The 144,179-nt window shown below is 39.2% G+C and overlaps 1 protein-coding gene across 12 annotated transcripts; it reads right to left on the reverse strand.

Annotated features, from left to right (window-relative positions):
- Nucleotides 1–7,370: 7,370 nt before the first annotated feature.
- Nucleotides 7,371–99,688, reverse strand: IL15 (interleukin 15). Of its 12 annotated transcripts, XM_008267272.4 has the most exons (9): nt 99,053–99,378; nt 58,970–59,046; nt 56,721–56,817; nt 23,019–23,117; nt 21,919–22,016; nt 19,866–19,950; nt 13,028–13,072; nt 10,374–10,511; nt 7,371–7,771 (listed from the first exon to the last, which is right to left on the reverse strand). In XM_008267272.4, the coding sequence occupies exons 4-9, from the start codon at nt 23,028–23,030 to the stop codon at nt 7,658–7,660; spliced, it is 492 nt and encodes a 163-aa protein (XP_008265494.1). In that variant the 5' UTR covers nt 23,031–23,117; nt 56,721–56,817; nt 58,970–59,046; nt 99,053–99,378; the 3' UTR covers nt 7,371–7,657.
- Nucleotides 99,689–144,179: the final 44,491 nt, after the last annotated feature.

Below are 144,179 nucleotides of genomic sequence, written 5' to 3' on the forward strand. Positions count from 1 at the left end.
TATGGTAAATATAGTGTTAAACAAAGTAAACAAGGGCTATAAATAATAATCAAATTATAAGATATCAATTTCACTTTTATACATTCAGATATTTCTTGTTCTGTCTATATTAGCTACCACAAATAAGAAAAAAATGTCCTTTGGGTCTGGCTTTCACAAACATAATGGCCTCCATCTGCATATATTTTGTTGCAAAAGACAGGATTTCATTCTTTTATAAAAGGCTGAGTAGTATTCCATCATGCATATATACACCACATTTTCTTCATCCAGTCATCAGTTGATAGACACCAGGATTGATTCCATATCTTATTTATTGTGACTTAAGCTACTATAACAACAGGGGTACAGACAACTCTTTCATATGCTAATTTCATTTCCTTTGAGAAAATTCCCAAGAGTGGGATGGCTGGGTCATATGGTAGATCTATTTAAGGATCTCTGAGGAACCTCCAACCTGTCTTCCATAATGGTTGTACTGATTTACATTCCCACCCACAGTATAATAGGGTATATTTTTCTCTATATCTTCACCAGCATTTGTGTTTTTTAAAATTTTTTTTTATTTCTGAATTTGAGTTTCTTGAAGCCTACACCTGAAACTTCTGCCACTGGCTCTTGGTACCATTGCTTGCAAATATTCTTTTGTTGTGAACATTTATGTGTGTTTTTGGAAACAAAATAAAGATGACTAAGTAATAAAATGAGTATTTATGAACAATTTGGCTTTGCTGTATAATAACACAGCTTCATGAAAAGCCAAGTTCCTTCAAACAGGGGCAGTCTACAGCCCAATCAGATGCCTTGGAGTGTTATGACCTCATTGTTGTGACAAAGGTGAACTTGACCTGAGCTTTCTTGGCTCGGAGCTTAAAAGATCTCCCTGTGAAAGGAAAGGATTCTTCTGTTTTGGCAACATACTCCCTCTTACAAGGGTGTCAAAAAGCAAGTTATGGCATCACTGTGACCACTTAGATGAAACCTGTAGCTGCCTCTTCACTTTCTCTTTCCAGGGAGATATGCTTTCCTGGTACAGAGTCTTAAACTGTGAAAGGTCAGGGTCAAATGACCAGCAAAGGCCATGACCATTTAAGAGATCACTGTCTTCTGCTGGCTGCTTTGTCTTGAGTGCCTCATAGAAAGCATATTTATTACCATGCTGCAGTATGGATAACAGGTGCTTTGCATTCTTCAATAAACTCTGGGACACCAATGGCTTACATTATATGGAAAACAGTGGATTTCTTTTCAGATGAAATGTTTAAAGCAATGCTATTAATAATGCTGTGTATAACAGCTGCATTTATTTATTCATAAATACAGTGCAAACATCTTACTTGTCAGAAGGAGAGGATTTTCTTTTACTATAAAAAGATAATTAATTCAGGCTGGATGAACTTAATGGTGCATTTGCCATCTGGGCAAAGCAAACAAAACACCAGAATAGAACTCTGTGAAGAAAAAAATAATCAAAATATGAAATAAAAATACCTGCTTATGCTTTATTTTGATTTCATGAATAACAAATAATTTTCTACCCCAGGTATAATGTTTATGCTTATTTTGAAAGAAATATAAAAGGCAATAGGGCATAGAAAAAATATACAAGTGAGGCTGGACAGAACTTTCAGGTGGTTTCTTGTTTTGTATTTTTAAATTTTATACATCAGTAGCAGAAGCAAAATATTTTCAAGATTCTGACACTCTTCTTATCTATGCCCAAGAGGGACAGAAACTCTTAGCAAATAGAATAAGGTAACTAAAAGTACTTTATGAGCTATAAAGAATCACAAAATTTTAAGAGCAGTAATACTATTACCATCAGCCTGGTGTGTCCTTAGAGAAGACAATGCAGACACATTGGTGGTTTGAATTCAGTGATGTTCAGGAAGCTGAACTTTGCTGATGACCATTATCTTAAAAACCTTAGAACAGACAGCACTTGTCATGTAGAACCAACACCACGCTGACATTCCAGTTTCATTTTTAGGCTTTCAGCTGTCACTTTTTCAGAACTGTTGCTTCTTTCCTATCCTCTCCTTGAACCCACCAGCTTTCTTCTCTTCTAAGCCCCTGCGTATTCAAAACCTGCAAGTCCCTGATTACAAGTAGTATAATTCCAAGGATTAAATTGGAATCCCCTGGTATGTTTCTAACTCTACCATTTGGGGCAAGTCAGCTTGAGCATGTCCCAAATTATATATCTTTTCCCTCTCTTATTCCTACTCTTATGTTTAACAGGGATCACAATTCAGTTAAATTTCAACACTTAAGAATAACTGTGTATTAATTACAGAATTAAATCAGTCATATTAAGTAGAACAGACAAAAAAACTACTAAGAGGGATAATGTATTAAGTTGTTCATTAACAGTCAGGGCTATGCTGATCAAGTCACCGTTTCCCATAGTGTCCCTTTCACTTCAACAAGTTTCCTTTTTGGTGTTCAGTCAGTTGTCACCGATCAGGGAGAACATATGGTATTTGTCCCTTTGGGACTGGCTTATTTCACTCAGCATGATGTGTTCCAGATTCCTCCATTTTGTTGCAAATGACTGGATTTCGTTGTTTCTTACTGCAGTATAGTATTCTAAAGAGTACATATCCCATAATTTCTTTATCCAGTCTACCGTTGATGGGCATTTAGGTTGGTTCCAGGTCTTAGCTATTGTGAATTGTGCTGCAATAAACATTAGGCTGCAGACCGCTTTTTTGTTTGCCAATTTAAATTCCTTTGGGTAAATTCCAAGGAGTGGGATGGCTGGGTCGAACGGTAGGGTTATCTTCAGGTTTCTGAGGAATCTCCAGACTGATTTCCATAGTGGCTTGACCAGTTTGCATTCCCACCAACAGTGGGTTAGTGTCCCTTTTTCCCCACATCCTCGCCAGCATCTGTTGTTGGTAGATTTCTGAATGTGAGCCATTCTAACCGGGGTGAGGTGGAACCTCATTGTGGTTTTGATTTGCATTTCTCTGATTGCTAATGACCTTGAACATTTTTTCATGTGCCTGTTGGCCATTTGGATTTCCTCTTTTGAAAAATGTCTATTGAGGTCCTTGGCCCATCTCTTAATTGGGTTGTTGGTTTTGTTTTTGTGGAGTTTCTTGATCTCTTTGTAGATTCTGGTTATTAACCCTTTATCTGTTGCATAGTTTGCAAATATTTTTTCCCATTCTGACGGTTGTCTCTTCACTCTCCTGACTGTTTCTTTTGCAGTACAGAAACTTCTCAATTTGATGCAATCCCAAGATAAGAGTCGGAGAACTCAAGGGGCTTCCATAGCCTTGGAAACTCATGACTGGAGCATAGGGAGATTACTGATGCCATAGACAGGAGTGTCAATTGGTAAAGTCAACAACAGGAGTCACTGTGCACTTACTCCTCATGTAGGATCTCTGTCCTTAATGTGCTGTGCATTGAGATTTAATGCTATAATGAGTACTCAAATAATATATTTCACTTTGTGTTTCTATGGGGGTGCAAACTGTTGAAATCTTTACTTAATGCATACTAAACTGATCCTCTGTAAAAAAAAAAAAAAAAAAAAAAAAAAAAAAAAGAAAAGAAACTATCAACTCCCAACTTGACTCTCACTGGGATTAAACATGACAATAGGTCTGATCTGATTTCATCATCATTAAAAAAAATCATCTATTATTTTTCACTTTATGTTTCTGTGTGGGAGCAAACTGTTGAAAGCCTTACTTAATGTATACTAAGCTGATCTTCTGTATATTAAGATAATCGAAAATGAATCTTGATGTGAATGGAAGGGGAGAGGGAGTGGGAAAGGGGAGGGTTGTGGGTGGGAGGGACGGTATGGGGGGGAAGCCATTGTAATCCATAAATCGTACTTTGGAAATTTATATTCATTATATAAAAGTTAAAAAAAATAAAAAATAAATAAAAAATTAAAAAAAAAAAAAAACAAAACAAAACAAAAAAAAAAAAAAAAAAAAACAAAACAAAAAAAAAAAAAAAAAAAAAACAAGTAGTATAATTGTGATTCCAAAGCTCCCTCCTTCACCTGCACATCCTGATTTTTTCCATTTCCCTTGCTTCAACAGCACCTGTCATCACTCAGCAGCGCACAGTTCTCATGCATTGGTGCCTTCCTCAATCCTTTTGCTCTTGATGAAACTAATTGGTCTCCTTTGTACCAAACAGTTTTCAATGCAAAGTGATTTAAAATATTATTATTGCAAGAAACCTTCCCTGTGATGAGGTTTTAACCACAGACCAATTCTTACAATCCTTAGACCCCAACACTGGACTTGCACATTATTCCTTATGACTTTAAGCCTTTAACATCATATATACCATCAATATATTCATTGGCAGTGACCACCTACTGAAATTGATTTCTATTAAGTATTGCAAGGAAATAAATGACTGCAGTGACAACATGTAAGATGGTGTATGTGAGGTGATTTTATGAACCCGGGATTGAGTGGTAAGGAGACTTTGATTGCAGTTTATTCTCTTGACAATAAAAATGATGCCTCATTTTTTTTTTTTAGTGATTTCAGAGTAAGAGTCTTATTTCTTCTGAGGTTTTAGAAAAATTCTTACCAGAGCCTATCTATTCCTCTGATTAACTCTTCCAGCATCCCCCAGGATAATTCCTTGTTGCAATCCATAGCCAAACTCAGATTTCACTTTCTCAAAGAAGCTCTTTCTGACAACTTGAACAACTGAACAACACTGGTCCTCCCTGTATACACTGTCAAGTGGGGCCCATCATGATGTTGGTAACAAGTAACAAAAAACTCAACTTTGCCAGTAGAACAGTAATGTGGGATGTTCACTCCATGAGGGCTGAGAGTATGGATTTCTCATCACAGTTGTGATTGCATTACCAAGCATAAGGTGCGCACACCAATTTTCAATAAATATGGTCACAATAAAAAGGAGAGTGAATTCCTTCATGAAAAATATGAGAGTGATAATAGTGATGGTGAAAACAAATAAGCTATAAGGAGATCCTGGATTCTCTGAGAGCATTATTCTGAAAGTTTTGGCACTGTACAAGTGAAGTGTACAATTTTTAAATTTGCTTCTGTGTAGCAACTTCCTCTTCAATTCTTCCAATAGTTAAACTTATTTTGAAATGCAAGATTGAAAAAGTAAAATTCAGGATGAAAGCATGACTATTTACTCATGATTCATTAATTTTTCCTCTAGTTTACATCAGATAGAGGATGCAATTATGATTAGGAGACTTCATAATGAAGCCGAAGTGCACTTTGCATAACAAATTATTTCATAAGGCCATGATTCAGCCATCAGACACACTCAGAAACACTGAACTGAATTTCTATGGAAATGGGACTTCCTCTGGGTGAAATATTTACATATGACATGGAAATGCTAAGCCTGACTTACCTGTGAGTGCAGAGAACTTACACCAAGCCTGATACAACACACATAATGAAATATAACAGCATTTTCTAATATTTCTGTTTTGGGTGGGGGAGAGGGCATACAAATCATGTTATTTGATTTTCATATCATACATGTCAGGGTGACCTTATGAGCTGCTGAATTTGATGTCCATAAACAGAAACACATCAAAAGCTATAAGCTCTTCCTGCAACAATAGGACCAAAACAAAGTAATTCTATTGATTCACTCTTCTAACATAAAGACTGAGAGTACATAAAACTAGACCTGTTGGTTGATTTTTAAATTATTTTAGCACACAAATTATGTATTGGTTCTGCTTGCTTTCCCACCATATTATCTGCCTTCTGGTTCTTTCTGTGTATCAAAGATAGAGTATACAGATAATATTCTCTCATATATCTTTTCCTTAGTTGAAATTAAGAAATTTAAGTGCACAACTCACCACTATGACTTTGGACTATAAACTTGATTTTTAGCAGGCTTGCTTTCACTGTTTGAAGTTAGGTATAGAACTTTGTGCTTTGCTTTAATATATGTAACATATGGGGGCCAGCGCTGTGGCTCATTTGCTTAATCCTCCACCTGCAGCGCTGGCATCCCATATGGGCTTCGGGTTCTAGTCCCGGTTGCTCCTCTTCCAGTCCAGCTCTCTGCTGTGGCCCGGGGAAGGCAGTGGAGGATGGCCCGAGTGCTTGGGCCCCTGTACCCGCTTGGGAGACCAGGAAGAAGCACCTGGCTCCTGGCTTCAGATTGGCACAGCACTGGCCATAGTGGCCATTTGGGGAGTGAACCAATGGAAGGAAGAACTTTCTCTCTGTCTCTCTCTCTCTCACTGTCTATAATTCTACCTGTTAAATAAAAAATATATATGTAACATATGGCAAATACTTTCAGCATGTAGGGTAGCAGGTGAGCCACACACACAGTATCCTTTAGACAAATGATGTTAGGTCTATTAAGGGGCATGGCTCAAGAAGGGCAGAATCTTAAACACAAAAAAAGACTAATTCTGAACACAAATATGAACAACACGATAGACTGTTTTATGCGATTGTCTCTTAACTAAGAGTATTTTGAGAAATTGTAGATCCGTGTCTTGAGTTTCCTAAGATCAGATCATGTGAGCCATATTACATAACTATGTGAGAATAATTCTACTTCTGAGCTGGAAATTTTAAACTCATTGTATGCTAATTTAAACAAAATGGCTATTGCTCACTGTAAAATATTATTGGTAATGTAAATGGCATTATACCTTTTCTTCTCTCAAATTAATAAACTCAGGAGTTAGACTAACCTTTGTTTAAGACTCGAAATGGAAAACTTAGAATTAAAAATTTTTCATTTTCCCGACTCTCTACCAACAGAAAAGCTAGAGATCTTGCTAATTTTAGACAGTACTGTATAGAAGATTTATAAATGATTATGAAAATTATACACAGAAAAGAACAAGCAATTTCTGTTAGATAATGTTGACTCAAAAAATCATCAGGTTTATCCTAAAACATGACAAAAATATGAAAATAAAATATCTGTACTTGGGAAAGCATGAAATAAAATATTGATATTAGTTTTCTGTATATCATCCTTCCTATCACCAAAAGTTACCACCACCACCACCTGTGATTCAGTATTGTCCATTGCATGCCCTGTATTGCAATTTCTTTCTTTCATGACAGGAGTTTTATGTACCAATAATTACGTTACAGAGTAAAGCCCAGGGTTCACACATGTTTCCTGTTTTCCTTGTTGGTAGCCAATTTTTCCTCATTACTACATCCAGTGGAGAAGTCAGAGAGGCATACTTGTCAGTGGTTCCCCTCTGGCAGGAGCATCCCAGCATGGGTGTGGACCTGTGGTACTGGTACCCAGTCCTACCATCTGTTACATGATTTGACTCTCCCCTTCAGTGACTGCTCCCTATGTTTCCATAAGAGGTAAAATACCAACGCAATTGCAAATGATAAAATATATACACAAATTTATTCAACATTTTTCATCATGCTACACATATATACAATCTCAATAAATTAAAAACAAGCTAGCAAAATATGTCTGTACAAAGTCTGTAGTCACTATGTTATTCATTTTTGTACCTTTATTTCTAGGATTTCATTTGATCCAACCCCTTCTCATCTGCTTGCAGGAAAAACGTGTTCTGGCAGCACATTTGAAATGCAGTGTCTTGTTGCCTCCAAGCAGCAGGAAGGAGTTTGTTAATAATGGAAACACTGCACAGGATCCACGGCAGTCAAGGAGAATTGATGAACATTTGTACAATATGTATAAAACTCTGCAAAAATTCAGTAATATTTTTTTCCTCCAGTTCCTCACATTCTTTGCAACCAGATTCCGTTACATTCTGCTGAACAAAAAGAAAGAATTAGCTGGGCATGCCTAATGCACTTCTTTCCTAGGGATATCACATCATTTGAACTTTCTGGTTCTGGAGACATAAAAACTTTGGCCAATTAATGTACATTAGGAAGAACTATGACAACAGAGAACTAGTAGATTTGATATGGGCATTTTCTTTCTATAGTAGATAAAGGTTATTGAAAAAAAAAAAAGCTGTGTCTACCAAGCTATGAACTTCCAGTTTAAAGCCTTTCAGTGGTGTCTTACCATCTACCCCTAGCATTAGGCATTAAGTTCAACACCCACCTCATGCACCCACCCCCTTAGCACACAGGTTCTTTCCTGACCTATTTCTTTAAGCTTTCACCACCACCTCTACTGTGGGGGACAAAATCACAGAGTGATCCCCGCCTTCCACTCCCATGCACACATCATACCATTAGATGCCCCTCTGCCTTGCTAATGTAGCTGCTGCTACTCACACAGTTTGTTCAGGTGTTGTCTCCTTTAGGAAAGCTACCCTGGACCCCTGAGCTCCCCAGCCTTAGGTTCCATATGCCTTCTCCAGGTCCCAGAATCTTTGTTCAGACATTTCTCACAGTATCTCATATACTATGTATTATGGTATACTTCATATACCACTGTTTTCTAAGCTCTCTTCCAGGAGGGCAAGACCATGCATTTTTGTTTGCCTAGCACTCAGCATGGGACCCAGCACATGGTAATCATCTGGACATTTTGGCTCAGTGGGGCCATTTAGGTGAATATCACAAATTGCTGTAATTCAAACACAGTCTCATGAATAATGAGAATGTTTCAAATGCAGCAGTCATGAATAAACTTTTTAGAGATCATCTGAACCATGGGGGCTGTGCCAGCAAAATTCCAAATTAGATTTTAAATCCATTAAGCTTTTGGAATTCAGATTCACCAGTGTTTATCAAGCACATAGTCAATGCTCAGCACGGTCATATTTCATATAGTGCTGTCCTATTTGATCCTGAAAATAATCATGTCAAACAGGAAGGCAGAGATATGAAGTGACTCATTCCAGTCGACATAATCAGTGGAAACTCTCCACATCTCGGCCTTGCTGGCCTGCCACTCACTCCAGTATGCAGGCCACACTGTCAAGATGAGGGTGACCAGAGAGATGAACACCAAGCTTCAACACTAATACTGCCATAAGTTGTCTGCTCCATGGCTCACTCTCCCTGGGTGAGATGGAGATTACCTATCACAAGAGTTTGTTAGCAATAACTCCATTTCATAAGTATATTGAGTGTTTAGTCTATACAAGGCATTGTTCCGGGAATTGGGATTCCATGCTGGAAAAAAAAAAAAAAAAGAAAGAAACATTTGCCCTTTTGAAGCTGTTATTCTAGTAGGAAAAACAGCCAATACTCACTAAGCAAAATGTATAATATGTCAGATGGTAGACATGCAGGGAAGAACACAGGGAATGCTAAAGTCGGGGAGGGATTGCAACTGTAAGAAGTGACATCACTGAGACACTACAGCATCCTGGCATCCCAGACACACTAGCTCAGGGTCTTTGAATGTTCAGTTGCCTCTGCCAGAACACACTTCTGTTGGTACCCTTGAGGCTCAGTCCTTCACACCCTGGTCAAATTTCAGCTTATTAGTTAAACTGTCTCTAAACTAGGACTTCTGTCCCTCCTTATCTGCCTTCTTTTTTGTCACTGGACTTAATAAATAACTGTATAATTATTCATTTGCTTATTGGTTAATTGTGAGCAGGGATTGTGATTTTTTTTTCATCCTGTGTCTTGAGCACCAGGATTTATTAAATGAACTAATTTTATTATCACCTCCGCAATATAAAACTCCTATCGCTTTGGACACTAGTGATTTGCCATGAAAGCCATCATTCTTTGTACATCAGGGCATTTGTGTGTTCATCCCACAGCTACCATGAGAGTTGCCAGCAATGTTCTGGAACATTCCACTGCCCATATTACCTAAGATATGCAAAATTATATTTAAATATTAATACTTTCATTATTCTTTTTAAAAATTTGCATTTCCAGGAAAAAGAGGACTGACTCCAGAGTGAAACTTCCTGGGAAAGAATCATGGCTGCCCATTCGACTGTGTTTCATCTAAGCCCAGTGCTCCAATTTCTTCAAACCTCATACAGAGATAAGGATAACTACTTCACATATGTATTGTGAGGATTAAGTGAACTGCCGCCCAGTTATAGCTTGAAGAATAGTGTCTGGTCCACCATAGTAACTCAATAAATGTGAGCTACTACTATACTTGATTATGTCAGTAGACTACTGTCTGTCAGGTGCACCTGAGGATAAACACCTAGAGGTGAATAACCTGTTTGGCTTACCACTAGGACCTGGCATCAATACACACTGTCTAACATTATTCAGCAAATGTTTGTTTACCAAATAAGCACATGAGTAATTCTGGATGGTGTGCATGCCTACAATGTTGTCACTTTCAGATGTCACTCCACTGGATTTGAACGCTGTCACCCAAGTGCCCTTTAGGAGGATCTGCTTGTCCATTAATAACTTCCCACAATGAAGCCAAAAGCATCGGATGTGGCTCTGTGTAACTTCTAGATAACTCACCCCTTTAGAAGATAAACTGGTATTTGCTAGGATGATAAGGTTTTGTACTGTTTCATTAATGTCCATGTTTCTGGACTCATGAGAAATAACTCGTAACTCCAGGAGAAAGCACTTCATCGCTGTGACTTTGCAATTGGGCTAAAAATAAAAGTTACAGAGAACCATTTTGAAAAAAATATTTTCTCATTATTCAATTTTACATTCATGCAATTTTGAATTTTTTCAGTCAAGGACTTTTTTAAAAGATTTATTTATTTATTTGAAAGTCAGAGTTACACAGAGAGAGGAAAGGCAGAGAGTGAGAGTGGTCCTCCATCCGTTGGTTCACTCCCCAGATGACCACAACGGCCGGAGCTGTGCCGATCCTAAGCCAGGAGCCAGGAGCTTCCTCCGGGTCTCCCACGCAGGTGCAGGGACCCAAGCACTTGAGCCATCCTCCACTGCTATCCCAGGCCACAGCAGAGAGCCAGATCAGAAGAGGAGCAGCCAGGACTAGAACTGGTGCCCATATGGGATGCCAGTGCTTCAGCCCAGGGCATTAAGCCACAGCGCTGGCGCCTGAAGTCAAGGATTTTATAAACATACATAATGCTCTTCAAATTTTATGAGCATTCAGTTTAATTTTTTCTTTTGGCTTAGAAATAAAAATCGAAACAAACCAATAAAATAATTACAAAGAATATCACTATTGTGCAGGAGAAAGAACATAAAACTAGAGAACCTAGAAAGAGTAGAAAGAGGAGCACATTTCTCCTATGGAAAGAGTAATATTGGACCCCTAGACTCTCAAAATATCAATACAGTCAATTGTAAGAATGTTTAAAAATCAGACTATATATTATCATTTTAATTGTAATCATCCTATACCTGCAAGTTCCAAATTTTCAGAGGCATAAGTGATTCCAAGAAATTTATTAGAAAAATCAAAGCAGATATCGTACCTATCCATAGCTGAATGTATCAGAAAGATTACCACAAAAATACCTTTCCCACATTAGTTACTTTATTTAAATCCTAAATTTCAAAGAAAGGAAATATTTAATGAACATGTGGAGATTTGATCATGATTCCAGTGACTCTGTGTTCACAATGGCTTGCACAGTGCTCGGGACCCTGCAAGCAATCCACATGATCACTGAATAAAGGAATAAATACAGGAGCAAATCTATGTGCCTGGGACTAGCAATGTCCTTTACCCCCAACAGTAGCTGCTTAGGATTGAAAAGCAAATATTGTCACCATACTAGCAAAAACGAAACCGAGGTTCAGAAATATTGAATTACTTCCAAGGTAACTCAGGAGGAAGTGGCTGAGTCAGTATTCAAATCTGAATTTCAAATTTGGGTTCTTTCTACAACCCATGAGCTACAAGATTATCTGGCAAAACCAAAAAATCTCAGAATGTTAAGTGTTGGTGGTTAGCTGAATGCTTTCTGCTTTGAAAAACAAATGAAAATAGAAAAGATGCTTAGGCCAGAGGAGTGCAGCAGCAGTACCCTAGTGATCGAGAGATACTGCTTTTTTCCAGTGTTTGGATGTGGCTTCTTTCCAATGCTTAGAAAGTTTGAGTGGGGACAATGCTTTCTATTTCAGAGAAATTCTAACTGAGACAGAATATTGTGTTGAACGCACACAACATAGTTTGTTTTCTTGGTTTTAGTAACAATCCAGAGAAAAATGATTAAGATCATGACTGCAATCATGTTTGCTTTAGGCAATATAAATATATTTACGAAGTAAGTTCAAGGTCATTTTTGAATTCTGATCAGGTTTATAGATTATATTTCTTTTCTCACCTAGAGAATATTTAGTCAAAACTCTTTCCTGACAAAAGTAGGGAATCCCGGAAAAGGAGGAACACAGATGCCTTTAAGCAACTTGTAGAAACCACAATTAGACTTGCTGACATACTGCGGCACTGGAAATAACTGAGATGCTGGATACTTTTAAGTTGAATCACTCAATCTGATTCGTGCATCTGACTGCATCAAGACGCAACTACATCACAAGAACACATAATATATTTTGTTTGACATTGATAGAAAAGGGGTTTTTTTATTTTGATTTGGCATCATTATAAAAAAGCATTTATGAAGTTTTCTCCTCAAGTCAAACAACCTCAACAATCACTTATAAATTTCATTCATCATATAAGAGCACATTATAAGTTAGATTAAAACCTGCACATGGGGACAAACATTTGGCCTAGCAGTTAGGCTGCCACTTAGCATGTCTGCGTCCCATATCAGAGTGCCTGGGTACAAGTTCCCTCTATCCCTGGTTCCAGCTTCCTGCTAATGTGAACCCTTGGAGGCAGCAAGTGATTCCCTCCACTGCTGGTTCCAACTTCCTGCCAATTCCTTCCCCTGGAGGCAGCAAGTGATGGCTGAAGTGGTTGAGTCCCTGTCATGAACATGGTGACCTGGATTGAATTACTGTCTCTCAGCCATGCCTAACTCAGCCTAAGTCATTATGGGCATTTGTAGAATGAACCGGTGAATGGGACATTTTCTCTGTCTCTTTCTATCAAATAAATGAATTTAATATAACAATTTAATTCTAAAACACACATTTTAATTAAGTAGTGAAAATGCACTTCTTAGACTTTTGAAAACTGGAAAGTAAAGCAATTTTGAATAAAATACTGTACTCACATGAGCATCACTCTCAGTATATAAAGTAGCATCAATATGGATGGACTGAAAGGAAACAGAATTCAACAACATGAAAATCCATGCCTCGTTTTAGATAATATGAATACAACATCCTGAAAAAAACCTCAGCTTTTTAAATTAAATTTCTGGAGATAAGTTTATATTCATATCAAGTGTAAGAGAAAATACAGAGATCCTGTGTACCTTTCATCAGGTTTCCCCCAATGCAATACCTTGCATAACCAGTGTCATATTATAGCCAGAAAACTGACATACATACTATAGTGGGTATGTGTGTGCACATGTCTGTGCAGTTTCATCACTCACTCAAAACGGTTCTATCGTGATGAGGCTCCTCCTGCTCTTCTTGTACAGGCAAACCCGCCACCCTCTCATCTCATCTCATCTTCCCACCACCACTTTATCCTGCTGATCTCCAGCTAACCCTTCTCTGTTCTCCATGTCTATGATTTTGGATGTTTAGCTTTAAAATATTCTCTTTTTTTTTGAGAGGTTGTGGATTTACAGAAAATGAACTGAAATTATAGCACTCTCATATGCTCTGTTACCCTAATCCAGTTTTCCCTATTTTTAAGGTCTTGAATTAGTGTGGTACGTTTGTTACAACTGAGTCAATATTGCTACATTATTAAGTCTACAGTCTATTAGGGTTCATTTTTTATGTCTCAATTTCTCCGTGTCTTGACAAACGTATAGTGACATGCATTCACTATTACAGCATCATATAGAACAGTTTCACTGCCTTTCCCCCAACCCTTGGCAACCATTGATGTTTAAAACTTTCTCCATAGTTTTCCATTTTCCAAAATTCCATGTATGTGGGATCATACAGTATGAAGTCTTTTCAGATTGGCTTCCTTCACTTACTATTATACTTTCAAGTTTTTTCCAATTCTTTTCATGGCTTGATAGCCCTTTTATTTTTCATCACTGAATGATTTTCCACTGTATGGGCGTACTAGAGTGGAGACTGGCTTTTTCACACAATATAATTCTCTTTAGATCCATCCAGCCTAACAATAGCTATTCATCTACTGAAGCACACAGTGCTCATTTGTGGTTTGGAGCAAATGAACAAAGCTCTATGAATACTTATGTGAATGCTTATCTGTGAATGCAAAGTTTCATTTCTGTGGGGTAAATATCCAAGAATATGTCTAACTGTTAGATCAGATGGAAAATGCACATCTTTTACAGGAAGCCGTCAGACTATGGAGTGGCTGTGCCATTTTATATTCTTAGCAGGAATGAATGATTCAATTCCTTCACAGTCTTTCCAGAATTATCACTAGTCTAATTACATTTATTTGACATTATCAGCAATTCTTTTTTATTTTGGACATTCTTACTGGTGCCTGAAGAGATGTCAATGTTATTTTAATCTGCATCTAAATAAAATACACTCAGATTTGGTGCTCTTCAAAACAAAACAAAAAAAAAAATAGAAAGCTTGTTGAGGAGATTTATCTCTTTCCTTTCCAATCTGCATGCTATTTATTTATTTTTTCTGCTATGTTGAATGAAAATGGGGAAAGCCTACATGTATGCTTTTCTTCTGTTGCTAGGGGAAAGCATCCCATCTTTCACTCACCACTGAAGCACAGCAGTTGTAGGGTTGTTGCTAGGTTTTGTGTTCTCAAATTGAGGAGGTTCTCCTTGTCTCTACTTTGCTGAGAAATTTTAACTTGAATGGGTGATACAGGGATACCATGACAAAGTATCACAGACTGGTTGGTTTAAAAAACGCAAATCTATTTTGTCATAGTCTGAAGACCAGAAGTCTGACATCAAGGTGTATAAGGCTGGTTTCCTCTGAGACCTCCTTGCTTGGCTAATATTGACCGCTTTCTCTTGGTGTCTTCACTCTGTGTATCTGTATCCTCCTCTTACCTTTTTTGAAGAATACCAGACAGATGGGTTTAGGACCTAACCCAGTGACCTCATTTTGACTTTATTCATTCTTTTTTTTTTTTTTTAAAAAAAGATTTATTCATTTATTTGAAAGGCAGAGTTACAGACAGGCAGAGGCAGAGAGAGGTCTTCCATCTTGCTGGTTCATGCCCTAGATGACTGCAACTGCTGGATCTGCACCTACTGAATCCAGGAGCCAGGAGCTTCTTTCAAGTCTCCCATGTAGGTGCAGGGGCCTAAGGACTTGGTTAATCTTCTACTGCTTTCCCAGGCCACAGCAAAGAGCTGGATTGGAAGTGGCACAGTCATGACTTGAACCAGCACCCATATGGGATGCCTGTGCTGCAGGCAGCGGCTTTACCAGCTATGCCCTAGAGCTGGCCCCTTAATTCTCTCTTTTTAGAACGCATCTCAAAACACATTCTGAGGTGCCAGCAGTAAGAATTTCAACATTTGAAATTGGAGATAGGAACAAAATAGAGACCATTAACAGGTGATTTTATGACTTAGCCTGATAATGTGATAGCCTATATTGATTTTCAAATACTGAACAAGACTTTGCATACTTGGAATACATTGCGCTTGCTCACCATTTATAATCTTTTTCATATGCCACTTTGTTATTTGATTTGCTGATATTTTATCAAGGAATTTTATTTTGAAGTTCATTAGAGCTAATTGTAATTTTCTATTTGGTAATGTATCTGCTTTAGCACCGGAGTAATACTGGCCTCCTCAATTCGGTAGAAAAGTGCTTCTTTCTCTTCTATTTTCTATAAAATACTGTAAAATTGTGAATTTTTCTTTGAATATTTGGGGAAAAGATACAATGACATCATGTAGGTCTGAAGATTCTTTTTTGAGGGCTTTTGTATGATAAATTCAATGTCTTTAAGTGGTTATAAGGGAGGCTGGATTACCAACTTCATCTTGGTTATGTTATCATAGTTTGCAGCTTTTAAAGAATTGGTCCATTTCCTCTAAGTTGTCATATTTGTAAGGGTACCATTGTGCATTAATTTTTTTCTTATTATCCTGATATTGGTAATTTGCATCTTCAATCTTTTTATCTTTGCCAGTCTTACTAAAAGTCTAGCAATTTTATTTTATGTATTTATTTTTAATTTATTTGACAGGTAGAGTTATAGACAGTGAGAGAGAGAGACAGAGAAAAAGGTCTTCCTACTGTTGGTTCACTCCCCAAATGGCCACTATAGCTGGAGCTGTGCCGATCTGAAGCTAGGAGCCAGGGGCTTCTTCTTGGTTTCCCATGCGGGTGTAAGGGCCCAAGCACTTGGGCCATCCTCCACTGCCCTCCAGGGCCACAGCAGAGACCTGAACTGGAAGAGGAGCAACTGGGACTGGAACCTGGCTCCCATATGGGATGCCAGCGCCACAGGTGGAAGATTAACCTAGTGCACCATGGCGCCGGCCACTCACAATTTTACTGATCATTCTATATAACCAACATTATCTTTCATTGTGCTTTTCTTTGTTTTCCTGAATTTCTTTTTTTTTTTAAGATTTATTTTATTTATTTGAAAGACAGAGTTACAGAGAGAGGTAGAGACAGAGAGAGAGGTCTTCCACCCGCTGGTTCACTCCCCAGATGGTTTCAATGGCGGGAGCTGTGCTGATCTGAGACCAGGAGCCAGGAGCTTCTTCTGGGTCTCCCACAAGGGTTCAGGGGCCCATGCTACTGCTACTGATTTCCCATGCCATAGCAGAGAGCGGGATTGGAAGAGGAGCTGCTGGGACTAGAACCGGTGCCCATATGGGATGCCGGCATTCCAGGCCAGAGCTTTAACCCGCTGCTCCACAGCGCTGGCCCCTTCCTGAAATTCTTAATTTATTTGTTTATTTAATTTTAATTCATGCATTCCTACTGGTTGTGTTGGGTTTGCAATTTTTCTAGTTTCGTGAGATGGTAACAAAGTTCCTTGACTTGATATCTCTGTTCTTTTTGAGTGTAGTTACTTGGTTTTTAATGTTTTCCTCTCAATATTGCTTAAACAGCATCCCACATGTCTTCTTGCTCTGTATTTCATTTTCAGGCAGTTTATCCATTTTCAATATTCATTATGACTTGCTCTTTGACCCTTTGATTATTTAGAATTAGACTATGTAATCCTCAAGTTTTCAGAGATGTTCCTATTGTATTTGTGCTAATGACTTCTACTTTGATTCCACTGTGGCCTAAGAATATATTCTGTATGTATGATTCAAATTCTCATACTTTTCCTATTTTATTTCCCAGGCCAGAATATGTTCAGTCCTGATAAATGCTCCATGGATGCTAAAAAAAAAAAAAAAAAAAAAAAAAAAAAAAATTCTGGGGCCAGCACTGTGGCATAGTAGGCTAAGCCCCAGCATCCCATGTGGGTGCCAGTTTGTGTTCCAGTTGCTCCTCTTTGAATCCAGCTCTCTGCTTATGTCCTGAGAAAGTAGTGGAAAATGGACAAGTGCTTGGGCCCCTGTACCCATGTGGGAGACCCAGAAGAGGCTCCTGGCTTCAGATCAGCCCAGCTCTGGCCGTTGTGGCCATTGGGCGAGTAAACCAGCAGATGGAAGACCTCTCTCTCTGTCTCTCCCTCTCTCTGACTGTAACTCTACCTCTCAAATAAATAATAAAAACCTTTTTTAGAAAAGCATATTCTATTGTCGAGAGGAGTGTTTCATGTATTAGATTATGTCATGTGGGTTGGTTGTTCTGTGTTTGTCTATATTCTTTCTGATTTTCTGTATGATAGTTCTATTAGTTACAGAGAAGGAAACAATGAAGTCCTTGGCTCTAATTATGAGTTTTTCTATTTTGTCCCTTCAGTTATGTTACTTTGTGCTTCATGAATTTAGAGACTATTGTTTGGTGCATATATATATACTTAAGATATTATATATAATATATTATAGTATATATAATATACAATATATCATATATAATACACAACATATAATAATATATAACATATTATAGTATAATATATTAATATAATATATAATAAATAATAAATTTATATATGATGCATTATATATAATATCTCAAGTATATATACATATATGTATACATATATATATGTGTGTATATATATGTATTTAAGATAGTATATTTTTCTCTTGGAGATATCTGCTATTATTATGTAATGTTTCTCCAGCCTCAGGAAATTTTATTTGCTTTTTAGTCTAATTTATCTAATATAAATATAGCCTCTTTTGTTTTAAATTAATGTGTGCAAGTGTATTAGTTTCCTAGAGCTGATATACACAAAATACCACAAAGTGAGTGAGTGGTTTACACCAACAGAATTTTGCTCACTCGTGTTTCTGGAGATGAACAAAATCAAGGTGCTGGCTGGGCCATGCTGATTCTGAAGGCTCTAGAGAAAAATCCTCCCGCGTCTTTCCCAAGCTGCTGGTGAACCTTGGCAATCCTTGGCCTTCCTGAGCCTGTAGCTGCATCATTCCACCTCTATCTTTATACAACATTCCACCCAGTGGGTTTCGTTGGGTCTTTTCTGTTTCTTATAAAAGCTCTAGTTATTGGATTTAAGGCCCACCCCATTCTAGGATGACCTCATTGTCACCTCATTAACTGTGACTGCACAGACAAATAAGCTCACATGTTGAAGGCAATGCAGGGCCGGCTGCTCGGGGAGGGCAGTATTCACTGCATAGTATATCCTTTTCTATTCCTTTAGTTTCCGCTGACCTATGCCATTGTACTTGATGTGAGTTTCTTGTAGATAGTTTAGCTGATTTACGTTCCGTGATCAACTCTGCCCATCTCTGGCTGTTACTCGATATACTCTCTCTTCTTCTTCTGTGATGCTGAAAATACAGCTGCTGGATCTTTTATGATTGTCCTCAAGATCTCCAAGCCTTTTTGGGACAGTTTTCTACATAGTATTCTATCTTCAATATAGTTGACTTTCCCTTATAATAGTTACTTTGCTAATTAGCACTTGTTTTGAATGTTTTATATTTTAGTTATGTATTTTTCAGTTATTTAATTTCCATTTGGTTCCTTTTATATTTTCTAATTCTCTGCTAAGGATTTCTCTCTTTTTATTTGTTTCACAGGCATTTGTAATTGCTTTTTGAATTTTTTTATAATAACTGCTTTTCAAATCCACGTTGGATAATTCCATCATATGACCCATCTTGATTTTGGATTCTGTTGATTGCCTTTTCTCATTCAAGCCATAACTTTCCTGCTTTTTGGCATCATGACTGATTTTCAATTGTATCGTGGCATTGTGGCTGTGTTGTTAGATTATGGTCCAACCTAAATCCATTTCAATTAGATTTCACATGCAAGTTCTGACTTGCTTAGGTATACTGCAACGATAGTGGCAGTTTAGTCTTCAGCACCTCTTAGGTGCTAGTTTGGTAAGCTTCAGGCTCTCACATTTTGGTTTCAGCTACTGTGAAAAGAGGTACTTTTCCAGCCTAGGCCATCTGATTTCTCCAGGGAGAGGATGGGAGACTCTGGCCACCAGGGCTAAAATACAGTTCTCCAGATCATGATTTTGAGTGAGGATCCTAGTCTCTCTCTTTCTCTTGCCCACTGGTTCTGCCAGGTTGCAGAAGAGGACCTCTAGTCCACAGCTGAGTGAGCGCTTGCCTGGATGAAGCCATTTCCCATGCAGGTGCCACCAACCTCCCTAGTTTCTTGAGCTAGGCCAAGAAGTGTCTGACCTATAGAGACCCTTCAGGCTAGACTATGTATTGCTTTATACATAATTACAGCTTGAAAATGTAAGCAAAAGATTTTGGGGCTTCAGAGAGCTCATACCTTTCCACAAAAATATTGGGTCAATGAGATCTCATTAAAAGTGACAGAAAACACAAGGAGAAACATACATCATAGAAATTATGCCAGCAATTTTATGGACAAATGAGTACTCACTTTTATAAGATCTTCAATTCTTTTCAGATCACTAATGACATCATGCCAGTTGGCTTCTGTTTTAGGAAGACCTGCACTGATACAGCTGGAAAGGAAAGCACACAGAAAAGCATTTGGAATGAGCACACTAGTGCTTATAATTGAAGGAGCAATCAAGAGTTGTTTTATTTGGACTATTGAAAGGACCAGTGTTGCCCTTTTTCTCTGTATTCAACAGCTATAGAGAAATATAAATATCAAAAATATAATACAACCTTGACACTTTAGGTGTAACTCAAGTCTTGACCAATTAGCTAGGAGCCTAATTGCAGTCATAATTCATAAATAACCTTGATCAATTTATCACAAAGGGAGAAAAACAGTACCAGATGTGTGTTTAGTGCCCAAATAAATGTTTCTAACTGAAACATTAAATTTATTTAAGTAGAGGTTCTTTAGAAAGTTTTAGGTCTAACAAATAGATAAAGTTCTTAAAATAAGCAATAATCATTTTCATGTAATGATTTCAACAGTAAGTGTTCTTTACAGTGTGTCAATTTAGCCCCTTTCATATGCTCATGCTACTACTATGCTTGCAGCAGGTTTCTTCACAAATATTGTAGACTTTAGCCCAATCTGGGCTGAATAATCATATATTTATTCACTTCGGTAAAAATTTTAATTTGATATCCAGAAAAAGGCACTAACAGCAATCAAATGATTATGGAATGATTCCTGGAGCTTCAGGAAATACAGTCACTCTCTGAAGGGTCTTTTTAAAAGAAAAGAAAAGATTTATTTATTTATTTCATAGAGTCACACAGAGAGAGAAGGAGATAGAGAGAGAGAGAGAGAGGTCCATCCCCTGGTTCACTCCCCAATTGACCTCAACAGCTGGAGCTGTGCTGATACAAAGCCAGGATCCAGGAGCTTCTTCCGGGTCTCCCACATGGGTGCAGGGTCCCAAGGACTTGGGCCATCTTCTAGTGCTTTCCTAGGCGATTAGCAGAGAGCTAAATTGGAAGTGGAGCAGCTGGGACTTGAACCAGCGCCCATTTGGGATGCTGGCACTGCAGGGGGTGGTTTACCTGCTACACCACAGCACCAGCCCCTGATGTGTCTTGTAAAGAAGCATGACAGCCGACGCTACTCTTTCTTATGAGGAAAATTTAGTTGTACAACTCTGTTTTCTTATAGCCTAAGTAAGGTATCAGTACAGTGAAAATGAAACAGCAGTCACAGTACAGAACAATAGTGTGTATGCTTTAGGCCAACTGACTGCATAATAGTAGTTGAATCTAAGAGAAAGGAAAAAGTTAATAGGCACAGGAAAATATGGATCTTTATTAGAAGAAAAAGCAAAAATCTAAATAAAGGAAAAAACCTTTTATATGGAACCAAAATAGCAGTCAGGGAATAGGAAGAGTCAGTGCCAGGAACAGATTAGAAAAGTAACACAGTGAATCCTTAATACCCACTGCTGTGAACAGCATGTGAGGTATCAGTAAGTGAGGTATTTCCAAGATTAGCCAGGTATCAAGAGGCCTGTATTATTTGAAGAACGCACTACTCTTTGGGAATATGGCAAGAAATAGAAATTCTCATCAAGGTGTTCACCAAGCCTCCCAAATCCGTATAATCTTCCTTCTATAACATCCTGAATACTGAGTACTAATAAATATGAGAAAACTGAAGATGAACCACTTTAATGGGGAAGATATTCAAAGGCAATCATATGGCCATTAATCTAATGATACTTATGGTAAAATTAGGGGCTGGCATTGTGGCTCAGTAGATGCTGGCATCCCATATCAGAGTGTTGGATGGAGTGCTGGCAACTCTGCTTCCAATACAGCTCCTGCTGATGTGCCTGGGAAGCTTCATTTGATGGTTCGAATATGTGGGTCCTTGCCACCCATGTGGGAGAAACAGATGGAGTTCCCGACTCCTGGCTCCTGGTTCTGGCCAGGCACTACCTTGACTGTTGTAGCAATTAGGAAAGTCTCTCCCTCTCTCTCCTTCACTCTGCCTTTCAAATAAATAAGTAAATCTTTTTAAGAAAACAAAACATTACCCAAAAATGAAGACATGAATGCCAGCCTCAGCTAAAAAATGACTGTTTAGGAGTAAACACAGGTAGCACTGGATGGAAGTACTTCTCAGATACGGTTTCTGAAAAACAGAATTATAGACAAGATGATAATATTTTTAGCAGAAAGCTTAAGTTTAAAACAATGTCTTATTCTTTTTTATATGCAAAATGTGCTTTTATCACAATTTTACAATTAATGATCATTAGTAGAAATGATGAAACTTAAAATTTATCTTTGTTTTTCTGCTTTTTCTCCCTTACCTCCAAGTCTGTCTCTTATGTTCTAAATTCATTAACAGATATTTCTTCAGATGAATGTCAATGTTAACAACTTAACAAGGTTACATATAAGTGAACTGTATATATATATCAATATGACCACTCAATTTTTTTCTTATTCTTTGACTTCTCATTCATCCTTCTCTCCTTTTTTAACAGGCTAACATAAGTATAATAACATACATTGCTAACATGGAAGCAGTATTTCTATGTTAATTTCATGTGACTGTATAAAATTAATTATATGTTAACATCACCTAGAGAAAAAATGGATAAAATGGAATCAATTAAATATGTTCTTTTCCTTCCTGACAGACATTATATAATTTTCTTGGTAATTTGGAAAAGTTATTTATCTCAACATTTTCCAGAGTTTTAATACTTTTATCTTCTTCTTGTGGGTTGTCAAATCTTTAATAGTTTCAAAAAGTAGTGTTAATTACCACTTTGCACACCAAGAGTCTTTGCTTCATTTAGTCTACACTGAAGATATGAATAATACCAGGCCTTGCCCTCAAAGACTACATAATTTACACAGTAGATAGACATTTAACAAACAAAATAGAGTTAGATAAGTGGAATAATGTATTCACAATGGCATGAAGCATGTAGCAAGATTATTAATAGAGCTCTTAAAAACCTATTTTATTTTTCTTCAAAATAGGAATAAACCTTATGTGAACAGATATGTGTGACATCCCAATATCATTAGAGAATAATCATATAACTTATTATGAAATATCTAAATTACAAGTGATTTGTTAAGAAAAATCTGTATGCTGATTTCATTTATGTTTTCCTACCGAAATTCTCATTACTCAATGCCAGGGTAAATCCTTAAGAACTGAAGAAGAGCTGGCTATGACGATGGGTTTCCAGCAGCCATCCATCCAGAATGCCTCCTAGAAAACAGCGAGGGTGAGGGATGATCCATTAAAACAGGCAGACAGCATGGGGGAAAGAAAGGGAGGGAATTAGTATTCATTTAGCACTGACTTTATTTTTTGGAGAAGATGGACAGACAGATAGAAAGTGAACTTTCATCCACTGATTCGCTTCCCAAATGCCTGCAACATCTGGGACTGACAAACTGAAATCAGGAGCTGGAAACTCAATCAATTCTCCCACATGGGTAGCTAAAACTCAATCACTTGAGTGAACAATGTGCATTAGCAGGAAAGTGGAGTCAAGAGTTGGAGCCAGGTATTAAAACTCCAATGTGGGATGTAGTCATTTTAACTGATGTCTTAACTGTTAGGCCAAATGCCTTCCCGGCACCTACTTTTTAATGGATGCTTTATTACTTACTTAATATATGCTGGATCACAATTAATTCTCACAATACTACTGTAGGGTAAGGTTAACAGCATTAGGGCAAGCTACTGAAACCCCACAGCAAAAAACATTACAACCAAAATTTCAGACCTAGTTTGTCTAATTACAAAACCCAAACGCTTTGCTACATTATGTCCCTGAATTGACAAATTCCAGAGCGATGTATATGAAAAGCAGATATAACCAAATACTTGAATTCGTATAACCGCTGCCTGTTAGTCTAACTTACACAGCAATAACTCTTTGTACAGACCTTAAATAAATGTCTTCAGTCTGATGAAATAAATGACTATTAACTGAAACATCATTTGAAAATTTTGTAAATAACAAAATTCTATTTTTTTCTAATTCAAAGCTGGTAAAGAAAGTGAAAATCGAACTTTCTCTCATTTGACTACATTTAATTTAAAATATTTAAAATAAAAATATTTGAAGTAAAAACTTTTATTCATATTGTCATTTAAATATAGCTTAAATATAGTATGCATTTGTTGACCTCCTCCACAAAGTTCAATGTGCCACATCCCCTGAACACAAGTATTCACTGTGATTAATTTCAATAACTCAGATAACTAAATTATTAGACTTCCCAGTTGTTCAATTCAAAAAGTTATTATTAAAAATATATAATGAATTACTCTTTTCTTTTTTGACAGGCAGAGTGGACAGTGAGAGAGAGAGACAGAGAGAAAGGTCTTCCTTTGCCGTTGGTTCACCCTTCAATGGCCGCTGCGGCCGGCGCACTGTGCTGATCCGAAGGCAGGAGCCAGGTGCTTCTCCTGGTCGGCCCAAGCACTTGGGCCATCCTCCACTGCACTCCCTGGCCACAGCAGAGAGCTGGCCTGGAAGAGGGGCAACAGGGACAGAATCCGGCACCCCAACCAGGACTAGAACCCGGGCTACCGGTGCCACAAGGTGGAGGATTAGCCTAGTGAGCTGCGGCTCCGGCGATGAATTACTCTTAAAAGGGAAAGTTAACATTTATCTAGATATTAAGCAAGATACCGTAAGGATATATCCAGCAGGAATACTTTTTGTCTGACAAAACATATTAAATCAAATCTTCCAATTAAGCATGATCTAAATCACTCATTAATTCATTTAGTTAAAGCAAATCCTCTTCATTGCTCTCATCTTACAGTCACTCTCTTTGTGTTATCTCAGTGCTTCAAATTTCTTATAAAACTCCCAATTATCTTTGTAATTTCATCTAAAGCCTCTTAAATTCCCTGCATTGTTGTGGAATCCCAAATTCCACATTGTTGAAACAATAATAGTATTTATCGATTTGGCCTTGAGTACTGGGAAGGGTGATACAGTTTTTAATCTGGCCTTGGGAAGCTACTTTCCGAACAATGGGGAATCATCGTGTGCTCCTCTAGCAGGGGGTCTCTGAAATGTCACAGTGGACTTCACTGCCCTGCCCGGTGACTCCCTGCTGTTGTAAGTACTCATAAAGAAGAATAAGTGCTCTGGCCACAGTGCTGCACAATAGAATACGGTTGCCAACTGGAGGGATGCAGGAGGAAGCATCCTCCAAAGCGTCTAACAAAATAATGGTAATGGGAACCTGTGTAGCTGGAAAGGAACATGTCACAGCTGTGATCGTGACTCGGCAAAAGAACAAGGCTTTCTGAGCTGACAGTGAAGGATCTGGGTTTTCCCAAACAATCAACCTGCCACATGCTATAGTTTCGCAGACTAAAAATTGTACTGAAAATATATGGGTGTGCGTGTGTGTGTGTAAGTTTGTGTGTGTGTGAATCCTGTGGGTCACAGAAACCTGAAAACACAAAAACGTGCTATCTTTTCTTTGGGAGCAGGAACCAATGATAACTATATATAGTTAGTATATATACATATATAGTAGTATATATGTATTAATTATATATATAGTAATATACCCACTATCCATGATGAAATATTAACTAGAATAAATATTGTTTATCTAATGTTTTATATTTCATATATATTGCATTTGATACTGGGAATATCTTTAAGTGGGAGAAGCTACTCTTATTTTACAGTGAAGAAACCGATTTTGTGAGAGGTTAAGTGACTCAGTTCTGGTATATGGCATGCATAGAGCCATGAAAATGTTTCCATATCATCTGGATTGAGCAAGGGGAGGGAGGAGGCAACACATTTCGACTCCATAGAGAAAGTATCTGAATCAACCCATGGGAATAATAAAAAGCTACTGCTCTCTGAGTATGCAAAAGCAGGTCCCTCAAACAATTCTGCCACACAAGGGAACTCACGTTTACATACATTACATCTGCATTCTGTCATTAGACTTTCACAAAACACCTTTTAGGAAGAAGTGGCTGACACCAATGTAATTACTTTCGAGGAGGCAAATATAGAGTGGAAACTTTCTACTTCCCTTTCTGCCACATTATTTGAAGAACTATAGAAGCAGTGTTTAATTCTGCCATACTAATTGCAAACAGTCATGAAATGCCCTCATAATCAGTCCCTCTTTGGTTTCTGCTTCATTACTGTGGGTCCTAGATCTGACAATAGAAAAGATGAAATCCCAGGCCAAACCTCCAGGAGCTATTCACAGGGTTTTAGGCAGGAGAGTTCTGGACCTTATAACTAGGTCTCACTGCAGGGTGACTGCCAGCCGCATGGCACCACTGCCATCTTAGCAGGATGATACTGCTCAGGAGGGCAACTTCCCAGAGAATGGCCAGTTCAACACAGTGGGGCAGCTCTGGCAGCTTTAATGCTGGACTGCTTTGTGAAAATAACATATTACATTCTGTACAAGCGTTGCAGTTCTTCCCAGAGAGGAAATAAAAGCTAACATTGATGGAACAAACACATAAGCCTCAGCCATTCCTGCTCATTGCCCAAAAGGTAGATGAATATCAGAATTTATTCCTTGTCCTTGAATCGTAATTGTCTTTAACCCCACCCCTGCATTCTTCCCCAGGTTCAGAGGCCCAGAGGCCACTTGAAAGACCAGTGTGGAGGAATTCGCCTCTGCCTGCTGCCTCCTACCCCGGCCCCAACCCCTAGCCCTCCTAAGATATAAGAAAGCCCAGTCTGGGTCTCCTGACAGGTGTTCCGGCACTCAGTTCTGGTATATGGCATGCATAGAGCCATGAAAATGTTTCCATATCATCTGGATTGAGCAAGGGGAGGGAGGAGGCAACACATTTCGAACTCCATAGAGAAAACGCTGGCAGCTGGTCACCTCTGCGGATTTACTGTCTCTGAATAAACTTGCTCTGGCTGTAGATTTATATTCCTGCCTCCTCCCCGTGCTGCAACTCTTTTCCTGGTATTTTTGTGCCCCATGTGAGGAGGCAGCAATCTGCACTCTTTTCCTAACAAACATACTTGCAATGTTGTTCTGTTCTGCTTATTTACTTGTCCAGTCACACATTTCAAATTTATAAATAGATTTACTAATAAAAGACATGTAAGCATTGCATTACTCTGAATATATACCACTTGTTTACTCAAAAAAAAAAAAAACTAAGTTAAGCTAAAGAAGAAGGCAAGCCAAGACTGAGTATAAAGACTGTAAGACAGCACTGCTGTCCTTAAGTCAATTAGTCAATATTAGTTGAGCACTTACTATGGGCTGTTTTGTATGACCTTGGGTTGCATCATTGATTGCAAGAGAAAAATAACCTTTATTTCAGGAAGTCAGACCATACATAACAAACCAAGTAAGTTCATTTTATATTTGATCAGAGAGTTACAAATACTACGGAAAAAAAAAAAAACACAGAATGAGATTAGAAGCATGGTGTTGCAAGTTTTTGTAGGATGTTCAGAATAGTTTATCAAGAATGCAAAATTGGACAAAACACACATAACAAGGGCATTAGCTCCAACGATGTCTTAAAGAACAGCATTTGATGTGGTAGGAACAGCTGAAGCAAGGTCTCCAGGGCAGCAGCCAACCTGTGACTTTGGGGGACAGAAAAGGGGCCAATGTGGGGCCAGCTCTGTGGCGTAACATGTAAGACCGCCACATGCAGTGCCAACATCCCATATGAGCACCTGTTCAAGTCCCGCTGCTCCACTTCTGATCCAGCTCTCTACTAATGGCCTGAAAAAGCAGTGAAGATGGCCCAAGTGCTTGGGCCTTTGCCACCCATGTGAGAGACCTCGGAGAAGCTCCTGGTTCCTGGCTTTGGCTTGGCCCAGCCATGGCCATTGTGGCTATTTGGGGACTGAACCAGTATATGGAAGATCTGTCTCTCTATATATTTCTTTCTCTCTCTGTAACTCTGACATTCAAATAAATAAATCTTAAAGAAGAGAAAAAATAAAAGAAAGAAAAGGAGAAGTGGAGTGAGCAAGGGAGAGCAGTCTGAGATGACGTCAAAACGTAGGTGGTAAAGGGTGGATCTAGATCTAGTCAGGACATTTCAGTTACTGCAAGGATCTGAAAATGAGAAATCACTACATATAATTGACATAGTCTGAATTTCTTTGTTAAGAATCTCTCAGGCATTGGGCCAGCACTGTGGTAAAGTGGGTTAAGCTGCCACCTGTGACACTAGCATCCTATATGAGCACTGTTTAGAGTCTCAGCTGCTGCACTTCTGATCCAGCTCCCTGTTAATGCGCTTGTGAAAGCAGAGGAAGATGGCCCAAGTACATGTCCCCCACATCCATGTGGGAGACTCAAATGGAGTTCAAGACTCCTGGCTTTGGCTTGGCCAGAACCTGCTATTATAATATTTGGGGAATGAATCAAGACAGAAGATCTCTCTCTCTCTTCCTCTCTCTCTCTCTCTCATTCTCTCTCTCTCTCTCTCCTGCCTTGTAACAAACTTTCAAATAAATAAATAAATCTTTTGAAAAACTTAAATTAATATGTCCCTCTGGCTCCTGAGTCAAGGGCAGCAGAGGGTTCTATGGGGATAGAAGTAGTAATCCAGGTGAGAGATGGTGATGGCTGCAGCGAGGGGTAGCAGGTGATTAGAGTCTGGAAACAGCCTCTTATTAGAGAGCCGACAGAATTTCCTGACAGATTAAACATGGATTATAAGGGTAAAAGAGAGATGGAGCATTCCACCAAATCTTTTGCCCTGAGCTACTGAGAACATGGAGCTACTATCAACCTGAATAAGTAAGGCTGTTGTTGGCATGCTGAATTTGAGATGCCCACTAGGTATCAGTGTAGGAATGTTGAACAGGATGTTGGATATGTGGGAAGAGTCTGGACTAAATATCGGTATGAGAGCCATGGGACTGGTGTAGGTTAGAGAAAAGTACCAAAGACTGAGTCTGGGTACTTCAGTATTAGTTATTAGTTGGGGAGAAAACAATCAATTGGTAAAGAAGAATCAAAAGAAATGACCAATGCAAAGGGGAGAATAGAGTATTGTAGAACGGAAGTCAATTGGGAGAAGTAGATCATGGAAAAGGAAATGATAGTTGAGGTAAAAGTGCTTATGGGTCATGAAAGACACAGACTGAGCAGTGGCCAGGGTCTTGGCAAGGAATAAATCATTCATGACCCTGCCAAGAGCAACTTTATGGGTGTAACAGAGATAGGAGGTTGAGGATAAAGTGTAAGAAAAGGATTTGTGAACTGCTAGTGCAGGCAATATTTTCAAGAATGTTGCTTCAAAGTGGGAAAGGATGGGGAGTGGTAGAAGGTGGCAGAAAGTAGAGGAGATGCAGCATGTTCACATGTTGATGGAGCTGGCTGATACGAGAGGAGAAAGTTGAGGACGGTAGAGAGTTGGGACTGAAGTGCCTGAGTGATGCTCTCAAGCCAGCGAGGAAGGGGAGGGTATTGCAGGCACTGTGGGGCGGGAGCTGAGTTGTTCACTGGCACAAGAAGGAAGGCTGAGTATAAAGGTGCAAGGGCTATCAGGTGTAAATTCTCAACCAGGTTTTAATTTTCTCAGTAAAATTAAGACAAAATTCATAAATAGAGAGGGGGAATGGAAGGAGAAGCTGGGGCTTTGTGTACAGAGTACGACATGAAATAACCATGGAGGCAACAGAGAGAATGAACAGAGGTGAGCATAGGATGACAGCCTGACTTACTGGAAGGTCATGGTTGTAAATGGTCATACAGTGAGATTACTCATAGAACTTGCCTATCTTTTTTCTGAGCCATAGTGAGCTGCAAAGAATGGGTAGCTGGGAATAAGTACAGAACTGTTATACATAACAGATAACATACTTGTTATCTGGATGCCAAGAATGCATAAACAATAGAAAGGTAAGGGATTTTAGAGTATATATGAAGGAGTGACTGGGAGATCTGTCCAGGCAGCGCATGAATACTGGAAGGATTTTAGGCACAAGTATGGAAAGCAACAGCATCTAGGTAGAGGAAAGTGCCCAGGCAAGGACGTATGCAAACAAGTGTAATATGTTTGCAGGGAACAGTGAGTCATTTCCCTAACAGTGTGAGAGTGTGCACACTGTCACTGGTGCCTAGAGCACACAGTGCTGAACACTTTCTGCAAAGTGCCAGATAATAAATATTGCAGGCTTTACAAGTCCTGCGGTCTTCATCACAACCACTTAACTTGGCCACTACAGTGTGAAAAGAAGCCACAGACAATGAATAAAATCCATAAATGAATAGGTATGGCTGAGTTTCAACACAACATTATTTATCAAAGCATGTGGTTGGTGGATTTGAGCCACCAACCCACTATTTTAATAAATAGTCAATTTGCTGACAACTTCTGACCTCTATGGATCTTTTAATCAGTTCTAATTTGAGTAAGCCTCAAAAAGTAATATCTTTAAAAGACTCAAATCCTCCTACCATAACAACACTGGCATTTTTTTTCAGTAATTGCCTTCAAGCTGTTTTCAATTAATATCTATATGAATTTTTTAAATAAGAAATTTCCTTAAACATAATCTGTAACCAACATTAAGGCTAAAGATGATAAACTATATTACCATGGATTACTGCTGGATTTTCAAAAATTGCTTCATACCACATAAGACCAGAAGTTTGTACCTGATTTTCATACAAAATTACATAATATATCGACAGGGTTTTCCTGTGGTTTAGATGTGATTTGTTCTCCTAAGGTTCATATGTTGGAATCTTGGTCCACAATGTGGTGCTAAGAGGTGACAGAAACTTGAAGACATAAGGCCCAGTGAGAGGTGATTAGGGCATTGGAAGTGAACCCTTGGAAGGGATTAGTTTCTGCAAAACCAGGTTGTTATAAAAGGCCACACCTGGCTCCCGAATCTCTCTGGCTTCCTGTCATGGCATATGATAGTTCTCTCTTGCACATACACCCTCCATTATAACACTCATCTGGAGGCCCTCACCAAAAGCCGCACTTCTGGGTCCACCTGCTCTTGAACTCATCCTCTCTAAAACTGTGAGATAAAACAAGCCTTTTGATTTATGACTACCCATCATTGTGTATTTTGTCATAGCAACAGAAAATGGACTAAAACTGGCCCATAAATCTCACAATTTATCAAAACAAAAAATATATCAATAGGTAGGATGTTTCTTCTTCTTAAAAAATACTATTTCATAGAAAGATAAGTGAGTGTGTTTGTGCACACATGCATATGTCTGTGTTTACTTTAATGAAACGACTTTAAGTTCTTAGGAATGCTTAAAACAAAATAAATTACTAAATTCTATCAAAATGTTTCCATATCAAACCATAATCCATTGAAATAATATTTAACAGCAAAGGAAAGAAGTAGAAATAAGATTGGAACAACTTAGCTGTCAATGCTACTGGAAAGAACATTTATTAAACAGATGACATTACATGAAATGAACATAGGAAACACCTCGGGCAGTCTATCACCTAAGTAGAAAAGAAAATGTGCATGTATACAGCTAGAGGGCATCTGGGAGGTGCTCTTACTGCTCTCTGATCATAGTTATGTAGCAACAGACTCATGCTTTTTTTGTCACTTTGTATAAATGCTTTTGAAAAATGTTTGCAAGTGTATTTGAAAAATTCTAGCCAATAAATTTCTCTAGGATAGGTGCACTGTACAGCTTCCTCAGGTTAGCATGGCTATGGCAGATACTTAACCTGCTGCCTAGAATAGTCTGTGAGACCTGTTCCTCAGGACACTTTCCAAAAGCACTTCTTAAGGTGGAGAAGTTCTCCTAAACCACATTAGAAAAGGACAGAAAGTTGGAAATTATGAGATATGTCTAGAAATTCCAAACAGTATCTAAAAGGAGATCCAGAAGGGACAGGAAATAGAATGGAAAAGTGAAATAATTAAAAAAATCATAAAAAATTTCAGAGTTAAAAAATGCAAACTTTCACACTTAAAGACCAAAAAGATAAATTAAAAACACAAAAAACCTTAAATTAAATTTCATAATTCCAGGATAAGAAACGCTGACAGCAAGTTATTTAAGGACAAGAATCAGAATGAATTTAATCATGTCACCTACACGAAAACAACCCATCATCTTTCAAAGTTCCAAGGGAAATGAATTAGAAAGCCACTATTATTAGAGAAACAGGATAGACAACATTCTCTCTTATAACAGACCTTAGAAAATATCAGACACACAGAATGTCTGTGAAAAAATAATAATCTTATTAAAAGACAATAAAAAAGCTATCTGGGCTTGGTGTTGGGTGCAGCAGTTTAAGCTACCTCTTGTGACATTGCCATCCCATATTGGAGTGCTCATTTGAGTCTAGGCCACTGTGCTTCTGATCCAGCTGCCGTTAATGTGCCTGGGAAGGCAGTCGAAGATGGCTGAAATGCTTGGGTCCCTGCACCTATGAGAGAGAGACTCAGACAGAGGGATAGAGTTCCTGGCTCCTGGCTTGAATCTAATCCAGCTCCGGCCATTGTGGCCATTTGGGGAGTGAACAAGCTGATGGAAGATCTCTCTTTCTCTCTCTCTCTCTCTCCCTCCTTTCTCTCCCTGTCTGAAATTCAAATAAAATCCAAAGTCTTTATTAAAAAGTTACCCAAGAAAAAAGAAAGATGTGGGATATAAAAAAGAATAGAATACAAAACAATAATAATTTACACCTGGGTTTAAGTAACTAACGAGCAAACATTTTTTGAAGCTCTTTTTTTTTTTCCAACATTCACTGTGTGAAAATGTGAAATGGCGATAAATGTTTATCTTATTCATTATTGTACCTCCAATACAAAAAGTACACTAATGGGCATATATTAAATGTCTTTGGGTTTGAGTTTTCATTTATTTATAATTACACTGTTCTCATTCTCACAACCATCAGCCTCTTAGCTTAACTTGTATCTCCAACCAGCAGGTGTCCCAGTAAGTCACAGTAATATTATCCTAAACAAAACACTAAGCTTCCTACACATTTGGAACCTGAGCTCCCATACAATACTTTGAATGTGCATGCTGGATATCATCAGGCCTCAGTCCCCTAGCATCCCTCCCTTAGCTGAAACTTGCATTACCTGAATTTTTGGCAGCAAATCAACCACTCTCTAAAATTAACTCCTGTGTTGAAGGAGTGATACAGCCAGCCCTAAAAGGTTCTAATCACTGGAGTCATGAGGTCATTTGCTTCTCCACAAGGTAACACTTTGATGGGCAGTATTATCTCAGGGGGTTTATTTTAGGGAGAATTTCAGGACCAGGGCAGAAAGTAACTTCCGCTTGCAGGTAGACCCTAGATGAACTGAAGTCCACTTGGCCATCACAAAAATTCCCTAGCAAATAAGATATTACAGACCAATTGAAGGAGAGCCACAACACTGCAGACCAAATAGAAACTTGGACAGGAGCTGAGCACATACACCTCTTAGACCTAACTTCAATCTATAAAAATTTTTACCCCTAATACTTCGGGGAGCCTGGGAAGTAAGCAACAGCAGCCTGGCACCTTGTTCTGCACCCTGCCTCATTTCTTCTACCACCCTGAAGTCAATGACTGGCTCTGCACATTTGGTAAGTGGATCCAGTTTGGGGGGCTTCTACAGTGGCTCCTTCAACCAGTTCAAGGGTTTATTCCCTTATCTATCGCACCTTTCTGCTACATTGATTCCAAATTCCAAGCTGCTAAGTATTTCTAGAAAGAACAGTGCCATTATAATTTCACGAGCTGTAACTTCCAGTAGTCTTCCCTCCTCCTGTTCATTATTTCTTGCTCTGACATCCTTGACCAGACTTTTAGATCAACTTTATTGAGGTGCAATTTTAAGCTGATAAAATATACCTATTTTAGGCATATAGCTTGCAGAATTTTGGCAATTATATAAATCATGTAGTCACCAGAACAACTGAATATAGAGCATACTTACAATCACAAAAGTTTCTTTTAAACCATTTTTCAATCACTCCATCTTCAACCCCCAATGCAACTATTAATTAAGGCAGCTATTAATGTAACCATGTACTTTTCAAAATGGCAAACTGTTGAAATCTTTACTTAATATATACTAAGTTGATCTTCTGTATATAACGATAATTGAAAATGAATCTTGATATGAATGGAATGAGAGAGGGAGTGGGAGTTGGGAGGGTTGTGGGTGGGAGAGAAGTTATGGGGGGGGGGAAGCCATTGTAATCCATAAGCTGTACTTTGGAAATTTATATTTACTAAATAAAAGTTTAAAAAAGTGGCAAAGTGGGAAGAAAATCATGGACAATATCCACATGGGAAATAAATTGCAAATCCATGCCATGCTTATTCATTTATATGTGAACCTGAAACATTTGGATGCTGATTAATTGGAAACAACAAAAAAATTAACTACAAAAAAATAGACAAGACAAATAGATGGAACTTCCAAACTAAAAAAAAAAGAAGAGGAAAATGGGGCTAGGAAAATGTGGTGTTAAACAGAAGGTGGTCGTGGTAGCTTGTGATGACAGCACAAAAAGAGAAAAAAACACACAAAGAAAGCACAATAAAAATATACACCGTCTATCTGGGAGGTAGAGCAAGAGGGCAGCACACCCACGTGCACATCTCCCCACAGAGACACTGATGAGGGCAGATAGCCTCACACCTTCACAAATGCTACGGAAGCCAAGTCGGAAAGCACACCGCCTAGTTTTGGTATGACAAGAAAGTCCCACTGAAGAAAGCAGGAAAGAGCCTACATCACCCCTTCCCAACTCCAGGAAATACAACATGAAAAGGGAAGTCTACACCTTAGTTGGAGAAGGGGAGGGAATTAAGTCTGCACCTTGGATTGAAATCCATGACCAGTATCAGCACAGTAAAAACTGCAGATCAATAGAGTCCCAGGGCCCATTCTCCACAGCCTGTACCTGCAGACTTACTTTTGGGATCCACCTTCGCCCTGTGGCTAAGGACCTGCCTCAATCTGCTGTTCCCAGTGTCCAGTAGAGAGCAAAGAAAGAGCATAACTACTGGAGAGCAGGGCCAGGAGCTCAGAATGGGTAGCAGTGGACACTTCAGTGATATTGATTCTTCCAGTCTTTGCACAGGTTTCATCATTCCAGTTCTTTGTGGCCACTTCAATTTCTTTCATCAGTGTTTTATAATTTTCATCAGAGAGATATTTCATCACTTTAGTTAAATTTATTCCTTGGTATTTTCTTTCTTTTTTTTTCTTTGCTTTCTGTTCTTTTTCTTTCTTTTTTTCCTTATATTTCTTTTTCTTTCTTTTAGTTCTTTTCTCTCCCCTTCCTCCCTCTATTCCTCCCCTCCTCCCTTCTTTTTGTAGCTATGGCAAATGAGAATAAAAGTGGTGACATGTGCATCCTTGTTTTGTTCCAAATCTTAGAAAGAAAGCCCTCAGATTTTCTCATTATGTATGATGCTAGCTGTTTGTTACATATAGCCTTTGTTATGTACATGCATGTTCCTTCTTTATCTGATTTTTCAGAGTTTTTTTATGAAAGGATGTTAAATTGTATCAAATTCCTTTTCTGCATCTGTTGAGGAGAATCATGACTTTTATCCTTCACTCTGTTGATGTGTTGCATCATGCTTGTGGACTTGTGTACAGTGAACCATGCTTGTACCCTGGGATGAATCTCCCCTGATCATAGTGAATAATTTGTTTGATGAGCTGTTTGATTCCATTTCCTAATATTTTGTTGAGGAATTTTGCATCTAGCTTCATTGAGGATATTGAAAATACTGCTAAGAACATTCATTGGAGAATTGTGCTGGGAAAACTGGATATCTACATGTAGTAGAATGAAAATAGATCTGTAGCTATACAAAAATAAACTTAAGATGTATACAAAAGTTGAAACTTTGAAACTACTAAAAGAAGCTTAAAGAGACTAGAAAGTGCGAGCTTTTTTAGATCAGACCCCAAACAAAAAGAACATAAACACAGAAATAGAAAAATGATCAGAGCTGGTGCTGTGCCTTAGCCGGTTAAGCTGCTGCCTGCAGCACTGGCATCCCATACAGGAGTTGGTTTTAGTCCAGCTGCTCCACTACCAATCTAGGTCCATGCTAATGCAGCTGGGAAAGCAGCAGAGGATGGCCTAAGTGCTTAGACATATAAAAGGATGGAATCTTGCCATGTGCAACACCATGGATGGGAATTGGAGGTCATTATGTTACGTAAAATAAGCCAAGCACAGAAAGACAAATACCACATGATTTTAATAATACGTGCAATCTAAAAAACAAAAATAGGAGAGGGGCCGGCTCCGTGGCTCACTTGGTTGATCCTCTGCCTGCGGTGCCGGCATCCCATATGAATGCCAGGTTCTAGTCCCGGTTGCTCCTTTTCCAGTCCAGCTCTCTGCTGTGGCCGGGGAGGGCAGTGGAGGATGGCCCAAGTGCTTGGGCCCTGCACCCACATGGGAGACCAGGAGGAGGCGCCTGGCTCCTGGCTTCCGATCGGCGTAGTTCCGGCCATAGTGGCCATTTGGGGAGTGAACCAACAGTAGGAAGATCTTTGTCTCTCTCTCTCACTATCTAACTCTATCTGTCAAATAAATTAATTAAAAAAAAAAAAAAGATCTTATAGAATGTAAAGACGTAATGGTGGTTACCAGAGGCTAGGAATGTAGGTGGGAGGCAAGGGTGTGGAAAGGGTGATTAATGACTGCTAAGTTATACTCAGAAGGAAGTAGTTTTGGCCTTTCTACTGCACCATCATGTAACTACAGATAATAGTACTGTAATGCATATTTCTTAAAAAAAAAAAAAAACTAGAAGAAAGGACTTTGAATGTTTCCACCATCAAGAAATGTTAGGCTTGAGGGGCTGGATATGTTTATCCCAACTGAACATTATGCAGTGTATGCATGTATTGAAACATTGCATAGTACTACAGAAAAATGTGCAAAGTTTTGTGTCAGCTAAAAAATTTTAAATAAAATATATAAAATAATGCACAATTCTAAATATACCAGCAACCACTAACTTATACTCATAATGATATGATGAACACTATATTTTCTTATTACAAGATAAGAATAAAATTACTTAATAATATATAAATTTTAAAATAAGATGCTTATAAGAAATATAACAAAAGGAAATGATACAGCAAGTTTATGAATACAATAATAGAAAAAGATATGTTAAGTAAATATTATGTACTGTATTAGAAAAATGAATTCACATGAAAAGACTTAAACATTACAAAAGATAATGAACATGGATAAAGGTTAAAACCCTTTGGGAAGATATAACAATTAGGAACATTCATGTATCTAATACGGTAGCTTCAAATTATACAGAAAAAAATAACAGAGAAAAAGGACTTTAATTATAGATTGTAATATGTTTTCTATAAATTTTCTCATTAAAAAAAAGTTGCTGAGCCTGGCAGTAACCTGGCTCTCAAAAATTTTTCCCCTAATTTGTAGTACTTACCAATTCTATTGTATAAGTGCATTACCATGCCCACTCAAGGTACCAACTGTATAAAAGCCAGCTCATAAAAGTCCTGATTATTTAACTATTGGGTTTAATGAGCCAATTAGAGTTGTCTCTAGTACAATACTGCCTAAGGCAAAATTTTAAAACACTATAAACAATCCTTCTAATGTAGTACATAGATATATTAGATTAAATATAGTTAACATTCTACCCTAAAGAGATAGCCCATTATAAAGTAAATACATAGAGTATCTGTAAAAGCTTGTTTATTGCCTATACCTAAAATAAAATCTCAAAAAATTACCAAGTGGGCAGGAGGGAGGGTAGAGCAGGAAGAATCACTGTTTCTAAATCTGTATATATGAAATTCACGAAATTTGTATACCTTAAATAAAATTAAGAAAAAAAATAAACACAGAAAAAAATTACCAAATCCTGAAACCATGCCTACTACATTGTGTCATCACAGCTCAATAATATAAATGGTACTAAAACATTGAATTGAATAATCCTGAATTATAATAATTTTAACAATATTGAATTAAACTCACAAGTGTAAAATGGTCTCTTTAATCCTAGAGTGAAAAAAGAATTCAAAATGAAAATTACACTTTATTAAAATACCTGGAGAATATAGCAAAAACATAACCATAGCAAATTTTACAACTTTTTACATAAATTGAAATTAAATTCACATTAAACTGGAATATTTTATGCACTAATCTCAGGGATCTACAAAATATAGTAAGCACAAAGAACATTGATTAATATGCTAATGAGATGCAAGCAAGTTAATGATAGAGTAAAAAGTGGTTCCTCTGTGAGCTTGGGCTGACAGGCCCTGTGGTTAATATAAGAATTTGCTCCTTGAAAAGCAAATCTGATCAAATCTAAAGTCTGTCTAAAAAGCCAACTGCCTATTATTAGTATAATTTTTATAAATTACATAATCATGCACCAATAAAAAATACACACTATCAAAGAGACTGAAGAATACCTGATTTGCATAAAAACCATAAAATAAATTAAAGAACTAGGCAAAATATATGTACTAAAAAGCTCTGAATTTTTGATAAATGTTTTTCCATACATTTGGGGACTATACGGTTATTATGATTCATGAACACCAAAATCTGATATCAAAACTACGTGGAGATAACCCCAATAAAGAAAACTACATTGTAATCTTCTATATGAAAACAGATGCAAATTTTCAAAATAAAATCTTAACAAATTTCTTCAAGCAGTGCGTCAACAGAATAATATAAAACAACCAAGTAGGTTTTATCTTGGAAATGAAACAGATGGTCAGCATCAAAAAATCAGTGCAATAGAGGCCAACACTGGCATTGCAGGTTAAGCTGCCACCTATAGCGCCACCATCTCATACCTGCGCTGGTTTGATTCTTGCTAATGTGCCTGGGAAAGCAGCAGAGGATGTCCAAGTCCTTGAGCCTCTGCATCCAAGTGGGAACCTGGAAGAAGCTCCTAGCTCCTGGCTTTGGCCTGGCCCATCCCACATCATTGCAGTCATTTGGGGAGTGAACCTTCTGATGAAAGATCTCATTCTCTCTCTCTCTCTCTCTCTCTCTCTCTCTCTCTCTCCTCCTTCCTCTCTTTGCATAACTCTGCCCTTCATATAAATAAAATAAATCTAAAAAAATAAAAGACAAAGGGATCGAGACAGCAAGTAAAGAGAAATTTGCAGTGAGAATCAGAACAACCATCTCTATCCTTTCTTTAATAAGGGTTCAGTAAAAAGCGCTGTAATTCCTTCAGGTTACTAGTCCCAGCTAAGAGGTTCGGAGAGCAAGCAATTACAGCACTCCCACATACTCTGATGGTGTGTTTCCTTGAATATAAGAAGTATGCATATGCATGGATGTTTCTGAGGTTGGGTAACATCTTTTGTATGATCTCCTCCCTCATCCTTAGAAAAATCTGTTATTAAAAATATGGTGCCTTTTGGGGTCAGCGCTGTGGCGTCGGCATCCCATATGGTCGCCGGTTCTAGTCCTGGCTGCTCCTTTTCCAATCCAGCTCTCTGCTATGGCCTGGGAAAGCAGTAGAAGATGGCCTAAGCACTTGGGCCCCTGCATCCATGTGAGAGATCCGGAAGAAGTTCCTGGCTTCAGGCTCCGGATCAGCTCAACTCTGGCCCTTTTGGCCATTTGGGGAGTGAACCAGCAGATGAAAACCTCTCTCTCTGTGGCTCCTTCTCTCTGTCTGTAACTCTACCTCTCAAATAAATAAATAAAATCTTAAAAAAAAAAAAGTAAGAAAAATGCAATGCCTTTTAAAAGATTGACAGTGTCTCAGGTTTTCTGAGACAGATTTATGTATGCCTGGAGTATAAAGAAACGTCTTCAGGATCATTACGTGGTGGGGGGAAGGAAGACAGTTGAACTGGGAGGAGAAGTAATTGGACAGTGTGGCCACTAGGTCTCCTCTTGGCATCCTCAGTGTACTTTTCACAGTGGCACCAAGCCAGGGGCCTTTCTAAACACTACATCCCAGTGCCCTCCCAAGAAACACTGGATGGAGGCTGATGCCTGGTGTGGTGGTGATACATTTTCTCTTAGGTAAGACTGTCAGTTTGGAAATAGCAAGCAGTGAACCCAGAAATTGGGAAAACAAATTATTTATTCCTGAAGGAGTCCAGACCTTAGGATAGTGGCCACTACAAATGATACTTAAGAATGTGGGAAATATACTTGATGTCAATATGACATCACTGTACTATGATCATCAAATATTCAACATAAATTTACTCTAGTACCAACTATCTCAAAGTCTGTTTCTGTAAAAGACTGGTTTATCTGGAAACCTGCCCTCTTTGGGATAATAGAGACAACGAGAGTTACTCCTGAATATGCATATCAGAATTACTGTATTTTGCCATGCAGGAGTAAAATTATAAAGATAACAGCTAGTCTAGTGCTCATTGTGAATCAAGGCAGATTTCCCATGAAATCAGTGGAGCGTAGGCTCTAGCATCCCTTTCCTCATGGCCTATATTGTGAGAGCAGCAGCCCAGGCCTGTAATGGAGGCATGCAGAGTGGGCCCTGGCTGGGATCCCCTTGCACCTGCTCACGTCATCCTGGGTCTGCCACAGGTACTACTGGCAGGCGGGCTGCCAGAATTTACTTCCATCAATCAAGACTCCAGGGATAATCTAATCAGCAGAGAATCTGGACCTTACTTGGACCCTAAAGATGGACCTATGAAGCTTTTAGGCCACTGTGTCCCACCACCTCCGTTCATCTCTCTTAGACAGACTTGCACACAGCATGAAGATGGGGAATCCAGAGGGAACTGGCCAGGCTGGGGCCCTGCTGAGGCAGTGGCTTGTCTGACACCATGCCAGCTGAGACCCACAAGTTGCACTTCTCTGAGCGTTCCTTCCAAATAAGGACAGCCTGAGCAAGAAGCCTTGGAACACAGTAAAATTGTAGTGTTTCCATTAATGCATTATGAAGGTAAATGAATGCTTCCTAAACCATCAACAATAAAAACATATTTCAATCCGTTTTACAAGAGAAAAGAATAAATTGCCTTCTTTTCTTTCTGGAGAAATTATGAAAAATTACCATATGAAAGAAAGAATCTGATTCTCTGCCATGAAAAATGTGTAGGAAATTAAGTATTCTAAAGATGAGTCAGGGAAGTTAATTAATAATGAAAATACATTATGATGAGTATGGTACTTTTAAGATTCTTGATATCTGTAATATATAATTTCTTTTCCTGCTCTAAATAAAAGGTGTTCTAATTAACTAATTTTACATTCATGATTTGGGTTCCTTTTCTTAAAGAGAACTCAGCCACTATAAAAGGTTAAGCCCCCCACAAGTGATTCTTCCTTGCATAGGATGGGTGAGGCACTCTTCCAAGTAGCCATAAGAAGACACACAACCTTCCTGATAGCTCTCTTACTATTTCATGATGTGTATACAACTTTAGGAATATAGTGATTCTTTCCACCATACCTATCTTCCCACCCATACTCTCATTCCTCTTTCTCCTCTCTCTCCCACTCCCATTTTTATTTTTGCTAAGATCTATTTTCAATTAACTTTATACACATATGATTAACTACATACTAAGTAAAGAATTCCACAAATTGTATGGAAAAAAATTGCTCCTCAAAAGTCAAGACAAGAGCTGTTCAAAGTCACTGCATCTTAAAGTGTTAATTTCACTTCTACAGATTACCTTTTAGGTGCTCTATTAGTTATTAAGTTATGTATTTTAAAAATGGACATAAATGCTATTGTGGGCTTCATTTTATGGTGGAAATAAAATAAACATTCAATTACAAATGGTTTACTAACTGGTCTTAACTATGCATGCAATAAAAATCCATGTTTAGGAGGACAGTTCCTGTAACACAGAAAGTACTTTAACAGACATTTGTTGAATGATTGTGAATACCTGAATAATAAAGAGTATTGAATAAACTCTGCTGGAAATGTAAAAGGCCTTTGGTTTTGGTGGCATTTGGGCAATTGAGGTTAAGAGTGGATAAGCTTGGCCGGCACCGCGGCTCACAAGGCTAATCCTCCGCCTGCGGTGCCAGCACACAGGGTTCTAGTCTCGGTTGGGGTGCCAGAGTCTGTCCCAGTTGCTCCTCTTCCAGTCCAGCTCTCTGCTGTGGCCTGGGAGGGCAGTGGAGGATGGCCCAAGTACTTGGGCCCTGCACCCGCATGGGAGACCAGGAGAAGCTGGTCCTGGCTTCAGATCAGCGCGGTGCACCGGCCACAGCAGCCATTGGAAGGTGAACCAACGGTAAAGGAAGACCTTTCTCTCTGTCTCTCTCTCTCTCTCTCACTGTCCACTCTGCCTGTCAAAAAAAAAAAAAAAAAAAAGAGTGGATAAGCTTTGAAGCAAAGGAAATTACCAAACACTAATACAGACCTGGCATCAGTAACAGCATCACAGGATGAGAAAGCCTAGGAGATGCCATTGTCTAGAAAAGTTTCAAGAAAGTCAAAAGAAACATGTGAACTGGCATGCTGGAGCTGGGTGGCATGCACCCTTCAATGTCAGGCTGAAGAATCTGATTTGATGTTCTAGGCAATGAGCCACTGCTTCAGTCTTAGGCAGTGATGATGGCCAAAAACTGTACTTGTCAGGGATCAGTCAGTAATTTAGTGGACAATGGAGAAGAAAAACATTACACTTCATTTTATAACATCAGCTAGTATGAAAATTCAGGCCAGATATTTACCTATTAGAGTAACCAGAGCCCTAATCTGGTAAGTAGTCCTACTAATTGAATATATGATCATCAATAGTCACTTTTTTTACAGGAAAGGAGACATTATTGACTACTGACTATTGAAGAGTGAGAATTTGTAGTTGATTGTATGCTGAGCATGTGTGTTAATTATTAGTTCTATAGTTACAGACACAGGTCATAATTAGCAAAGATACTAGCATGAAATCTCCCAGCTTCTCCAACACTTAGGCCAATAAAGGCTTCCATCTGGCTTGTGACATTCTTTGTTGCTGTTGTTTCCATAAAAATATCTGCTGCTTTAAGTATTCATTTTGTTTCTGTATTTTGTCCTGCATACTAAGGTTAGTCATTACTTAATCTCTCTACAAATCCATTCACTGTGTGTTTAAGTTATAGTTAACACTAGAACTGTAATAGTAGGTGAAAATCAGAAGTGAGCAATTTTTTAAAGGTTATTTATTTATTTGAAAGGTAGAGTTACAGGGAGAGAGACACAGAGAGAGAGATAGATTGATCTTCCATGTGCTGATTCATTCCCCATATGGTCAGGAGCTTCTTCCCAGTTTCATGAGTACAGGGGCCGAAGCACTTGGGCCATCTTCTACTGCCTTCCCAGATCATTAGCAGGGAGCTGGATCCGAAATGGAGCAGCCGGGACTCAAACTGGCACCCACATGGGATACTGGCACTGCACAGGGAGGCTTCACCCACTGCACCGCAGCATTGGCCCCAGCAATTTTTTCTAAGAAAATTGTATCACTCTCTTTCACCTATAATCCTCTTATGCTTCTTTAATACCACTGTCTCCATCTTCAAAAAACTGTTATTCTAATAATTGTGAAAATATTCATGGGAGATTGTTTGCATATCCTCAAGTTCCTTGCATAAAATGTCACAGTATTTACATATAACATATGTACATCATCCCATATACTTTAGATAATCTTTTATTGCCCATATAATGCAAAAATTGTATAAATGGTTTTTAATAATCTATTGGGGAATAATGATGAGAAAAAAGGCAATACATGTTTTGTAGACATGTAACATTTTCTGAACATTTTTGATTCATAGTTGGTTGAAACATGGATTCAGCCTATATGGATAGGGAAAAAAACTGAACATGGACAAGACACAAGTGAGCCAGGAGGGTTTTTTTTCCCCCCATGGGGATTAATTTTGTTTATGTTGAAAGAGTAAAAGAGAGAGAGAGATCATCCATCTGCTAGTTTACTCCTCAAATGGCTGCAATGGCTGGGGCTGGGCCAGGTCAAAGGCAGGAGCCAGGAACTCCATACAGGTGAACCTACCTCAGTGGCAGGGGCCGGAGCACTGGCGTCATCTCCTGCCACTTGCCCTGGTGCATTAGCAGGGAGCTGGAGAGGAAACACAGCAACTAGGAGTCGAACCAGCACTCATGTGGGATGCCAGCATTGCAGGCAGCGGCTTAGCCCTCTGTGCCGCAATGCTGGCCCCAGAAGTTTGTAAACTACTTATTTGAGTTTGACACAGCTCAGTAATAACACAAACTGAAATCACCAAGTTCACCACTGTTTCTATTATTCTACCTCATCTCACTTTTCTCTAACTGCCCAGAGGAACTTCCAATGTTGATTTTCCACTTGGTGCATGCGAATGTGTACGTACTTGCCACTGGAAAGAACAAAAGAGAGGAGGCCGGCGCTGTGGCTTAGCAGGTAAAGCCACGGCCTGCAGTGCCAGCATCTCATATTGAAGTTACACCTTGACAGTAGGGACTCCATTTTGGAGAACCTAAGACTCCATTCTGGGAAGGTGCCCTCCCCCCAAAACACACACACCATGAAACTCTGGTCTGAAACTATGATCTAAAACAGTTGAACTATAGCAGTCCACTACATCACACTTGGCAGAGCATAGAAACCCCCTCGTATGATCGCTCAAGCTTGGAAGTAGATAGGCTGTACCTGGGTTAATGATTAAAATGTAATTTGTCTATGTCCTACATATGGTTAAAACTAATACCTGGATTAGTGTCAAGATCACAATTAAAATTATTAAGATTGTAACTGGTATTGTTAAGATTATAATTGATACTAGTTTCGCATAGGTTTTAGGTCAGCTTGACCCCACCATGTATTTCCCCCGGATCCTAGCAACCATGTATTCCCCTCCTGATTTTGCAGTTTTTGCCTTTATAAACCCTGTTGCTTTGGGCTGCAGGGTCGCGAGTTCTTTAGGGCATGAGCCCACTCTCCACCACTGGCAATAAAGGACCATCAAATTTTATCAATGTGTGGTGCTCCTTTGTTTACACTTGCACAGGTACAATATGGGCGCCGGGTCTAGTCCTGGCTGCTCCACTTCAATCCAGCTCTCTGCTATGGCCTGGGAAAGCAGTAGAAGATGGCCCAAGTCCTTGGGCCCCTGTACCTGTGTGGGAGACCTGGAAGAAGCTCCCTGTCAATGTACCTGGGAAGGCAGAGGAAGATGGACAGAGTGCTTGGGCACCTGCCACCCACATGGGAGACCCACATGGAATTCCTGGCTCCTAGCTCCAGTCTGTTCCAGAACTTACTATTGTAGCCAGATGGGGAGTACCCAGCAGATGGAAGATCTCTCTGTCTCTCCCACTCTGTCACTGCCTTTCAAATAAATAAATAAATCTTTAAAAACAACAAAAAAGACAAAAACCCTATTCTTGTGGGAATTATATATTTTTAAATGTGACTGTACTTAAGATGGATGTGTGTTATGGACATGTGAAAATACACAGCAAGGGGCAGCGCTGTGGCGCAGCGGGTTAATGCCCTGGCCTGAAGCGCCTGCATCCCATATGGGTGCTGATTTGAGACCCGGTTGCTCCACTTCCAATCCAGCTCCCTGATGGTCTGGGAAAGCAGTAGAAGATGGCCCAAGTCCTTGGCCCCTGCACCGCTGTGAGAGACCCAGAGAAAGCTCCTGGCTCCTGGCTTCAGATCAGCACAGCTCTGGCTGTTGCGGCCAATTGGGGAGTATAGCAGTAGATAGAAGACCTCTCTCTCTCTCTCTCTCTCTCTCTCTTCTCTTCTCTTTCTCTCTACCTCTCCTCTCTCTATGTAACTCTGACTTTCAAATAAATAAATAAATCTTTAAAAAAAATACACAGCAGTGACTTCCTGATATAAGCTACCTAATACTTCATGCCTTAAATAGTTTTGATAAAAATTTGTTGAGAAAACATGTGTAACTCCTGATAAAATTAATTTTATTGGTAGAATTCAATTAGCAATATTTTCCAAAGTTAGATTCAGTAAAGAAAACTCAGAAACATTAAGTAAAATTTTCCTAGTGGTTACATTTTCTTTCCACAAATACGAACCTTAATTTAAGACAGAGGTATGTATGTAGAGAACAAGCTAGATTTTAGTGCATTAATTGTGTTTTAAGAAGATTTATTTTTATTTATTAGAAAGGCAGAGTGTCCAAGACACAGGGAGTAAGAGAAAAAAAAGATCTTCCATCCACTGGTTTACTCTCCACATGGCTTCAATGGCTGGGCTGGTCCATGCTGAAGCAAGGAGCCTGGAACGCTTTCAGGGTCTCCTAGTGGGTGATGGGAGCCCAAGTGTCTCATCCAACTTCCACGGCTTTCCAGATTAGCTGGATTGGAAGCAGAACAACCAGACTCAAAGCAGGGTTCCTATATGGGTGGCAGCCTTTTGAGTGGCAGCTCAACCCTCTGTGCCAGCTGCTAGTATACTACTTATTAACATGTGAAAACAACAGCTAAACTTCTCTTTGTTAGTTTTAAACAAGTATTCAATAAATTAGCAAACACATATTGTGAGAACAAACTCTTTTATGAATAATCTTCATAATACAGCATTTCAGTTCAAATGTTCTATCTACTGCTGACTCTACAGGTTTGAATAATTGTCAAGAAAAACAATCACTTCCTAGTAGAAATAATTTCAACCTGAGTTCTAAGTTTGTGAACTGAAGCCCACAATCCAGATGCTGACAAAAGAAACTGGATGGTTCTTGGTCACAGAAACAACACAATCTGAGAGTTACACACAACCAACGTAGAGGATAAGTTTCTGCACTAACAACCCCTAAGTCAAGCCAATTTAATGATTTAACCTAAGCACCTGCAGAGACACTATGGGTTATTAAGTTAAAAATAAAATATAGTCTTATAAAAGAGTGAAAATGACACAGGGAGTAGCAAATGTTTTCTTAGTTTTCAGTGCAAATATATGAAACATAAATAACATGGGAATAAAACATATGTGAAAACTCCTCTTATTCACTTTAATATTCTCGGCCATGGGGGGGCATTAGCATGCTAATACTGACTTTTTACATCAAACTAAGAACATTAGCAGCAAAGAGGATGAAAGAACAATTCTCCCCATTTAGAGCATTTGGGCTACCTTGAGGCATTAGGGCACTATGGAAGAGCCTTCTGGGCTGCTGTTCTCCCTTTATTTACTTATTTATAAAGGAAAATGTGAAGGAATATCTGTGTAGTTTAGAGTTCCTCTGGACACTGAGCCACCTATCTCCAGGAGAAGTTAAAGATCACCATGACTTTGATATCCTTTCAAAAATTTTCTTTCTTTCCTGCCTTTTACTCAGGTTAACTGAACATGCCAATTCAAAGAAAGAAAAAGGGAAGAAATTGTGTTTCATATTGCATCGCATATAAGAACTCATAGCTAGAATCAAAATGTAGTCTGGGGATACATGAAAAATGTACAACAGTGGAAGACAGGCACTCTCTCAAACTCTTCTCAATTCAGGTGAAACAGGAACATTAATAAGTCACAGAACTACAGGGTGAACAAAGGGCACATTGGCAGAATTAAATACCATAGATATCAGTCAGTAGGGATACAAAGCCAAGGTTACAGGGTTACAGGATTTTAAATGGGTAGCAAGGAATTTTAATATGAAAGAACTAGCATTAAATCATGTTCACTGCAAAAAGAAAAGTAAATTCCCTGAAATGTTCAATTAGCATTCATTGAGAACTCCTTGCTGTGAAGCACTTAGGCGCCACGCTGGGGTGAGGAAGAGGTGAAATGTTGGACATAAATGATATCTGGTCCTTGAAGTTGCATGTATCCAAGGAAGATGCCAAAGAGCTTGATTCTAGTGCATAGGAAGGGTTGGACAAGATGGCTGAGCCTCTGCAGGGAGGCTGATGGGAGAGATTTTCTTTAGGAAGAACATCATAAGGATATGTTCAAATGCAAGACACCCACAGCTCTGAATTAACGCCAACGTGCAGGTTCCGAGCTTTTAATAGCACACAGGATGGGAACACGTAAAGACAATTTCCAATCAAATTTTGTGGAACTTTATAGCCAAGACATAAAGTTATCTCCATGAAGGCCGTTTTACAATGAGGCTTTCCATCAAGGATTTGACAGAAACAGAACCATCTGACAAGTCTCTGATATTCAAACAGAACCATGAAAACAGGGATACAACATTCACTCTGCTGAATGACACACATAAAGCTCAGGAGATGGTTCACTTTTGGACACGGTGTTGATGGCATTTGCCTCCTTGCCTCTAATAGCACACAGTGATATGCTCCCTGCGGCTATAATAAAATATTGCTATCAAGCTAGAAAATCAACACATTGGCTTCCAAAGCACATGCACTTGGTAGTTTCCCTATCAGAATCCTACAGCTTTATGAAGCCACGTACTGACAGAATGGCAATGTAAGAAGGGAATAAAACCAAAAGAAAAACAGATAAACAGCTGTTTCCCTGTGCACTGCAAATATACACCAGCATAGGTTCCTGCAGCCTGAGAACTCCTTTTGTTCCATACACACCAAATGACAACATGGATCGTTTTGCTCTGTTTTGGATGCTATTTTCCAAACTTTATTACTAGGAAAATCTTTTCCTACTTGAATGTTGCCATTAATATCCTCACTACCGGTGAGAGAATTTATACCTTAGTCTCAATTTTTAAATTACCTGTTTATTTAATTTTCCTCAGCACTTCAAAACACATGGACACACTGACTTGGCAAAACTGAGGGCAACACATTAAAATGACAATATCAGCCTTTCATACAGTACATTGCACAAAGAAAGGCATAATTTGCTTCTCCAAGAAAACGTGTAGCCATGCTGTATATAGTCTATAAGATTATGTCCGTCTTGTAATATTTTGATAATTCTTCTTTGATAGCAAAATATTCATGTTCTCATTTAAAATAAGCACAACTGTGCAGGAATTGTAATAAAATAGCATTCAAAGTAAAGATCTTTCTGGTTAAACAAAAAAAGAAAGGAAAACACTCCCACTTATTTGAGAAGATAAATGTATACAAATATTGGAACCCAATAAAGAGTTATATTGTGTGAAGAAAGACAATTCTATAACATTTTTAAAAAGACTTATTTATTTATTTGAAAGGCAGAGTTATACAGAGAGAAGAAGAGATAGAGAGAGACACAGAGAGAGAGATCTTCCATCTGCTGGTTCACTCCCCAACAGCTGCAACAGCAGGGTCTAAGCCAGGAGGAAACCAGAAACCAGGAGCTTCCTCTGGGTCTCACATGTGGGTGCAGGGGCCCAAGCACTTGAGCCACTTTCTGCTTCTTTCCCACACTCAATAGCACAGAGCTAGATCAGAAATAGAACAGCTGGGATTTGAACCAGTGTCCACATGGGATGCTGGTGCTGCAGACTGCAGCTTAACCAGCTGCACCACAGCACTAGCCCAGACAGTACTATAACTTGGTTAAGTACCAGGCATATTCTAATCAGTTTTATCATAATATTCACAGTTTTATCATAATATTCACAGAGACTAGTCTGTATAATGCTTTGTGTCTTAATGAGATCCAAATTTCTTATCAGTCAAACCAAAGCAAATTAAATATTTTCCACAACTTGAATACTGAATAAACTGTATCACAGCAGACGTCATTTGTGATAATAAAATGTTGGAACTCCTCATTTTTGTAACTGGGAACAACATCTCTGGGTGCAGAAATGTCTAGTATTTTGTCCTAAAAGACTTAGATATTGAGGACACCAGGATCAGACTTTATTTCATGCAATCCACACTGCTCCTAATACACCTAAGCTGGTTATCATTCATGAGGCTCTGTCTGGCCTCGTGAAAAATGGGGAAAAGGCAAATCCCTATCTTTGCCTTACTGCAGACAAATAGAGAAGATCCTAAAGGTGTCAACAAAAGAAAATGTCCCATCTAGTGGCCTTACAAATATACGTCAAATAGTTTATACTGTTATTTAAGATCAACAAAATAACACTTATTTGTTTTTCCTCATTTATACACCAGATCAAACATTTTTCTTCATAACAATTCATGTGGTCTCTAGTTCAATCAGCTTTGTTTGATCAAGGGTTGAATTTTTCTGTTTTTGACTGTATCTTTTGCAATTTGCTATGGGAATTACGGTCACTTGATTCAATTATCTCTAAAAAGGTTTCAGGTAAATACAATCACTATGATTTCATTCATTTTTCCAAAATTAACTGCAGTGATAATGACACTTATTAGCTAAGGGTTTTTTTTTTCCCTCCTGTTACAAATTATTTTCTGTCTAGTTGAAAGGCTGAGAGAGAGAAAGAAACAGACAGACAATGATCTCCCACCTGCTGGATTACAAAGTTCCTCTCTAGCGCCCACGACTGGTATGTCTGGGCTGGAGTTCAGCCAGGACCTGAGCCTGCACTCCAGGTCTCCCATGTGACTGGCGGAAGCTCATTGCGTTGAGTCATCATCACCTGCTGCCTCCCAGGTTATGAATTATCAGGAAGCTGTAGTCAGGAGCTAGAGCCAGGAATTGAATCCACATACTCTGTTTTGGGGGCATGGGCATTCTAAGTGCTAGGCCAAATGTCTGCTCTGACCATATTTTAGAAGTGTGTTAAGAAGACAAACAGAAGGAGAGAAAGGTATAAAGACCAATGCTTGCAGCAAAATAGGGCAGAATAAACAAACTCATGTTCAAATTGCAGAAGTACATACAGCAAAACAAAACCCAATATATGTGATTCCTGTCCATCTGGATCTCCTATTATATAGGGACAGTATGCATAAAACTTGGGTTGGAACCCTTGAAGGCAGTACTTTTTATAGCAGTATGTGAGACCATTTGACTAGTCAGTGGGTTCTCCCAGAATGCCCACAGATAAAATCAGGCCCTCTCACAACTGTCTTATAGAGCCAAAGCTCTGGAGTTCCATCAAGCCTGGGTTTGTCCTCCAACTCTGCCAATGACTTATGGTAAACAGAATTATATTATCCACCCCTCTCCTCCAATTCTACTCTAGCTGTGCACATGGTGAGACTTCACTCCTCTGATTACGTTGTGTTACCTGACACGGTTGGCCCTACGATAGGGATATTGTTGGGGTAGGTTGGCTATCTAATTGCAAGAGCCCTTAAGAGCAGAGCACTTTTTCTGACTGGTAGAAGGGAGAGTCAGAGAGATTCAGACCATGAGAAGAATTAGACATGTCCTTGCTGGTGTGAAGAAGGAGGGAGCCACATGAGATGGGATACAGGTGGAATCTAGCAAAGATAAGTGCCTGCTGACAGCCCAAGGATACAGGAATGACATTCCTACAATACAAGGGACTCAATTCTGCCAACAACCTGAACATGCTTTGCAAAGGACTATTTCCAGGTCTCCAGGTAAGAGGCCAGGCTAGCTGCCACCTTAATTCTTGTCTTGTGAGACTATGAACAGAATATCCACCTGAACTTGCCTGGACTTCTGATCTCTACAGAACAGTGATACAATTAACTGTGCCCTTTTAAAGATTTATTTATTTGGGCATCACAGGTAGTACCACAACACTAGCTCCGAACAATGGTATTTTAAGTCTCTCAGTTTGTGATAATTTCTTACACAACAACAGAAAATTAATAGATAGAGAAACTCATTTAACTTCTAGACGGCTGAAAAGCAGAGATAATAATAGAAATCATAAATGGCTATAATGAGGGATACTGAGATTATGCATGCAATATGCCTAGCACAGTATTTAGCATGGAGTGAGAATTGAAGATGCAATTACTATGCCTTTAAATATTTTATGAAAATTGAGAGATTTCTAAGTCAAACTTCCCATTATTCTCTGCAAAATTGTTATTACTTATGCCTAGCTTCTCCTTTACTTTAAATAGACTTACAGGTTGGTACAAATTAAAATAAATTTTCATATGAGATCCACAAAATAAATAGATGATTCCATAAAGTCCATGTGAATATCAGTCTTGTTAATCTGTATTTGTATTCCATACATGCCACAGTTCAGTAGAGCATAACAAAACACAAACCAAAACCAAAACTAAACCAACAAGCTACCATTAAAATGTACTGAAGTGCTAGTAAGTGGACAAAGTTCATAGACTCTAGGTTTTAGTTTGAGTTCCCCAAAGCCTGTACCAATCAAATAGATTTCGCTAAACTTTCAAAATCTTAGGACCCACCAGGAAAGAAAAAAATGCCTTGTGAATATTCAATTTTCCTACTATATTAGTTGGCTGGTCCAAATAATTTATAGCCATGAAAGCACAAAATCAGGTCAAGAGTAAAGAGAAGATGACTAATTATGTTGGACTATTAGGAAAGATAAGAAATGAGGATGTTTGATTTTGGAGAGAATAAACCATATGGAGAAACTCAGAAGGTGGAATCTACGACACTGCTCTCAGGATGAATAAAGTCATTTTCCATGCACAATATAAATGGACAAAAGGACAGGAATGGCAGAAAACCATGTGCTGTGCTGATGTATTTTGCAAAATGGCAATAATCACATCCTCTCTCAGGTGTGTTGCCAGAGACAGAAGGAGTCAGTGCACTGGTATTAGCCACTGAAAAGACTAAGGATAAGGGGACAATGGGTTAATATTGCTTCAGAAGGTGAAAGGAAACCAAAAGGCATGGCCCAAGTAGGAAGCATGGTGAGGAGTTAAGATACCAAAGGCATCACTGAAGTGTCTGACTGAGGTGGCCATCATTCCCAGGGCAATGTGGTAAGGAACTACAAAAGATACAAAATAAATAAATAAAGGATAACCATATCTTGGTTATATAAAGTTATCACCTAACAAGCAAGCACATGGTTACTGATCTCCAGAAAATACTATTATAAGGCAGAATGTCTGATGTGTTGAACACAATGAACAGACAAATCACTGTACTCTTTTTCTTTTTTTAATACCGAACACTTATGGTCCTGATCCAGAAAACCAAGTATCTATTTTCTTTTTATTTGGATGAAGAATATGTACAGGAAAAAGGAGAATTTTCTTATAGTCTACCCCAGGTTAAGTCATTCATTAAATGTTCATCACTCACCACAATGCTCCAACTGCTGTTCTAGGAAGTGAAGCTATAACAAGGTCAACACCATATCTGTCCTCATTGACCTCACAGCCTGTTGAGGAAGGCAGACAAGCCCAGAGCAACTCTGTAACAGTGGGAAATGTCAGAGGAGTGTGCTTCGAAAATGTGCAAGAAAGGGACCTGCCATTGTGGTGCAGTGGGTTAAGCTGCCACCTGCAATGTTGCCATCCCAGATGGGCACTGGTTTGTGCCCTAGCTACTTGTCTTCCAATCCAGCTCCCTGCTAATGGCCTGGGAAAGGCAGCAGAAGGTGGTCTGAGTGCTTGAGCCCACTCACAACCCACAACCCAGAATAAGCTCCTGGCTCCTGGCTTCAGCCTGGCTCAGCCATAGCCATCTTGGCCAAGTGAGGAGCAGACCAGTGGATGGGAGATTCTCTCTCTCTCTCCCTCTCTCTCTCTCTCTTTCTCTAACTTTGCCTTTAAAAATAAATAAATCTTAAGAAAAAAAATGTGCAAGAGAAAATGTGCTTGGCCTAAGTAAGGAGACTTTCTGAAGCAAGCAACACTGAAGCTGGGACCAAGCAGGCAGAAGTCATTCATGAGAGGAGTGTGGGGAGGATTCCAAGCTGAAGAGGCAGGTGCCTCAAGGCCAAGAGAAAAGAAAACTGAGTTTCATTTTCACGAAATTGAATAAGATATTCCCTATAACTACAGACGATGGTGAAGTACATAATTGGCTATAAACTGGCATATTGTTCTTTATTAACCCTGCTTTTATGTATTCAAAGTCAGTTCAATTTTGCTACTCTGAATATCTCTCAGTGTAGAATAAATGCTACTCCCGAATGCCTGAAATCTGCTGTTTTTAGGACAATGGAGAAATTTGTGTTTTCTGTTTCTCCAAATACACCCTCAAGAGTATTATAATTATAAAGCTTCTCAGACTACAAAACAACAAAGATATATCAATACAACAAAGTAATTTCTTTCTGTCATGAGGGAGTGAAAACACTCTCTGGTTAAAAACAACACTGAATCTATTAGGTTAAAACGAATACCAAAAGAAAAAAAAGTAACACTATCCATTGGGCCATACACTCTCTAACCTTTCATTATGCATTGAGATAAGAGGAAAACTAAATGAAAATATTTATTTTCTTGTCATAAAAACTAAATTGGCAGCTATTAGAAGACAGAATTCACTTCTTATTACTACACAATAATGGTAGTGTAATGATCAAGTAACAAGGCTTCAAAATCCTCAAATTAATAGATTTTCTCATACACTCAGACAGATCCTTCATGAATAACATATTGATTAGAAGTGTCACACTATTTTTTTTAAAAGATTTATTTATTTTGAAAGCAGAATGACAGAGAGAGAGGGAGAGACACAGGGAGAGACTCCACAGAGGGCCACAGCAGCCATGGCTTGGCTAGGCTGAAGCCAGAAAATCCACCCTAGTCTCCTACATGGGCAGCAAGGGGCTCAAGTACTTGGGTCATGATCCGCTGCCTTCCTGGAAACAGTAGCAGAAAGCTGCATCAGAAACAAAGCAGCTGGGATTTTTAGCAGGACGCTGGATTGGAAGCTGCGACTAGAACCAGCACTCTGATGTAGGATGTTGATTTCACAATCAGTGGCTTAACCCACTGCACTACAATGCCAATCTCTAAAACATTACTTTTACTTTTGATTTAATGCTATCACTAGTACTCAAACAGTATTTTTCACTTTATGTTTCTGTGTGGGTGCAAACTATTGAAATCTTTACTTAATGTATGCTAACCTGATCTTCTGTATATAAAGAGAATCGAAAATGAATCTTGATGTGAATGGAAGGGGAGAGGGAGTGGGAAAGGGGAGGGTTGCGGGTGGGAGGGACGTTATGGGGGGGAAGCCATTGTAATCCATAAGCTGTACTTTGGAAATTTATATTCATTAAATAAAAGTTAAAAAAAAAACATTACTTTTACTTTTGCCAACATTGCAAGTGGCAGCCTAACCAGCTGTGCCACAATATCAGCCCAGATGCACTATTTCTTTAATCAACAAATACAACGAAGAGCAAAGGAGAACTTAAAACTACATGTTTTTCCATAATATGTTTAGTAATCGTTGCTGAGATTAAAATAAAAAAAAAACTGCTATCCACTGCACATAGACAAAAAGTTCACTTCACCAAATGAGAAAATACAACCCCACCATGTACAAATGTGGTAGGTTATTAGCTAAGATGACAAAGAAATCCCTCTCATCTCATGCGTCCCTTTGCAATGTGACTTTGCCACTTCTCCCATCGACATGTGGAGTCTATTTCACCTCCCCTTGAATTTGGGCTGGCCCTTTCCCTATAACTAGCTATGACTAAGAAGAAGTGTGTGACTTCTGAGGCTGAACCCTAAGAGGGCTTGGCACTCTGTTTGCTCCACTGTGGTAAAATCCAGCTAGACTGCTGATTGAAGAAACTACATGAGGACAGACGCTCTGCCCACAGCCAGACTCCAAAGTCAGAGACATGTGAAAATCCTGAATGAGCCCAAACAAGACCAGCAAAAAAAGTCACTCAGATAACTACCAAAATCATGAGAAATAATGCACTTTTGGGTTTTTTAGTCACCAAATTTTGGATGATTTGTTACATCTCTCTCTCTCTCTCTCTCTCTCTCTCTCTCTCTCTCCCTTCTCTCTTTCCACACATACATATGTATGTGTGTATAAAATAACATTTAAGGGCTGGCGCTGTGGTTAATCATCAGCCTGGGGCACCGGCATCCCATATGGGCGCTGGTTATAGTACCCGGTGCTCTGCTTCCATTCCAGCTCTTTTCTATGGCCCGGGAAGGCAGTAGAAGATGGCCCAGATGCCATTTTCTACTGCCAGATGCCCCTGAACCCACGTAGGAGACATGGAAGAAGCTCCTGGCTCCTGGCTTCGAATTGGCTCAGCTCCAGCCATTGCAGTCATTAGGGGAGTGAACCAGCAGATGGAAGACTTTCTTCTCTGTCTCTCCTTCTCACGGTCTGTAACACTCTCTCTCAAATAAATAAATAAAACCTTTAAAATATATAACATTTAAAAATTTACAAAAGATGAGCTAGTGGTCTCTTGTAAAGAAATTCCCCAGTCATAATATAAAGTCATCTAAACATCTATAGTATTTTGCAGTACTTTTTGCAACTTCGTTTTGCCCTAGGGATAGCCTTATCTGATAGATATGATCCAGACTAACAGAAAAAGCAACATAGGGTGATCAGTTTACTTGTAATAAGCATACTCACAAAATTGAGCCTCCATATTGGTCTATCAGTTTCTTTAGGCAGTCTATGTAACCCATCTTTGTCTGTTAGTACATACATGATCACTAGTATATAGGAGGCTATTTTTTTTTAAGAATTGGGTGGATGGATGGATGGATGGATGGATGGATAGAAAGTCAGAGAAATGAACCTGCCCCTTCTCTTGCTTTTTTCAATATTTAAGAAAGCTCTGACATGCGAACAGCCCACCCTCATGCCCAGGATCTCCAAAGTCTTTCTTGCACATGTTAGTGGATTCAGCGATTTTTCACTTGAATTAGCACTTAGCTAATTAGTACTTAGCTAATTTTTTCCAATTTTTAAAATTTATATAAGGTGAATAAATTTCACATATTTCATATATACAGATTTAGGAGCATATTGATGCTTCCCACCCTATCCTCCCTAATATCAAACACTTGAGGTACTAAGGTACCTGGAACTAGACACAATATTGTCTATCTAAAACTGACTTCTGTAACTTGAACTCTGCATCCATATACAGCAAAGTGATTTCAAAAGCTTACCTGAGGGGCAAGTTAATCTGAGGCCAGTGATGCTGCTTATCATAGGGGTGCCGATTTGAGTGCCAGATGATCCAGTTTCAATCCAATGCTACTGCACCTGGGAAAGAAGCAGAAGATGGCCCAAGTACCTGGGCTCCTGCAGCCACAGGGGAGACCCTGATGAAGCTTAACCTGACTCAGCCTTGGCCACTGTGGTCTTTTGGGGAGTGAACTAGCAGCTCGCTCGCTCTCTCTCTCTCTCTCTCTTTCTCTGCTTCTTCTCTCTGTGTAACTTAACCTTTCACAGAAATAAATAACATCTTTTTCTTTTCATTTATTTATTTATTACTTATTTAAAAGTTAGAGTTACACAGAGAGAGAGGCAGAGACAGAGAAAGATCTTCTATTCTCTGGTTCACTCCCCAATGGCTGCAATGGCCAGGGTGTGCCAGGCTGAAGCCTGGAGCCAGGAGCTTCTTCCAGGTCTCTCACACAGATACAGGGGCCCTTGCACTGGAGTTATTCTCCACTGCTTTCCCAGGTGCTTTAGTAGGGATCTAGATTGGAAGTGGAGTGGCCTGGTTTCAAATCAGCACCCAAGTGGGGCGCTGGTGCTGCAAATAGCAGCTTTATGGGCTATGCCACAAAGGTGACCCCAATAAATACACTTTTTTAAAAAAGTATGTCTGAAGCAAGATGTCATCTTCAATGAAAGACATAAAATAATTTCTAGTTTGTATTGGAGAAAATTGGATTGCTCTTTAGTGAAATCTGCTGTAAAAAGCAAAATGTTTTGGTTACATTTTTTAAGATTTACTTGAAAGACAGTGTGACTGAGAGGAATGGAGGGAGGTCATGGGAGCAACAGAAAGAAATATATCTTCCATTCCTTAGTTCACTTCCCAAATGTTTGCAATACCCAGGGTTGGGACAGGCTGAAGCCAGGGGCCAGGAAATGCATCCTAGCTTCTCAGAAGGGTGGCAGGGGCCCAAGCACATGGGCCATCATCCATTGCCTTTGTAGTCACATTAGAAAGGAGCTAGATTAGAAGCAGAGTAGCTGGGATTTGAACTGACACTCTGATACGGTATGTCAGCATAGCAAGTGGCAAATTAACCAACTATGCCTCAACACTGGGCCCCTATATTGGTTAAGCTTAAAATCAGTAAAATTCCATAGTGAAAATGTGCTTAAATTCCTAGTGATCTATTTCAATTGAAGGAATAAATGGACTCATTAATCATGGTTAGTTTTAGAAATTTTTCTCAAGTTGTGTCATTGATTTTGGTTAATTTGGATAGAATTAAAGAACTCAAATTATTTTTACTTAAATTCTATCTGTAATGCATTTATTTTGGTCAATTTTAAAAGACTGTAACCCCCTCCAGTACCATAGTTAAAGCATAAATATCCCAATGAATTGATGCCAAATGCAGCTTCTTATATTTTACATTACTTTCCACAGCATTATTAAATTATGAATTTTATGAACCATTACATTCTAATCAACATTTTAAAAATTCATATTTTTAGCCTACTTTTATAGTTAATTGATAGAAATCCTTAGAAAGAACTTTATAGGGCTCCCAAGAAGATGGACATGATTTTATAAATTCTATTTCTGGGGAAAAAAAGCTTTCAATTTGAATATATATATATATATAATTTAGCAATAGTATTTAATTAGAATATTACACATCTACTACATGCTGCCTCAATACAAATTCATTTTCACCGACTGGTATCTCAGTAGATCTAAAATCAAACCACAAGCTGTTCTTCCACTTGTTCCATTTGCGCTAGATTCAACACAATGCAGCAGATGTCCTTGGCTCAGAAGCACCCTTAACCAGCCACTTTCCCTGGCCCCTGATGTCCTTCTCGATCTTCCCTCGTTGTCACCACTGCTGTTTGAAACAACATAGTCTAGGCTTGCATCACCCTGAGGCTGAGCGCCTGCAACTCCAGTCTCTTACATGTCGATCACACTGTATGTGATCATCACGTCGTGTGATCCTAATGGGCTAATTTAAATCAAAAGTAATACTTTCACCAGCAGCCACTCAAATAATTTCAAGTGTTCTTGTTGCTTTCTCTTGTCTGTCTAAATTGAAGGAGAGGGGATTGAGGGAGGTTAACTTCTTAGAATTACATGTTTAAAATATATGAAATCTGTTCCCTTTATATTAATAAAAATTAAAAAGAAAAAATAAATAATATGGAAATTTTGAAGTTCTACTTAATGATTCACCTGGTTTTCCAAACTTACTTCTAGTTAGTCTCCAACAGGAAGTCACCTGTCTCCCTTCAGTTAGACCAATCACCTTGCCAAATTCTATGTCAGCCCTGCAGATAGAAAAGAATATTTTTTTACTATCAATAGTACAGGCATTAGAGATGGGCATTTGGTGCAGTGGTGATGATGCCTCTTGGAACATCCACCTCCTTTATCAGAGTGTCTGAGTTCAAGTCCCTGCTACCCTTCCCATTCAGCTTCCTGATAAGGCATACCCCGGAAGGCATCAGATGGTGCTTCAAGCAATTGTGTTCCCTGCCTCCCTTGTGGAAGACCCAGATTTGGTACTTCACTCCAGGATTTGGCCTGGCCCAGCCCCATCTGTTGTGGCAATTTGGGAGTGAACTAGTGGATGGAATATTTCTCTCTTTCTCTCTCTCAAATTAAAAATAAATAACTTTTAAAAATACTAACAGTATAGCTGTGGCTGGCGCTGTGGCATAGTAGGCTAAGCTTACACTTGTGTTGTCAGTATCCCATATGGGCGCCAGTTCATGTCCCAGCTGCTCCTCTTCCGATATAGCTTTCTGCTGTGGCCTGGGAAAGCAGTAGAAGATGGCCCAAGTACTTGGGCCCCTGCACCCATGTTAGAGACCTGGAAGAAGTTCCTGGCTCCTGGCTCCTGGATTCAGATTGGCTCAGCTCTGGCCATTGTGGCCATTTGGGAAGTGAACCAGTGGTTGGGAGACTTTTCTGTCTGTAACTAACTTTCAAATAAATAAAAATATTTAAAAACAAACAAACAAAAAAGAATAGTAGCTAATAAATATCAAATGCTGACTACTTATCAGTTACTATTCTAAGCTAGTTATGTCTTAATTAACTAGTTTTTTTATTACAACTTTATAAGAGACACGTCATTATCAACATTTTAAAGATAACAAATCTGAAGAACAAAGAAATCACATGGCTTACTCAAAGTTACATAGCTAGTTAGTAATGGCAGGAACAGAGAGCCAGATGTCCTGTTTGCATCCGGATTTTACCACTGTAAAACATTCCTCTTGGAATTAAACCAGTGCTCTCTTCCATTTGAATAACCCCATCTACATAGCCTTCATGGGGCTCTAATCTTGAAAATGAAACCTAGCCTACACCTAGCTTCTTCTATAGCAGAGAGAGGTAGCTGCCTGCCAATAAAGGCCAGAAATGAGGCTGCCCTGCGGAGAGGGAGAGGGAAGTGAGTCACTGATTCAGCCAGGATGATGCATAGGAAGAGAAACAGAGTGGAGGAATGCACATGTGGGCTGGATTCTGCATCCAGGCTGACATTCTTTTGGGAATGAGCTGAAAGAAAATTTGGCAGTTGGCTGGGCACTGCCTGCCTCCAGAATTCCTGATGTGCACCAACATGAAGGGGAGTCCTTGTCAAGAAGCAGCCCTAGGTGGTGGAGTAACAAAGGGGAGTATAAGTGAGTGAGAGAGAAGAATTGAGAAGTTTCTCCCCAAACCCTCAGGAAACATGGAAGAGACTAACGCTTGCCTTGGAGAGGTAGCGGAAGGTAAGTTAAAGTGAGCACAGCCCACCAGTCAGAGATAGTCTAACAGCATGAGCCAAGGAGGAAGACAGGGGCTCTGGGGAGCCACTCAATGCTTTTTTTTTAGAATTTCCATTCTAAAGACAACCGCTCAGAACAAGGACGTGAAAACATTTTAGGTGTGTGTGGCATCAAATACTACCTCTATCTCTATCTGGAAATCAGTCATTTTGTATTTTTAAATAAAATGATATAGCTTAAGCAATTAGAAAATATGTATTAAGAACAGGAAATTGTATTATCTGCATACTTTTATCAATAAATAAATTTTATTTATGTAAAGTGAGCTTTATGAGCTGGGACAGTGGTAAACCTTATTGTCTTAATGTCTCATAAAACATGATCACATGTCTGGTTTCTACCAATAATGTAACATATTATTTCTGAAAATTAAAGTAAGGCATTGGGTTAAATAAATCAGCTCACTCTGCAGGTGCTAATGGTGAGGCTCATGTTGTGTGTCTATCCACATCTGACTGACACTCAGAGTACTGGGACAACTAAGTGTTATGTGCATTAGACAATCCAGACAAAGTAAACACACTCCACATTATCACTCATATGTTAACTAAAAAACAGTGTTTCAAAAATTGGTATTAATTCAACTCCACTACCAGTCTTTTTTTTTTTTTTTTTTTTTTTTTTTGGGACAGGCAGAGTTAGACAGTGAGAGAGACAGAGAGGTCTTCCTTTTTCTGTTGGTTCACCCCCAAAATGGGCGCTATGGATGGCACACTGCACTGATCCAAAGCCAGGAGCCAGGTGCTTCCTCCTGGTCTCCCATGCAGGTGCAGGGCCCAAGGACCTGGGCCATCCTCCACTGCACTCCCAGGCCACAGCAGAGAGCTGGCCTGGAAGAGGGGTAACCGGGACTAGAACCGAGGGTGCCAGCACTGCAGGTGGAGGATTAACCAAGTGAGCCATGGTGCCAGCCTCGCCACTAGTCTTATAACCCAGTAAGGAGAGGCTTGAAAAGCAGAAGACAAATTCATTTCCTAATCTTGCTGACTAGACAATCACATCTTACTTAAAGGTGTTTGCCACATGAAGTGAAAAACACAGGATGTGGAGTACACCATGGGTTCTCAAACACAGGGTGGCACGGGTCTGTTCTAAGATAGCCACTGCTATCCAAGATCTCCCTCACACTTGCTTTGCTGACATTCTCGCATGTCCAGTGGTCCCATATGCAACTCAGAGGACCACCTCATCGGAGGATAATAGGACTGTTCATTGTGCACCTAATATATCCCAAACACCATGTAAAATGCAATACAGGCTGTAGTTCCTCAGTCATTTATAGAACCCCTAGAGGCAAATATGATTACCATCTGCGTTTTACAAGTGACAAAATGAGAGTACAAGGAGACCCAAGGATGGAATACAACATGTCTAAGTGAGAGAGCTGGGCTTCAAATTCTACTCCGCTCAATCTCTGAAACACTAAACCAACAGTACTCTAATAAGTCTTTTGACAAAGTTAGCACCCATTCTTTTTTTAACATAAATTTTAAACAAATGGAATATATGATAATTCTTAATTTCAAGCCTTCTAGCAAATCTCTATAGGTATAGTTGTTGTATTCAGGAGCAAGAATAAGATATCCTGCTGCTTATTCTTTGTACTGTAAGGGAGAAATCTGAAATTATAGTTGTAGTTATCCAACTGGAGGATTGAGGAAGGAAGAGGAGAAGGGAGGGAAGTATGGTTATATTCTTAGAGCTGTACCTAGGAAATATGTTCTCTTAATATTAATAAAAATTTAAAAAAGAGAAAATTACAGGTGGTACATAAAGAAATCAATAAAATCATGTTGAGAAGCAAAAAGAACAATTAAATTATTTGAGAAACATACTTTAATCCCAGATGGAAACACTATATATTACAGGGACATACTTTTTTTTAGAAATTATTTGATAAGAAGTGCAACTGACATATAAGAGGTGACATAAGAAGTGCAACTGAGAGCCGGCGCCGTGGCTCAATAGGCTAATCCTCCACCTTGCGGCGCCGGCACACCGGGTTCTAGTCCCGGTTGGGGCGCCGGATTCTGTCCCGGTTGCCCCTCTTCCAGGCCAGCTCTCTGCTATGGCCAGGGAGTGCAGTGGAGGATGGCCCAGGTGCTTGGGCCCTGCACCCCATGGGAGACCAGGAAAAGCACCTGGCTCCTGGCTCCTGCCAGGATCAGCGCGGTGCGCCGGCTGCAGCGGCGGCCATTGGAGGGTGAACCAGCGGCAAAGGAAGACCTTTCTCTCTCTGTCTCTCTCTCTCACTGTCCACTCTGCCTGTCAAAAAAAAAAAAAAAAAAAAAAAAAAAAAAAAGAAGTGCAACTGAATCTTAAGTTCATTTGGAAATATCCATTGGTGAAAATAATTTTTAAAAAGGAAAAGAATATAGACTCAATATATGGTGGAATTTATCACAAAATTAAAATAAGTTTGGATTATTAATACTACAATGTTCATGAATTACTCAATGAAACATTATAACTAGAATTTTGAAGCAGCAGATAAGGGAAGATTGTTTAACAAAGTTTTTTAAAACAATTAATTAGCTCTTTAGGAGAAAATTTACATTGTCACATCATATCGGAAATAAATTCTAGATTTATTAAATAAAAAAGTCATCTATAAAAATATAAGTATACATTTATCTGATTTCCAGATGTACTATAAAGTAATATTTTTAAAAGAACATCATGGCTGGCACCGCGGATCACTAGGCTAATCCTCTGACTTGCGGCGCCGGCACACCGGGTTCTAGTCCCGGTCGGGGTGCCAGATTCTGTCCCGGTTGCCCCTCTTCCAGGCCAGCTCTCTGCTGTGGCCAGGGAGTGCAGTGGAGGATGGGCCAAGTGCTTGGGCCCTGCACCCCATGGGAGACCAGGAGAAGCACCTGGCTCCTGCCATCGGATCAGCGCGATGCGCCGGCCGCAGCGGCCATTGGAGGGTGAACCAATGGCAAAAGGAAGACCTTTCTCTCTGTCTCTCTCTCTCACTGTCCACTCTGCCTGTCAAAAAAAAAAAAAAAAAAAAGAGAACATCATGAACATCATGACAGGGCTGGCACCGTGGCGCTCTAGGTTAATCCTCTGTCTGTGGCACCGGCATCCCATATGGCACCAGGTTCTAGTCCCGGTTGCGCCTCTTCCAGTCCAGCTCTCTGTTGTGGCCGGGGAAAGCAGTGGAGGATGGCCCAAGTGCTTGGGCTCCTGCACCCACATGGGAGACCAGGAAGAGGCACCTGGCTCCTGGCTTCGGATCAGCATAACTCCGGCCATTGCGGCCATTTTGGGGGGAGGGGTGAACCATGGATGGAAGACCTTTCTCTCTGTCTCTCTCTCTCTCATGTCTGTAACTCTACCTGTCAAAAAAAAAAAAAAAAAAAAAAAAAAAAAAAAAAAAAAAAAAAAAAAAAAAAAACAATGGGGCCAGCATTGAGGCATAGCAGGTAACGCCATTGCTTGTGTGCCAATATCCCATATGGGCACTGGTTTGAGTCCTGGCTGCTCCACTTCCAATTCAGCTTCCTGCTATTGTGCCTGGGAAAGCAGTGGAAGATGGCCCAAGTTCTTGGGTCCCTGCATCCACATGGGAGACCTAGATGAAACTCCTGCTCCTGGCTTCACCCAGCCCAGACCATTACAGCCATCTGGGAAGTGAACCAGTGGATGGATGATCTCTTTCCCCCTGTAACTCTGACTTTCAAATAAGTAAATAAATATTTTAAAACAAAGAACATCAACAAAGGAAGATTAATTAATCTTACAACAAAAATTTTGCTAAGTTCTATAAGTTAATATATAATAAAGAAATTGACAGGATGAACAAGAAATAGTCAAGTAAAACATTAAAAAAGGCTGGCCACTTTAACACTTAAAATACTATTTTTACCCCTAAGCTTAAGAGGATCTGGGGTCTTATTGCAAGTTTTTACATTGTTCCCTTAGAAGTAAGTCCATAGGAATGTATGCAGAACTATACAGCCTTACAATTACAAACTTCATACACTTCATAATTACAACTTTAGGAACATGCTGATTCTTCCCACCATGCTTGCCCTCCCACCCACACTCCCACCCTTCTTCCTCTGCCCTCTTTTATTCCCACTCTTATTTTTAACTAGAATCTATTTTCAATTAACTTTGTACACTAATGGTCAACTCCATGTTAAGTAAAGAGTTCAACAAATAGTAAAAAATAGCATTTTAAGTGTTAAAGCAATCAGATGGATAGGATTAAGTGTTAAAAATGATCATATTGAGGCCGGCGCCGCAGCTCACTAGGCTAATCCTCTGACTTGCGGCGCCGGCACACCGGGTTCTAGTCCCGGTCAGGGCGCTGGAGTCTGTCCCAGTTGACCCTCTTCTAGGCCAGCTCTCTGCTGTGGCCCGGGAGTGCAGTGGAGGATGGCCCAAGTACTTGGGCCCTGCACCCCATGGGAGACCAGGATAAGTACCTGGCTCCTGCCATCAGATCAGCGCAGTGTGCAGGCCATTGGAGGGTGAACCAACAGCAAAGGAAGACCTTTCTCTCTGTGTCTCTCTCTCACTGTCCACTCTGCCTGTCAAAAAAAAAAATGATCATATTGATAGAATTAATTGCTAAAGTGATCATATAAATAGGATTAAGTGTTTGGTAATAATAATAGATAAAATTAAAAAGGAGCAAATTATCTAACATGGGAAGCACTCCATACAGCAGACTCATAGAATGGCAATTGCTTTAAGTAGCATTCTGACCTTAGAATCAGCCCTTAAGACATTCTGGTCTGGCTGAAAAGCCCACAAGAGTATTTCAGGCATGGCAAGCCAAGAAACAGTGGCAAAAAATTTCTTAAAGAGGGACCTCTATGGGTGAGACACCTGTGGAAAGAAGCGGTCATCAAAGAAGGATATGCTTTTCTCTGATGGAAAGAGAATTTCTACTTTGCTTATGGCCTTGTCTAAATATTGAAAGGGTTTTTATATTCAAAAGGCTTCCACAGCCTAGGCAGCTCATATCAAGAGCTTTGGGTGATCACTGACATCATGCTTAATAGTTTTAATTGTTAAATTGACAATAGGAGTCATTGTTCACTAACTACCCATGCAGGACTCCTGCCCTCAAAGAGACATTTTAGGACAGTTAGCAGTAAAACATGTTTTCAAAGATTTATTGCATTTTAGTATATTAAGTAGAGGATATTCTTAGGTCTCATAGTTTTAGTTATGCTAAAGTGTCCAACCCCATTGCTTGTTTTCTTAGGTGCTTCTTTAATTAATGATAAAACATGTTTCCAAAGACTAATTTTCTTTTAATGTATAAAATGGAGGTTATTCTTATGTCTTATAAGCTACAGTTATGTTTAAGTGCTCCCAAAAGATGTATAATTCTTGGGTGCTTCTTTTAAGTTAATTAAGTTTTTCAAAAAAAAAAAAGTGACATTAACTTTGAGATGCAATGATTTTGAACAGTCCTTGTGCTGACTATTAAGAAATGTTTTTTTTTTCTTTTTTTCTTTCTTTTTTCATACAAATTGCTGAACTCTTTACTTACTATAGACTTAATTTTTGGTGTATAAAGTTAATTGAAAATAGATCTTAGTATAAAATAAGACTGGGACTAGGAGAGGGAAGAAGAAGAGAGGGGTGGGAGTGTCAGTGGGAGGGCAGGCACAGTGGAAGAATCACTAGATTCCTAAAGTTGTACTTATGCAATGCATGAAGTTTGTAATCCTTAAATAAAAGGAATTTTTTGCACTGTGGCATAGCAGGTAAAGCCACCATCTGTGGTGCAGGCATCCCATATGGGTGGCAGTTTGAGACTCAACTGCTTCACTTCTGATCCAGCTCTCTGTTAATGTGCCTGGGAAAGAAGCAGAAGACAGCCCAGGTGCTTGGGCTCCTGATCCACAAGGGAGACCCAGAAGCAACTCCTGGCTCCTGGCTTTTGACTGGCCCAGCTCTAGCCCTTGTGGTATTTGGGGAGTGAACCAGCTAATCAAAAATTTTTCTCTCTCTCTGTAACTTTGACTTCAAATAAACAAAGAAATCTTTAAAAAATATATACTGGTTCCTTTATATATCAGGATATAAAATTTGGTAAGAAAACCAAGAAGTATCTCTAAATATAAAGAAATTGATGGATAATTTCAAGGCGTGAAAATACAATAAGCAAATGAACCCCTTAAAGAATTCAGCTTCTACCCTAAACACAGTGATGAAATCCTAAATCTACCATTTGTGTTTTATGGAAATTTTTTTCTATATAGTATGCTCACGTGGTTGAAAACCAAAAGAACATGACAACATTTTCATTTAGAGTCCATGCTACACATCCTCTCCCTGTCTACCCCATTTTCCTTCCATCCTGGTCTCTGTAGGCAGCCATTTCTATTTATTTGCTATATCCTTGAGAGTTTCCCCTATGAAATGTAAGCAAATTCAGAAAAGAACACATGCTCATACTTCCTTACTTCTTAAACAAAATTAAGTAGCCAGCACTCTATGTTGTGGTAAGTATATAGCAATGTGACCTATATTTTCTGCTATACACACTGTTCAACCATATTCTTTGCTCACTGCACTATTTCTTCATACTTCCCCATTCCCCATCAGAGGTAATTTCTGGTTCTTTGAGAGGTAAACATTTTCTCCCACCTTTTAATCCTCTTTTATATTTCCCCAAAGTGGGTTTATTTTTATTTTTATTTTTTTTCTTGTCAACCAAAGGATTTTTTTAGTCAGATCATCTGTTATTTTTTGTCCCAATTTTAGAGATACTGGAATTGGGTAATGGTTAGAAATTATCAGTTAAATTCTCTTGGGGTTTCTAAATATTAAGTCATCAAAACACAACAGTTTCACTTCCCCTTGCTTGAGTTTTAGAGCTCAAATTTCGTGTCTGCTTGGTTGACTAATATGGAAGTTTCACTAGTAGGGCTCAGAGTTATTGTGTATATTTCGTTTTTAGTTTTGTTTTTTTTTAGATTTATTTCTTTAAAAGTCATAGTTAGAGAGAAGGAGAGGCAGAGAGAGAGAGAGGTCTTCCATCTGCTGGTTCACTCCCTAATTGGCTGCAATGGCTGGAACTGTGCCAATCTGAAGCCAGGAGCCAGGAACTTCTTCTGGGTCTCCCACGCGGGTGCAGGGGCCCAAGGACCTGGGCCGTCTTCTACTGCTTTCCCAGGCCATTGCAGGAAGCTGGATCAGACGTGGAGTAGCTGGGACTAGAACCGGTACCCATATGGGATGTCGGCACTGCAGGCAGCGGCTTTACCCGCTAAGCCACAGCACCTGTCCCTCTCATTTTTAGTTTTAGCAGAAATAACAGAAATGCCTCTAATGTTTTGCCAATAATTATGATCCTGTTTTTGGACTGAGAATGTTTGTGTATTCTTTTATTATTACATAAATAGTATAGTAACTTTGTGAAATGTTTTGCTCTTACTTAATTGTATTGTCTTTTTAAAAATGTGCACAATGGATGTTAAATTGTATCAAATGAGCATTCTGCATCTATAGAGGTTAATGGATGATTGTTTCCTTAGACCAAGGAAAACATCATGACCCTACTTGGTCAATATATAGTCCTCCATTAATGAGTAGCTGATTTCTTTCTGATAATAATTTATTGAAAAGTTGTGTATTCATAAAATATAGTGGGGATAGTTTTCTTCTTATGAAATTTTGGTTAACCTCAGATATCAATGACATTTTCACCATAAGAATTCCACCATGAAAAGAATGGCAAGGCCAGTGCTGTGGCGTAGTGGGTAAAATCACCACCTGAAGTGCCAGCATCCCATATGGGTGCCGGTTCAAAACCCAGCTGCTCCACTTCCTATCTAGCTCTCTGCTCTGGCCTGAGAAAGCAGTAGAAGGTGGCCCAAGTCCTTGGGTCCCCACCCACATGTGAAGACCTGGAGGAAGCTCCTGGCTCCTGGCTTCAGGTAGGCACAGCTCCAGCTGTTGTGACCAACTGGGGAGTGAACCAGCAGATGGAAGACCTCTCTCTCTCTCTGCCTCTCCTTCTCTATGTGTAACTTTGACCTTCAAATTAATAAATAAATCTAGCAGAAGAAAAAAGGAAAAAATAAAACGTTGATTGACCCAAAAAAGGTAAGAAAGGAGGACAATACTATGAAAACAGCTGGGTTAACAGAAAAAAATTAATGTATTAAATATAAATACAACTACATGAATTGTATTACATGGAATGAATAAGTACTCAATAAAAGATAAAGACTCTCAGACTGCAATAAAAACAAAGATGAACACAGCTATATGCTGTCTGCAAGACACACCTGAAACATAAAACAAAGATAGGCTGAAAGTAAACCATAGGGAAAATGCTTGTCATGCAAACATTAAAGGAAATAAATCTGGGGTAGCTACATTGATATCAAAGCATACTTAAAGGTAAATAGCCTTGTTAGAAAGATAGGATTGAGGAACATTTCATGAACAAAAAAAGTCAATCTACTAGGAGGATATCATAATCCAAAACCTATATTCTCCTAAGATCCTACCTTCAAATTTTATGAACCAAAATTAATAGAACCAGGAAAGGAGAAATGGGTAAATTCACCATTATGAGTGATTTTAAATCATCTTTTCCAAAAGATCACGGATGTACCTTTTTTTAAAAATGATTCTTACAGGTTGGGAAGGGTTAGGACAGGGGTTACTGAAAAAGGCACCAAAGCACAGTTGGGTAGAAACAAGTTACAGTGTTGTGCAGCACAGTGGGGCAGCTGCAGTCCACAGGACTATACTGCATGGAGAACTAGAAAAGAGAAGCTCCTAGGCTTAAATAGAAAGAAGAGATAAGGAAATGGAAATACAAATTATCTCATTTCATCAGTTTCTGCGATGTTGAAATACTGCACTGAAATCCTGAATAATGTACTAGTATTAAATGTTAATCAAATTTTAAAAGCTGATACAACAAGCAGTAAGGATATAGTAGGTCTGAAAAAAACAATTAATAAAGTTGATATACATGATATATACTAAGTCTTGTTGTCAACAATGGCAAAATTCATACTTTTCTCAAGTCCTCTTAGTACAGTTGCCAAAATTAAGTTTATGTTGAGCCTTAAAGCAAGCCATTACAAAATTAACAGAACTGAAATTATTCAATGTTTTAATTTTCTAACAGATTCTAGCTGTGAAACCAAGAAACAAAAATGATAATTAGTAAACTCCTCAAGTGCTTGAAAATTAAGCAATGTATTTTTAAATAATCCACAGATCAGCAAAGGAATTCCAATAGAACAACAATAAAGGAATGGCACCCTCATGAGACACAGAACAAATATTTTACTAAGGAATGCCATTCCAGGAAAGTGAGGGAAGGTTAACAAGGGAAAAATCAGGAAGTAGACAGAGCAGCCAACACAAGGCAGTACTGCAGAGCTGGTCACTTCCAAGTGCACAAAAGTACACAAACTGCATCTTAAGGGATCACTCATAGGTGAAGAAAAGGGAAGAATGTTTTGCTAACTCATATATCCCACATTCAGAAGTGAACTTCACAGGCTGTTTACTGATCTCTCTGCCTCTGCCCACTGCATTATAACATCAACCCCTAAAATACTACTTTTAATAATTTAAGTTATAGAAATCAGTGATGGATTATGACACATTTTAAATGGAAGTATCATGTGTACTAAAATAATATGTACTGCACTTCTGTAATATCACAGGGAAATGTCACAATTTGTTGTTACAATAAGCAGGCATTTGTAAACCATTTTACATTACCTGTGTAGTAAAAATGACCTGGAAAGAATCAAATAATAATTTGACTCAGTAATTGCATAACAGATATTTTTCTCACTTTACACTTTCCAGTAGTTTTGACTCTTTTTTATTTTTATTTTTATTTTTATTTATTTGACAGAGTTAGTGAGAGAGAGAGAGAGAGACAGAGAAAGGTCTTCTTTCCGTTGGTTCACCCCCCAAATGGCTGCAATGGCTGGCGCTGTACCGACCTGAAGCCAGGAGCCAGGTGCTTCTTCTTGGTCTCCAACATGGGTGCAGGTGCCCAAGCACTTGGGCCATCCTCCACTGCCTTTCCGGGCCACAGCAGAGAGCTGGACTGGAAGAAGAGCAACCAGGACTAGAACTCGGCACCCATATGGGATGACAGCGCGGCAGGTGGAGGATTAACCAAGTGAGCCATCGCTCGGCCCCATACTCTTTCTTTTTAAAGATTTATTTATTTATTATTTAAAAAGCAGAGTTACAGAGAAGCAGAGGCAGTGGGAGAGAGAGGTGTCTTCCATCTGATGGTTCACTCCCCAGATAGCTGCAATGGCCGGAGCTGTACCGATCTGAAGCCAGGAGCCAGGAGCTTCCTCTGGGTCTCCCACCTGGGTGCAGGGGCCCAGGCACTTTGGCCATCTTCTGCTTTCCCAGGTCATAGCAGAGAGCTGGATTGGAAGTGGAGCAGCCGGATCTCCAATGGGCTCCCATATGGGATGCCAGCATTGCAGCCAGCAGCCTTACCTGCTACACCACAGCACTGGCTCCAGGAGTTTTCACTCGTACAAAAGCACATATTACTTTGATAATCAGAAAGTAAGAAGCAAAGGGCTTAAGCAAATTGAGTTAAAATGGTCAATAGGGCCACCCAAGTCTGTAGATTGCAGCTATGGCTGAAATAAAGATGAACAAATGCACAAATGAGACCTGTATTAACCCACTCCGTACCCAAATTCTGCCTTTCTCCAAATACAAAAAGCAAAACAAAGATCATGATAAACACTCCAAGTGAGATTAGATTGGCACAAATACTGCAGCCAGGGTTTCTATACCATAGAAGCTATTCTGTTTCCCAATTATTGATACAAAATAAAAACTTCCACCCAAAGAGTGCCTTCCAGGATCCTTGCTATAGTCAAGGCAGGGCTCACCAAGCAACACCTTACCCTTGAATGACTGCTTTCAGTATTCAAATTAAAGAGATATTTGAGGTCCTTAATTTCACCTACACTAGATTCCTGGCTCATCCTCACATCAGACAGGAATAGCTTTCATAGGCTACCACAAAATACCAAATGCCTCTGTTTAAAGAACCTCAACGAAGCTAGCCAAAACTAAATGCCTAGGAAACAATGTCAATTCCTGCAAAGAAAAACAGAAAGTACATGCCACTTTCCTTTGGACTTCAAAGCACTTATTTTCTACTGAGATTTGAGGGGAGATTCCTGTTTCAAGCTCTTACATATTTCAGCCATGATTTCATTTAAAGAAAATTCCCCAGTAACAGATAATTTGTCCCAGAATTGGTCATAGTGGAATTTTTCAAAAATAATGTGTTTCTTTTCATCAGCATTTCAAAGTGGGAAAATAAATAAATAAATCAGAGCTATACTGTTATCAGTAGAAATGTTCCAGGTTCCATGCTCAATACCCAAAATGCACTCCAGCTTCTTGCTGGAGCTCTCAGTGCAACAACCCCCCCTCTGTTCACATCCATAAGACTGTCAGCAAATAGATTCTTGACTTTGGAGAATTCCTAATAAGAATTCCAGGAAACAGCATAGTTTCAAGGAACCATATGAAGTTAAGGAGGAAGTTTTAGTTCATAGACAATTTTTGCCACGGAGCATATTTTTCACACTTTTCAAATTATATTTCATTTATTATTTTCTGGAACTAAAAATGACTGAATAAGAGAGCAATGACTTTTTTCCTCTCAGGATTCTTGTAAAGAGTTTCAGTTTCCCTTTACTTTCTCCACTGTTTATCTTGATCCATGTGAGTACTTCAGGAAATTCACAGAAAATGGAATTAAAAGATAAATGTATTCTGGTACAAAGCATTTTTTTAAAAATCAACTATTTAAGAGGTCTTTAAAAAGGTTATGTAAAACATGTATTATTAAAAAAACTACGCATGGATTTCAAACTTTTTTGTGACAAAACAAACTTGACTTTTAATTACAATTTCCACACTTTTCAAAGCACCTTCATTTTTTTTGTTTCCGGATATTAAATAGAAATTCCAACTGAAAGGTACACTTTCACTTTACCTATAAGAAACCAAGTGCTTGGGTTTGTATTCCATTGCTTTTTTTTTTAAGTTCTTGAAACGAAACTTGATATGATATTTTTTAAAATTTCAATTATTCATTTAAAATTCCAAGCTGCATTATTCTCTTATTTCCTTACACTAGTAAACTCACTCAGAAACCAGATAGCTGGAGGATTGCATTTATTACATTAAGCACTTCAGTTGCTTTAAGATTGACCTGTAACACAGCAGAAGGTTAAATGCATAATCACGTCATTTTATTTTGCCAGAATTGGCCAGTGTGAACCACAGGCCAAACCTCAGCAGCCACCTGTTGTTGTGAGTAGTGTTCTGCTCACAGCATGTTACCCACGTGGATGGCTGCTTTCCAGCTACTGCGCAAGGTGACTAGTTTGAGAAGTCTAAAATATTCGTTATCTAGCTATTTTTTTATTTTTTTTTATTTTTTATTTTTTAATTTTTTTTTGACAGGCAGAGTGGACCGTGAGAGAGAGAGAGACAGAGAGAAAGGTCTTCCTTTGCCGTTGGTTCACCCTCCAATGGCTGCCACGGCCAGCGCACTGCGGCCAGCGCACCGTGCTGATGCGATGGCAGGAGCCAGGTACTTCTCCTGGTCTCCCATGGGGTGCAGGGCCCAAGTACTTGGGCCATCCTGAACTGCACTCCATGGCCACAGCAGAGAGCTGGCCTGGAAGAGGGGCAACCGGGACAGACTCCAGCGCCCCAACAGGGACTAGAACCTGGTGTGCCGGCGCCGCAAGGTGGAGAATTAGCCTAGTGAGCTGCGGCGCTGGCCCGTTATCTAGCTATTTTAAGAAAAAAAAGTCTGCCCACCTCTGTTAGGTATAATAATCTCTGCCCTTGTATAATGCTTTATAAATTCTTTTTCCACCAAGAGGCTCATTTAAAAAAAATTCTGAGTATATATAACTTTGCCTAATTGGTCACATCTTATTTAAGTTATTGCAAAAAGTATGTACATTGCATAATACTACTTTCTATAATTTTTATATATATTTTTATCTTGAGAGGTAGAGAGAGAGAGAGAAATATTCTATCCTCTGGTTCACTCTCCAAAAGCCTGAAACAGCCATGGCTGTGCCAGGCCAATGTCAAGAGCCAGGTCTCCCACATGAGTGACACAAGCCCAGCCACTTGAGCCATCATCTAGTGCCTACCAGGATGAATCGGCAGGAAGCTCAATCAGAAACAGAGTAGCCAGAACTTGAACTGACACTATGATATAAGATACCAGCATCTCAGCATACTGTGCCACAATGCCCACCCCAAATAATACAATTTTAAAAACTTACACCACCTCATATAGGCTGGCTATCTGCTAAAACTGGCCTCTGTGCTCCATGTGACATCACCAGCAGGGAACATGATAGAATACTGCTGCAAGCAGCAAAGTGGCCATATACCAAAACAGATTCTGTAGGAGTCAAAGTAAGAATAAAAAAATTACAGATTAATATTGAGCAATAATCTCTTCTTCAGATTAGTGGTCACCTATGTAACTGATCATGTTATATAAAAATAGTAAAAACGGGTGGTCGGTGCTGTGGCTCACTTGGCTAATCCTGTGCCTGCGGCGCTGGCACACCAGGTTCTAGTCCCGGTTGGGGTGCCGGATTCTGTCCCGGTTGCTCCTCTTCCAGGCCAGCTCTCTGCTGTCACCAGGGAGTGCAGTGGAGGATGGCCCAAGTGCTTGGGCCCTGCATCCATATGGGAGACCAGGAGGAAGCACCTGGCTGCTGGCTTTGGACCCGCACAGCGTGCCAGCTGCAGCACACCGGCCATAGCAGCCATTTGAGGGGTGAACCAAAGAAAAAGGAAGACCTTTCTCTCTGTCTCTCTCTGTTTAACGCTGCCTGTCAAAAAAAAAAAAAAAAAAAAAAAAAAAAAAAAAAAAAAAAAAGGTAAGGAGAAAGATTATGAAATCAAGATTGCATTTTCGGAATTAATCTTTATTAAACTGATCAGATTTCCCCACAAAACTCATATTTACATTGACTATAAACTGAAATTCTTTCTATAGCAATATAGTAAAATGCTTTTCATTTTAATACAAAATAGCACAAAGCAAATGTGACATCACACATTTGTAGGCTTGATTTCAATTTACTAAGTCTTACAAAGATTTTGGAAATAAGTTGTAAACATCTATTCTAAAAGTGAAATGGCAAAGTCTCCAATGAAATATTCAGTATTAAAACTCAACATTATAACATCATGTTATACTTGTGATTCTGAGGGTTTTAAATATGCCAACAGATTATACCATTAGAAAACCTTAAAATACTAAAAAACTTAAAATACTTAAACTACTGTTAAGAAAAGTCCAACATATAATTTTTAAAAAGAGATTGAATATAACTTCTATTGCGTAAAATGAATTAAGAAATATATTTATAAAAGTTCAGTATGATCCATAATATAAAGTATACTTATACTACTACTAACAAATTTAATTAAAGATCATCTTACTTCTGATGACATTTGAGTTAGTAAAAGTTTAATATGATTTTAAAATCAAAATTTTTGCAATTCTGTATGAATACCTACAAAGTGACATCTTCCTGACATTAAAAAATATTGACTCTAGGGGCTGGTTCTGTGGTGTAGTGGGTTAAGCCACTGTCCACAGTGGTGGCATCCCATACAGATGCCAGTTAGAGTCCCACCTGCTCCACTTCCAATCCAGCTCTCTGCTAATGCACCTGGGAAAGCAGTGGAGGATGACCCAATGCCTTGGGGACCTGCACCCCTGTGGGAGATCCAGAAGCAGCTCCTGACTCCTGGCTTCACCCTGGCCCAGCCTTGGCCATTGTGGCCTTTTCAGGAGTGGATCAGCAGATGGAAGATGTCCCTCCCTCCCTTTCTCTTCTCCTCTCTAATTCTTTCAAATAAAATAAATAAAAAAAATTTTACGAAAAATGCACACATTCTATATCTTTTAAAAAATTGACTCTGGTGCAAACTGTTGAAATCTTTTCTTAGTATATACTAAATTGATCTTCTATATATAAAGATAATTGAAAATGAATCTTGATGAGGAATGGGATGGGAGAGGGAGTGGGAGATGGGATGGTTGTGGATGGGAGGGAGGTTATGGGGGGAAAAAGCCGCTATAATCCAAAACTTGTACTTTGGAAATTTATATTTATTAAATAAAAGTTAAAAAAAGAACTTAAGCTAGATGACCTAACAGTTTTAATTTTATTTTTAAAGATTTATTTATTTACTTGAAAGGCAGATTTAGAGAGAGAGGGAGAGAGGAAGAGGGAGAGAGAGACAGAGAGACAGAGAAACAAAGAGAGGTCTTGTATCCATTGGTTCACTCCTCAAATGGCCACAACAGCTAGGGCTGGGCCAGATTGAAACCAGGAGCTTGGAGCTCCACTCCCATCTCCTATGTGAGTGCATTGGCCCAAACACTTGGGCCATTCTCTGCTGCTTTCCCAGACACATTAACAAGGAACTGGATGGGAAGTGGAGCATCTGGGACATGAACTGGCACCCATATGGGATGCCAGTTTGCTAAACCCACTGTCCCCAAATGCCAGCCCTCTAGTTTTAATCTTTAAAAGTATTTCCAATAAGTAGCGGGGGGGGGGGGGGGGGCGTGGCTTGAGAACACTTAAATAATGCTCTGAGTGTGTTAAAAGAAAAATGAAGAAAGCCCCAGGTAAAGCTACTGCATGATGCAATTAATTATATGCTCAAGGAAGATGAGTGACTTGGAAAGACTTTCAGTGAAAGGGTGATCCCAAGTTGGCCTTAATGAATGAGTAGTTGCAGCCTAGCAAAGGAATGCTGCTTTCAGATGCTCAGAAATTGACGAAGTGGATATTCTAATAGGATTTTCAATGTGGTTTTACTCTTGCCATAGATTTGGTGACTGGATTCTAATACTTAGAACAAAGAAGCATTAAGTTGTCCTATGTTCTAAAGAGAGTTTTGTAGCTGGGTACAGCCATCTCATCCAAGCTAATTCAGAGGCAGGAAAACCTGTACTACTTCTCATACTTCCAACTACCAACTCACTCCAGTACCTAATCTCTGGTCCACATAAAGAAGACTACAATACTAGTGAGTGTTGGTAGAGGCACTGCTAGAATAACCATTCAGGGGCCTGATGGGCAGCACTATGGGACTGTAGACCAGAAAGATTGTGCCATGGACTGAATGGTGAAATACCAGTATGAAAGCTACCATTTATGCTACTAGATATGAGCCCTGAGGAGACAGGATCCTCATCTTATTCATTTGGAAGGCTGAAAGCCTATCACAGTGTTTGAACCCAAGGAGGCAGTAATTTCCTTTTTAATTGAGTTTGACTACTTCATAGAGCAGCACACTTAAGACAGAATTTTTTTTTTTTAAGAGGCAAAATTAGACAGTGAGAGAGAGACAGAGAGAAAGGTCTTCCTTTTTCCATTGGCTCACCCTGCAAGTGGCCATTATAGCCGGTGCGTTGTGGCCAGCACGCTGCGCCAATCTGAAGCCAGGAGCCAGGTGCTTCCTCCTGGTCTCCCATGGGGTGCAGGGCCCAAGCGCTTGGGCTATCCTGCACTGCACTCCCGGGCCACAGCAAAGAGCTGGACTGGAAGAGGGGCAACAGGGACAGAATCCGGCGCCCCGACCAGGACTAGAACCCGGTGTGCCGGCACCGCAGGCGGAGGATTAGCCTACTGAGCGACGGCGCCAGCCAAGACAGAATTTTATTTTGTTTTAATGTGAGGGAAATTCTAGAAATGGAGAAAGAACAGTACCTTCTCTATATATCATATCTTCTTTGGTTTTTCTTTTATTGGCTTACAGTCAATAACACTTCAGAAGTATCTAGGCTTATGTTGTACAATTTAATAGTCACAAACCACATGTGGCTATTTAAATTAATTAAAATAAAATGAAATGAGAAATTACTTCCTCAGATGAGCCAGCCACATTTAATGTGCTAAAAAGCGACATGGGGGCAGTGGCCACTATGCTCAACACATCAGGTAGAGAACATTTTCAACACTGCAAGACAATCCCTCCAGGCAGCACTGGTCCAGGGAGAGTACAGACTTTGGTTTCACACAGATCCAGGTCTAAAACCTGACTTAGCCCCTTACTAACAGTAGGATTAATTTGTTTCTCAGGGCCACAATTTTTTAATCTACAGAACAGCGAAATGGTAATACCTACTCACAGGGTCATTATGAGGTTCAAGTGAATGCATTCATGCAAACTGCATAGAACAGGCCTTGACATACAGTCAGCACTCAACATTATTGGCTCTTATTAGCAATTATCACCATTGTGAATGTAACACTTCATCATGAACCAGTCATTTTATCCCTTGCAAGCAGGCTATGCCACTGCTCCCACAGGACTGGCAAGAGGGAAAATCACTTTTGGCATCCTCATGGTCTAGTGTAGTGCTGGGAAAGTGTCAGCTGCAATGCATAAAACTTGTACCAACTAATTCTTCAGGAAGATCTTTGCAGGAACAAAATGTCAGGTGAACTAAAGGTATGTTGCTGATGTGGCTAACATACTACTGCTAGTGCTTTATCATGTCAAAGACTAGGAATAAACAGCTTTATGCTTGATTACAATGGTTGTTGGGAAGATCTACCCTTTGAAAATCTAAAATTAGATTTTAAAATTCTAACAAAGAAAAATGCTCTCAAGCTTGCCATGAAAAGGGCAAAGCCTAGTTCAACAGAATTTGAAGGGGTAGAGACACACTAGAGCTTGTGAGGCTTTTATGGTGATAAATCTGAGCTTTGCTATGAAGAACAGAAAAGCCACATAAGGCAAGAGAGACAGTAGAGAGGAATAATAAGGGATGAAAATAAAGGAAAGAGGAAAAGAGTCACAGTGTTTTCATCTTTCAAGGAAAAAGGAATAGGGAAAAGCTTTGGGCGCAGTGGTAAAGATGGTGTTTGGGATACCCGCACACCATGGAGTGCTTGGGTTTGAGTCCTGGCTCCACTTCCAATCCCAACTTGCTGCTGATGCACACTCTTGGAGGCAGTAGATTATATGGCTCAACTATTTGAATCCCTGTCATCTACACGGGGTTCTGGCCTTCTGATTTTGGCCTACCCAGTCCTGGATCCTGTGGGCTTTTAGGAAGTGAACCATTAGATGACTGTCCTTATTTCTCCATCTTTCAAATAAATAAAAATCAATAAAATAAGAATAAATATATAGTTGTAGGTGCTTGGTATGGTGATTAAAAATGCCCCTTGGGGTGCCTACATTATGGATTAAAGTCCCAGTTCTATCCCTGATTCCAGCTTCTGGCATATACGCATCCTGGGAGGCTGCAGGTGATGGCTCAAGTGGTTACGTTGCTGACTCTTATGTGAGAGACCTGAACTGATTTCCCAGTTCCTGACTCTAGCCTGGTCCAGCCTCAACTGTTGTAGGCACTTGGGAAGTGAACCTCTCCTCTCCTCTCCTCTCCTCTCCTCTCCTCTCCTCTCCTCTCCTCTCCCCTCTCCTCTCCTCTCCTCTCCTCTCCTCTCCTCCTCGCCTCCCCTCCCACTCTTCCCCTCTCCTCCCCTCTCCTCCTCGCCTCCCCTCCCACTCTTCCCCTCTCCTCCCCTCTCTTCTCCTCTACTCCCCTTCTCTTCCCTTCTCTTCCTCCTCCTTCTCCTCCTCCCCCACCTCTTCCTTCCCCCCTTCCTCCTCCTCTTCCTTCTTCTTTCCTCTCTCTCTCTCTCTCTCTCTCTCTCTCTCTCTTTCATCTTGTCCCTCTGTCTCTTTGCCCCTCTCTTTCTCAAATAAATAATCTTTAGAAAGGAGAACAAAGGGATAAAGAAATATTTTCCTTTAATTTCATAGGCCAAGTCATTCCCTCATTTACTTGTGGCTCCAAGTAACAGAAAACTATATAGGCCTGAATTTAGCAAATGTTAGTTTAAACCCCTTTAGTCCTACTATACTGCTTCACAAAAATAAAAATTGTTGTGTATATATATATATGTATAATATTTGAACTCTAAAAATACATATGATATATATAGCAAGCTGTTTTGATGGATCTCTGACATTTCAGACACTTGAGTTAAAGATAAATAACTCAAAAAAATAAAAACAAAAAGTTTCCAGATATGTGTTTAAAATGAATGCGCTTTTTGGAATTCACCAAGTATTTACATAAAAAGGTGTATGAGAAGTTATTCTTAATCATAAAAATCAGCCAGTCATTACTAAACAATTTTCCAGTACTGTGACTATAGATAATAGTTTAACTATTAAAGTGTATGTTGAGATTTATAACAACCATAAAGACACCAACCTCTACGTGCTAACTCGGAGCTGCCATGGAAGATGTACTTCATCTGCTGTAGCACGAAACACCATCTGACAATTTGTAATGACACACATTTCTTACTACATGCTGATAATTATCTATCAGTGAAAATGACAGCTTAATGATATAGAATATCTCCTACTGGCAAATAATGGATTAAAACATTCCTTCTGCTTCTCAACAATCCTTTACAGTAGCAAAGAGATGTGATCATCGCAACACTCAGGAATAACGTTTGTAATTAAATAAAACAATCTAAGGCAAAGCCAATATTTTATTAAACACAGATGCACCTTGGGTCACATAATCCCTCAGTGCAGTGTCTGGACACTCGCTAGAGCCAGTCATCGTTCTTCCAATCTTTCACTACTCTTGCTCATCAAAACTCTGGCATCTCCCATTCCAAATACTGGGCGTTCTATGAAATGTATCAATGTATTAACCCTGCACACTGGTTTGTGAATGAACACAGGTCTCATAAATTTGCTGTAGACTTCCCAACATCTTGTTTGTAGAACCAAGCTTGCTGGGCTCCTTGACCATGGCACCTGCTGGAGTGTTTGGACTGCTGAGCTCTCCTGTGCTCCAAAGGATCTGATGCCCTCCCTCGCCCTGCATTGGGCTGCGAAATTTGTCTATCTTGAGTAGGTCTGCTGGTCCTTTTCTCTTGACCTAGGCTGGGTGGAATTACCTGAAATACAGTTAATAAAGTGTTTGCTCCCAGGATAGAAGACAGGCAGCTGTAGTATTTTTTCCTCTTTCATTTGCCTTACTAAATAATCTTATTTAAATAGTAGTTACCAAAACTGTCACTGTATAAGAATGCCATTCCTGCCTCCTTGATAATTTTTGATTTTCAGTTTTCTCTGTTTTCTATCACTTTCTCTATTGGTGGAGAGAAAAATGGGCTTTTCAGACCCAATTGAGCACTTGGTATGCTTCCTTCCTTTAGGGAAATCGCCCATTTGTTATGATTTTCCAAGATTATGACTCTTTCTGCTGGGTGTACTTGTAACAGGATAACTAAGATGGCTGCATTTTTGTTTCTGAAGATGTTGGATAATCTTTTTGAGGGGTATAAGAGGTAGAAGTGGGCTACTTGCTTCTTTCAACAGAGCTAACCATAAACAACCAACATTCACTATCAACTTAAATGTACAAATAACTAGTAAGAAGAATCTTTGCCAAATATGGAGTGGGAACAAAAGAAATTGGAAAGCCTTATGGAATATTTGTCAGCTAAGTTAGGACACAACACTGACATTTACCTCCACTCACTTACAGGACATAGCTGTCCACACAATTAGCATTAAATGTATCACTACCATGTGCTACCACAAACACTCATTTCTGTAGACCTAGAAGCTCTCTCTTCAGATGTGTTGTACAATAATGATGAAGGTAGTTGCCAGCTTCTCTCTTACTATACTCCATATAGATGCCCACCTTTCCATTCTGTTTATCATGGACAAAACTTCTGTTAATATAATATTGAGCTAAAGACTCCTGCATTAAATTTGGAGCTCCAAAAGCTTACCAAAGCCACAGAATGAATGAAAATCTAGAGACATGGGCCCCGGTCTTGCTTTAGTCTTTAAAGCAAAGCAACTTTAATGAGGTACTTCACATATCTGAACTTCAGTTACTTGATAGTTAAAATAAGGTTAGATTGGAGGCATCTGAAGTCCCTTCTAGAGCCAAAGTAACTCTGATAAAGGCCAAGGTTGATTATCAGCACAAAATTGAATTGATTCATGTTAGTCCTCAGACCATCAGACTTAAGAACCAAAGGAATTTCTCTTATCTAATCATCTCAATTTTCTCCAGAATAGGAAAAAAGAGAAGAGAGATTAAACGTATGGTCCAATTTTACATGAAGACATAAAGTTGGGGTTTAACAATGTGTTGCTGATCACCAGTTAGATTATTTACTGGAGTTCATTCAGTTAGCAGTGTGTACAAAGTTTACACTAAACATCATCTTGCTTCTCTTAATTAACTTCAGTTTCAAAATGGGTCCACCCTATCCCTAAAATGTAACATAATATATTTGAAGAGAGCAACTCTGGATCCATTGACTAAATCTAAAAGGGAGATTTTCAGGATTTTTTTTTTCCATTTCACATCTTAGATCTATCTACATCATCACTACCACCAGCAAAATGCCACTGTAGAGTGCAAATTGCTCCACTCTATTTATTTCTGAACAGCTACTTTTGAGGTCAGAATAGTAAAGAGCTCACCCACATCTCCTCTGGAACAACTCTGTTTCATCCTAACTCGAAGTCTCTCAATTAGCACTTTCCTATTCAGAAGAGGGTAGATGGATATTTCACAATCTGCTTCACTCCAATGGCCAAGTCACAATCCTCTGGCACTGCGTGGCACATAGTAAATACTCAGTAAAATGAGCTATTGTAATCTTATATTTCTGTATTCTATGAAGAGTTATTTCCATTGTCTGCTAAAACGACAGGATTAAAAAAAAAAACTTGCATTAACTTTGCTGCTCATTAGAGATTTTTTTATAGGTATCCTTCCAACTTTTGGAAGACCCTACTTATTTTTATTCTTCTAAGAGCCCTCTAAATTTTACTGTATCATTGTGATTTACTGATAGAATTCCTGATGCTGATCCAAGACACACAATCCATAAGTAAACTGTATTTCATTGTGGTGAGTATGTTCCTGCTGGAGAAAGCTATATTGCTTATTTGACTATTGTGTTATGCTAGCTATATTTTATTTACTATTAAATGGTATTGAATTTTTTTTTTTTGACAGAGTGGACAGTGAAAGAGAGAGACAGAGAGAAAGGTCTTCCTTTACCATTGGTTCACCCCTCAATGGCCGCTGCAGCCGGCGCACTGCAGCTGGCGCACCGCGCTGATCCAATGGCAGGAGCCAGGTGCTTCTCCTGGTCTCCCATGGGGTGCAGGGCCCAAGCACTTGGGCCATCCTCCACTGCACTCCCAGGCCACAGCAGAGAGCTGGACTGGAAGAGGAGCAACTGGGACAGAATCTGGTACCTCGACCGGGACTAGAACCCGGTGTGCCAGCGCCACAGGCGGAGGATTAGCCTACTGAGCCGTGGTGCCAGCCCGGCATTGAAATTTTTAAGTCTTCCATCTGGCAACCTTGCTAAACTCTCTCATTTGTTAATTCGCATGGTTTTCATAAATACGTAAAAATTTACCTCCTCTCTTCTAATCTTTACACTTCTTACTAATTCTATCAGTGAGGCAGTACCCTCGAGGTGAAAACCACGGATCCTAGTGTTCCTGAGTTCCAACCTAGCTCTCCCAGTTCCAGATTGCAGATTCTGGGCAAGTTACCTAACCTCTCGTTGCCTCATCTCAAAAGTGGGTGAGAAAGCCCCTCATGAGTTAAGGAGAATTAGATGTTAAAACGCTTGGCACCATAGATAACATGTGTTTCCTTATACACAAATATTAATTGCTCTACTAGATAATATATCCCTGAGGATATTGTGTCTTTACATAAGAGAGACATGTACGCAGAAAATGCTCAATAAGTAGCCGACAGAGTGAAGAAAATCTTTTGGTCCATTATTAGCTGACCTGGATTACCAACCTTAGGCTGGAAGCCATGCTTTTTGTATTGAGCAGCTGAGAGTAACGTGGCTTGAATTGAAAGATGTCTAGACATAGGAGATAAACACCCTAATATCAAGTCAAATAAGCCATCAGCATTACCACATGTTTCAAATTTTAAAGACTCAACAAAAAACATGAGAAAACTAAGATCCTGCCTTCCAGAAATAGTTAAAAGATACAAAACAAAGATTTGTAAAAATCTGGTATTTCCAGTCACTGCAAATTTTAAAGTAATATAATAATGTTGTTAAACTATATTTTTTTCTTTTGAATTCTCAGAAGAGGCAATGAATTAAATGCCAACAATACTATTTTACAATGCTTCCCTCAGAGTTTGTACTACTGATTTTTTTCAAAATACTGGGCAAAAATAGAATTAAGAAAATGAAAGGATTTCTATTTGAAGGAAGTTGGATAATAGGGTGTGCCTGGCCTCTATTTCCTTTCATTAATTGAAACTCTCACTTTGGAATTCATAAAATTATCCTCTCTATAATAAACCTGGTACAAAATATTAAACAGCCTCTTTTTTTTTTTTTTCACTTTATAAAAAGCTCCTATCCCTAAGAATGAATGTAAGGGTTCTATCCGTAGCCTAATCCACATCAACCCTCAGGAAATTCCATTTTCATTTGTGACTTTGATAATAAGGAATACACTCAGAGAATTTCCCCATAACCACGTGATCACTATTAACTGACTTTGAGTCAAACCTAGTCAAACTTCCCAGAACCTTGTCTTACTTGACCTATCAACTACATGTAATAGACTACTACCAACAAAAACAATAGCATCACTGATTTTCCTATGTGGTAGGCAAGTGCTAGGCACACGAAGACAGAATGTCTCCCAAATTTCAACCCTTATAATAACACCATCACTATTCTTAGCATCCTTTGTACCTTGTGCTTTACGTGAAGGAGATGCAATAGGAACACTAGTCAAAATACCAAAACACCGCAAGCATTACAAGGCAAGGATCTGTTGGGTGAACGGCGCACAATGGCAGGTGTGAGCAGTATTTCCAGAAGAAAAGAGAGGGGATCCAGTGGGGTATTGGAAGGAAAACATCTTAGAAGAAGACTCTTTAGAGATGGTATGGAAGCCCCCCAAGTGAACAGCAGACAAAGTGAGTATGAAAGGCAACCACAGGCTGGAAGGTGTGAAGTCTAACATTCTCATTTGAAGACCTAGAAGCGGCTCAAGCCTTCCTTGAAGTTCTTCCCTCAACATGTCCTTGCTAAATTCAGGCACAGTCCCTCTGGTCATCTCGTGTGACCCTAAATGCTCAATAGAGGCCAATGCCTTGTGGGAAAACATTCTGCTAATTGGCTTCAATCAGTAATTCATCTTTTGTTAACTTACAAACTAAAACTTTTACATAAATAGCTCACTCGATCTTCAGTCTAGGACTTCCATTGACTTACAGGACATTTTCAATTGTGTCTTTGACTTTTATCTCAATCTAGATATTCCCCAAATATCATCCATCATCTTCATCCATCTCTCTACCTCACTCCATATTTTAGCTGTAATCCGTCTGTGTCTCTGGTATGTTCACGTTTTCTGAATCTTGTGACTGACAGCTAGAAATACTCCATATGCCTTATTTCTCCCACTGAATTCAGACCAGGCAAGCGCTGAAGCAGATAAATTAATTCAATGAATAAGTAAAATGTATTAATAAATTAGATTTGCCTTGAGAACAGATTTCTTATGACTTTTAATAGTATATTACTCCTTAGCATACATTCACTAATTCAACAAATATTTATTAAGACATTACCATATGCCAGGTTCTGACAGATGTTGGAATACAGCAATAAATTAAATAATCAGAAAGTATCTGCCTTACTACAGCTCATGTTCTAGTGGGAGGAGGGAATGTTAAAAAACAAATAAATACCTACATCCCTATCAGAGTGCCCTTTTGAGTCAGGCCACTCTATTTCCAACACAGCTCCCAGCTAATGTACCTGGGAAGCAGAAGATCATGGTGGCTGAAGTACTCAAGTTCCTACCACCTAGGTGGGAGACCCAAACAGAGTTCCTGGCTCCCGGCGGCAGCCTGGTCCAGCATGAGTTGTTGCAGCCATTTGAGGAGCGATTCAGTGGATTGATGATCTTTCTTTTTCTGTCTCCCTGCTCCTATCTCTGTCAGTTTCAAAAAAAAAGTTACTAAACAAGCAAACAAATAAATAAAACATATATAAGTCTACAGTCCCTGATCTGGAAATCTTAAATTCACAAAGCTCTAAAAAGTCAGTTTCTCAATTCACCAGTTAACAAAACACAAACTGAACTGGCATAAGACTATTTATCAGTTGTATTTATTTCACTGTGGGGGCATTAACTGAATAAGAATAAGCTTGATTCTTTTTTTTTTTTTTTTTTTTTTTCTGGACAGGCAGAGTTAGACAATGAAAGAGAGAGAGACAGAGAGAAAGGTCTTCCTTCCTTTGGTTCACCCCTCAAATGGCCGCTGCAGCCGGTGCACTGCACCAATCTGAAGCCAGGAGCCAGGTGCTTTCTCCTGGTCTCCCATGCGGGTGCAGGGGCCCAAGCACTTGGGCCATCCTCCACTGCCTTCCTGGGCCACAGCAGAGAGCTGGACTGGAAGAGGAGCAACCAGGACAGAACCGGCGCCCCAACTGGGACTAGAACCCGGAGTACCAGTGCTGTAGGCGGAGGATTAGTCTAGTGAGCTGCGGCGCCGGCCTAAGCTTGATTCTTAAGGTGATATAGACACACTATATTACTTTCCAAAATATCAAAACAAAACAACACCAAAATATATTTGACCTTAAGAGAGTTGGATAAGGTACTACAAACTTGCTTCTAGGTCGGATGGTGATAGGCATGTGTCAGATAGTGAGGAGTTGAAGCAGGGAGTATTTGTGGCAGTGAAATGTGTAGAATTACAGTCAAGGAAAGCTTCATTTCAAGGGAAATATTTGAGTCGATTCCCAAAGGAGATATGGGAAGGGGGCAATATCTGAGAGATGAGAATTTTAGATAGAAGACACTTAGCCAAAAACGGAGCATTATGGTTGGTTACTGCAAAAACTGTCAGTGTGACTGAGTCAGTGAGCCAGAGGAAAACTAGCAGATGAGATAGTAAGGTTACAAATCACTTAGGGACATAGGGAACACTGTGAGCTGGGAATTCAGTGGAGGGTTTTGAATACAGAAGTGGCAGGACCTGATTCATATGTAAAAGGATTGCTATTGCGGGGGGGGGGGGGGGATGATCTCCAAAAGTAGCTGCCATCAATCAATGATTCCATCCCATGAACATGCATGACAATACTCGTTAAGAGGTAGACTCCATGCCTTCTTCCCTGGAATCTGGGGTAAACTTCTGACTTGCTTTCCCCAGTAGAATGAGACTCATTTGACAGTTTATAGAAGCGAGAGACTACGAAAGGAGTCTGACAACCCTGAGAATATCATGTTGTGAGGAAGTTGACTCTAGCCATGTGGAAGGCCCAAGTGGAAGAAAACCACAAAATCCAGCAAGAGTCAATACTGAGGCCTCATTCTCAGGTCACAATGTCTCAAGCCATCTCAGACACGGTGTAGCCATTTAAGTCCATCAGCTGAGGCCACAGCCTTACAGAGTAAAGTCATCAGTCCTGTGTCTTAACCAAAATTTTAACCTTGAGAAAATAAAGTAATTCTTGTTTTACACCACTAAGTTTTGGGGTAGCTTACTACCTAGCAATTAATACTGACTCTGAAAGTGAAATGAAACCTGGTTAGGTGAAGAGAATCCAGCACACTGTTAGCAATGCTGGAAAGGCAGTGACAGAGTTGTTATGAGAGGGCAACACATGTTAAGCAGTGGCAGGATGCCTGGCAACACCATCCTATCACCTACAACAATATAGAGGAAAGAAAATATATTTCTGAAAGTGATAATTGGCCAGAGTTGTCTATGGTCAAGTATAGCAGGAGGAAGATAACTAAAATGTTTAAGCAGAATTTAGAGGAAATAGTTCAACCCAAGACTTGGTAGAGTAGAAAATACTACTTATATTCATTCTTGCCTTTCCAGACAGCACAAGATTCTCAGATAGAAGTGCTCTTAGGGCAAACATCAAATCTGGGTTCTACTAACACAGTGCTATTCAGGTTAAAGATGAAATCAAGCATGTAGCTAGAATACCCTCTCTTGAGACCTCTGGAGGACTTCAAGTGGGCTTAGAGAACTGACCAAAAGGGCTTCTAACATGGACAGTTTCTCCTCGAGCATCCTGACTCACAGACAAAGTGAGGAGGCACTTACCTCAATGGTTGTGAGGGTTTGCCTTTCATCCAAAGAAGTGAGCCTCCAATATTTTGCCTTTCATCCAAAGAAGTGAGCCTCCAATATTTTAAAGAGAACTGAACTTTCAGAACTGTGGTGCAGTGGGTTAAAGCCCAGGCCTGCAGAGCAGGCATTCCACATGCACCCATCCTGCACCCCACTCCCATTCTGCACCACGTGGGAAGACCGGGAAGAAGCTCTTGGCTCCTGGCTTTGGATCAGCCCAGCTCTGGCCATTGTGGCCATTTGGGGAGTGAACCAGCAGATGGAAGATCTTTCTCTGGCTCTACCTCTCTCTGTAACTCTTTCAAATAAATAAAATAAATCTTTAAAAAAAAGTATGATGCTTATCTCATTAACAACATATGATCAACAACTACTTTAATGAGAGAAGCTGTTTAAAAAAAAGAAAAAGAAAAGAAAGAAGAAAATTGCAACAGCAAACAAAGCGAAATGCACAGAAGGTCTCTGGATCTCCAATTCTAAGAACAGGAAGCAGGCTACTCAACTGCAATGTGAGTTATTTCTACCAAACAGAAAATAAGAACCTGAGGAGGAGCCAAAAGGGCAAAGGGTGAAGTTAACAGCCATAGAGATCCATTCCCAGGGAGCAAACCTGAACCTTAGTCACGAACACTTTCGCTTCATGAGGAGGACACTGGGGCACTGTGCCTGGCTGGATTTAAAACTGCTATGGCATAATTGTCTTTGCCTTCTATTTTCTTTATTATTTTTTCCACATATTTATTTGAGAGGCAGAGTCAGAAACAGACATACAGAGTTGGTTCACTCCCTCAATGCCTGCAACAGCTGGGGCTGGGCCAGGTTAGAACCTGGAGCCAGGAGCTCAATTCAGGTCTCCCAGGTGGGTGGCAGGGACTTACCTACTTAAGCCATCACCTGCTGCTTCCTAGGGTGCACATTAGCAGAAAGCTGGAATTGGGAGCAGAGCAAGGACTTGAACCTGGACACTCCAATATGGGATATAGGGGTCCCAGCAGGCCAAATACTTAGCCCTATTTTCTTGTTTGTGAGTGGCCTTGTGAATTGTAATTGCCCTGTCTTTGTTTTGTGTGTTAGGACAAAGGGAAGGTGGGGGGAAGTGGTAAATCTGTGTTTTTAGTTCACAGAACTCTGCACTGAGGGAACCACACCAGAAACATCTCATCCATACCCGGAGAACTAATTTAGAAACTTTAAGTCTAAGCTTGATGCATATGGAAGTTCTTGGAAGTCAGCAACCATTTAAGAAGTCCAGCTCCTAAGAATGCCAAATGGTGGAGTTAGAATCATGCCAGGGGATCCCAATACAATCCCATCAAGGTGGCATGTACCGATGCCATCTCACTAGTCCAAGTGATCAATTTCTGTTCACAATTGATCACACTGATAGGTCTAAGAGTCAAAGGGATCACACAAACAAGACTAGTGTCTGCTAATACTAGCTGACAGAATCAAAAAGGGAGAGAACGATCCATCACAGGAAGTGGGATACACAGCAGACTCACAGAATAGCAGATGTCCTAAAGAGCACTCTGGCCTCAGAATCAGCCCTTAAGGCATTCAGATATGGCTGAAGAGCCCAGGAGAGTATTTTAGGCCTGGAAAGCCAAGACACCCTGGGGAAAAAAAAAAAAAACTAAATGGAAGATCTCTGTGAGTGAGATCCCAGTGGAAAGAATGGGGCCATCAAAGAAGGAGGTACCTTTCTCTGAAGGGAGGAGAGAACTTCCACTTTGACTATGACCCTGTCGGAATAAGATTGAAGTCGGCAAACTCAAAAGGCTTCCATAGCCTTGGCAACTCATGACTAGAGCCTAGGGAGATTACTGACGCTATATACAAGAGTGTCAAATTGTTAAGTCAACAACAGGAGTCACTGTGTACTTACTTCTCATGTGGGATCTGTCCTTAGTGTGTTGTCCAATGTGAAGTAATGCTATAACTAGTACTGAAACAGTATTTTACACTTTGTGTTTCTGTGTGGGTGCAAACTGATAAAATCTTTACTTAATATATACTAAATCGATCTTCTGTATATAAAGAGAATTGAAAATGAATCTTGATGTGAATGGAATGGGAGAGGGAGTGGGAGATGCGAGGGGTGTGAGTGGGAGGGAAATTATGGGGGGGGGAGCCATTGTAATCCATTAACTGTACTTTGGAAATTTATATTTACTAAATAAAAAAAAAAGAATGCCCTCCCCAGGATGTAAAGATATAAAAGTTAGCCATGCAAAGATACCACAGAGGGAGATACTGGGTAAATCTTCCAGCTGTCTTAGCTGAAGCTCCAGATACATGCATGTAGAAGATTTCCTGGATGTTTTATACCCAGCAGCCCAAGAAGATTTAACATACTGTCTGTAGCCTAGACAGCAGAATCAAGACAAATAACAAATTATTCTTTTTTAAGCCTCTGAGCTTTGGGTATTTTTTGTTACTGTTTTGTGGTTGAAGTTTTTTGACTTAGGGAAAGAAAACAGAAACATTGTGGCTGCTGTGTTGAGTACAAGCTGGAGAGTAAGGTGGGAAAAAGTGCAGCAGCAGGGAGATCAACTCTTGCAATAATGCTGTGAGACATTACAGTAGTTTGGACTTGGGTGACAGCAATGATGGTACTGAGGAGATGTCAGCAGAGGGGTTTAATTTCAAGGCATAGGTAAATAATATGGTAGCAGATTCAATGTGGGATATGCGCAAGGGAGAACTTAAAGACAGCTCCAAGATTTATCGACTGATTGATTGTCTATGTAAATGGAACTGCTATAAGTAAGATGCAGAGGACTATGCAAGAAGCAGATTTGGAAGTAGAAGTCTACATCCAATAGACTTTGGATATGATCTGGAGTTCAGAGGTGACATAACTACAGATGTAATTTATGAATCATCAGTGTATGGAGGTATTAAAAGCCAGGAGATTGGATGATATAACGAAAAGAGTGAGTACAGATAGAGAACAGCCCAAGGACTGAGCCTTCAGACTTTCTTATTTTTATAGTTAGGGAAATAAGAAGCCAGCAAAAGAAGAAGATAAGGAAACAATAGGAAAATAAGGGGAGTGAAGCAGCCTGGAAGCCGAGTGAAGAGCTCCCATCTCCCACTGAAGGGATACACAGGAAGAGAACCAAGGATTAACCACTGGATTGAACAACTTAGAGGCTCTGAGTACCTTTCACAAGTGCATTTTCAGAGGAGCAGTGGGGAATGAATGACAGCTTGGCTGGTTTAAGGAAGAATGGGAAGAGAGAAACTGCAGACAGAGAAGATAAGCAACTGAAAGATTTCATGTAAAATATGATCAGAAAAATGAAATGATAGTGGAGAAAAAATACTATAGGACAAAAAATCCAAGAGTTTTGCTTTGTATTTAATGGGAGAAATTTGAGCAGAGATATGTGCTGATGGAAAAGATCTACTAGAGATGGACAAAAAGATGATGATGGAGAGAAAGATTTACTAGAGTTATGTCCTTGGTATAGATAATGGGAATGAGACTACATACTTGAGTTAACTGTGGTGGACTTCTGGCTGGATTCCTTATCTCTAATTTTTTTTCCTGCAATAAATTTGATCCAAAACTAGCTTTCCTAAAATACTACTTTGATTACATTGCTACAGATTCTTTTTTTCTTCTTTTGATTCCTATTCTCTCTTACATTTCTCTTCTATGGTTTCAAACTTTTGAATAACCTAATTACTGTCACCCCAGTCAACACGAATCAACTGTGTGACCTGCTGTCCTCTAGGCACATGATACACACTGTTCTCTCTGTTGATAATGTAAGTCCAGAGACAGACACATAATAAAATGGATTTACAGTTATAAAAGCTATTATGGGAAATGCAGACAGCACCAAATGAATTCACAGAAGGGAAAGAATAATTCTCCCCATGCAGTAGATGTGCACAATACGAACTAGAGATGGTGGACATTATGAGAAGGACCCATAAAGGCTAACAAGGAAAGACAAGGGATGGCAGATGTGGGTAGAACACAGGGGCAATGAAGTATGGCTGGAACTCAGGCTAAAGGAGAAGACTGCAGTGCAAATGTCCCTACCCTATTAGAGCATTTCCCAAGTGAGAAGCCTCTACAGAAGCCAGACCAGGGATTTTTACCACTCTTATTCCATTCCTATACACTGCTCTCAGCACACTACACCATCCTCACGCCAAGTGGGAGGTGTGGGTGATGATAGGCTGAACTAGCTGAGATCTCCCACCTGAAGAACACACACTGCTGTGAGATTTGTATAACTTCGAGGTGTGTGGGCACAGGGCTTTCCAGATGCACTACTTCCATAGGAGCCTTTCTTTTCTAGGCATGATTTTATTCAATGACTTGGTTTTAAGGCTGGCACTTGCCCTTTATCAATGGGATTAGGATAAATTGAGAAAAGGAGAATCATCTGTTTCAAGAGTAAAACAATCCTATAGAAGTGAGCTGTAATTGAAGCCACCCCTGAAGTCATAGAAGTGAGGGCCCGCCATGCTTTTCCCCCTCTGTGGATGGAGCGGGCTGAGCCTGTGGCCTCCAGAGTCCCACCAGCTTGGTGAAATCTCCCCATAAGTCCATTTTATTCCATGAACTTTGTGAAGTGCCCTCCCTTCCCAAAAGATGTAATCTTCTCTGCTGTATCCCCAGCCCAGGGCCTGCCACCCCACAGGCATGCAGCCAGGACTGGCTTGAAGACTGCGAGATGGATGCATTTTCCTCTGGCATTTCCCACCTCTCAGGTCTCTCATCCCATTTAGCAACTGGACTTCACAGCATCTAGTTTAGGTGGCAGGCACTGACAGTGCCCTGTGTCGTCCTCACGAGAATCGCTCAGATCCTCATTTCAAAGATGAAGCCCACAGGACTCAGAGAGGGTAAGCACCGTGTCCTAGATGACAAAGCCTGAATTCTAACCTAAGACTACTTGAGCTCGGAGAGGAAGCACTTGCTCCCGAGGCTCTGCGGCATCTTATTTTCCGCTGATGTCATCACAGGCACCTGGGGTCCTACACATATAGGGCATCTGTTGCTTTTCTGAAAAAGGCAGTGCAGAAATTCAGACTATTTCAGCATCCATGATTTCCATGGTACCCTGTTCATCGAAACTTCAGGGTTTCAGGATCATGCCCTGGCTTTGCACATTTCAAGCTGCCATGGAATTGGGCAAACTAAAGATGGTCTCATAGCCATTATCAATGGGCCTAGCGCTGAGTAACAAAACTCAACAGCCTGCAACAAAAAGCATTTATTTGTGTTGCTCTCAGGCTTATGTGCTGGCTTGGGCAGCCCCATATCAGCCTGTAAACCAGCTGTGCATAGCTCCAGGGTCTTAATAAGAGATATGAATGAAATGTGCCTGAGGCCAGCAGATTTCTAGCCAGTTCTCCTTTCCTACTTCCCCTTTCATAATTACACTTATACCACATTAGGAAAGAAAGACATATCTTTTCCCTATCCACAATGTTATCATCCATAATGCTATCCATAATGTTACCACCTCAGCATAGTGCCAAGTAAAAGGGTAGTGTGGAACATGATATAAGAGACTCCTTTGATGAAAGCATTGATATCAATCATATCTATTTCCATGGCACATATTTCCAACATAGCTTTAATTTTATGCCTATAAATACTTATTAAAGTTATTGAGGTATTTTAGTTAATTGTGTACTAGTAATATTTAAAATACTACAGCCAAGAGTAATTTAACAATAAAATATTTTAATTAAAATTAATTTTCAATTTATATATGTATATTTGTTGGAGTAAGGAGAGTAAAGAAATTGGGAAACAAGAGTATAGTATAAACTTTCAAACTGTAGAATGCTCTATTAAAGAAAAATTAGTTGTAATTTTAGGTCCAGGAAAGTACCAGGGGTTACCTTGTTTCTTGAGTTTCAGTTAAAAGGCACATGAGCAACATTCCCAACAAGGATAAGAATTCAGTGTTATAAGGGATCTAGGGCCTTCTCTGGGCTCTTGTGAGGCACAAGAGTATGTGGAGCCTCTGTCCCTTGAGGCTTTCCACCCCACACTCCTATCATCCTTGTAAAGACTATATTTGCCTCTTCTAGGACTATTTTCACTTTTGGTTCCTTTATCTGGCAAAATAATTTCTGCACTCTCCTGGCCTTTCTGCACTGTCTCTACTTGGAGGAACAATTAGTATCTGCATTGCCCTCAGGCTCCGCTGTCCATCTCACATGGTCTGTCCACAGTCCTCTCTTCCTGCAGGGGATACAACACTGTTTCTAAATATTCTGCCACCAGATGTAAAATGTGTACAAATAGTACTACTCAACTGAGCTCAAAGAGCCTCTTTATTTCCTATCTCTGACTTTAGGACTGCGTGACTTAAAAGAAAAGAAGATAATATGCATTAACATAAAGCAGATAATAGATAGTACTCAGTCACTCCAAATGATGATAGCCATTTATTTCAGGGCACAAAAATGGTTATGCTGGACACATGACCTTTGCAAGAAGATAAAACATAATATTGAAAAATCAAGATAAACTCAGGGGTGGGTGTTTAGCCCAGTGGTTACAACATCCATTAAAACTTCTATGTCCCATATAGGAGTACTTAGGTTCAGTACTCTGCTCTGGCTCATGACTGTAGCTCCCTGCTATGCTGACGCAGATGCTGGAAAGCAGTAGTGATGACTCAACCAGTGAGGTTTCTGCCACCCTCTTGGGAAACTTGGAATGCATTCCTGGCTCTCAGGCACGGCAGAGTGAATGATCCTGGGATCACACAGTCTCCCTCTCTGCCTCTTAAATAAACAAACAAACAAATACATAAATAAAGCTCTCCACAGAATGCCTTACTAGTTGTGTCTTAATCCAAAAGAAACTGCCTGCCTGTATTAACTTTTTTTGTATAGAGTGCAGATAAGGGAGGGAGGAAGGAATGGAAAATCATAATGTTCTTAGAACTGTATCTACAAAACACCCCTAATCTGTTTAATTAAATTAATCTGTTAAATTAAAATATAAACTATGTAAAAAAATGCAATGGTGGTTAGAATTCAGTGAGGGCAAGTAGATGAATGGCCAATGCGGTATCGAAGACATAGCAGGGGCTTCCTTTTTTAAGTTTCAGATTCACCTGAAGTTCCAACTGGGACATTGTGAATAACAGTAACTTACTACTTAGTCCTTCTACTAAGACTTCTTGGTTACTCTTGCTTCCCCATTCAATACAGTCTAGAAACTGTAAAAAAAAAATTCCTTATATATGTTCACATTCTTTGATAAGTGGTTCAGTATATATAAAATCCGTAGATATATATGTTTTATATATATATTATAGTCTTAACATATAACCTTTAAATATATTATGTAAATATATGCACATACAGTATATATAAATGCATACAATACAACTACATATATATTTGACAATTATTAATGAAACTCACCATCAACTAGTTGTTAGTTAATATATTCCAGTACTTGCTAAAACCACAAATTGTTTCTCAATTTGCCTATGGAATTTTCCCAGGTAAATCATTCAAATAGGAAAATAGCAAGGATGTTAGCAATGTTCAACTGTAACAATCTTGGAAAAACAGCTATCATTGGGTAAAGCTTAAGACCTAAGGTTCAAGTGAAGAAAGCCATTGGCTTCTTGCCAACCCAACTATTGTAAACTCTTCTTAGAAAGAGAACTTCCCAGATGGTGAACTACCCCACCTCCAGTTGTGATACAGTGAGAAGCACTGGTCTAATCTCCCCTCAAATACCAGGTAGACAGACAGAGAGACAAACACTGATCAGTATATAGTTGCTTACTACTGACTGAACGCTGTCGGTAGAAAGGGATTCATGTTAGACAAGTTCACTCAGGGGCAATAAAAGAAATTTCTCCAAGGAACCAAACACATACAGTTAATCACATGAATATAATTTGATTTTCATTTTTAAGTACACAATCAATAATATCAGTTAAACAAGTACCATACAAGAATCACCTACTACCAATATTCCATCATAACACTATTGTAAAATGATACAGTGGTTGACTGTCACAGACAGATTGTGAGAAATATTTCTATGGAAACAAAATCAGTCTCCACAAATATCAGCAATCTTAAGTCTATCTAAGTTGGAATCCCAGTTCCATTACTTTCTAGCTCCATGGCCCTGGGAAAGTTATTTAGCTACTCTATATTTCAGTTTCTTCAATTACAAAACACTGATACCTGCACTCCCATGTTTGCTGCAGCTCAATTCACAATAGCTAAGATATGGAATCAACCTAGAAGTCTGTCCATCAACTGAATAACTAAATAAAATGTGGCATACACACACAATGGAATATCACTCAGCCATTAAAAATAATGAAATTGTGACATCTGCAACAGAAAGAATACAGCTAGAGATCATTGTACTGAGTGAAATAAGCCAAGTCAGAACAGACAAATATTAGCATGTTTTCTCTTATTTGTAGAAGTTAATATATAATATAAATGTGTGTGGATATCCTATTATTTGGTATTTAGTTTTAAATATTGCTTTATTGAATCATACCATGTAAATGACAATATAAAAAAAAGCAAAGAAATGCAGAGGGGGAAATAGTAAGTACTCTTGGGATACAAGTAATGTTTTGTTCTTAATTTGGGTGTTGGTTGTGAGTGTGCTCAGCCGACAAAAAATTCATTTATCTGTACACTTATGTGCATTTATTTGTATGTATACTGTATTTCAATAAAATGCTTAAATAATACAAAGATAAAATAAGGATAAAAACATATAGTCTCTAGCACATTAGTTCACTATGGTAAGTTTTAAAAATGCATGCTTAGTGCAATATATGGTACCAAACAAGAACTTAATAGGTTTTGGCGACTATATATTATTTCTTGTAATTCAAGCTGTGTGTCTAGAGAAAGTGTTCTGTATTATTATTAACTAACTTTCAGAAAAATACTTAACACAATGAACAGAACTTAACAGTAAACTAGGGGCTGGTGCTGTGGCACAGTGGATAAAGCTGCCTGTTGCAATGCCGACATCCCATATGGGCACCGGTTTGAGACTCTGCTGCTCCACTTCTGATCCGGCTCTCTGCTGTAGCCTGAGAAACAATAGAAGATGGCACAAGTGATTGGGCCCCTGCACCCACATGGGAAACCTGGAAGAGGCTCCTGGCTCCTGGCTTCAGATCAGCCCAGCTCTGGGCAGTGTGGCCATTTGAGGAGTGACCCAGCAGATGGAAGATCTCTCTGCCTCTGCCTCTCTGTAACTGTACCTTTCAAATAAAAAAATAAATAAATCTTTTTTTTTTTTTTTAAGAAAAAGCAGTAAACTATGGGAGAGAGAGGAAGAAAAAAAACAGTCTTAGGAGTTTTAAAAAGGTTTACAACTGTTTGGGGTCAGAGCCTCATTTAAAAACCTGATCAGAGTTATACAGATACTTCCCTCAGAGAATTGTGTACACCCATCTGGGTGCCTTTGCGTGCATGCACACACGCACACACACACACACACACACACACACCACTATACTGGTTCCTTTTCCAGCCTTCCTCAAATCCATCAAGGTCACCAAATTTGAGACAGGGACTTTCCTAAAGTAAAATATTCAATTTGCAAAATTTATTCCAAAAATTTTAAACCATTGCTTTTCTCTGCCCCCCCCCCAATTTAGTTGATAAATACATTATAAATACACATTTAATTGATAAACATTTCCTTGAAAGGTGCTGTTGACACCGGCTATATTAATTTCAAGGAATAAAACAAAAACAAAACATATAATTGTTCTTAAACCTATCAGTAATCTGCAGGAAACTTCCAAGACAACCACACCTTCAGATTCTGGAGTTGTCATTACAAATCAGCAGACAGCAATGCAGCCGAAGGTAAGGAAACAGTTTTCCCACTAGAAGTTCTGGACCAGGGGCCAACCTAACACCTGCTGCCACTGCTGCACAGCAGGAGCCCCTGCAGGAGCCGCCCTCCTGAGTTTGATTAAAACTCTGACAGGAGAAAACAGAGAAATACAAAGGTATTTTTAAAAGTTCGTGGGAAAACAGAATTAAAAGATAAGTTTATTTTTTGGTGTAAAAAGAAAACCCACTTTGAAATCCATGCATATATTTTTCATAATACACAACTTCAATAAACTTTTTGAAGACCTCTTGTAACAGGATATGACATTAAGATGCAATCATGAAAAACCTTAGGAGTTTTCTGATGCTTCTTGGGTTAAACTTAGCTTTATATTTACTTACTTTCTGATTTTGAAATGGTTACTGCTTGGTCCTCAGCCCTCTCCTTTCCATATATCCCTGTCCCTTCCTCGGTACCCTATCATGCCCACTACACTGCTATTTAAGAAAATGACAGTTTTAATTTTAATGTGTATTGCATCCTGCTGCTTTTAATTGAATGCTTCCCCTTGCAGCCCCTGCTTAGAAGACACATAGCAGATCCCCACCTGTTTATTCTGCAACAGGTACTCAACAGTTCCCACTGATCAATACAGCCAATTTCTCCACAATGTCAAGTGGACATTACCAGCACTGGGAGGAGGAGGAGGGGTGGAAGAGTGGGTGGGAGGGCAGGTATGGTGGGAAGAATCACTATATTCCTAAAGTTGTACTTAAGAAATGCATGAAGTTTGTATTCCTTAAATAAAAGGTTTCTTTAGGAAAAAAAAGTAATTAAAAGATACGTAGTGGAAAACAGCTGGTGATAGCCACTTTGCTTCCAGTTTCAACTTCTGACTCATCCTATGGAAGAATCTACTATAAGCAGCACTTAAGAATTATGTTGTTTTACACATACTTTGAAGTCTAAATCATTTTAAATGCATGGACTTGCATAATTAAATTCACAAATTGTGTGTTAAAGTGTATGCCCTAACACCACGCAGACTTAATAGCACTAGAAAAAAATTAGCTGGATTTTCATTTAAAGCCATCGTGAATAAGGATTTGGGTTTTATATCAATACAATTCGCTCGCATTTCTCTCAAGTCATTCTGTTGTTCCAGATGTTACTTTTCTAAGAAATAAGTGGCTTGTGCGGATTTGGAACTAATATACACCCAGGAGGCCTGATTGCCAAGTAGCGATTATTGCGGCAAATTTCTCTCCCTAGAAGACTAGTCGCGATCAGAGAGAGGCAGGAATTTTACCTTGCACGCACGCACGCACGCACGCACGCACAGGTTCCCGCGGGGAGTCAGGGAGTTGGAGAGGGGGCGGGGAGGAAGCCCGGAGCTGCGGTACCTTTCTTGACCTTTCTGCCAGACCACTCTTCTCAGAAGCCAACAGCTTAGCGGCCGCAGCCAGACGCGCACCCCTCACCCTGGGCCAGGCGGCCTCGAAGTCCGTGGAGCGCAGGGCGCAGCGGCGCCCGCAGCCAGGAACGCTGAGTGAGCGCAGCGCGCTGGGAACCGCGCGCGACGGCCAACGGGACGCGGCGATCTGCGCTCCTCTGGACGCCGGAGGGTGGCAAAGAGAACCCAGGAGACGAATGAAGCGGCAGACGGGAACAAAACTTCTGCACGTAGCGCCGGGAAAACTTTAGTCGCGGTCAAGAGGGTGGGGCGGTCGGCTGGTGGCTGGGCCGGAGAGACGTGTTAGTAGCGCCGCGGCTGGGAGGGGCCCAGGGCGTAGGCTTTAGGGGGAAAATTCCATCTCCCTACCACCTCCCGTCCCAGAGCCTGGGAACAGAGTCCTGTACCTCTGTCAAGTGCCGGGTACAATGTGGACGGGCGGCAGCTCCTGCAACCCGGAGTGCGGCCACCTGCCCCCCTTCCCGGGTGAGGGGCGTCCGAGGGCAGTGAGCGAGTCAGATGGGATCTCCCCTGCCGCCCTCCACCCTGGGAGTCCCAACCCCCAGCGAAAGGAAAAGTGAAAGAGAAAGAGCCAGGAGACCAGGCCAAGATAAACATCCCCAGCGGGAGGGGCGGGAAGGCAGCAGGCTCCGAGATGATTTTCCCCAGGTGTTTGGTTCCTTGGGAGCCTGGCGCGTCTCTGCCGCCGCCAGGTGCAAGGCTTGGAACTTGGAGGGAACGCGGCAGGACGTACGAAAGCGCCCGCTCTGCCTCCCTTGGACACCGGACTCTGGCCTCCGCCTCTGCTTCCAGGGATACCAGCGGAGCCCCGACGCGAGGAGAGGGTCCCCAGGCCGCACCCTCAGCGACGGGCACCGCGTGGAGGCGTCCCCAGCAAAGCCTGGAGACACCCGAGGAGTGGGCGCGGCCAAAACTCCCAGAGGAAAGGGAAAAGGGTGTTGGACGGAGTTGAGCGGCTGCTTCAGACCAATCGCTTGGCCGGCGGGAGCTTCGAGGAGGAAGTCAAGTCTTGAGAAGACTTGGAAGACGACACCTAGTTCCTGATTTACCCAAGGCAGCAGCATGAGTGTACAAGAACGAGTCTCTCTCAAGTCACTTTTTTCAGCCCATTGTGTAGCCCAGGGTTAAAACAGGGTGAAAAAAATTCTGTTTTTTTAATTTTGAAATTTGATGGTGTTTTAACATTTGGCCACATTAACCTCAAATGTGGACATTATATGTGTATACATATATACTATTTTTCTTGAAAACAAAGATATTAATATCGCAAAAAATGAAGTATTTTCCATTTGCAAGGATCGCCTTCCTTGAGATTGAGGGAGCTATAAACCCATCAAAGTGATGAGCAAAGCCCTCCTGCCCGGTTTCGAAAGCTCTTAGGAGAACCTCACCTGCACACGAATTACTGAAAGTCCCTGGTAGATGGTGCTTCCTAACCCTTCAGAGATCTGGCACGAAGACAATGCCTCCTTGAAGCTTAATAGAAAATACAACACTTGGGGCTGGCACTGTGGCTAGTAGGCTAAGTCTTCGCAATGGCGCAGGCATCCCATATGGGCACTGGTTCCTATCCCAGCTGCTCCTCTTTTGATCCAGCTCCCTGTTTGTGGTCTGGGAAAGCAGTGGAAGATGGCCCAAGTGCTTGGGCCCCTGCGCCCATGTGGGAGACCTGGAGGTAGCCACTGGCTCCTGGCTTCAGACCAGCCCAGCTTAGCGTTGGGGCCATCTGGGGAGCAAATCAGCAGTTGGAAAACCTCTCCCTCTGTCTCTAACCTCTCTGTGACTCTGCCTTTCAAATAAATAAATAAATATTTTTTAGGAATATAACTGTGTCCCCTTTTTATTATAGCAATATGATAAAAATGAAATAGAAAAATCTTAGAATGATTAAATACTATACATAAAAATCCACATAAATCATTTCATATTTATGAAAAATTTGAATTTATTTCCATAAACTTTCCTTTTATAAATTATTTTAAACTTGAAATAATTGTTTAGAAACCTGTAAATATATAAAAAGTATTTTACAACCATTCAGAACTGACCATATATATAGGTTGTTTTGTGACCCACTGCAACTAGCACTGACACAGAGCTTCTGAGATGCTGTGTGCTATGCACCTGGTGGAGGAAGCAGAGGTCCAGTCAGGCACCTTAGTGGCCACACTTAGTACCTTCTAGTAGAGCTCGGTATTACTGATGCCAGAAGGCACATGACATCCCAGGTCCTGATCTTCTTATTGACTATCTACAATACAGAGGGACATCACTGTAGACACCACATTTTTAGCACTCTGTGGCCATGACAGTGAGTCACATGTACTGAGCTACCAGAGAGCATTCCTTCCATTGACTGAACTGTACAATCAGGGTACATAAGAAAAATAAAAGTGATCTACAACCACTGATTGGAACTGATATAAAGAGTTCTGGAACAAGCTGAATGATACATGAAGGTACTGAAAAAAGTTCATGGAAAATAGAATAAAAAGATAACATTTGTTTTGGTGGAAAAAGTTTCGAAATCCTTGCATATGAGGGGTCCTCAAGAGGGCATATGGAAAATGTATATTAAGAAAAACTATGCATAGATTTTTTTGCACCATGATAAACATCTTTCAATTTCATTTTCCATAAGCTTTTTGAGGCATCTTCATATAATATGAAACCATTTAGTCGTATTGTGGCTATCAAATAACAAAATAAAATGGAACTGAAAATTGTTACACCCATAGAATATGTTTTGCTCTACTACTTGCCTCCTAACTATGTAGGTCAAATTTGTTTTCTTAATTACAGACCAAAAAAAGTACTTTTGAATTAGTTGTGACTGCATGCAACTCAATGAAGGTGGATTTCAGACATAATTTGTCTTTGTTGCATGGCACTCACACAGCAAAGTCTTAATGAATGCAACTTGTATTTTCAGTTGCCACAGGCTATTTGGCAAGATTTTGAAAATTACTCACATCGGTGAATAAGTAAATTCCACTGCATAAATTAAAAGTATAGACTAAGATTGATGAAATATTTTGAAACTGCTATAAGATAACTAATCAAATTATATTGTAGGAAGAAATAAAAATTAACTAAATCTCACTAAATCTTTCAGAGGCGATAATAGTCATTTTGAGTTGAAAGAATTAGTGATAAAACCATAATTCAATAAAGTTGTAATACCTGATTTATTCCAAAGATGTTTGCCAACCGGGCAGTCCTCTTTAAAATAAAATACTAATGAATACTTTCTGTAGCTTTTGAGACTATGTGGAAGAAATTAAAATTTAACTGTTAGCTCTCCAACTTGGTATGCAAAGTTCACGACCATGATCTTATTTATGGTCTTCCTAATATTAAAGCATACGCCTAGGATACATTGACCTCCTGGTCTTTGGAAAACATGACCTGTCTGAGACCCCTCAAGTTTCCATTTCAGCTAAAATGCCTGAGTTAGGGCTCCTATTGTGGCACAACAGGTTGAGCACTGCCGCTCCTCCGCACGCGGAGGAGCTGCACCGGACCGGGCGCTTGTTGTTCCCTTTTTTTACAAGTCCTTTCTATAGTAAAGTAAGAATAAGTAAACAGCAAACTCCCAAAGCAAGAATGAGTAGAGAGAAATGAGAAAGAACGAAGTAACGAACTTCCCCGCGAACTCTCCAACACACTCTCCAACCAACCCACACCACCATGCCGTCTCTCTCCTCCTATATAGTCCTCCTCCGCCAATCCCAACTCGGCTGCCCACACGCCGAGCACGCCGCTCTCCTCCAATCAGGAGCAGCTCCTGCAGCTTGTCAAGTTGGTGAGAGGCAGCTGGGTAGAAGCTGTTTACTCCTCTCCCAGCGCCATATTGTGGGAGAGCAGATGCATAGAATAAGTCTTAATTCCAGTAACAGTCTAGTCCGAGTTGCTCCCCACAGAGCACCTGTTTGAAAACATCCACATCCATATCAGAGTGCCTGGGATCAAGTTTCACCTCAGTTTCCAATCCAGTTTCCTGCTAATGCACAAGCAGGAAGTGGCAGGTGGTAGCCCAGGTGTGGGGAGCAACTCGGACTAGACTGTTACTGGAATTAAGACTTATTCTATGCATCTGCTCTCCCACAATATGGCGCTGAGAAGGGAGTAACAACTTCTACGCAGCTGCCTCTCGCCAACTTGAGTGATGACCTGCAGGAGCTGATCCTGCTCCTGATTGGAGGAGAGCAGCGTACTCGGTGTGTGGGTAGCAGAGTTGGGATTGGTGGAAGAGGACTATAAAGGAGGAGAGAGACAACATGCACCAGGAACATCTAAGAGGAACATCCGGATAACATCTGAGCAGCCCCCGAGAGAGCCGGCCGGCGGTGTGCCGCTCCCCCGCGGAAGTGGGGAAAGTGGCAGGGGGAACTGCCCTTCCACGGAGGTGGAAGGGACGGTAGCCAACCCAGGAAGAACCAGCAGCAAACCCGGGGAGGGCCGAGCAGACAAAAGAACAGCGCAGGGTCCTGTGTCGTTCCTCCACGAAGATGGGGAGCGACATAATGGTGCCGTGACTCAGATATGAAGCCTAGGCAGGGCTTAGTGTCGTTCCTCCACGAAGAGGGGGAGCAACACCCAGGTACTTGCATCCCAGCTGCCACATGTGTGACCCAAATGAAACTCCTGGTTCTTGGCTTTGCACTGGCCAAACTCTGGCTATTGTGGTCATTTAGAGGGTAAATCAACAGGTCGAAGATTCTCTCTCTGTTTCTTCCCCTCCTTGTTTCTGTCACTCTGTCTTTAAAATAAATAAATACTTTTTTTTAAAAGCATCTTTTGTATTGTTGTGGCTTCCCCCCCGACCTCCCTCCCTCCCGTGGCCCTCCCCTCACCCACTCCCTCTCCCATCCCGCCCTTCATCACGTTTCATTTTCAATTACCTTCATATATTGAAGATCAACTTAGTATATACTAAGCAGGGATAAAATAAATAAATACTTTTTAAAAAAGGAATATGCCTGAAATGCAGCTTGTACCTCCAGATTGCTTCCTACTTCTTTATTTTTGGTGGTCTTGACAATACAGAAACACTCTTGTCCTTAAAGACCACTTAAGGTACCAAGAGTTTCTCAAGTTGCTACTTTTTCAAAAGTGCACCAGTGTTAGCTTTTAATCTTCTACTTCCTATAGGGTGTCCCTGGTACTGTGCTAAGCACAAATATTTTTTTAAAGATGTATTTATTTATTTGAAAGACAGCATTACAGAGAGCCAGAAGGAAGAGGAAGAGAGAGAGAGGGAGAGGAGAAAGAGAGGGAGAAAGAAAGGGAGAAAGAGAGGTTTTCCATCCACTGATTCACTTCCCAAATGGCTGCAACTGCCAGAGCTGGGCTAATCCGAAGTCAGGAACCTGGAACTCCTTCCAGGTCTCCCATGTGGGTGCAGGGGCCCAAGGATTTGGGCCATCTTCTACCTCTTTCCCAGGCCATAGCAGAGAGCAGGATTGGAAGTGGAGTGGCCGGGACTCTAATCGGCACCCATATGGGATGCCAGTAGTGCAGGTGGCAGCTTTACGCACTTCGCCACAGCACTTGCCTCTACAATATTTTTAACTCACTGAATCCTCACAGTAATTCTATGAGATATGAACTATTATATTACTGTATCCATTTTACAAAAGGAGAAGCTGAGGCCTAGAGAGATATGCAAGTTACCTAAGGTAGCATGTTGATTGGCCCAGAAAGGATTTAAACTCAGGTAGGCTGGTTGCAGCATCCACCCCTTTCCCCTGCTGCCTCCAGATTGATAACCACACTCCATTACTTCTAAAACAAAGGGCTCATGAGGAAAGAAGCCACGGACATTCAGGTAGTATCTCTTGATCCAATTTTCTTTGCTTCCGGATAATTTCACCTGCTACCAGAGAGGCAACCCATCAATTCCCTTGAATTTCTGTGTCTCGATCTCACTGTGTTTTTATGATGAAACATCTATGAGGATTGCAGCCTGGTTACAAACATTGGGTATTTGAATAAAATGACTGACAGAAGGTTGGCAGAGCATTGCTCACTGTGGAATTGAAACAGCAGAACTAGGAGCTGACAGATTCTGGCTGGTTCCTAATAGAGATGGGTACTTGTATTTGAACTAATATGTCAGAGGAGGCTCATGGCACAGAAGGGAAAAAGACACCTGGTTTCCAGCTGGAAATGAATTTAAAAGTAATAATATTTTATTGAATCTTTTACTTATTTGAAAGTACCTATAATTTTAACAGCACTGGTACTTAGTAAGAGGGAGAAAGTATTTAAATAGAAACAACAGATGAGTTGATGTGTCAACAACTTCATTGTGAGCAATTTTCTAAGGTCATTCTTATCCATCAAGAACCTAGGTCAAAAAATTAATTACCCTACTTCTATAATATGAAAGTGTATTATAAATGTATACAATATGAATGGATCTTATTGGCATTTATTTCAATGACAGATTGTAGAAGGAATTTTCATCACAGGTACTTGCAGATGTAAGGTAAACACACATCTCTTGAATTAGTTCTATGATATAAATTTCTGCACTTTTTAACAACATATAGTAACTTTAACAAAAAGGTGTAATCCAAAGCCAATAACCAGTAATATGTATATGTTAACAGTCAAAGTTAAACTCATTTCGGTATTCAAAAAAATGTGTATTTGTGGCACATCAGAAAACACTGAAATGAAAATAACATTTGGTTTTACAAATTGTTGTTGAAATAAATGCCAGCAGGATCTATTCATATTATATACATTTATAATGTAGTCTCATATTACAAATATAAGTAGGATAATTAATTTTTACCTAGATTTTTGATTGATTAGGTTGACCTTAAAAGACTGTTCAAAATCAAATTATTGGTAAACTAACTCATCTGTTGGTGTAAGTGTAGATCCTCAGTAACTTTAAGAAATTTATTTTGGTCAAAATAATTTTACCAGAAATAACTATACTTGAAACAATTTTAAATTATTTCTAGAATATTATTAATTCTTAATATTATTAATTTAAAATTATTTCTAGAAGCAAAATTTGAGAACTTTATGTGTGTATATATGTGTATGTATATATTTCATGTTTGTGTATGTGTTTATATACAATATGCTTATGTAATACTTGTATGTGTACAGTAGCTGTTTGCAAGTATCATGAAATAATTTGATAATTTACATGGCTTTCTTCTACGGATTATATATGTATTTAGTTCTGCAATGTGTTAACTAAGGTTTCTTCAACGTATTTATCAAGATAAGCTTTCATAGCACTCTGACATGTATCAACTATACCAATAGATGACTGATAATTGGTTAAATAGCATTGGTTTTGTTATTGTGGTGATTGTAGTTTGGGGAATTATGTTTATGAAATGGCAGCCTCCAATTACAAACCTAGAAGGCTCAGAACAGAAAGCCTCACAGAACAAATTAATATGCTCAAATATCCCCATTTACTAAAACAATTTAAAACACACAATGAGATGCAAAAGCAAGGAGATGGGGTACGAGATTAATACACTTAGGATAGGGTGCATTGGTGTGAAAAGATTTAGCTATCTAAATCATCATTCATATAACATTTTTCTCTCCCTCTCCCCCTACCTCCCTTCTCCCTTTCCCTCTCTCCCTAGTTCCCTACCTCCTTTTCTTTCTATCTCTCTATTTCTATTTCTAACTTTGTCTCCATGATTTCAGCCTTCTCTGCTGATGGTTGGTGATGAGGACCCAAGTTGGGGTTTGAATAAGGATAGGATGTACAGATGGAAGTTCTCAGGGTCGAAACACACATTTACTTGGTCTATCACAGGAACACTGGAGCACAGCTATATATTTTCAACTAATTTCCTGAACAGCCTGAGGTTTTACCTACATTTCAGAGACATAAAACATAAAATCAAGATGGAGCCATACTGGATTTTACTAATGAATGCCCAACTTAAAAATGGTATATAAAAATGTCTACTGAAGGTGGATGAACATGGAGGTTAAAAAAGACTCATTATTGAGGGCTATTCATTCATAAGTCAACTTTATAAAAGTGAAGTTAGCCAGACTGAGAGATCATAGTTCTGATTTTAATATAATAAGACAAAATGCATTGAAGAAGCCAAGAAAAAAAAGAATTGCCACATCAGCCCTCCTCCAGCATCAAGCAGTGCAACTCCATTTCTCCTGAGTGGGGGAGGGAGAAGGAATTAAATCTATATCTCAGACCAGAAACTCAGTATTGGACCTGCTACAGTAAAACCCAGTGCTGATCAGAACCGTGTGATACCTGCCCCCAAACAAGTGCCTCCAGATTCAGCCTTTAGACCTTCAAGGAACTGCCTCTGTCATGACTCCCTCAACTTCCGACAGACTCCAGCCCTTGTGGAGTAGGATGGGAAAAGTCACCAGACTTTGCTTTGGAGCTCAATGTTAGGCCTGCTGTGGTGAGCCCCAGGATTGGATAAAGCCCATAGGTCTCTGTTCTCAGGCCGGTGCTCACAGGCATAGCCTCTAGTGATTCTGAACAACATACTAACTGCACATAAGGGGCAGAGGAGACAGGGACGCCCTCTCAGTCTAAAACAGCAACAGACTAACAGCAGACTTCAACTTAGAACACCATCTAGTGCTGAAACAGCAGAAGTGTCCAGAAGCTCAGGGAATATAAATAGATTACTTAGAATTTCTGGAAGGCGTGTACTAACAAAGCCAGATTATGATGAATGGAAAAAATTCCTAACCTTTCAGTGCACAATGTTTGCCAACAAGCTTTAAGTACTTCCATGAAGGGGAGGGCATTTGCCCACAACCCATATTGGAGTACCTGCTCTGAGTCCTGGCTACTTTGCTTCCAATCCACTTTTCTGCCAACACATACCCTGAGAGGCAGTAGATGTTGGCTCAAGTACTTGAATCCCTGCTTATCATGTAGGAGCTCTTGACTTTGGCCTAGCCCATTCCTGTCTGGTCTGTTGTGGGCGTTTGGAAGGAAAGAAGATTTCTCTCTCTCTCTCTCAAGAGGAAAAAAAATAAGATGTCAAGAATCAGAGCAATTACTACTGATGTATGCAAATACTCAGAGGCAGAATTTAAAAGTTATTAAAAAAAAAAAAAAAACTCAGGCCGGCACCCTGGCTCACTTGGTTAATCCTCTGCCTGCAGTGCCGGCATCCCATATGGGTGCCAGGTACTAGTCCCGGTTGCTCCTCTTCCAGTCCAGCTCTCTGCTGTGGCCCAGGAGGGCAGTGGAGGATGGCCCAAGTGCTTGAGCCCTGCACCCACATGGGAGACCAGGAGGAAGCACCTGGCTCCTGGCTTTGGATTGGCGTAGCTCCGGCTGTAGCGGCCATTTGGGGAGTGAACCAATGGAATGAAGACCTTTCTCTCTGTCTCTCACTCTCTCTCTCACTGTCTATAACTCTGTCAAATAAATTTTAAAAAGAAAGAAAGAAAACAGGGCAATTTAGTCAGAGCTCATATTTTAAAAAAAAGAATAAAAAAATAAAGAAAAAAACTCAATGAGATTCAGGAAAACACAGATAAGTGATCATTAATTTAACAGAGAAACTAAACAGAGGGAAAAGGAAGTATTTTAAAAATTAACCAGAAATCCATGAGCTGAAAAGGACATTAAATGAAACTAAAAATGTGAAACAAGGTCTAAATAGCAGAATACATGAAACAGAAGATGGGATTAGGGAGCTCAAAGACAGCCTGTTTGAAAATACACTGAGAGGAATAAACAGAATGAGGAAGAATGAGGAAAGCTCACAGGAACTTTTGGACAGAATAAAAAAAAAAAGTATCTGAGTTATTAGGGCTTAAGAGAAACTCGAGAAAGCCAAAGGAGCAAAAAAAAAAAAAAAAAAGGTATATTCAAAGAGATAATGACACAGAAGTTCTTAAGTCTGAAGAAAGATACAATTATCCAGGTATACTCAGATTCAACTCAACTATGTCTACCTCCAGACAGTATAATCAAGCTTTCCAAAGTTAAAGACAATTCTCATTGCTGCAAGAGAAAAGAAGCAAGTAACACATAAGGATATCCTAGGTTTCCTGACTATAGGCTTTTTGGCAGAAATATTACATCCCAGGATAGAAATGGAAGATACTTTCACAACTCACAGTTCTGAAGGAACAAAAATTGCAACCAAGAATACTGTACTTAGACAAGCTATCTTCTAGATAGGAAGGTGGTACAAAACAAAAGCAAGGTTCATCACTTCCTATAAGAAACACTAAAGACTCTCTAAATCGTAAACTACCAATGTTAATAAGTAAAAAGAAAACATTAGAAAACTCAGAAGACAGAGAACTTAGAGTACATTCACACATCCACAACCAACTGATCCTCAACAAAGGTGCTCAGAACACACTTTGGAGAAATTGGAATTTTCTCAATAGTGTTGGGAGAACTGAATATCTACATACAGAAAAAATGTAACTAGACCCTTATCTCTTGCCATTTATAGAAATCTACACAATATGGATTACATATAAGCCATAATAAATGAAATTATGAATAGGGAAAATTCTTAGAACATTGGAAGGACATGGATTTTATGGATAAGACGCCAAAAGCACAGGGAACACAAGCAAAAGACAGACACATTAGATTTAATAAAAAGTGCATGCATGTCATGGAAACAACACAGCAAATAGACAATCTTTTATATTAGGAGAAAGTGTTTGCAAATATACATCTAACAAGGTGTTTATAATCTGTATGTATGAGTAAGTCAACTCAATTACATGAGACTAAATTATAAAATGGGCCATAGATCTGAATGAATACTTTTATATGGAAGATTTGCAGACAGCCAACAGGTATATTTCAAAATTATCAACAGGACTAACGATCAGGAAAGGGTACATTAAAACCACAATGAGACATGACTTCACTCCAATTCAAGTGGCTATTAAAAAAGGCAAAGATAACAAGAACTGGTGAAGTAGGGAAAAGAGATAACTCTTTCACACTGTTGGTGGGGTTGGGAATAAATCAGCCATTATGGAAAGCCATATGGAGGTTCCTCAAAAAATTAAAAATAGAACTACCACATACTCTATCAATCTCACTATTTGGTGTTTATGCAAAGAAAATGAAATCAGTCTGTTAAAGAGACATCTCCTCTTCCATGTTTATTGAAACCCTACTCATAATAGCCATGAAGTGATAATCTAAGTGTCCATCAACTGATAAGTGGATAAAGAAAATGTGATATATATCATAATATTTATCAACTGTAAAAACAGGTTAAATCTTGTTATTTGAGACAACAGAGGTCATTATGTTAAATGAAATGAGCAAGGCAAAGGAAGGTAAGTACCATTTGATCTCATTCATATGTGGATGTTAAAAAATGTTCTAGAAGCTTAGAGTAGAATTATGGCCACTAGAGTCTGGGAACAGATAGGACAAGAGACGAGTTAATGTTAATTAACAGGGACTGGCTGGCGGCGTGGCTCAATAGGCTAATCCTCCACCTAGCGGCGCTGGCACACCGAGTTCTTGTCCCAGTCGGGGTGCCAGATTCTGTCCTAGTTGCCCCTCTTCCAGGCCAGCTCTCTGCTGTGGCCCAGGAAGGCAGTGGAAGATGGCCCAAGTGCTTGGGCCCTGCACTGCATGGGAGACCAAGAGAAGTGCCTGGCTCCTGCCTTCAGATCAGCGTGGTGCACCGGCCACAGAGCGCCAGCCATGGCAGCCATTGGAGGGTGAACCAACGGCAAAAGGAAGACCTTTCTCTCTGCCTCTCTCTCCCACTATCCACTCTGCCTGCCAAAAAAAAAAAAAAAATTAACAGGACTAACTTATAGTTAGGTTGTAGAAAGAAGTTCTGGTGTTTTATTGAACAATACTATGGCTATTGATAATAATATTGCTCTGTATATATTAAGAAAAAGCCAGAAGACCCATCTATTTGCTGCTTACAAGAAACACATCTTTCCGACAAAGATCCATACAGACTGAAAGTGAAAGGCTGGAAAAAGATATACCATGCCAACAGAAATGAAAAAAGAGTGGGCGTAGCCATCTTAATATCAGACAACATAAACTTTACCACAAAAACTGTTAAGAGAGACAAAGAGGGACACTATATAATGATTAAGGGATCAATTCAACAAGAAGATATAACAATTATCAATGTATATGCACCTAACTACAGGGCACCAGTTTATCTAAAAGATTTGTTAAGGGACTTAAAGGGAGACTTAGACCCCAATACAATAGTACTGGGGGACTTCAATACTCCACTCTCAGAAATAGACAGATCAACAGGACAGAAGATCAACAAGGATACAGTAGATTTAAACGACACTGTAGCCCAAATGGATCTAACAGATATATACAGAACTTTCAATCCTACAGCTAAAGATTTTACATTCTTCTCAGCAGTACATGGAACCTTCTCTAGGATTGACCACATACTAGGCCATAAAGCAAGTCTCAGCAAATTCAAAAGAATTAGAATCATACCATGCAGCTTCTCAGACCATAAAGGAATGGAGTTGGAAATTAGCAACTCAGGAATCCCTAGAGCATACAGAAACACATGGAGATTGAACAACATGCTCCTGAATGAACAATGGGTCATAGAAGAAATTAAAAGAGAAATTAAAAATTTTCTGGAAGTAAATGAGGATAACAGCACAACATACCAAAACTTATGGGACGCAGCAAAAGCAGTGTTAAGAGGAAAGTTTATATCAATAGGTGCCTACATCAAGAAATTGGAAAGGCACCAAATAGATGAGCTTTCAATTCACCTCAAGGATCTAGAAAACCTACAGCAAACCAGACCAAATCTAGTAGGAGAAGAGAAATAATTAAAATCAGAGAAGAAATTAACAGGATTGAATCCAAAAAAACATTACAAAAAATCAGCCAAACGAGGAGCTGGTTTTTTGAAAAAATAAGCAAAATTGACACCCCATTGGCCCAACTAACTAAAAAAAGAAGAGAAAAGACCCAAATCAATAAAATCAGAGATGAAAAAGGAAACATAACAACAGACACCACAGAAATAAAAAGAATCATCAGAAATTACTACAAGGACTTGTATGCCAGCAAACAGGGAAACCTATCAGAAATGGATAGATTCCTGGACACATGCAACTTACCTAAATTGAACCAGAAAGACATAGAAAACCTAAACAGACCCATAACTGAGACAGAAATTGAAACAGTAATAAAGGCCCTCCCAACAAAGAAAAGCCCAGGTCCAGATGGATTCACTGTTGAATTCTACCAGACATTTAAAGCAGAACTGACTCCAATTCTTCTCAAACTATTCAGAACAATTGAAAAAGAGGGAATCCTCCCAAATTCTTTCTATGAAGCCAGCATCACCTTAATTCCTAAGCCGGAAAAAGATGCAGCATTGAAAGAGAATTAAAGACCAATATCCCTGATGAACATAGACGCAAAAATCCTCAATAAAATTCTCGCCAATAGAATGCAACAACACATCAGAAAGATCATCCACCCAGACCAAGTGGGATTTATCCCTGGTATGCAGGGATGGTTTAATGTGTGCAAAACAATCAATGTGATACACCACATTAACAGACTGCAGAAGAAAAACCATATGATTATCTCAATAGACGCTGAGAAAGCATTTGATAAAATACAACACCCTTTCATGATGAAAACGCTAAGCAAACTGGGTTTGGAAAGAACATTCCTCAATACAATCAAAGCAATCTATGAAAAACCCACAGTCAACATCCTATTGAATGGGGAAAAGTTGGAAACATTTCCACTGAGATCTGGTACCAGACAGGGATGCCCACTCTCACCACTGCTATTCAATATATTTCATGAAGATTTAGCCAGAGCTATGAGGCAAGAAAAAGAAATTAAAGGGATACAAATTGGGAAGGAAGAAGTCAAACTATCCCTCTTTGCAGATGATATGATTCTTTATTTAGGGGACCCAAAGAACTCTACTAAGAGACTATTGGAACTCATAGAAGAGTTTGGCAAAGTAGCAGGGTATAAAATCAATGCACAAAAATCAACAGCCTTTGTATACACAGACAATGCCATGGCTGAGGAAGAACTTCTAAGATCAATCCCATTCAAAATAGCTACAAAAACAATCAAATAAACAATGGAATAAACTTAACCAAGGACGTTAAGGATCCCTATGATGAAAATTACAAAACCTTAAAGAAAGAAATAGAAGAGGATACCAAAAAATGGAAAAATCTTCCATGCTCATGGATTGGAAGAATCAATATCATCAAAATGTCCATTCTCCCAAAAGCAATTTATAGATTCAATGCAATCCCAATCAAGATACCGAAGACCTTCTTCTCAGATCTGGAAAAAATGGTGCTGAAATTTATATGGAGACACAGGAGACCTTGAATAGCTAAAGCAATCTTGTACAACAAAAACAAAGCTGGAGGCATCACAATACCAGATTTCAGGACATAATACAGGGCGGTTGTAATCAAAACAGCATGGTACTGGTACAGAAACAGATGGATAGACCAATGGAAAAGAATTGAAACACCAGAAATCAATCCAAACATCTACAGCCAACTCATATTTGATCAAGGATCCAAAACCAATCCCTGGAGTAAGGACAGTCTATTCAATAAATGGTGCTGGGAAAATTGGATTTCCACGTGCAGAATCATGAAGCAAGACCCCTACCTTTCACCTTATACAAAAATCCACTCAACATGGATTAAAGACTTAAATCTACAACCTGACACCATCAAATTATTAGAGAGCATTGGAAAAACCCTGCAAAATATAGGTACCGGCAATGACTTCTTGGAAAACACCCCAGAAGCACAGGTAGTCAAAGCCAAAATTAACATTTGGGATTGTATCAAATTGAGAAGTTTCTGTACTGCAAAAGAAACAGTCAGGAAAGTGAAGAGACAACCGACAGAATGGGAAAATATATTTGCAAACTATGCAACTGATAAAGGGTGGATCACCAGAATCTACAAAGAAATCAAGAAACTCCACAAGATCAAAACAAACAACCCACTTAAGAGATGGGCCAAGGACCTCAATAGACATTTTTCAAAAGAGGAAATCCAAATGGCCAACTGACACATGAAAAAATGTTCAAGATCACTAGCAATCAGGGAAATGCAAATCAAAACCACAATGAGGTTTCACCTCACCCCAGTTAGAATGGCTCACATTCAGAAATCTACCAACAATAGATGCTGGAGAAGATGTGGGGAAAAAGGGACACTAATACACTGTTGGTGGGAATGCAAACTGGTTAACCCACTATGGAAGTCAGTCTGGAGATTCCTCAGAAACCTCAATATAACCCTACCATTCAACCCAGCCATCCCACTCCTTGGAATTTACCCAAAGGAAATGAAATTGGCAAACAAAAAAGCAGTCTGCACATTAATGTTTATTGCAGCTCAATTCACAATAGCTAAGACCTGGAACCAACCCAAATGCCCATCAACGGTAGACTGGATAAAGAAATTATGGGACATGTACTCTATTGAATACTATACAGCAGTCAAAAACATTGAAACCAGGTCATTTGCAACAAGATGGAGGAATCTGAAACACATCATGTTGAGTGAATTAAGCCAGTCCCAAAGGGACAAATATCATATGTTCTCCCTGATCGGCGACAACTAACTGAGCACCAAAGGGGAAACTTGTTGAAGTGAAATGGACACTATGAGAAACAGTGACTTGATCAGCACTTGTCCTGGGTTGATGTACAATGTAATACTTTATCCATTTTAGCATTTTTTTTGTTCTAGTACCATTGGTTGAACTCTGTAATTAACACACAATTATTCTTAGGTGTTTAAATTTTAACTGAAAAGTGATCCCTGTTAGGAATTTGGAAAACATTATGCTGAGTGAAATAAGCCAGTCCCAAAGGGACAAATACCACTTGTTCTCCCTGATAGGTGACAACTACCTGAGCACCAAAAAGGAAACCTGTTAAAGTGAAATGAACACTATGAGAAACGGCGATTTGATCAGCCCTCACCCTGACTGTTGATGAGCAGCTTAATATGTTATCCCTCTTAGTATTTTTTTTTTTGTTTGTTCTACTTAATACTTTTGGTTGAATACTGTAATCAATACACAATTCTTCTTAAGTGCTGAAACTTAACTGAAAAGTGATTGCTGTTAAATATAAGAGTGGGAATAAGAGAGGGAAGAGATGTGCAATTCGGGACATACTCAAGCTGACTTACCTCAAACGGTAGAGTTAGAAACATACCAGGGGATTCCAATTCAATCCCATCAAGGTGGCATGTACCAATGCCATCTCACTAGTCCCAGTGATCAATTTCCATTCACAATTGATCGTAATGATAGGACTAAGAACCAAAGGGATCACATAAACAAGACTAGTGTCTGCAAATACTAGCTGATAGAATAAAAAAGGGAGAGAATGATCCAACATGGGAAGTGAGATACACAGCAGACCCATAGAATGGCAAATGTCCTAACAGCACTCTGGCCTCAGAATCAGCCCTTAAGGCATGCGGATCCAGCTGAAATGCCCATGAGAGTATTTCAGGCATGGAAAGTCAAGACACTCTGGAGGGGGGGGACCTAAATGAAAGATCTCTGTGAGTGAGATCCCAGTGGAAAGAATGGGTCATCAAAGAAGGAGGTACCTTTCTCTGAAGGGAGGAGAGAACTTCCACTTTGACCATGGCCTTGTCTAAATATGATCAGAGTCAGTGAACTCAGGGGGCTTCCATAGCCTTGGCAGCTCATGCAAGAGCCTAGGGTGATTACTGATGTCATCAACAAGTGTCAATTTGTTAAGTCAACAACAGGAGTCACTGTGCACTTACTCCTCATGTAGGATCTTTGTCCTTAGTGTACTGTACATTGAGATTTTATGCTATAACTAGTACTCAAACAGTATTTTTCACTTTATGTTTCTGTGTGGGAGCAAACTGTTGAAATCTTTACTTAATGTATGCTAAGCTGATCTTCTGTATATAAAGAGAATCAAAAATGAATCTTGATGTGAATGGAAGGGGAGAGGGAGTGGATAAGGGGAGCGTTGCGGGTTGGAGGGACATTATGGAGGGGAAGCCATTGTAATCCATATTCTGTACTTTGGAAGTTTATATTCATATTCTGTCTTTGCTACTTGCAAATAAAGATGTCAAAAAATCTCAAAAAAAAAAAAAGAAAAAAAAAAGAAAAAACCAGAAGAAAGGATTTTGAGTCTTTTCACTAAAAAGTGATGATAAATGTTTGAGGAGATAGCTATGTTTATCCTATATTGAAAATTGTACAATGTATCTTAGAAGTCATATGGCACCCCATAAATGTATACAATTTTATGTATGCTAAAATATTAAAAACTAAAAAATACATTTGAAAGTGCCCAAAATGTCTACTTCAAAATACATAATTATAACTATGAATCTTTCCATATATCAATAATATCTTCAATTTATATGTCATGTATTTTTACCTATTCTGTCAATATCCAACATGTTTTTCAGGTTACTAGCCTTTCATTTATTTAACACATTTACAAAATTTTCATGCCTCATATATTATTCATTTATTTATGGCCCATGTTTATCAGAGATCTATGATATTTGACCATATTTCGAAGATACCAGGTTACTGACTATAGATTAACAATTCATTGTTTTCTTGGCCTCTGTAGAATTAAATTTCTCTGATAATGCAACAAAGCATCTTGTAGTAATTCTTTGTTTTATTTACTCAAGATGGGTAGGGTATGATATTTAGACTTATTATGTTTGTAAGCTTTTTCCTGAATCAACCTTGACGTCTTCAACCCAGAGTTCTCTTACCCATAGCCTCAGGACCACTCTGATTCTGAAAGCACATCCTTCACACTTCAGCTGCTCCTTCAGACAGGACTCCTCTTTGGGTCTTCACATTTTCTGGGATGAGATCGTTTGTGAGAATTCAGCACTCAGCCATCATAAACCTCTCTGAAAATAGAAGGACTCTTCCATACCTGATAAAAGGCATCTACAAAATGCCTTTAACAAATATTTTACATTAAAATGAAAGACAAATGATTTATTCCTGAAGTTTGCCATAAGAAAGATGTGTTCCGGCTCCGTGATTCAGTAGGTTAATCCTTTGCCTGTAGTGCCAGCATCCCATATGGGTGTCGGTTCTAGTCCCAGCTGCTCCTCTTCCAATCCACCTCTCTGTTGTGGCCTGGGAAAGCAGTAGAAGATGGCCCAAGTCCTTGGGACCCTGCGCCCACATGGGAGACCAGAAAGAGGCACGTGGCTCCTGGCTTCAGATCAGCACAGCTCTGGCCATTGCAGCTACCTGGGGAATGACCCAGCAGATTAAAGACCTTTCTCTCTGTCTTTCTGTCTCTCTCTCTCACTGTCTAACTCTACCTCTCGAGTAAATAAATAAAAAATCATTAAAAAAAAATGGTGTGCCCCCATCAGTCCTGTTTAACTGGTACTGGATACCCTAAGCAGTCAATAAGACAATAAAGAGAGGGGAAAATTCTATAAAAATCGAGAAGAAATAGGTATATGTTCTTTACCTATTCCTAAGCATTCTACCAATTTTCTTAAAGAAATGTGAGTGAATTTAGCAGAGTCATAGAATATAATAGAAATATAGAAATATAAACTAACTTTCATGTACATTATTAATAATTAAACATTAAAATTTTTAAAGTACAATTTAGAAGAGTACCCACCATAACATACGTAAGAAGAAATTTCACAGTGTGTTCTCTGTAATATATAAAACCTTGCTGGGAGAAATTGAAACTGCTCTAAATTGGAAGTCGACAGACTTCAGCTGAAACCTTGGTTTGTTTTTGTTTGAGGATACAGCTATGTTCAGTGTTTACATATGGCTTTTGCAGTTAAGAAGCTGCAGCAAAGACCATATAATTTAGCAAAGTTTAAAAGCTTACTGCATTATCGCCTACAATAAAAGCTGCCATCCCTCATCTAATGCTTGCAGAGACACACTAGGTTCATGAATTGGAAGGCACAACATTGCTAACTTGCTAATTCTCCCCAAGTATATCTACAGATTCAGTGTTATCATGGCAGGGCTTTTTTGTACAACTTGATAATCAAATCTATAACCAAAATGCAAATGTGGAAGATCTAGTAGAAGAAAGAGCATTTTGGGTAAGAAATAAGTTGAAGGACATATGCTACTATGTACCAAGACTTACTATAAAGCTCTAATAATCAAAGTAATATGTTAATGGCACGAGAGAAGACAAATTCAAGGAACAGAATAGAATTCAGAAATAAATCCATACATATATAACCACTTCATTTTGATAAATGTGTCTGAATAAGAGAGTGAAATGATAATTTTTAACAAATGATGTAAGGACAACTGGATATCTTGACAGAAAAAGTTATTTTCAGTTCCCTAACTCACATCATATGTAGTAATCAACTCAAAATGGCTGAAAAGTAAAAGCTGAAAATGATAAAACTTCTAAAAGAAGTCATTGGAGAAAATCTATGCAGTTTTGGTGTAGGCAAAGATTGTTAGGACAGAAAACCTACTAACCATAAACAAAAGAGATATAATTGGATTTTATCATAATATTAGCTGTTTCTCACTTTTTAAGGTTGAAAATGACTACTAAGCTGTTAAAAGTTCTGGAGTAACATGATAATATATTGTTTGATCTAATTCTCAAACTTAGTTGTCTAATAGCCAACTTAAAGGAAAACACCAAGTACTCCATACAGAACTTGTACTGCAGAAAACACACTTGCAAAGTTCTATTGAAAGCATATTATGTTCCTCTGGAATTAATTCCACTAACGATGCTAATTGAAGGAGAAGAGAATGATAATCAAACAGCAATTTTGGCCACAGAATGGCTCTGGTTGGATTCATTATATATATATTTACTATATTATTTCCAATGTTTGGCAGTTATAGAGATTTATTTTCCACTGATTTTTTTTTTTCTGATAATATGTTCCTTTTTTGTACTATTTTTCCCAGAGGGACCATATGATGATTTTCTTCTATTTTTAAAATGAAACATATGTGAATATCCTTAAAAATGTGAGGCAATGGTGCTGAAATTGTGGTATAATGGATTAAGTCACCACTTGCAATGCCGGCATGCCACATGGACTGGTTTGAGTCCCAGCTGCTCCACTGCAGATCAAAATTCCTGTTAATGTGTCTGGCAAAGCAGTGAAAGACAGCCCAAGCCTTGGACTTCTGCAGCCATGTGGGAGACCTGGAAAAAGTTCCTGGTTCCTGGCTTTGGCCTGGCCCAGTTCTGGCCATTGTGCCCACTTAGGTGACTGAACTAGCAGGCAGGTATTATCCATTCTCTGATTCTCCTCTCTCTGTCACTTAGCCTTTCGAAGAAATAAAATAAATCTTAAAAAATGTGAGTTTTTATCCATTCCAACATTGTCACTCTTGAGACCATTCTTCTTTTTTTTTTTTTCTTTTGACAAGCAGAGTGGACAGTGAGAGAGAGAGAGAGAGAGAGAGAGAGAGAGAGAAAGGTCTTCCTTTGCCGTTGGTTCACTCCCCAAATGGCCACTGCAGCCAGCGTGCTGCGGCCGGCGCACCACACTGATCCAAAGCCAGGAGCCAGGTGCTTCTCCTGGTCTCCCATGGGGTGCAGGGCCCAAGTACTCGGGCCATCCTCCACTGCACTCCCTGGCCACAGCAGAGAGCTGGCCTGGAAGAGGGGCAACCAGGACAGAATCCGGCGCCCCAACCGGGACTAGAACACGGTGCGCTGGCGCTGCAGGCGGAGGATTAGCCTAGTGAGCTGCGGTGCTGGCCGAGACCATTATTCTTTCCAAAACTGTAATTAGATATATTCTGGAGAAGCTCATTCTATCTTCCTTGGTTCTCAACCTCTCTTTTATACTTTTTCATCACTTTATCTCTTAGGTACCAATTGGGTTTTTTTTTTTTTTTAAAGATTTACTTATTTATGTGAAAGAGTTACACAAAGAGAAGGAGAGGCAGAGTGTGAAAGAGAGAGAGAGGTCTTCCATCCGCTGCTTCATTCCCCAGTTAGCCACAACGGCTGAAACTGCACCAGTCTGAAGGCAGGAGCCAGGAGCTTCCTCTAGGTCTTCCCATGCTGGTAGAGGGGCCCATGGACTTGGGCCATCTTCTACTGCTTTCCCAGGCCATAGCAGAGAGCTGGATCAGAAATGAACAGCCGAAACTCGAACTGGCACCTACATGGGATGCCAGCACTGCAGGCTGTGGCCTTACCCGCTAAGCCACAGCACCTGCCCTAGCCAATTATGTTTTATCTTCTGTTTCCTTAATTCTCTTCTAAGCTGTTGTACTGTAAACTTTGCTTTAATTCACTAACTATATTTTTCATTTCAAAAAGTTCAGTTTTGTTTTATTTTTTCTAGTCAGGTTGTCTTCGTGTTTGATTGGTACTTGATTCCTCTTCATGTTTTTATTCCATATTTTATTTATGTAAACTTGTTATACTCGTTTTATATTTGAAATAATAAGTTCAATATTTGTGTGCTTCTACCAAATGTCCTTCATTCTCAATGCCTAGTTTAATTGTTGTGTTTTGTGATCCTTGATTCTGAGCGTATGTTAACTTAAGCTATCTGGGAATTTGTTGAGATTGATGTGAAGGTGTGTTTATCAACAAAAGATCTTTCTACTTGCTCTATATCCTAGATAGCTGTTTGTCCAAATTTCCCTTAAACTAAAATTATTTCATTGCAAATAATGTGAATTCAAATCCCAAACCCAGTAAAGAGCAGATCTATAACCAAAATATTTGGGAAAATACTGCTGCCCCCTTTACACAAAGTAAGCTGCTCCGAGAAGCCTTTTGCTTCATCCTTTCCTTAACTTAGGGCTATGTACGTCTGTCTGAGCTTTTCACAAGGGTGTCCAACATAATTCCTCACTTTGTCTTTGACTTTCTCTTTGAATCTGAAAAAGTTGTAAGCTCCCAGAACTCATACAATCTGTGTTAGGGGGCAGCTTCAGCATGCAGTTACTCCCAGTCTTATTATACTTTTGTTTCACTCCAGACTTCAGGGAATTTCCACCACTTTTTTTTAGATTAAATTACATTTTTATTTATTGAAAGTCAGTGTGTCAGAGAAAGAAGGAGAAACAGAGAAAGACAGAGAAAAAGAGAGGTCTTCTATCTTTTGGTTCACTCCACAAATGGTCGCAACAAGTCAGGGACAGGCTGCAAACAGAAGCCAGGAATTCCATTCGGGTCTCTCTCATGGGAGACAGGGATCCAAACATTTTGTTCATCTTCTATTGCCTTAAAAATTGCATCAGCAGGAAGCTGGATGGAAAGCACCAGGACTTGAACTGGCACTCCAATATGGGATGTTAGTGCCTCAAGCGGTGACTTTTCCCACTGCGCAACAACACAGACCCCCTTCATCAGTTTCTTTAGATCCCACAAGTTTTTTATAATTACAAGTTTTATCTTATTCAGCATTTAGAGTTTTTCCACACTTCTTGTAGATATTTTTCAGAAATTCCTAGAACTTTTGATGTTGCCTGAAACCAGTGCTCTCAAATGAAGATGTTAACATTGTCAATGAATTCACCACTGCTGAGGCTCAAAGAGAAATGTCCAGCAGACCCTGTTTAGTTTTACCTCGGCCATTAGAGTCTTCCTTTCATGTCTTAATGTATATTTAAAATAAGTTAACACTCAGATGGGTATACATATTTCTTAGATTGTTGCAAGGAAAGACTCAGAAAATGATTAAAGGGACAGTTACCACCTATAGACTACTCAAAAATAGACTAATCAGTCTGCTTCTGATATATTTTCTACCTCTCACCTCTTGGCCAAGTCCTTCTGTCTGCATTCTTCTTCCTCCAGCCCCGATCATGTCTAGTTCCTATAAGCAGAAATAAAGATCCTCTGCAAGGATACATGAGCTGTTTTTGTTCCAGTGGTTCCTCCACGTAAGTATTTTTGCTTCTGGATAACCCCATGTTGAGCTAGGGAGATAAGGAGCCAAAATATCCCTTAATTGTACATTAAGGGAACAAAGGTGGAGAAAAACACACAAAAACATACAGACTAATTCTTCAAGATTTTAGAGTGAGAATTTTAAAATTATCCTGGGGTATTGTTTCTTCCCTTTCTTTCCTATTATTCAATCTCCTACTAATGACTTTGTGTTAAGAATACTCTTGTCTATTACTGTTATTTTCTAGTTTCCTATGCTTATGTGTTACAGGTTCATTCAACTCAGTCCTATAGAGGGTTTTCTTTCTCCTTGGTTTGAGATGATCGTGTACATGCAGTTTCTTGGATATTCTATGACACCTGCCATACATGCCAACAAGGAACACCGTGGCTGAACACTGATATTTTGCTGATAACTGGCTATGTTCCAGCACTTTGTTGTTACCTTTTGTTATCCACAAAGTCAGACTTTATGGGAACATTTTTGCTCAGGAAATATTACATCCTTGGGGTTGGCTGTAAATTCCCATCTCACGTCTACAAAGGTAGTCAAACATGACATCAATCCCACCCCTTCAGTCAGATTTGAAGTTTATCTTGAAATAATGATTTGAACTAAAGATATTTTTCAGCTATGCTTACATAAACTCCTAAAGTAGGATACACATATCACAGATGATTTGGAAACTGATAAAGATGAGAAGTGCTAGCACAACAACTTTTTCTTTCACACACACACACATACATACACGCATACACACACACAGATACATAGATAGATTTTCCTTCTCTTTTTCCTCTCTGTCTCTATTCCCCCTTCCCTCTGCACTGTTTTCAGAGAAGAAGAGAAAGATGCTATTAATTTCAAGATCTCTTTTGCTCTTGTTGAGAAAAAATTTGACAGCAAAGGGTAGGAAACCTCAAAACTGGGGATAAATTTAAATGAAAAGAGCTTGAAATAGTCAAGATAAAATTCTATCTTTATCTTTGATTCTGATGAATATAGTACTGTGTTCACATAGTTTTCATCAAATGCAAATCACACATTAATCATTTCGTTCTTCATTTGATAACATGAAACTTACCAATGTGATTAATATTTTTCTAGGACAGTCTCACCTTTAAGTCCTGTGGACAGGGCTGGTGCTGTGGCACAGTGGGTTAAGGCCCTGGCCTGAAGCGCCAGCATCCCATATGGGCCGGTTCTAGTCCCGGCTGCTCCTCTTCAAATCCAGCTCTCTGCTATGGCCTGGGAAGGCAGCAGAGGAGGGCCCAAGTCCCTGGGCGCCTGCACCCGTGTGGGAGACCTGGAAGAAACTCCTGGCTTCTGGCTTCGGATAGGCGCAGCTCTGGCCATTGCGGCCATCTGGGGAGTGAACCAGTGGATGGAAGACCTCTCTCTGTCTCTACCTCTCTCTGTAACTGTCTTTCAAATAAATCAATAAATCTTAAAAAAAAATTCTGTGGAAAATCTCAAAAGTTGGAATAGATTCGATTTTAGATTTTATTACATGAAATAACAGGCACTAATGCACACGATTTTCAAATTTATATGCTTATTAAATAACAGAAAGTATTCTGTGAAAATGATGGATAGTTATTTAAAGTGGCTTATAGGTCAGCGCTGTGGCTCACTTGGCTAATCCTCCACCTGCAGTGCAGGCACACCGGGTTCTAGTCCCGGTTGGGGTACCAGGTTGTGTCCCGGTTGCTCCTCTTCCAGTCCAGCTCTCTGCTGTGGCCCGGGAAGGCAGTGGAGGATGGCCCAAGTGCCTGAGCCCTGCACCTGCATGGGAGACCAGGAGGCAGCACCTGGCTCCTGGCTTCAGACCGGTGCAGTGCACTGGCTGCAGTGCGCCGGTCATAGCGGCCATTTGGGGGGTGAACCAACAGAAAAGGAAGACCTTTCTCTCGGTCTCTCTCTCTCTCTCACTGTCTAACTCTGCCTGTCAAGTAAATAAATAAATAAAGTGGCTTAATAATGTTTATTTTCCATCTCAATTTCCTAGGTTAATATGGTGACATACTTGATAGTGTGAACTCATTTGTTTATGAAACTCCATTATTTAAAAATATTTCTTCAAACCTGAGTAATAGAAGTTCTCATTTTAATAAAAAATGCACTGAGCACTTAACAATGTGCTAAGCATTGGGTTGGAGGTTTGCATATGCCATCTAATTTCATAGCACTGCAATGAGGTATTTTTCATGATTTTACACTTGAATCTGAGGCTTAGAAAACTCAATGACTCATGGGTCCTTACAGAGTAGGTAGTGGATGAAGGATACAAATCCATGAGATTGGCTTCAAATAATGTATGCTTTTATTTGCTGCATTTCAATATTTTTTGTTATGAAGAGTACAAGATTAAAAAAAAAGGCCCAGTGCCCTGAAACCTACTCGTGGTAAAAGCAGATCTTGTGAGAGAATCACCTCTGAACATAGCATTATAGCATTTCAGAGTTGACAAAGCCCTGCAAACCAAGTGGTCCTGCTCTGTCTATTCAGCCATGAAGCAGAAAGAACGTTTAAAATTTTCAAAGGAAATACATTAACTTCCAATATCCATCAGACACTAAAATACTAGCTCCAGGCATTTCAGGTTCATCTTTAGATAATGTTAAATTCCTTTTTGTGACATCATAGCTTTTTGCAACTTGTTGGGTTTCCAAGGTTGAGATGATAAGTACTGCGTCACAGTCAATATGAAATAGGAGAAAGGGTGAACATGTTTAATCTGATTTCAAGTTTGAGAAGTTACTCAGTTTTCAATTAGTGCACACATACCTTTAATAACTAGTTGTCATTCTTTAATAACAAAATTTTAATATTAAAAGTATTCATTGTTAAATTAATACTGAATTTGAGGACAGGATACTTTTATTTGGAACCAACTACTTATGAAAGGAACTGGAAGCTTCTTATTTTGGTCTAAGAGTGCCATGAAAAATTGCCAAGGCGGTAAGGATGCTAGGAATAACAATGACAACCAAAAATTGAAGAAACTATGATCTAGTCTGATATCCTTTACAATGTGTGCAGTAGACCCTTTGAGCACATTCAGACTGATAAATGACACAGTTCTATAACAACTACATAAGTAAACAAAAACCTGTGAAAAACCTGTGTATTTATAGTGCCCCTAAATCAATTTTGTTTAAAATAGTGAAATATGAGATATATTAAAGCATTTGTGGTTTCTCAAATTTACCCCATCAAGATTTTCTCAACTCAGAATTAGACCATTTGTTTCTTCTCATCACACTAAGAAAAATCTCTGATATGTTTATATCTCCTATTGATTCAAAGTCCATGTACAAAGAAATTTTGGGGCGTCTGTGGAGATAGAAAATACGTTTAATAAAACATATTCTAGAGTTCTTTTTCTAAGTAATTCTGTAACTCTCTCTCTCTCTCTCTCTCTCTCTGTGTGTGTGTGTGTGTGTGTGTGGTGTGGTGTAGGTATATATCTTTGTTGTCCATATAGTCTCTAATAGTTTTTAAATGCTAGGGGCTTATTTATTCACCCAATATTTTTTGAGTGACTGCATATCAGTCAAGCATTACATTAAGCCAGGATTAAGTTTTTCCTAATTACAGACTTTTTATTTATTGACATGAATGATAACCAAACCATATCCTTTAAATTACATTTCCAAGACTTATTTATTTGAAAAGTAAAGTGACAGGGGCACAAGGGACAGAGATCTTCCATCCACTGGTTAACTTCCCAAATGACTGCAATGGCTGTGGCTGGTCCAGGCTGAGGCCAAAGGTCCAGAACTGAATCTTGGTCTCCCACATGTATGGCAAGAGCCCAAGTGCTTGGCCATCTTCCTCTGCTTTCCCAAGTTCATTAGCAGGGAGCTGGATAGGAAATGGAGCGATCAGAACTGGAATTATCACTCCAACGTGGGATGTCAGCATTCTGCTGACCACATTACTGGATCCCAAAATACACATTTTAGGTGAATTAAAATACAAAATGTTTTGGGGCCGGTGTTGTGGCATAGCAGGTGGAAATGTCACTTGCAACACCAGCATCACACATGGGTGCTGGTCTTGTCCCAGCGGTGCCACTTCTGATCCAGATCCCCGTCAAAGGCCTGGGAAAAGCAATAAAAGATGGCTCAAATATTTGGGCCCCTGCCACCAATGTGGGGGACCCAGATGAAGCTTCAGGCTCCTGGCTTAGACCTGGCTTAGAGCTAGCCATTGCGGCCCTCTGGGGAGTGAACTCATATGGAGAATCCATCTCTCTCTCTCTCTCCCCCACCACACACACAATTCCCTCTCTGTGTGTATGTGTGCGTGTGACTCTTTATTTCAAAATAAATGAATAAATCTTTAAAATAAGTTTTTTACTAGGGGAATCCAAGATGGCAGAATAGTGAAAGGGTGGATTGATCTAGGCTAAGGGAAAATAGTAAAAAAAAAAAAATAAAGTGGAGAAAGTGTATTTTCAGGGGGAGAGTTGGAGGTAAAACTTCAGTGGAGGTTCGGTGGAAGGAGGAGAGACATGTGGATATGTGTGAGGGGTGCAGATGAGCAGCAGCAATCGTGGATACAATATACCACCCTAGAAGCACAGTGCTGGAAGAAAGTGCCAGCTGTAGAGAGCAAGATGAGATCAGACTGCAGCCACCAGTGTCACTGGTGATATAGCTAGAGAGAGAGCCTAGCAGACTTCACTGCCTTTGAGCCTGTCTTGGAGCCCTGAGGGGAACAAGGTGTCCACTAGCACAGAAGAAAAAAAGGGCATGTTTTGCCCTCCTCATCCCCCCACAATGAGTCCCATCAACCAGTTGAGAGAGGATGGGCGCCATTTTGGACATATGTAGGTAGCAGCTGTGGCAGCTCTTGTGTGTGTGTGCTCCATGACTGGCGGGACAAATCATCATCTTGTCTGTAGAGGCACAAGCAGCAGCTCATGTGTGTAAACTCAGCAACGGGCAGGGAGAAGGAGCCATTCTGACACCAATACTGGCTGCAGAGGCTCTTGGAACACTGGGCAACCAGTGGGTAGAAGACGTGTTTGCCAAACAAGTAGGGTTGCAGCCAATGGCTGCTGTGTGTGCCTGTGATCCAGGTATTTTATCAGAGTGAAAAGTTTACATTCTCCACTGTCAGCCTGTCTGGGAGGACTGACTGGTCTGAGCACCCAAGTATGACTTTCAACATTTCACAGGCTCTGGCAGTTAAACCACCTGGGCAGAGCACACACAGGCAGCTGGCTCTGGGAATGTCTCAGCCTCTCCATGGATGGGACAGGCTAGTGGGGTGGAGCAGATCCTCTACACTCCATGACTGTGAGAGCCCTGGGTGCTGGGACTGTGGGAACTCTGTGACTGCACGAGAGAATGCAGGGTGTAGCTGGGTCCCTGGACGATCACTGTGCACAGCTTCACGTGCTCACAGCCCTCTCATTGCCTAGGGTGGGTCATTGCAATGGGATTTGTGTTTGCACTGAGGACTGCATAGATCTTTTGTACGATTCATGCAGAAACAACGATGAGTATTGTACCCACTGTGGGCCAAAACGCAGGCATTGATTATCTTGGAAGTGAGGAGTTGAGGGTGTGATTATCCCAACAGAGGTCATCAGACTCGCCCCCCTCTTAAAAAGAAGAGATCTACCATGCCAAACTAAACTTGGGTGTCACCCCTGGACACTCACCCCACCCTGGAGTACTGGTCAGATCTCCCTAGCCACTACCAGAATACACCTCTAGGTATTCATTGAAAGAGCAGATACTCCACTAATCCACAGAACCATAGTTAAAAGACAAAAGTGATCAGAGGAAAAAAACAATTATCTCCACAAATGCCTAAAAATAAATGCAGAAAATCAAGAAATAAGAATAAGGAAAACAAACAAATAAGCAAAAAAGAATAAGGAAGACAACAACCCCCCAAAAAGGTACAAAACACTTCAATATTAGAATGAAGTGATTGATAAAATGCCTGAAATGGAATTCAAAAGATTAATCATAGGATTACTCAGGAGCAATGAGAAGCAAATTCACAAATTAAATTAATCCACACATGATATGAATGAAAAATTTTCATATGAAATTTTGAGTTTGAAGAAAAATCAAAATGAAGTGTTAAAAGTGAATAATTTAATATTTCAAATAAAAAATATGGTGGAAAGCCTTAACAACAGAAATGGTGAGGGACAAGAAAGAATATTGGAGCTGGAACACAAATCTTCAGAAATTTTTCAGTCAGTCAAAAAAAAAAAGGAAGAAATTAGAAATATTAATAATAATGGAGATTTATCGGATACTATCAAATGATGCAACATATGGATTTAGGAGTTCCTGAAGTTGTGGAAATGAGAATGGATTAGAAGGCCTATTTAGTGAAATAATCACAGAAAACTTCACTAATTTGGAGAAAGAAAGGGACGTCCAAGTACAGGATGGACATAGAATAGACATGACCAGAAAAGAACTTCACCATGACACATCTTAATCAAATTTTCAACAGTAAAACATGAATAAAAGATTTTAAAGTGTACCTGAGAGAAATGCCAGACTATTTTTAGAGGATATCCCATTAGACAAAAAGCTGACCTCTCATCAGAAACTCCACATGCTAGAAGAGAATGGAGAGACACATTCCCAGTCTTAAGAGAAAAAAAAAAAAAAAAACCTGTCAACTCAGAATATTGTACCATGCAGAGCTTACATTTATAAATGAAGGTGAAATAAGGACCATCCATAACAAGCAGAAATTGAAAGAATTTGTCACCACAAGATGCTTAAGAATGCGCTACACACAGAAACACAGAAAGATAGCCATCATTATGAAAAAATGTGAAGGCAGAAAATCTCCCAGTAAAAGTACAAAGAAAATACAAATGAACAATGGGAATATCTCTGGAAAAATGGCAGAGCCAAACTGTTACTTATCAATAGTAACCTTGAAAGCAAATGGCTAAATCCTCCAATCAAAACATACACAATGGTTGAATGGATTAGAAAACAAGACCCACCTATTTGCTGCCTACAAGAAACATGCCTCATTACCAAAGATACATGCAACACACAGAGTGAAAGTGAAAGAATGAACAAAGATACTTTGTGTTAATGGAAAGTAAAAAAGGACAGGGGTACCATCCTAATATCAGACAAAATAGACTTTACCACAAAAACTGTTAAAAGAGACCAAGAACAGCATTACATAATGATTAATGGATGAATTCAATGGAAAGATGTGACTACAATAAGTGTATATACACCTAATGGCAAGGTACCTGGGTATTTAAAACAAATGTTAATGGAACTCAAGGGAGACATAGACTCCAAAACAATAGTAATAGGGGACTTCAACACTCCACTTTCATGAATGGACAGATCAACTAGACAGAAAATTAACAAAGAAACCACAGAGCTAATTGATACTATAGACCAAATGGACCTAACTAATATCTACAGAACTTTTCATCACACAGTTGAAGGACACCCATTCTTTTAATCAGTGTATGGGACTGTCTTTAGGCTAGACTCTATGCTAGGACATAAAGAACATCTCAGCAATTCAAAAAAATTGAAAGTACACCATGAATCTTTTCTGACCACAATGGAGTAAAGCTGGAAATTAACAACTCAAGAATCTCTGGAGCATATGCAAACACATGGAGATTGAACACCATGCTCCTGAATGAACAGTGGGTCATAGAAGAAATCAAAAGAGAAATAAAAACAATTCCGGAAATGAATGGAGTCAACAATACATCATATCAAAATTTATCGAATACTGCAAAAGCAGTGTTAATAGGGAATTTTATAGCGATCAGTGCCTACATGAAGACATTGGAAAGTACCAAATAAATGAACTATTAAGGCATCTTAAGGATCTAGGAAAACAACAATAAACAAAATCAAAAATTAGTAGGAGGAAAGAAATAATTAAAATTTTTGAAAAGAAAGAAACAAAATTGAAAAAATACAAAAGATCAGAGAAATGATTATATTTTTGAAATATAAACAAAATTGAAACAATATTGGCCCACTAACCAAAAAGAAGAAAAAAGAAAGCAGAAACTCAAATCAATAAAATGAGTGAGAAAGAAAATATAACAACAGAAACCACAGAAATAAAAAAATCAGGAATATTACAAAGAACTGTATGCCAATAAATTGGAAGATGTAAAAGAAATTTATAGATTCCTGGACACATACACTCTAACAAAATTGAGTCATGAAGACACAGAAAAACTAAACAGACCAATAACCAACATATCAATCAATAATACAGACCATTCCAACAAAGAAAATCCCAGGGCTGGATGGCTTCCCAGCTGAATTCTACCACACATTTAAAGAAGAATTAATTCCAATTCTTCTCAAATTATTCAAAACAACTGAAAAGTGGGTAATCCTCCCAAACTCCTTCTATGAAGCCAGCATCATCTTAATTCCTGAATCAGAAAGCGATACAACAAGGAGAACTGCAAACCAACATCCCTGAAGATCATAGATGCAAAAGTCATCAGCAAAATATTAAGTATTTGAATACAACAATACATCAGAAGGATCATTCACTAGGACCAAGTGGGATTGATCCCAAGTATGCAGGGATGGCTGAACATTTGCAAATCAATTAATGTGATACATCATATTTACAAACTGAAGAACAAAAATCATATTTATAGATGCATAGAAAGCATTTGACAAAATACAACATCTTTATCAAATTTGGTAAAGAACATTCCTCACACAATGAAGGCAATTTATGACAAACCCATAAACCTCATCTTAGTGCATGGGGAAAAGTTGGAAGCATTCCCACTAAGATCCAGAACCGGACAAGGATGCCCACTCTCAACATTGCTATTCAATATAGTCCTCGAAGTTTTACTCAGAGCCATTAGGCAAGAAAAATAAATCACAGGAATACAAATTGGAAAGGAAGAAATCTAACTGTCCCTATTTGTAGATGGCATGATTCTACATAGAGGGGATCCAAAAGATTCCACTGAGAGACTAATGGAAATCATAAGAGAGTTTGGTAAAGTGGCAGGATATAAAATCAACACACAAAAATCCATGGCCTTTGTATGCAAAGACAATGCTGTGGCCAAAGAACTTCTAAGATCAATCACATTCACAATAGCTAAGAAAAAAATTAAATACCTTGGAATAAATTTAACCAAAGATATCAAGATTTCTATGATGAGAATTACAAAACAATAAAGAAAGAAATAGAAGAAGACACAAAAAGTGGAAAAGTGTTCCATACTCTTGATTTGGAGGAATCATTATTATCAAAATGTTCATACTACTGAAAGGAATTTGCAGATTCAACGTGATCCCAACAAGATACCAATGACATTCTTCTCAGAACTTGAAGAAACCATGCTAAAATTCATATTGATGCACAAGAAATCCTGAGTAGCTAAAGCAACCTTATATAATAGAAACATAGGCAGAAGCATCACAATACCAGATGTCCAGACTTCAGAGCAGTTATAACCAAAACAGTCTGGTGCTGGCACAAAAATAAACCCGCAGACCAATGGAACATAAAAGAAACTCCAGAAATCAATCCACAGGTCCACAACCAATTTATCTTTGAATAAGGAGCTAAAATTAATAGCACAGTGTCTTCTGGGAATGCTGCTGGGAAAACTGATCTCTGCATGCAGAATGAATCTAGACCACTACCCACACCTTACACAAAAATACACTCAAAATGGTCAATGAACTAAATGTATGACCTGATACTATCAAATTACTAAAGAACATTGTAGAAAATCTGCAAGACATTGGCATAGGCAAAGTCTTCTTGACAAAGATCCCAGAGGTGCAGGCAATCAAAGCCAAAATTAACAAATGGGATTACATCAAGCTGAGAAGTTTCTGCACAGCAAAAGAAGCACTCAGTAAAGTGAAGAGACAACCAACAGAATGGGAGAAAATATTTGCAAACTATGCGACTGAAAAAGAGTTAACATCCAGGATCAATAAAGAGCTCAAGAAACTCAATAACAACAAAACAAATAATCCGGTTAAAAATGGGCAAAAGACTTGAACAGGTATTTTTCTTTTTTTTAAACTTTTATTTAATGAATATAAATTTCCAAAGTACAGCTTATGGATTACAATGGCTTCCCCCCCCCCCCAATAACTTCCCTCCCACCCGCAACCCTCCCCTTTCCCTCTCCCCCCCTTCCATTCACATCAAGATTCATTTTCAATTCTCTTTATATACAGAAGATCAGTTTAGCATATATTAAGTAAAGATTTCAACAGTTTGCACCCACATAGAAACAGAAAGTGAAAAATACTGTTTGAGTACTAGTTATAGCATTAAATCACAATGTACAGCACATTAAGGACAGAGATCCTACATGAGGAGTAAGTGCACAGTGACTCCTGTTGTTGATTTAACAAATTGACACTCTTGTTTATGGCATCAGTAATCACCCTAGGCTCTTGTCATGAGTTGCCAAGGCTATGGAGGCCTTTTGAGTTTGCCGACTCTGATCATATTTAGACAAGGTTGTAGTTGAACAGGTATTTTTCAAGAGAGGAAATTCAAATGGCCAACAGACACTTGAAAAAAGGCTTAGGATCACTAGCCATCAAGGAAATGCATATCAAAACCATAATGAGATTTCACCTCACCCTAGTTAGAATGGCTCTCATACAGAAATCAAAAAACAAGTGCTGGCAAAGATGTGGGGAAAAAGGTACTCTAATCTGCTGTTAGTGGGAATGTAAACTGGTGCAGCCACTGTGGGAGACACTATGGAGATACTTAGAAATCCAAATATAAACCTGCCATGTGATCAAGTCATCCCACTCCTGGGAATTTACCCAAACAAAAACAAATGGGGATATGAAAGAGTGATCTATACCCCCATGTTTATTGCAACTCAATTCACAATAGGTAAGATATGGAAACAACCCAGATATCCAATAACTGATGACTGGATAAATAGTGATATATATTATATATATATATGTATATGCACACACACACACACACACACACACTATGGAGTACTAATCAGCAGTTAAAAAAATGAAATGCCTTCTTTTTCAATAAAATGGCTGCGACTGGAAACCATTATAGTTAGTGAAATAAGCCAGTCCCTAAAAGACAAATACCATATGTTCTCCCTGATCTTTGATAACTAATAGTGTACCCAAAAGGTAATCTAGTGGAGTGAAATGACATTTTGACATTTGATGATTTTTACAGCCCTTGTCTTGACTGTTCAGGAACATTTTTTTTTCTTCATACCATTTTACTTAGTGTAGGGTTAATCTTATTAGTATAAATTTAACTAAAAATAGATCTTTGTAAAAATATAGAATGGGAAAAGGAGAGGCAGGAGGAAGAAGGGTGGGAGGGTATATTGGTGGGATGGTAGGGTGGGAAGTATCATTATGTTCCCAAATATTTATATAGGAAACACATGAAATCTGTATACCTTAAATAAAATTAAAAATAAATTAAAGAGAAAAACATTTTGTTATTCTTTCATTGATTTAATCATAGATGAGGACTTATTTAAAATTAGAAGACTAGTAATTTGTAGCACACATTATGATACATTATAATTATACATAATAATTACGTTTGGCAAAACATTTAATACATGAAAGCTTGATTAGTCAAAATACTGAAGGCATAGATGAGTATAGAATGAAATGTAAAACGTTTATTGAATAAACATTCTCAACCTCTACCATCCAAATCTCACTTTCTTTTTGGAAGTCACCCCTGCCTACACTGCGGAATGTATCTTTCCATTATTTCAGGCATGTAAATACACAAACTTTGGGGTCATATTATCATTATTATTATTCTGCTTTCACTTAAGTAAGTTATTCCCCTCGTCATTTTATGCAGGCATACATATAAGGGCACATCCAAAGTTTCATAGGAAAATAGAATTTTAAAAAGTTTATTTTTATGCAAAAATGTAAAGCACATGCTTATAGCTTTCATAACATGCAGATTACATGAAATTTTTGAAGATACCTCACATATCTTCTCATGAATTCATGGTTTTTCATAATGTTTATTTATTATTATTTCTTTAGCCAATCATGGTTTTTACTAGATTATGGTTTTTCTTAGATTGTTCCTAATTTTTACATTTTATGGTGGTGCCTCCTATAACATCCTCAGTCATCTATATCCTAGACTACACATGTGAGGATCTTGTTATATGTACTCCTTGAAGTAAAGTCTTTATGGTCAAAATAAAAGGGTGCTTCTAAAAATTTGTGAAAATTGTACTAAAAGATGTTTATTTTGATGCAAAAATTGTGAATTCATGCATAGTTTTCTTTCGTAATACATGTTTTCATGAACTCTTTGAAGACTCCTTATATTTGTGCATTTTAACTCTTGATGTATACAACCAAATTGCTCAAATTGCCTTACAAAGTTGTTATAACCATTTGGATTATCAACAGTAAAGCAGGCTGCTAGTTTCTGTATAAGCATTTATGGAAAAATGTCTGTAATTTTGTTTGTGGGCTGGTAAAATTTGTGATTGTTCAATTAACAATAGGATTTTTATTTTATAAATCCAATATTATTAACATAATCATCCAAAACATATATAATGATATTTTGTTTCTATTTTCTGTCAGTTTTTGAGAGAATTGTACTAAATCACCCAAGGATGATAGTGCCTTCTTTCTCAAGTACTGCTTAAATTTCTAGCAGCATTTTGAACTTGATTTTTTTTAACTTTAAACCTGTGATGTTATGTTCATAACAATTCATGATGTGCAACACACGGGTAGATTGTACTTTATACAATGTATAAAGTTATCACATTGAAATTCTTTTGTCCGATGGGCAATATATATTTTATGATGTTACTATAAAGGATTTCCTTTAGTTAACGATTTACCCATTACAATATTTTCATCTGCTAGTCTTACACTTTCAGTTTCATATTTTCCATCCATTAGCCTTATAATTTTCATTAATAATGTTTTACGGGTTTCTCTTACAAATTATTAATGATGAAATTATAATATCTAATTTTAAAATCTATTTTCCACAATCTAAATCTTCTGTCTTTTAGAAGGGCAATTATTTGTGTCTAGTGATATATTTTGACTTTGTACACTCTATTTTATGTTTCTTAGTTTCACATATTCCTATTTTCTTCTTTTTCAGTTCCTTTATCATATATTACATCTTAGCATATTTGGTTTAGAAATTTCATATCACATTTCTATTCGTCTAGTTGTTATATTTACTTTAGTTTACATGTTAAAACCTAATCTCCACACAAGTGGTTTACACAGACATTGTATGTGCACGTACCTCTATGAGCTGCATCCTCACCAAGATCCCTTTCACTTCTGGTACTGTGCCAAAACAATGTTCATATCTTAGTAATGACAGTTCTACAGTTTTTATGTAAATTGAAGCTTATTTCCAGTGCTCTTGCATGTCTGTCTTAGCATAAATTTGAGATTTCATCCATAATATGGTGGTGTATAGCAGTTCCTCATTTCTTCTTTGTTATGACTTTCTATTTTTAAGCTTATATCATTTAGTTTTTTGAGATAACATTTTAAATTTACATTATAGTCAAAGGCTTAATGGCTGCTCTAAATAGATAATAAATAAATAAAAAATAACATTACCTTAGAACAGCAGGAAAGTTGGCAAGGGGCATGAACAATAATCAATAAAATCATTTTCAACTTTACTTGCATAAATTTTAAAATAGTCACAAAATCATTAAAGATACAGTGGTACATAATTTCTATCAAGTCATTCATTTCTTTTTCTTTTTCTTTTTCTTTTCTTCTTTTTTTTTTTTTTTTTGACAGGCAGAGTGGACAGTGAGAGAGAGAGACAGAGAGAAAGGTCTTCTTTTGCCGTTGGTTCACCCTCCAATGGCCGCCGCGACCAGCGCGCTGCGGCTGGCGCACCGCGCTTGATCCGATGGCAGGAGCCAGGTACTTATCCTGGTCTCCCATGGGGTGCAGGGCCCAAGCACTTGGGCCATCCTCCACTGCCTTCCCGGGCCACAGCAGAGAGCTGGCCTGGAAGAGGGGCAACCGGGACAGAATCCGGCGCCCCGACCGGGACTAGAACCTGGTGTGCCGGCGCCGCAAGGTGGAGGATTAGCCTAGTGAGCCATGGCGCCAGCCGTCATTCATTTCTTTACATTGCTAATTAGTAGTCCATCATACAAAATTCTAGAATTTGTTTATCCATTCACCTGCCTTTGGTCATTTTGCTTTCAAAAGTGTGATATGATGAATATCATTATACAAGTCTTTCTTGGTGGGTATAGAAGTCCATGTCAAGAACTTGAAAGAATCTCGAATTTTATCCTACTTAGAAGTAAAAAAAAAAGAAACATTTGCTTGCCATAGTTTCTTGGGATCTTGCAGAAGACTTAACACTTCTGAGTTAGTAACAAGACTTTATTTTTCATGGCACAGTAAGCTGCTAAGTATGAGCATATTTTTGTTAGTTCCTCTGGCCTCTAAACCTCATGGTGTGAAACACTGGGGCTCAGGTGGTCTGCATTTAGTAAGTTTGTGAGCTAAGAAACCTCAAACTGAGGAGCTCCACAATTTTTTAACAGGTTGGAAGCAAACCTGCTGAACTTTGCCCAAGAGAGAGACATTGCCTTTATTATATTAGACAGTAAACAAGTTTACTCTTTGAACTGTATGGAGGTATTATTTCTACAATTCAAAGTTTTTGCTCTAAAAATGTTTATAAAGGAGGGAATTTCTGCTTTCAGTTTAACTTGTAAAAATCTTATAAACTGCCACTCTCATTTTCATAACAAAGAAAAAGCTGAACGCATTGAAAATAATCTCTTCTTAGATTCAGCAGAGTATTGAGAATACAGAACAAAGCAATTCTCCCAAAACTGGACAGTGAAGAGAATCACTGGTTTACCAGGAGCAGAAGATTCTAGTTGAGTCAGCCTCTGGTAGTAATACTTAAAGAGTAATTTATGAAGCTGGAGTGTGAGTATGGACTAGATTGTGAGAGAAACAACTGAGGGTCCAGCCTTGCCAGAGTGAGGTTTAGTTCCATGGAGTCTCAATAGATTCTTCAGATGAAGAACAGAGAAAAAGCCCCTCACTCATCTGGTATAGGGATGAAAGAGTAGCCATTTTCAAATATGGCCAGAGCAATCTCTTCTTCTTAACAAGAATCTGTTCTGAAGGGAACAATATCTTACCAGAGTCTAATGAACATGGACTTGACCAGAGCCCAGCCAATATGGGGAGAGCGAAATTCCCAATTCCAGCTCCAGCTCTCCTTTACTTTCCTATATCCCAATCAAAGGATTGATGCAATCCAAAAGGCATTGTGATAGTTACAGCCCAGAGGATCATGGTTTCTGAAGAACTGAGACCTAATCATAGGAATATAGAATATTTCTCCTACACCTTACCACCACTTCAGTAGAACTTGAGTGTAAATAACAGAAGATTATAGTGGAAAGAACTGCAAAGTGCAGACACTTACAAGGAATATTTAGGAAAATTCAAAGTCACAAGGGACACAAATATGGACAAAGGAGGAAATTTAGATGGACACCTAGAGCTGCAGTAGACGATAAACACAATCCAACTCCTAGCCAGATAAATATAAGACCTCTGATTAAATGCTTATCTAGTTCAGCTCCTTTTGCAAATTTTTGTTGGCTTTCAACAACAGTAGTAACAAGAACAATAATTGCAAAGCTTGCCAAAAAGGCCAAACCAACAGTGTGAAAAAACAAAGCAAGGATCAGAACCCGACTCCAGTATGAGAACTATCTTGGTGTTATAAATCTGGAAATGTATAATAACAATTTAATATGTTAAGGGCTCTGTCTTATTCTGTTTCCTGATGCTATAACAAAATACTTGAGGCTGCATAATATATAAAGAAAATAAACTTAATTAGTTCACTCTTGTGGATGCTGAAAGTACAAGAGCAAGTTGTCCCACCAGTTCGGCTATGGGTAAGAGTTTCATCATGCATGGCCTCAAATAATGGCAACACACAGGAAGAGATAGTGTCAAGACAGAAAGTCACAGAGACTCAATGGCCAGGCCTACTCTGTTGAAACAACTCACTCTCATTAGAACTAACTTACTCTAAAAGACTAACACCAATACCTTCCATGACAAATGCTCCCACAATCTAATAAATTTGCATGAGGCCCCACCTTTTAAAGATTCTATCACCTCTCAACATCACCACACTAGGGACCAAACTTCCAGCATATGAACCTTTGAGTGACAAACCACATCCAAACATAACCGGCTGTAGTAGGAAAAGTAGACAACTTCTGATAATGGATGAGTAATATAATCAGAATTGTGGAATTCCTGGAATCAAAATGAAACAGTACAAAGGAAAAGCAGTATAAAACAAAATGAAGTATTCCTTTGATGAAATTCCTTTCAGTAGACTTGATACAAAGAAATAATCAGTGATCTTGAAGATGTGGTAATAAAAACTTATCAAAATAAAAATAAGTAGGGGAATTGATAAAGATGGAACTAAACATAAAAGAGCTATGGGACAATTATAAAAATATTATTCATGTTAAAAATTGTAAAAACTGAGGCTCAAGTTGTTATGTAATGTATTAAGCCACTGCTTGGAATAGTAGTAACGCACGTCAGACTGTTGGTTTGAGTCCCAGCTGATCTCTTTCCAATCCAACTCTTTGCTTATATGCCTGGGAAAGCATTAGAAGATGGTCCTTGTACTTGAGCTCCTGCTATCACATGGAAGACCAGAATGAAGATCCTGGCTCCTGGCTTCTGCCTGTCCCAGCCTGACTGTTGCAGTCATTTAAGGGTGAACTAGCAGAGAGAAGATATCTGTCTGCCTCTCCTTCTCTCTCTAAGTCTGCCTTTCAAATAAATAAATCTTAAAAAAGAAAAGTGAAAATAGTGATAAGTTGGAGTTCATGGAACTTAAAAATTCTATTCCACGAAAGACACTGTTAATAAAATAAGATAAATCAGAAATCGGAGAAAATATTTGCAAAAACACATATCTAATAAAAGATTATAATAATAAAGTACTCTTAAAATCACATAATATAACTCAATTTAAAAATAGTCAAAAGATTTAAATATTCTCTTCCCAAAAAGGATATATAGATGACACAGCAGGTTACAAACATGCTTAATATCCTTTATCACTGGGGAACATAAAATTAAGACAATCATGAGATGGCATTGTATATGTATTAGATTACCTAAAGTCTAAAACATTGATAGGATCAAATGTTGACAAGGATGAAGAGCAGCAGGAACACTCAGTCATTGCTAAGATGCAGAGCAAGGATGTGGAGCTAGGATATGGAACAAAGATGCGGAACAACACAACTCTTACTCATTGCAACATTGCAAGACATTTTTACAGTATCTTGTCTATAAATCTAAACATGCTCTTACCATTCAATCTAGCAATCACACTTCTATGTAATTATTCAAATATGTTGAAAACGTAGGAACACATACAAAAAAAGCCTGCACAGGAATGCTTATAGTAGACATTTTCATAATTCCACAAAATTAGAAATAACCATGGTGAATGATAAAACAAATGAGGATACATTCATACAATGAAGTATTAGTACTAAAACTTAGCTATCTACACATAACAAAACATGGAAGAGCATTAAATCTGTAATGCTAAGTAAAATATCTGGAATTCTGAAAAAGGTAAAGGTGCAAATACAGTTAAGAGATCAGTTAATGCCAGGGATTCAGGAGGAATAAGAGAGTGATGAACAGAAGGAGGACAGGGCATTTTTAGGGCAATGAAATATTCTGTATGATACTATGATGTTAGGTATGTAACACTGCATTTGTATCGAAAAACCATAGAATTTTACATCACAAAAGAGGATGTTAATGTAAACTATGGACTTCAGTTAGTAACATCAGTATTGATTCTTCAATTTTAATGAATACACATTAATGCAAGGTATTAATAAAGGGATAACTGAGCCATGAGGTGAAAGTGGAGGGCAGTAGTGGGTATGTGGGACTCTGTATTTCTTCTGTAACCCCAAAAATTGCTCTAAACTAAGGCAATCTGTAGTTCTGGTTGCCTAAAACAAAAGGATAAGACCTGTAAGGAATTGTCCCCAACTCATGGGCCATTATTTTCATGCCATATTGGGTCCTGGTATAATTTCCCATTAGCATGCTATTTATTGGCCATTCTGATTAATCTGACCAACAGTGGCTAGAACAAAATATGCTTGTCTCACACAGCATTTAAGTAAGACTGCTGTTAGCAAAACTCCAAATATCAAGATGAAGTAAACACTAGCATTGATCTCAAACATACCCACTGCTTCATGTTTTCATCCCAGCCATCTGAAAAGATTTTATTAGCCATACACCTTGAAAGTCTAGGTGCTTTTTGACTTGTTTTATTGACTTTTCTACTTGGCCCAGGTGTATTTTGAAGTATTAGTAATTATACAAATTCTGTCTTGGCCTATAAGGAGGAAGTCTAGGGAAACTTTGTCATCCATAATTACCTTTGTGAATTGAGGCTTGTGCTTGTGAATTGAGGCTGACCTCAATCCCTTTGTGGTCTGAAGCAGTGCCATAGATTACTTCAACTAAAATCAGGAACATATATCATGCAACATCAAATCAAATGACTCCTGTGATAGGGAAAATTAACTCATCAGTTTTCCTTTTGGCAAGCTCCCACAAATAATCAAGGATAGTTTCATTTTTTGGCATCTCTGCAGTCATCTGAGAGGAAGTTGAGGTCTGGCTTCCATATACAGAATGCCATTTCAGGCGGCACATGTATTATCTAGAAAGAAAGTGTTAATTATAGTTGGGGGGCCCTTCAAGTGGGACATATGCAAGTTGAGGAGGTTGATAGGACCACCAATGTGGTCACTAGCTGACCAGTACAAGTTCAAATAATTGAGTTTAATCCTTGTTTTTGGAAGACCGCTTGAAGCAGTTGTTCGTGCACACCACCAGCTGGATAACATTTTTCTACCCCATAGAATAATAGGAAAGACAGTGGGAAGGGAAGGATATCCATGTGTGATGACAAGTGTTTTTGCATGGTGGGTGAAGGTTCAAGGACAGCTCCCTGGTGTTTCTGATATACTTTAATTTGAGGTTAAGGGGATTGGTAAGCAATGATCAGAGCTATCAGACAGGGGCTATAGATTCTGTAGTCCAACAACAGTTGCATTAGTTTGGTAGAGTTGCGACATAGCATTTGATTTCATGAAGAAAATTCCAGTAGTTCTGAAAGATAAGCCTCATACCATCATATTTCTAAGGCATACCATTCCCATGCTAATACTGTTACTTTGGCTCAGTCATCAAAACTACAGTGTCCAGTTTTGGTAGCTATAATTTCATATTTCTCCCACTCCCTGAATCATGCTATATTCTCACCCATATTTTCCATAGAGAAAGGTCAGGTAAAAAAAGAAGAAGACATCTTAATACAAATTTTAAAAGCCTACTATATTACTCATTTGGCCTTCATGAACATCACAGTAGAGAAATTTAAAAAGAAAGTGACTTAGACACTGGATCATTATATATTTTTTAAAGATTTATTTTTTTTTTATTTATTTGAAAGACAGGGTTACAGAGAGAGGTGGAGACAGAGAGAGAAGTCTTCCATCCGCTGGTTCACTCCCCAGATGTCACAACGGCTGGAGATGCGCTGATCTGAAGCCAGGAGCTAGGAGTTCTTCTGGGTCTCTCATGTGGGTGCAGGGGCCCAAGGACTTGGACCATCTTCTACAGCTTTCCCAGGCCATAGCAGAGAGCTGGATCGGAAGAGGAGCAGCTGGGACTAGAATCGGCTCCCATATGGGATGCTGGTGCTGCAGGCCAGGGCATTAACCCGCTGCACCAGAGTGCCAGCCCCTAGATCATAATCTTTATGATATAGGACATTGTCAATTCAACAATCCAGTGCAAGTAGGTGAGCAAGATTTAAGTCTGAATCTGCTAGGTTTCTTTTTCTTTTTCTTTTTCTTTTTTTTATATCTACCCAAATGACACAGCAATTGGGCTGGCATGGATTTTCTGTAAGGAAACTAAGGAAGTATTATATCCAAGAATTATCAGGGAAAAATATCAAATATTCAAAATGAATCTATATAATTCCCCAGCTGTTTCATCCTGATCATTACTCAGGAGGCAAATTAATGGGAATAATGCCCATCAAATAACATTGTTATTTTCCATTTTATGTTGTTTTTGTGACCAAAAATTAAACAGTTTTAATGAAAATGGTTCAGAAAGTCAAAAGCATGATGTAGGATAATTTCAATAGATGTAATGTTAGTATCAGAGTTGGCTGATCAGACCGAAAGGGCAATGCTAAATCTGAAAAATTTATCAGGAGTGAGGCACCACTGATAACCCCAAGAAAAAAGAGACTTAAACAGTAAATATCCAAGAAACAGAAGAAGAGACAATGTTCTCTGTGCTGTAGTTTCTGTCAGATAAACGGGTCAATTTTGGAAGAGTCATGAGTATGGTAGTGATACCTTTAAATAAAAAAAAATATGGTATGTTTGATTTTGTGCCAAGTTTCTGGAGGTGGATTTGTTATCACGAATTATAACGAATTCCTCTGAAAATATGGCAGTCCAGGTAGAGAAGCCTCCATTATTGGCCTGCGTTCATGCAAATTCATCAGAAAGCAAGCACTTACCATGGGTATCTACATATGTGAGTTAGAATTATCATTATCATAATTGTGATTTGTCTCTCAGTTCATGGCTCCCTAAAATTATGTTTTTAGCCTGCCAATATGTAGTTTTTCGATTAGTAGACCAAACCGCAAGGATAACAACAAAAGCTAAAGAGTAAATTAAAGTATAATGAAGTTCACTGATAGGAGTATTTGCCTCAGCTGTGATAGTAGCCTTGCATTCTGCTGCTAAGTAACCAAGACCACTTTTGGTCCCGCATAGCTGTTACTGGGGATGAAATATGGCTGCAAACTAGTCAACATCATTAGGTTTTGACTATAAGTGAACAAGAGAAAGATATTAACGGGAGTATTCATGAAACCAGAAAATCCAGTGGCTTTGCTTCAGGAAGCAAAGTGGTGCACAATGTTCTTCCTGATGAGACAACTACTATTTTTCTTGCAGTGTCAAGAAGTCATTTGCATTAGGCTAGCTACATTCTTAAATATACCATTTCCATTTAATGAACAAGGCTTTATATATCCTCTTTATCTTATCAATTATACAATACAACTTGAACGATTTTAAAATATGAAGATAGGGTAAAGACAACCACAAAGACTCTGTGAGTCACATGTTCATTTTTGAGAAAAACCTTAAAACTAGCTAATAGCTAGATGTAATTAGGAGTGGATGCATTCAAAATCCATGATTTATCCCTATGTGTTAGCATGTCAAAGTCTCCAATAAAAACATCATCAGACATAGAAACAGTTCAAAGGGGTTATTAGGGTTGTGGGCTGCCAAGGTATTAGTACTTTTGTCTACATCTGATTTTCTTGGTCGACAAAATTCCTGTTAGCAGCTATAGGATTAGAAAGCATGCTTATAAAATGTCAGTTCCTACTACACATTTGGATGTTGAAACAGTAATAATGGTATATTGAAGTGTTCTATAAGGCTCCACCCAAAGCTCCTGTTAGTTTTCTTTACACATTGAGAACTGTCCAAATTTCCTCATTTGAATTTGGGTATCTTCTACCACATGAGACTGGGTAGGATGGTGAATTCAATGTCAATGCCAAACAGAGCTGTAGCAATGTTGATGAATGTCGCTCCCCGACTCGTGGAGGAACAACACCGGACCCTGCACTGTTCTCTTTCCCCGGCCCTTCCCAGGTTAGCTGCCGGCCCCCGCCACCTCCACAGAGGGGTGGCACACCGCTGGCTGGCTCTCTCAGGGGTTGCTCAGATGTTCCTCCTGCATGTTATCTCTCTCCTCCTTTATAGTCCTCTTCCACCAATCCGTGCTCTGCTGCCCACATGCCGAGCACGCTGCTCTCCTCCAATCAGAGGCAGGATCAGCTCCTGCAGCTTGTTAGTTGAATTGGTGAGGCAGCTGTGTGGAAGTTGTTTACTCTCTCTCAGCACCATATGATGGGAGATC

The sequence above is a fragment of the Oryctolagus cuniculus genome, chromosome 8 (genome assembly GCF_964237555.1).
Source record: "Oryctolagus cuniculus chromosome 8, mOryCun1.1, whole genome shotgun sequence".
In the NCBI taxonomy this organism is placed as follows: domain Eukaryota; kingdom Metazoa; phylum Chordata; class Mammalia; order Lagomorpha; family Leporidae; genus Oryctolagus; species Oryctolagus cuniculus.

Excerpts from the sequence above, each read along its gene's own strand:
- IL15 (XM_051819274.2), bottom strand. Across the intron at positions 19,951-21,918 it reads ATTCATGTCTTCATTTTTGG|CTGTATCAGTGCAGGTCTTC; the intron begins GTAATGTTTTGT and ends TTTCCTTTCCAG. Across the intron at positions 10,512-13,027 it reads ATACTGAGAGTGATGCTCAT|CCCAATTGCAAAGTCACAGC; the intron begins GTGAGTACAGTA and ends TTTTATTTTTAG.